The sequence below is a fragment of the Vipera ursinii genome (assembly GCF_947247035.1).
Source record: "Vipera ursinii genome assembly, chromosome: 1".
Lineage (NCBI taxonomy): Eukaryota > Metazoa > Chordata > Lepidosauria > Squamata > Viperidae > Vipera > Vipera ursinii.
In genome coordinates, this window is record NC_139512.1 from 191,130,598 (window position 1) to 191,255,379 (window position 124,782).

The 124,782-nt window shown below is 38.5% G+C and overlaps 3 protein-coding genes across 3 annotated transcripts; 1 reads left to right on the plus strand and 2 right to left on the minus strand.

Annotated features, from left to right (window-relative positions):
* The first annotated feature begins 26,154 nt into the window (after positions 1–26,154).
* ADGRF5 (adhesion G protein-coupled receptor F5) lies at positions 26,155–72,101 on the plus strand. The gene is made up of 21 exons (XM_083350827.1): positions 26,155–26,221; positions 39,531–39,651; positions 40,356–40,425; positions 42,417–42,572; positions 46,221–46,400; positions 47,566–47,684; positions 52,108–52,166; positions 55,339–55,475; positions 56,314–56,517; positions 58,993–59,211; positions 60,437–60,601; positions 61,812–62,030; positions 62,244–62,468; positions 63,716–63,877; positions 64,439–64,638; positions 66,271–66,450; positions 67,361–68,716; positions 69,749–69,790; positions 69,916–69,975; positions 70,336–70,420; positions 71,289–72,101. The coding sequence occupies exons 2-21, from the start codon at positions 39,550–39,552 to the stop codon at positions 71,366–71,368; spliced, it is 4,020 nt and encodes a 1,339-aa protein (XP_083206953.1). The 5' UTR covers positions 26,155–26,221; positions 39,531–39,549; the 3' UTR covers positions 71,369–72,101.
* Positions 72,102–72,954: 853 nt separating this feature from the next.
* On the minus strand, positions 72,955–89,141 carry MEP1A (meprin A subunit alpha; the record flags this gene model as incomplete). Its single annotated transcript, XM_083369955.1, has 13 exons — positions 72,955–73,073; positions 82,988–83,155; positions 84,191–84,658; positions 84,911–85,126; positions 85,750–85,884; positions 86,036–86,257; positions 86,381–86,556; positions 87,102–87,219; positions 87,797–87,872; positions 87,953–87,993; positions 88,794–88,850; positions 88,970–88,994; positions 89,082–89,141. 13 exons carry the CDS (start codon positions 89,139–89,141, stop codon positions 72,955–72,957), a joined length of 1,881 nt encoding a protein of 626 aa, XP_083226081.1.
* A 15,704-nt stretch (positions 89,142–104,845) lies between these two features.
* LOC310644764 (meprin A subunit alpha-like) lies at positions 104,846–115,529 on the minus strand (the record flags this gene model as incomplete). The annotated part of the gene is made up of 13 exons (XM_083370070.1): positions 104,846–105,027; positions 105,337–105,504; positions 107,181–107,648; positions 107,884–108,099; positions 108,733–108,867; positions 109,641–109,862; positions 110,793–110,968; positions 113,411–113,528; positions 114,147–114,222; positions 114,300–114,340; positions 115,159–115,215; positions 115,357–115,381; positions 115,470–115,529. The coding sequence occupies 13 exons, from the start codon at positions 115,527–115,529 to the stop codon at positions 104,846–104,848; spliced, it is 1,944 nt and encodes a 647-aa protein (XP_083226196.1).
* Between the last annotated feature and the right edge of the window lie 9,253 nt (positions 115,530–124,782).

Sequence of the window (124,782 nt, forward strand, 5' to 3'; positions counted from 1 at the left end):
AGGGCATCTCGGTCCAGATAGGGGCGCAACTGGCGCACCAGGTGAACCTGGGCAAATGCCCCCTTGGCCACGATTCCAATATGATCTTCAAAACTGAGTCGTGAGTCCAGGAGGACGCCTAAATTGCGTGCCCTATCAACGGGAGGTAACACCTCTCCTCCCATAACCAAAGATGGAACCTCTTGGACAAGTCGAGATGCCGGTACGTAAAGCCACTCAGTCTTGGCCAGGTTGAGCTGGAGCCTGTTCTTCCCCATCCAAATCCGTACCACTTCCAGGCAATGGGACATCACATCGAGGGCATCGCTGGGTTGGTTCGGGGTGGAGATAAAAAGCTGGGTATCATCAGCATATTGATGATACCTCACCCCAAAACCATGGATGATCTCACCCAGCGGCTTCATATAGATGTTGAACAGGAGGGGTGAGAGTACCGACCCCTGAGGCACCCCACAACTAAGGGGCCTAGGGGTTGACCTCTGCCCTCCTGCCAACACCGTCTGTGAACGGCCCAAGAAGTAGGAGGAGAACCACTGTAAAACGGTGCCTCCCACTCCCAACCCCTCAAGACGTCGCAGCAAGATACCATGGTCGATGGTATCAAAAGCCGCTGAGAGGTCTAAAAGGACCAGGACAGAGGAATAACTCCTGTCTCGAACCCGCCAGAGATCATCCACTAGTGCAACCAATGCTGTCTCCGTGCTGTACCTGGGCCTGAAACCCGATTGGTATGGATCCAGATACTCAGTTTCCTCCAGGACCAAAGGGAGCTGCCATGCCACCATGCTCTCAACAACCTTCGCAAGGAAGCGAAGGTTGGAGACAGGACGAAAGTTATTTAAAATAGCTGGATCCAAGGCAGGTTTCTTGAGGAGGGGCCTTACCACCGCCTCTTTCAAGGAAGCACCCCTCACTCAAGGAAGCATTGATAACTGCCAGGAGCCAGCCTCATGTAACCTCCCGAGACACATAAACCAGCCAGGAGGGACACGGGTCCAACAAACACGTGGCAGCACTTAATTTCCCCATGATCCTGTCCACTTCATCCAGAGTCACAGGATCAAACTCTTCCCAAATATTATCGGCCAAACCCATCGTTTCCCCTTCGTCAGATACTGCCCAGTCCAAGCCAGCCCGAATCTGAGCGATTTTATCCATCAGATACTCACTAAACTCCTCGGCCCGTCCCTGCAACAGGTCCTCTCCCGTCCCCTGATTTAAAAGGGAACGGGTCACCCTAAACAGGGCGGCCGGGCAGTTATCTGCGGATGCAATGAGGGTGGCGAAGTGAGCATGCTTCGCCACCTCCATTGCCACAAGATAAGATCTAGAAAAGGATCTTAACTGTGTTCGGTCAGACTCGGACCGACTGGACCTCCAAATGCTCTCTAGGCCCCTTCTCCAGCATTTCATCTCCCGCAGGTCCGCGGAGAACCAAGGAGCGAGCCGGGATCTGCGCCGGGTCAGAGGCCGCAAAGGCACAATGCGGTCGAGAGCCTCCAAAGCAGCCCGTTGCCAGGCGTCAACTAAGGCCTCGACCGGGCTGTGGGAAAGGGAGGAAGGAATCAATCCAAGCACCGTCTGGAACCTATCTGGGTCCATCAGGCGCCTGGGGCGGAACCACCTGGTTGGTATTATTATTATTATTATTATTATTATTATTATTATTATTATTATTATTATTATTATTATTATTATTATTATTATTATTATTATTATCATTGCTGCAGATCTCCAGAAGTGTCTTCATTTTAATGATGAAGCAAGCAAGTCGTCTGCACTGTTGGGATGTCATAAAGTAGTCATCTCTCTTTTTTTTCTTTCAGTGATGCATCCAAAGAAACTGGAGCAAGAGAATATGACGGACACCAAGATAACCATTCCACAGTTTAACTTACTATTTTGGCTGCTTTTCATTCTGCATAATAATAGTCACTTTCAAATAAGCCATGATATCATCAGATAACTGTTCTACAATGTTTAGTTGTTTAGTCTTTTTGTAAACATATCTAATATGAGTTTAACCGAGCAGTTTTGTAATGTCTTGTTTGAATTTGAGGCGTGGGAAATTCCTTAAGCAAGGCAGAGCTTCCTCCGATTGTTAAGCACAAAGGAACACGCTGAAATTCCTCTTTCTTTAACCCATTCACCCAGTCTGTAAGGGATAGTTTCTCAGATCACTGCTTGTGGCACATACATACTGTCATTATTGAACTCTCACATTGGCAAATATTTATAAACATAATTACAGCATAACTCTTTTCCATTGGATAAGCATAATTTGGCCACATCTTATTTTTTATTTATTTATTTATTTATTTATTTATTTATTTATTTATTTATTTATTAAAATTATTGGGACTTATATGCCGCCCTATCTCCCGAAGGACTCAGGGCGGCTAACAACAATAAAATACAACGATATAAAAGTTTAAAAGAATTAAATTAACAGCCCCAATAAAATAAATTAAAATTGAAGTTAAAAATTAAAAAACATTTTAAAATCGCTGTCGTCAGTCCAGGTCAGCCTGATGGAAAAGAAGTGTCTTAAGACCTTGGCGAAAGAACCAGAGATCCGGGGCCATCTGGAGCTCAAGGGGAAGTTGGTTCCATAGTGCTGGCACTCCCACAGAGAAGGCCCTCCCCCTGGGGGTTGCCAGCCGACATTGTCTAGCCGACGGCACCCTGAGGAGGCCCTCTCTGTGTGAGCGTACTGGGTGATGGGAGATCGTTCCCGGCAGCAGATGGTCCTGCAAATATCCCGGGCCTAAGCCATCTTACATTTAAACCTCCCTGACTTAGTAAGACTAATTTTGAATTGATAAAACTATGATATTAGGAGATTGCTTACATTTAGGTAATCAAGATGTACACTTCTGTTTTTCTATCTGAATTTGTGCATCTCTTTCTACAATGGCTATTGTAAATAAACCACAAGATTCTAAATTTTATGTGTTACATGTTGCATGCCATCTGCAGTAGTAGTACTCCATTATTATTTGAGGAAATGCATGGCCTTTTCTTTAATTTGTTAGTATTTCACTAGTTCACAGGTCTGCAGCCCGCGGCTCCGGAGCAGCATGCGGCTCTTTCAGCCGTCTCTTTCAGCCAGTCCTCTGCCATGTGCAGTCCAAAAAAAAAAAAAAAGTGGGACTAAAAAAGTTCAACCAATCAATTCAAATATGCAGGGTAGGTGCATATCTTGCCTTGGCTCCACTCTTCAGTCAAACCCTGTTCTGCGCATGTGCACATGTATGCACATGCGCACACATTTTTTGCGGCTCCCAGTTTTTCCTTTTGTGAGGGAACCGGTTCCGAGTGGCTCTTTCACTGTTTCAGGTTGCTGACCCCTGCACTAGTTAAATCAAATCAATCTTTATTACAGTCGAAGACCAGAATAAACAGGATGTAATACAAGAAATTTAAAAGCATAAACATACAAGATACAAAAATAAAATTACATTAAAAGCTAAAAGATATTAATTTTAAAAAATAAATAAAAGGAGAGGTAAAAACAATACAATACATCTAAAACAAAACACCCTGTAATAACAGTCTAAAAGGTAAAGGTAAAGGTTCCCCCGCACATGCATGCTAGTCGTTTCCGACTCTAGGGGCCGGTGCTCATCTCCGTTTCATAGCCGAAGAGCCAGCGTTTGTCCGAGGACGTCTCCGTGGTCATGTGGCCGGCATGACTAGACGCCAAAGGCGCACGGAACGCTGTTACCTTCCCACCGTAGTGGTCCCTATTTTTCTACTTGCATTTTTACGTGCTTTCGAACTGCTAGGTGGGCAGAAGCTGGGACGAGTAACAGGCGCTCACTCTGTTATGCGGCACTCGGGATTCGACCCGCCAAACTGCCGACCTTCTGATCGACAAGCTCAGTGTCCTAACCCACTGAGCCACCGCGTCCCTTAACAGTCTAGGTACTTCTTAAAGCTAATTTGCAGCACAGGTCATCATCTGACATATTTTAAGTGTTGCTGCACAGAACCAGGCAACTATGTATGTGGCAGCAGGATATCTGAGAAGTGTAGAATTGTTTTGTGTGCTCTGGGTATTTATGCAATAATAGTGAAACGAGGTTCATATGAGTGACTTGGTAGTATAGGCACTAGAGAAGCATATGTTCCATTGCTTCTACATGTCCAGAGATGCAGAGACAATGTCTCTCAGCCTGATAGTATTGCTATATCAGTTTTCAAGGACCACTGAGAAGGCATGACATCATGCCAAAGTAAAACTCCTTCCATGATTAGGCACTTTAAGATTTGTTAAGTAGGCCATAAGAGAGGCAAATAATTGTGTTTCATTAGAATCATGGGGATTAGAAGGAGTAATTTAGGCAGTGCTTTTTTTCTAAAAAAGAAGGTGCGGGAACTCAGAGGTGCTGTCACTGGGAGCGATGCCGGTGTCTTGCTGCGGTGTCACCGCCCGTCCTTTGCACCCCTGCCCCTGTGGCTAGGAGCCACATGCCATGGGGATTCCCCTCCCCACAGTTGCCACGCCGCAGCCCGTGCTGAGCCCCCACCCGGAGCTGCCCCGAACCCCGACCCAGAGCTGTGTTCCTTGTGGCAGTGGCCTCTGGCACCAAACAGCCTGTTTCCAACCACATCCAGAAAAATTTGTAACAAACATTGGAATTCTCAAGGCCATGTTTGGTATTTCCCAGCAATCCGTTACTGGAAGGAAAAAGCAATCCCTGCTGCATTACTGATCCCAGAGAAGCATTTGCATGTATGCAGGTATCCTTAGGGTGCCATAGTTATGGATGAGAAATATTGGTTGCAGAGTTGGCATTTCTGGATGTAATACAGATATTTTGGACTTATTTTTGTTTTTTTCCATGTTTGATATTTTTAAAAAGGCATATGCTACTGACTACACTTATGCACATATATAACATCTTTTGCTAGGATACATGACCACTGCTTGTCCAGAATGTGAAAAGTGAAAGATTGTGACTAAACAAAATTTTAATGTACAGATAACACCACCAGAAATTATTTTAGCCTTTTTAAGAAATGTTGTTATTGATGTTGGGACTTCCGGTGGCGACGCGACGTCGAAAGACAGCCGTTTTCGGGCTGCCCGCTCCGCAGCTGTGTTTTTCCATCGTAAACAGCGCCAATCAGCTGTTTAGATGGATTTGAAGCCCCCTCCTCGGGAGGAGGGGGTGAGGCCCCAGGTAGGGGTTGAGCTCTCTGGGGCCGCCTGAGCTGAGAGCTAGGGCGGCTGAAAGATGAGCCCCCCCGAAGCCTGGGTTGCTCCGAGCTGCGCAGCACCTCTGCTCTGGGATTCTTGGAGCAGAGCCAGGCGTTAGCAACCACCCCTGCCAAAAGGAAATACTTTTGATTATCAAGATGCAGGTAGAGCGGTACAGGAGGTCAAGGTGAAGTGGACTCTTTATCTTTACTCTCTAGCTCAATGGATTTTATAGCTTTAAAGTGAAAGTGTGTAATAAGTGAAAGTGGGGGAAGATGGCGGCTAAAACTTCTAAAGCTCTTCGGAATGCGGGGTCTTCCCTGGTGCAAGAGACCTCACTGCAAGCTTTGCTTCCTCCTGCATCTCCCCCGGTATTGACGCTTAAGGATTTACAAGATGCTCTTGGAAAGCACGTACAACTGATGTCTGATATGATGGATGAAAAGTTGAAAAAGCTGGAGGAGAAATTGGAGAAGAAAATGGAGGAGAAAATGGAGAAATTGGAGAAGAAGATGGAAGAGAAGCTGAGAGCAATGAGGGTGGACATTTTGTCTATGGTTGAATCCGTAGCTGAATGTGTGCTACAGCTGGATATAAAAGTGGAGGATCTCAGTCAAAAGAACTCTATATTAGAAGCAAAGGTATTAGAAAATGAAAATATAAGGGATAAAATGGACGAAGAATTGAGCCTTGTTCAGTATAATCAGATGCAGAATGCTATTAGAATTAGGGGTTTAAAGGAGAATGGTAAAGAAGATCTAAAGCAGCTGATTTCTGAGGCTCTGGAAGGGGTACTGGGCCAGTCAGCATCTGAAATTGAGGGAAATATGGACAAAGTTTTTCGTGTAAATTCATGGATTGCAAGACAGAGGAAGTTACCCAGAGATGTGGTGGTCTATTTTACAAAGAGAGTAATTAGAGATGAAGTCATTCAAGCTGCTTATGATACTAATTTGGTAGTGGCTGAGCAAGAAGTTTTGGTTTTAAAAGAGATTCCTCCGAAGATCTTAAGGAGAAGGAAAGATTTCGCATTTCTAGTACAGGAACTTAAGAAACGTGATATTAAGTTCAGATGGGAGATTCCAGTTGGGTTGGTGACAACGCACGAAGGTAAAAGACATCGTTTGGTTACTGTGGCTCAGGCATGTGATTTTTATAGTAATGTGTTAAAAGCAACCCCCTTATCATTTTTGGAAGCTGCAAAAGGATACGGTGTGGGAAAGTTTCAAGATGTTGCAGATAGACAGACAGTGGACAATGGTGTTGGAGGGGATCAAGCTACAGTCTCATCGGTTGCTGCAGGAGGCCAGAAGATGACGCGTGCCGCCCTAAGAAGAGCGAGACGAGAGCAAGAGCAAGACCAGCGGAAAGTTATGGAATCTTCAAAGTGTGCTTACAATGAAGATGTAAGAGGAGAGCGGTCTAAAGAAGTTTTGGGGGTCATGACAGAGGTGCTCCAAAAGTTTTGGGGCGTTAAGATTGCTGACTAAATTTTTAGATTAGAATGTCAATGGAGTAAAATTATTATAGAGGAGAAAGAAAGTTTTTTTTTCTTTTTTTTAATATTTTATACAATTTAAGATTGATGTTATTTGCTTGCTAGAAAAGTATATTAGGGTTATGGACTTAAAGTATGTGTTGAACTAAGAGTGGGTATGTAAACTCCTAATTAACAACAAGTTGTCTTAGAGATTGCCTAAAAATTTTTTATATATATATACTCTTTTTATTTGAACTTTTATTTGAACTTAAGGATGATTTGGAACTGTGAGACATTTGGCGTGATATATGCAAGAACTATTTTTGACTATAGTTTAGTTTGGTTGGAGATTATTAAGATTAATAGAGATAAGCGCTTTTGGTGCGTAACTGAGAATTTGATTGGAAATTAGAGAAAGGTGGGAGAATGCAAGCAGGTGAAAGGTTTTTTTTTCTTTTCTCAATTTATTTTGAGTAAAGATCTTTTTCTGTTTTCCTCTTTTTCTTTTCTACTTTATTTGTAATATTAATATTGTTTGTACTCATTTTATATGAGCTAGAGAGAGACAGAATTTATAGTTTATTGTTGATAATATAGGGGTGTTTATGTTTGTTTTTTGATTTTATGCCCTGTATTTAGCTCTGGGAAGTCGGGGGGGGGGAGTGGGGGAGAGGGATAGGGGTGGGGGAGGGGGGATTAAAGTCAAAATGTATTGTAAAACTTTTTAAATAAAAAAAAAGAAATGTTGTTATTGATGTTAAGCTCACCATGGAAAACATCGTATATTGTTATGTATATACTAGGTTAATTATTTAAAGACTGAAGTGCAACATAACTAGATTCTAAATAATCTATTTTTCAAAACACACAACAGTCCAAACAGTAAAAGTAAAGTCCAAATTAAGAATATTTCATTCTTAAGAATTGTTTAATTTAAAATGGTTTAGTTGTAATAGATGGTTATAGATTCAACATGGTTTTCAAGACTGTACAAAAGATACTATTTTTTTAGCATCAGCTAAATTAGACATATTACATTGACAAAAAATGTTTCTCATTTCTTTTCTGTTACCTTTATTGATTTCATTGCAGAGATGTTAACATAGGAAATAGATTATTTTGTTATCTAATTTTACCTTCCAAAAGACAGAAGCAGATGAAAAATGTGAGGTTCTTTCCTGTTGGCTTTTTTGAATTAGCTGTTTTAGATTCTAAAAGTTTAGTTCCTAAAGAAGTAACCCTGTAAATAATTTTAATGTCCTCCTCTAGTGCAGGGTAGGCAACCTTGGCTCTTTTATGACTCAAGGACTTCAACTCCCAGAATTCCTGAGCCAGCATGGCTCAGCTTGGAAACCTCTCTCTTTCCCCTCAGCGTGGCTGGCTCAGGATTTCTGGGAGTTGAAGTCCACAAGTCATAAAAAAGAGCCAAGATTGCCTACTCCTAAAACCAATAGAGGGAGCTTTTTTTTTCTTTTTTCTTTTGCAAAAAAAAGGTGCCAGAACGCCATTCTGAGCGTTCTATGAGGAAAAAAGCCCTGAATTTAGGAATCAATTCCAACTGCCTCCTCAGTGTGAGAATCCAAATTAAAACTTCCCAGAGGCATGGGGTCCTAACCTCTGTTTGGGCACATCAAGTACACCCGCCATCTCCTGGATACTTGGTTTCACTGTTGAAATAATCATCATAATAATAATCATAATAGTAAAGTTGGAAGGGACCTTGGAGGTCATCTAGTCCAACCCCCTGCTCAGGCAGGAAACCCTATACCAGACATGTCAAACACAAGGCCCGGGGGCCAGATCCGGCCCACAAAGTGGTTTCATGTGGCCCGCGAAGCCATCCTGAAAACAGTGAGGGAACGGCCCCCACTGCCTTGGCTCTTGCCCAGAGACCCTCCTTCTGCCAGAGACCCTCAGATCTGTCCCACTCCTGCCCAAGGCCCCATAGGCACCCTTGATGCGAACGATGTAGAGCTGGCCACGCCCACCCAGTAGGCCATACGCACTTTAGCCACGCCCACCCAGTAGGCCACACCCACCCGGCCCCTTGAGGGCAACTGCAATGCTGATGTGGCCCTCAATGAAATTGAGTTTGACACCCCTGCCCTATACCATTTCAGTCTCTTCTTAAAAACTTCCAGTGTTGGAGCATTCACAGCTTCTGGAGGCAGGTTGTTCCACTGGTTAATTGTTCTAACTGTCAGGAAGTTTCTCCTTAGTTCTAGGTTGCTTATCTCCTTGATTAGTTTCCATCCGTTGCTTCTTGTCCTGCCTTCAGGCACTTTAGGGAATAGCTTGACTCCCTCTTCTTTGTGGCAGCCCCTGAGATATTGGAACACTGCTATCATGTCCCCCCTCGTCCTTCTCTTCATTAAACTAGACATACCCAATTCCAGCAGCCGTTTCTTATATGTTTTAGCCTTCAGACCTCTAATCATCTTTGTTGCTCTTCTTTATACTCTTTCCAGAGTCTCAACATCTTTTTCACATTGTGGTGACCAAAACTGGATGCAGTATTCCAAGTGTGGCCTTACCAAGGCATTGTAAAGTGGTATTAATACTTCACGTGATCTTGATTCTATCCCTGTTAATGCAGCCTACCACTGTGTTGGCTTTTTTGGCAGCTGCAGTACACTGCTGGCTCATATTTAAGTGATTCTCCACTAGGACTCTGAGATCCCTCACAGTTACTACTATTGAACAAGGTACCCCCTATACTATATGTGTACATTTGGTCTTTCTTGCCTAAATGTAGAACCTTACTTTTTTCACCATTGAATTTCATTTTGTTAGATAGCGCCCAGTGTTCAAATATTCTTACTGTTAGGATTACATTCCATCAGAACCTTTTTTCTGTAAATCTGTATCCTGCACTGAGATCAAAGAGAACAGGAATTAACCTTATTCTGTGTGCCATTTTTCAGTCACCTGAAGATGCCATCATGTCCTCCCTGTTGTCATTTTTCTCAAGGTTCAACATCATGTATGGGAGGGTGATTGCTCAGAGATTAAAGATGCTGAGGTGTCAGCTGGAAAGCTGACAATCTGGGTTTGAGACCCAAGTGCTGCACGAAGGGGTGGACTTCCATTATTTGCCCCAGCTCCTACCCATACAGCAGTTCAAAAGCATGCAAATGTGAGTAGATAAATAGATACCACTTCAGTGCGAAGGTAACAGTGTTCTGTGCACCGTGGCGTATTAGTTGTGCTGACCATGTGACCTCAGAAACATCTTCAGACAATTCTGGCTCATTCAGCTAAGAAACAGATTAACACTGCACCCCTAAAGTCAGACAAAACTGGACAGGGGACACTTACTTTTTCAACATTCTGAACTCCATCAAACTCTTTTTATAGGACAATTTTTAGTTCTTTGATCATCTTGTGCTCCAATTTCTCTGAATCCTTTCTAAATTGTGGTGTCTACTTTGCTGTTGCATGACTGTCTCTTTACTCATTTTTCAATTAACTGCTATCCAAGTTGTAATGAATTGTGGCCTTTCACAGTGCCAATCCTGTTGGAACTAGGTTATTAAACTGGCTTATGTTTTCCAGAAAGCCCTAAATTAAACTATAAATAGTTGATCAAAATAATTTAATGAATAATATTTGAAGCTAGTGGCATATATGACAATCATTCAACAATTGGCAATTGTAATTAACAATTTGCAGGCTGACCCAGAGAACTTGAACAGTCAATAATCAATGGGCCATGTCGCACATTCAGCTAAATGACAGAAGGATTAGAAGCAGCATGTTGGAAGAAAAGTCTTCATCATGGTTCAGTCCAAGCTGAGAATAAACATGGCGACTGCTTTAGGAAGAAGGTTGTAGTTTATTGAAGATTAGAGCCAGACAGGAAGACGGTCTGGCAGAAAAGAGAGAGAAAAAAGGGCTGAGCACATGTAGGGAGTGGGGTTTTATACCCTCTTGAGCCTTTTGTTTGGACGTTATTTCCTGTTCCTGTATTTCCTGTGTCATGTATTTTGACCTGTGTCCCTTTGGCATCTGTGAGTTAATCCTATTATGTCCTGTCTTAGACTTTGTGTGGGGTATGTAGATTTTAGGAGTCTTTGTCTTCCTAAGCTTCTACATTTACATCTGCATTTCTATAGAGCTGGTTTCTGCTTGGGGAAGGGAGACCTGGGGCTATTAAGAAAACTGAGCATGCTTTCCTGCCTCTTTAAGATCCTTTGAGGAAATATATTTTTCTTCCCTTTCAATATTTCCTTCTCTGGGGGGCTGACTTTCCACAAGCAAATGCAAGAAGAGGTGAAGGACGCACAGACTGACATCAAGGTTTTATGCCAGAGCAAAGAAAATAAGAGCTCTTTGGAATGGCATGATAAAACACAGGTGTGAAAAGAGAAGAAAGAACAGAAAAATGGAGAATGAAAAATGAGATGACTGTATTTTGGTATGAGGAGAAAGTATGAGCAGGAAGAAAAAAAAGAAGTGTTTGCTGCTATCTTGGAGACTGCTTCAGCTTCTTTTGGATCAGGAAAAGGGTAGGGGAAAAAGAGAGAGAAAAGGGAAGAGCCCAGTTAAGTAGGATCAGGTGAGGACCACTTTTCTTTCTTTCTTTGGAAAATTTAACAGGTTAAAACCAAAGTAAGGTAGGTTTTCACTTCAGAATTCAGGGAAGTCAAACTCAAATGAGGAGTTTCTTTACTATAATGATCATTCAGGCAGAAATTCTCAACCACTATCTGACCCATGGATTCACCGATATTTACTGAGTATATTTTAATGAATTCAATAACCAAAGTTATCAGGATTACAAAGCCATTTAAAAGGCAATGGTCAAATCCTCACAGTCATTAATAAGTAACATAGACATTTATAATTCAAATGAAAATATATTTAAAGTGCACTACTCCTTTCCAATGTAACTTCTTTAAAATGTTTTTGTATTTTACTTTGGTTTTAAATGCATGAGAGAAGAGGAATGCTTAGCTGGGGAAAAAAATCTCATTGAGAGGAAGTTCTTTTTGTTTGTAACAATAAATATGACTGTTTTTTTTAGAGCAAACCTAGACGTGAGACCAAGTTCCATTATAACTCCATTTATTTCTCTATTTTGAATGGGCTACTATCAGAAGCAGAAGCTTGATCCTTTCATTTCATCTGTTGCCATTTGTTAGCTAAAATGTCTCCACTGCCAGCAGCTGTTAAAACAACTTGTGAATGTTTTAATCCATGTTGGGCTTTGTTTTCATTGGTGTGCAAATGAATTTCCTTGGGATTTTCTCAGGCAGGGCAAAGTTTCCTTTGATTGTTAAAAAAAAGAAAAAAGCAATCTTGAAATATTTGTAAAGATTTTGCTTCAGCTTGCTTCAATTGTCATAACAATAGTATTCACTGAAAAGTACAGTTTTATTTTTTTTCCTTCTGCTTTTCCTCTTTTAAGGAACAAAGAACTTACCTATATTAGTTGTTTTGAAGAAAAAAACCACAGAAATCTCTGTTTCAGGATCCTGCAACATTTTTTTCTTCCCTAGTGATCTGCATCATCCACCATCATTACAAGAGTAATTCAGGAGACTATTTTCAGTTGGAAATTAAGTCAGCATTAAGGACCCAGATTCCTATTATCTCTTCAAATAAAGAATATGCCCAACTTACACACAATTCTTTAGAAAACTAAAGATTGATTAGAGATCTAAAGAGATCTAAAGATTGATTTATTACATCTGGGCCTTTAGCTCCTTATACATGATCCTGTGGGTTTTTGACACTTCCTAGAGTATTAACATATGTTACTCTTGGTGTCATTTTGATTGATTAACCACTCCTGAGAAAGGTAACAATGGTGTTGATTTGTTTCCATTTATACACAACCTGCCTGACAATAGACTGGTGGAGTTCACACTCTTTGGAAATCAGTTTTTAACCTTTTCCAGCCTGGTGAACATCAATAATGTGGTTTTTTTTTAGATCCTCAAAATCTACTTTCTTTGAGTTATGACACACTTCCACATGTTTGTCTGGTGAAGATCAGTCTTTGGTAGCAAATAACCAGAATGCTGTTCTTTAAATAAGATGGAGTTCCCACACCCAAGCCTGATTATCATCCCATTGACTGAAACATCTGACTAATTTCCGCTTCAAATGAACTGATCCTAGTGGTTCACATACAAATATGTAGCTTTGCATTATTTTCCTCAAAAAACCAGTGAGTAAGTATGATGTTTTTGACTAATTTGTTTAATTGGGTTCATTTTTTCTAATTTTAAGACTTGTGTGGAGAACAGACAATTTTGGGTCAGAAATTTTAAACATTCAAAATGGTTCACAAACTTGTAAGCAATGCTGTGCTTGGAAGGGAACTTCTAATGCCTACACTACTTCAACTGTACTTCTGAAAAGCAAACATTTCAATAGTTAAGGGTTGACTGTTGATGTGTGGCAGATATAATTTTAAATTCTATAATCATAATACTTACATAATAGCTTAACCTTGTCCTAACCTGGGATTTAGAATTTTTAAAAGAATCTGTTACGTGTCAGTCACTACGTACCATTTTGTACTTGGAAATGTGGTTGCTAGGTGTAGCAGTGCTAATATTCCATTCAGGAAACTGTTTCAGCCTCCTCTACTAACTTCTGCAAATGTGTAATAGTAACACCTGCCTGCCTGACCTCTCTGACAAAGCTGGTCAGGCTTGGCTGCCTTGATGTCTTTTCAGCAACTTTGCTGACAATAACAGGAAAAGGGCTTTTAGAAAAGTTTAATGAGCTGCATTAAACAGGAAATATCCCATTACTAGACTTTCTAGGACTTCACTGCTTTTCCAAGCACCTAGCCATCATTCTCCAAAGCCTCATTCATTCTGGATATCAGTTATTCTGCAAGTGTCTTCCAATGGGGCACCTGCTTTCTCAGGGGAGTGACCTAGCACTTTGCTGGGACACAGACATTGTCCAGAGTGTCCCAGCAGAGTGTCCTCTGCTGTATTCACAGAGTGTATGGAATGGACACACTGACTTAATCCTGCCAAAGAAGAAGGCTGAAGACCTTCTGAAGTCTTTCCTTTCCTCTGTCTTACATCACTATCCCAGAAGGGGGGCAAAGATACTGAGAGTACCCTTGGAAGCAGGTAGGGTTATGAAATTCTTCTAATTAGTAGCATGTTCACTGACTGTATGTATTCAAAATAACGTTGCCTCAAAGTAGTGTTGAGCATTCATGTTTGTTTGGCATAATTATCAGATATATGAATTATGCTGATGGTAACAAGTGCACCATTCATACTGGCCATTACCATTTGGGAACTTATAGGAAGAAAGTTGAAAAACCTAGCCCCAATTATGTTCATTACAGAAATTATACAGGACATTTTTCTATTCAATGTAAGTACATTCTTCAAAATATAGGAAAGATATATTTATTTCCTCTTCTTTTTCTTTTTTTACTATGTGTATGTGCTGCAGGAATCTAAAACGGCTGCAAAAACATTCTGCATGCAAAGCTTGGAGAGAAGCTGTTGTGTAGCCGGTTCTTTGCAGGAACTGAGCAAGACAGAAGGTTCAAAACAGCAACATGCTTTATTGAAGGTCAGAACAAACAGAAGCAACAAGGGAGCTGCTGCACAGCTATTTATATGGTTGGCCGATAGGCGGCAACCACTAGGTTTGAGGCCTAGGTTTCCCGCCCAAAGACCTACTTAGCTGGCTGGAGACAACCAGTCTGGGCTAGCAATCTTACAACATACACGTGAACTAGCACTTAGCAATTGAATGCAAGCAATTAGCAAGCAGTGCAACAAGAGCAAACACTTACAACATATACAAAAGGCCAATACATTACAGAAGCTTCAGAAGGACCCTGTCCATTTCAGTGGAATGGAAAGGATGATACTCAGTCTTGTCTGCTATTTCTATAAACTGTGAAATATCCCCCAAACACTTTTTGTTAAAGTAATATGGCATAAATGATACATCTGTGTATAAGTTTCTAATTAATTTCCTATTGTACTAAGAGTGTCTGCAGCAAGTAATTATTATATCCCATTATTTCCTATCAACAAGTAGAACCACAACAGAATCAATTAAAAATGGAGAGAGTGGAGGAGTTGCATTGTATGTAAAGAATTACTACACCTATACAGAAATACACAATAGTAGGGATGAGAGTCTTCTTGAAAGTATTTGGTTGAATATCAGAAGAAAAAGAAATAACATTGCCATAGGTATGTTACTGCAGGCCACCCAACCAAGAAGAGGAAATAGATGAACTCTTTGCTAAACAATTAGTGGAGGAATGAAGAAAACACACCACAATAGTAATGAGGAACTTTAACTACCCTGACATCAATTGGAAGGCAAACTCTGCAGCAAGTGGGAGATTGAACAGGTTTCTGACATGCCTTGCCTACAACTTTGTCACCCAAAAAGTGAAGGTGGGAAGTAGAGGGACAGCTATACTGGTTTTAATTCTCACTAACAGAGATGAAATGATAGGGGGGGTTACTTTAGAGGAGAGTGACCATGTGATATTGGAATTCAACATAATATAGGCACAAGTAATAAAATAAAGTCAAACTAGTCTCTTAGACTTTAAGAGAGCTGATTTCACCAAAATTAGAGAGAGCTTGGAAAAGATTTGATAGATGGAAATCCTAGATGGAAAAACAATTCAGGATGCATGGGAAACTGAAGAATAAAATACTAAGGGCCTAAATAAAATACACAGAGAAATGAAAACAAAGGATACCAGACAAGATGTCAACCATCCCGTTGGCATGTGCAGGAAAAGAAAATCCTGGGACATCTTACCAAGAGTATCACTATACTGGTAGATCCATAGAGGCACAGAAGAAGCAAAGCTAGCTCTCAGGTTTTCATGCAAAAAACAGCATAGTTAATTTTTCCTTTTCCCCATTTGGGCCAACCATTGTCCATTGTCTAACACATTCTTTCTGTTTTGGGAAAACCTTTGTGAGGTTCCCATCACATGGCCTTGAAGTATCAGGATCTTCTCAGGCTGCAAACAGCTCACATAAATTCCTCACTTCCCTCCCAGCTCCCAGTACATTCCAAGCATTCTGCTTCCCCCTCCATTCATTTCTGTTGTCAGCCTTGACACAAGCAATATTTGACAAACTAAGAATTATCCAACAAACTGGGGGACAAGGAAAACAAGTATAAAAAAATGGAAACAGAGGCATTACCTAAAACAGTATATCAGCAAATAGCCCTACTCTGCAGAAATGGAATTAGGAAAGCTACGACTCAGAAAGAACTAAGACTTGCAACAACAACAACAAAATCAATATGTAAGAAACATGAAAAAAGTCAAGGAAATGATAGGTCCACTAATGGAAGAAGGTGGCAAGAAGGTGATGAGCAGGAGGGAGAAAATAGAGTTGTTCATTCCTTCTTTGTACCTGTCTTTAAGGAAAAGGAAAAAAATAGCCCAACCTATGAAAACCTATGAAAGGTTTTTGTGGGAAACAGAACAGGAATTCAAATCAAAATAGGTAAGAAACTGGTAAAAAAACACCAAACTTACTCACTTTAGATGAATTCAAATCCCAGGGTACTGAAGGACTTGGCAGATGTGATCTTGGAACCACGGAACAAAACTTTTCAAAGATCCTGGAGTACTGGGGAAATGCCAGAGGACTAGAAAACAGCTGATGTGATCCTATTATTTAAATAGGGAAAAAATAGATCTAGGAAACTATAGACCAATCAGCTTGACATCAATATCTGCAAAAATCCTGGAAAAGACAATCAAGCACCAGATATGTAAGAACATAGAAATGAACAAAGTGGTCACTAGAAAGTAGCAGGGATTTGTTAAAAACAGATTGTGCCAGGCAAACCTTATTGCCCTTTTTTATTCTTCTTTACTTCCATTTTTACTACTTCGTGTGTCAAGGAGCCTTTCTTTGACAAAGTGACTAAATTGGTGGATCAGGGAAATGGTGTGGATAATAGTTACTTGGACTTCAATAAGGCATTTGACAAAGTAAACCACAGCCTATTTTGAACAATGTGGGATAAATAGTATTACCACCGGATGGATTCTCAGTATCTGACCAATTGCACTTGGTATGTAATCCTTAATGGAACTACATCTACACAGAGGGGAGTGGGGTACCTCAACGTTCTGATTTGGGCTTAGTGCTCTTCAACATCTGCATAAAGATGGTAAGGGGATAAAAGGGGAAGTCATCTAATTTGCAGATAACACCAAACTGGGGACAATGGAAGACAGACTCAAGATTCAGAAGGATCTTGACAGACTTGAGCATTGGGCCCTATCCAGCAAGACATAGTTCAGTGGTCGGAAAAGCACTTGGGCAGGAAAAACCAAATGCATAGGTACAGAATAGATGATATTTGGCTCAACAGTAGTCACTGTGAGAGGGATCTTGGTGTCCTAGGGGATGTTACCTTAAGTATGAGCCAGTAGTGTGCTGCAGCTTCCAAAAACAACAACAATAACAACAACAACAACAATGCATTTCTAGGCTGCACCAACGGAGGGATAATATCAAAAGAAAAAGTGATAGTACTGCTCTGTACTCCACTAGTGAGGCCACACTTGGAATACTGCATCCAGTTCTGGTTGCCATGATGCAAAAAGATCCTGAGTTCTGCAAAGAAGAGCAAGAAGATGATGAAGGCTCTAAGAGGCTAAACTGTATGATGAATGGCTAAAGGAACTAGCCTAATGAAGAGAAGGACTAGAAGGGAAATGATAGTTATCATCTAGTACTTCAGGGGCTGTCAGAGAGAAGAGAAGGTCGACTTATTTTCCAATGCACCTGAGGGCAGGACAAGAAGCAGTGGGCAAAAGCTCATTAAAGAAAGACCCAACCTGGAACTAAAGGAAACTCCCTGACAGTAAGAATAACTAACCAATGGAACAGCTTGCCTCCCTGAATTTTAGCTGCTCCATCATTGGAGGTTCAAGAAAAAAATTGAACAGCCATTTCTCCAGGATGCAGTAAAATCCCCTGCCTTGGGCAGGGGTTTGAACTACTAGAAGACCTCCAAGGTTCCTTCCAGCCTCGTGATTCTATGATTCAAAACCTTCAGAGCCAAAAGTTGTTTTGTGAAACACAAGGAAGTAAAAAATATAAGTGACAAACTGATACCTTCAATCTTGATAGTCAAACATGGTGAAAATGGATGAAAGAGATTAAAGTTGAAAACCATGCCAAGCACACCCAAGATCAAATGGTATGATGACTGCATAAATATTTTTACATTTAATCATATTATCTATGCTGGATTTATAATTTAGCCTTGTGATTCATTGTTTTTTTTATTGCTTGAAAGAAACTAATTATAATAATACAGCCAATGTTGGAACCTGTAAATCTCAGTTTGAGCCTCTAACACACTTTGTTTCTTTTGTTGATTGCTGAAGGTCCCATTAAAATTATCAGTGATTTGTTATTTAGGCACCAAAACCTTTTGTCCTTTCTCTCAATTCTGGTCTCTCACAATGTTCTGTACAAATGGGTTTATTATCTTGGTTTTCAAAATCATACACTGACATGAGTTTACCACAACATTTAAGCTAGTAAATGCATGAATTCTGTGCAAAATGAACTAAATCCTTAGCCTACAGGTTGGCTGGATCTGTGGGGGTTATTATTTTAACTAGGCCTTACAGAGTTTTATTGTTATATAGGTTTTAAGCTTGTATGCAACCCAGAGTCACTGCTGTGAGATTGGTGGTTCTATAAAATGTTTAAATAAATAAACAAAATGTAAGTTGCATATATGAGTTACATAACAACTAGTTGGTGCTGTTTTGCTTACAGTGACCCCTTGGTGACTCTTTTCCCTACCCCAGCAGGATATACGTCAACGGTTCTTTTCAGCTCCTAAATCTTTGTCATGACAAGCTGGCACTTCAGGTCTTAATAATTCTTACTCTTACTGTTTTTCACCACATGGCTTTATCTCAAAGGGTCTCATTCTCACAAACTCTCCTCTTAAATATTGTTTGGGTTAGGCTTTTGTTTTATAAAGGTCACTTTAGGCTCTATGGCTGGAAACACCAATTACTTGTGAGACATGCTGTGGCTGTTACAAAGTCATTTTGTAAAGAAATAATAACGAAACAATGAAAGAGCACAGATTTTCTAAGGAGATATTCAGGAGAGGGGGAGAAACTCTTTGGGCCCATGAGCTCATTAGGAAACCTGAAAAACTCCTATAGACATCACCACAAAATGGCTACTGTGGAACCATCTTATTCATAGTTCACTGAGTATGGAATTGAGCCTTCAAAAAGAAAATCAAATATTTAATCTCTAAATGATTTGGGATCCTAGAACCAAAGTATGCACTTGCCATTATTAAAGTACCCACTTCTGAATGTGATGGTACTCTGAAACAAATCTTTTCCCTAAGCATCCCACATCTACAATTCAAGACAGTGGCTCCCCACAAAGAAACCTACATTTACACCCCACTCAATCCTCATTTCATCAATCATATTTAGCACTAATACAACTGTGCTGCCTTGCTTTGAAAACTATGGCTCCTTTGGAGAGCCTTTCTCCAACTCTCTCAGGTTTACCAACCAGTTGCTTGTCCCTTTCTTCTAATTTTAAGGCAATTTCTCTGGAAAGAAAGCCTGCTGCTCTCCTACCCTTTTCTTGCCATCATTGTAAAATTCTCTGGATCAATAGATTGGGATCCAAGAAACATGCTGGGGAAAAAAGAGGTGATTAATGGTTGGAAGCCAGGGTCCATCTCTCAAGTAAGAAAGGACAAGAGGCTTCTGACCTGATGAGGGAAGTGCTGAGGGAGGTGCTAGGGTGGCCATGTAGGCTTGTCATGGCAGGTGAGGCAAAGAAAACAGAGAGACTGCCCAACTTTGTGATAATCTGGAGTTTTCAGGACAGGATACAACTTTGCTAGAGATGGGGCAGCAAATGTGTGCATCATCAGCCAGGGTGTTTGTTAAAGGCCGGCTCCTGAATGCAACAAACTCTTACTTAGGATATACAGTATCTTGGTAGTACCCAAGCTATCCCAAATTTTTAGAGAGCTCAGGCAGAAAGTGCCACAAATATCTCTTCCCTCCTTTTGCTAAAAACATCAATAAGAATGCCTTTGAGATCCTTGAAATGCTGCCTTTTTGTGGCACCACAGCCCAGGCAGCCATCTTATTCTGCCCAGTCAGCAAGTCAGCTGTGCAACCCTAGTAAGGCATCTGTCCTCAGGCTGTGGATTTGCAAAGATGTGATATTAAAAGGTAGCAATCAAGCAAAATACTGCAAAGTAACCTAACAGGAGAAAGATGACTTTTTAGTCTTCTGCTTCCCAATATGACCATTGCTAATGTTCAGGTTGAAGATTATGACAAGACTGAGCATTTAAACATATTACTGGAAATGGCATGCAACCAGAATTGCATGATTCTTCTTTTACCATTATGAAATAACAGTATATTACTAGAATTGCTTTTCTTCAAGCAAGTGGAAGTACATTAATAATTGTCTTGTTATAATAATTATTGGTGCTTAATTTCCCCTTACAGTGAGAGATGATTCCTTAAACTTAAGTCCCATTGGTTCCAATACCACTTCAGAAAGTATGTTCAGGATTGCTGCTTTCAGCAACAAAAATTATTCCAACAGACTCCTGGGATTATGAAAATAGTGACCTTTTCATACTTTCCTGAATTAGTTTCCTCCTGGCTACCAGCATCCTGTAACTTAATTACTTTTACTTCCTCACAGTTTCCTTCTGAGTCCTTTACATAATTTATTTCTGCACATCCAGAAAACTGGAAATAAAAATTATTAAAAACATAATAAATCAAGTCCCTGTTGCCAATTCTTCTGCTTAGACCTGTAATGGGAAAAAGTGCCTCCTACTTTTTAGATTGATACTTGAAGGTCACCTTCTTCTTCTTAGTCATTCAAAGTATTTCTGCTATCATGACCTCATATACGCATGACTGTCTAAAATTGTTCCATCCTTTTACTACTGACAATAAGAATAATATTCATAATTATGGTCAGTGCTTTTTTTGTAATGACATGTGTCATTACATTTTCTCATTCTATGAGAAAAAAATCCCTGATTATGGTCATCAATTATCATGGGCCAGCATAAGAAATTCTTCTGTGAACAGCTACCTCCTATTTAGAATGCCAATACTGAGCTTTATAACTCATTAGAGAAAATGAATTTACTCTATTGATCAGCTGGTAATGACTGACGGTATTCTTCTGGTTCTTTAGTTTGCCTTCTGACCAAGAGCTTGCGCCTATTCCAACCCATGAACCAATTTTCAGCCCCACCTTGTTCTTACATCACAGTACAGGAAACACATTTCTTGCCCTGTGTATGAATTCCACTAATTTGGTAATGCCAATTATTTTTACAGTAGGTTTTCAGATTGCCCAGGTTTCATTGCAGCATTCATGGGATACCAAATCCCCTCCATCCCCCCAAATCACATGCCTAAAGTGACCGGGGTAACAGTCGAGCATGCATCCTTCTTGTTGGGTCCTGCCTGGTTCTAAGTTCTTGAACTCAGATTCAGTCCCTGGAGAATTCCCCTTCCCCACCTTCTTGCTCCCTGCCTCTCTTTCCATCTCAGGGAGGGGGTCTCTTTCCTCCATTGCTTTTTTTAAAAAATTGTTTTTCCCTCTTCAGTTTTCCTTTACCATTCTTCTTCTTAAGTGCACTTCAGGACTTGCAGCAGAGGCAGATCCAATGAAAGGATGGAGAGAGGAATTTCCAGATGAATGGCACCAAATGCTGCCAAAGAATGCTGCCATTTTTCTCCTTAATCAGGTTTTCCCCAGTTTAAAAAAAAAGGGGGGGGGAGAGATAAAAAACAAAACAGGAAAATTGGAATAGATACAATTGGAAGATGACATTGTGTAAGGTCCCTCTCTTGAATCACCCAGAAAAAAAACCTCATCTGGAAACACACGAGAAAGATAGGAAGTTTCCAAATAAAAGATTATAATAGTTTCACAGTTAGATGTCTCAGATTAAATTCCATGTGCTAAGTCAGTGGTTCCCAACCTTTTCTATACCCTGCACCCCTAGAACACTTCTGATATATTCTTGCACCCCTTACAAAAGTTCAAAACAACAGCAACAAAGTATGCATATATGCTATAATTTTGAAAAGCCAAGTTTACACATCCCCTGGAATATTGTCTCCTCCTCCCCCCCCCGCCCCCGGTTGGGAACCCTTGTTCTAAGTCATATCTCTTAATAGATTATTTAAGCATATTGCATCCAGGGCTATTATCAGAAACACCAATGAACAAAGATATTAGGAAGTATTTCACATTTGTACGTTTCTGTTAATGCAAATAAGCGATTTATGGCAATAATCAGGAAATGATAAAAAGATAAGAGAGATAGTTCTATACTATTTTGAAATTTTGAAATAAGAAAGAAATGGAAAATATGTTACAACAGAACAATAATGAGTGTTACTTTGGGGAAATGGTTATACGTATGGCAATGAAGAAAAATACCAAATATCATCTCATTAATATTTTATAAAAGGTTTATAATACAAGTTCTGATCAATGTCAGTTATAGCAGGAGCTGGAAGTGAAACACATTCTTGTTTATTTAGGCAATGTCCAGTTATTCGAATTGAGGAAAGAAAAGTGTTAGATAAGATCAAGGAAATAGCAGGTATAAGAAGGATTTCCCTTAGACAATGAAGGTTGTCACACATGTTTATTTTGGCTTTGGCTGGAATTGCTCTAAGTATGTCTTGCAAATCAACAACGATAGCATCCTTGACAGACTGGAACAGCAACCCTGTTACAAAAATCTAACATATGAATTTCTAAGATTATGAACACCTTTATTACAATGTTAGGAATTCTACACAGTTACAGTATATTAAAATCTATTTTCTTTTTCAGTCACCACAAAACCGATCTGAAAAGCCTGGGAAGATACTTTAGGACAAACTGAATTCACAGTTTGGAAAATTGTGTTATTGAATACTCCATGTAAAAAATGATTATTTTGGGTAGCAGATATAAAGGAATCCCTGGGGCACTTAGGCAATGCCCTTGTGCCTCTGATGAATTTGAAGGCCTACAACATGTTTTCCTTTCTATGCAGAGCTATGCTGTCAGCGAATTTGCTCTCTAATGACAAGACTACTTGGTTACCATAATACCTAAATATTTCCTGACAGTATCCTAAAACCAACTTTTTAATTACTGAGCTTTTTGCCATAGACCTACTGCTATGTTGCATCCAGATTTATCCATAAAGGAATCCCCTTTTAAGCAGTTATAATGCTGTCATATTTTTGGATTCTGCTTGAGTTATGCTTTAACTAGAGAAAATGGTTCATGGAAGAATAGCTACTCCTAAACCACAGTTCTTACCCACATGCTCACTGTCACCTACCTTCCCATCCCTATTGGTTGCTATTGACCTAAACAATTTAATCACAGATTTTAGTTACTGTGCTTAATGGCCATCACACTAATCCATCCTTTAAATGTGATAGACCTTATTTCCTTTGCTTGAACTTGCCTAATACATTCTTGACAGTCCCAAGGCACATAGAAGGCTGGCAGGAAAAGACCTAACTCTTTCCTGAGATTTTTTTTCTTCCCCTCACAGAAACACACATATTTGTGAGCCTTCTTTTGTGACCTCAAGAAACTATCACACAGAAAGTGTCAAAATCTTGTTTCCGGTTTGCTTGAAGTGCAAATTAAGTTCCACTGCATAAGGTTTGTTTCTGATCCAGATCGCACGTGTGTCTGCAGATACGCACGCATGTCCCTGGCCATTTCTTCCCTCCTCTTTTGTATACCCACTGAATGAGAAAAAGAGAATGGAAACTGAATGTGAAATCCTAGCATTGCTCCTTTTTTAGCATTATTATTCTTATATATTTATCTTTATATTATCTTTATATTACACCATTATCTTTTACAGCTCCAGACTGCATATATAATGCTCCTGCCTCCTTCTTTTACCACAACGTAAGTCCTGCAGGATGGGTTGGGCTGAAAGACTGTGACTTGCCCACAACCATCCAGCTGGCTTTCATTCCTAAGAGAGGATTAAAACTTGTACAATAGTCTCCCAGTTTTTAGTTCAGCACCTTAACCACTATGCTAAACTTATTTATAATTTAGTTACTGTATTTATTAAACTGGGCTCATTGGCTGGGATTCACAATTCTGCAGAACTGAGGAATCACAGTCTACAAAATTGTGCTGCTGTTGTTCCATGAATCTTCTCCATAGCTGTCTAGGCAGATGGAATTAGACATTTTTTATCAGCATTATCAGCCCAATCTTATATCTCTAGAGCCATCATATAGATATGCAGGGATGAAGGTACCTGTACAGGTAGAGGTAAAAGTGAATTGCTTTTTGAATCTTTTGGTCCTCGTACACCAAAATGCCTTTTCTCTGGTTATAGTTAACATAAAGCATGCCAGTTTTGAAAAAAATACTTATAAAAATGAAGTTGGAACATTTTACCTTACTTCTAATTCCTAATTAAAATGAAGTACATTTGAGGTGTGTTTTTTCCTCCCTCCATCATGGTCCTTCTTTCTCAATTAAAATGCTTCCTTTTGTAAAAAAAAAAAGTATCTCATTTTAAACATTAATAAAAGGTGAATAATTTGTTTTTCTGTGAAATGAAATGTGGCTTATCATTGCAACAAGAATGCAATCACCTGTGTGTTAATTGAGATTTATTTCCATGGAATACAAGATTGTTGTTGGGGAAGCAAGAAGGAGGAAGGAGTATTATGTACGTTTGCCGCCTTGAGTTGTTTATAAAAAAAATAAAGACAGGATAAAAATAATTACATTAATAATTAATAATTAATAAGCTATTCCCTCTCAGAGGCAGATGAGCAGCACTCTTCCAGAGTCTGCCAAGACTGACAGACTCAGTCTATTGTTATTTTTTTTACAGAAAAACAATGATCACTAACATTACAAATCCATAATAAAGTTACTTGTCATTCTTCCTTCTACTTCCTTCAACCTAGCATTTGTCTTGTTGGAATGACCCTGACTGGAAACTTTATCAACCAAAGCCATTTATATAAATTAAGTATTTGTCACATGATGTGACTTATGTTTTACTTTTAGTTACATTAACCATAAGAAGGCAGGCAGCATATCACCAGTTTCATTCTTGGGGTAACAATATATTTAGGGTAACCATACTTCCTTGGAAAAAATAAAGGACAAAGCTGAAAAGGGAGCAAATCTGAAAAAGGTGCATATGAATAAAAAAACCCCTCAATTGTTTATGTTTATAATTTTGTCTTACAAAGCAAAATTCAAGAACAAAATAAAAAAAATCTTTACAAAAATGCATATTCTAATAAAAATATTTAAAATCAAGCACTGCATATTAATATATTTTAAAAGGACAATTCAACCACCATACTTTTCATATGAATGTGAAAGATTGTGCATTAAATGGTACCATTTCTATGGTAAAAGTTAAATGACTAAAAGAAAAAATGAAAAATTTAAAGAATAAATAAATCTAAAGGACAGCTTTCTGAAAAAAGGAGTGTTGTTTATAATAAAGGAGTAGTCACTGTGGAGCAGTGTTTCTCAACCTTGGCAACATGAAAATGTATGGACTTCAATTCCCAGAACTCTCTAGCCAGTAGTTGCCTGGAAAATTCTGGAAGTTGAAGTCTACACATAGTACAACATCTGTATTTCTATGGGCTGAGAGTTTAATAGGTGAACTGCATGTAACATTCTGACAGATTCTATATATTTCTTCCTGCAGCCAATGAACACCAGGATCTGGATAGCTCATAAAACTAATGTGCTGTATATAATACAGAACTCATCTAAAGTGCGAAGTTCTGTGTGTTCAATTCCTGATAGAGGGTTTCAACCCTATTGAATAACATTTGGCCTCCTCCTTTAAGAAGTCCCAATAAATCTGCTTCTAAAAGGGATGTTGCTGGAAGAAATGTGTTTAATTTTAACAGTACTGTTGTCAGGGATATTGACAATCCAGAAACTATCAGTGTATTGACTTCTTCCAGTTAACATCTATAATCCCCTTTTATTGTGAAGCAAGCCTGTCAATGGAGTTGAAATGCCTAAAAAAAGATCAAAAGCAGAGCAATTAATTTTATATCTTCTGCTACTTTATGGCTTCTATGCTACTTTTAAAGTAAGAACAATATGAAACATGATAATTGTCTTTACTCCATTTATACATTCTAGAGGCAATGCCAGCGGTTAAGATCCCTAATCACTTCAGATAAACTGAAAGATTTTGATCTGCTGCTGGGAAAGGCAGATTCTTGCTGGTGCGAAAGGCATCAGGAAACTCACTGTTCTTGCTTTAGGGACAGTGGCATTCAGTTTCTTCCATTGTTTAGATTTGTTGTCTAAGCAGCAACGCCCCATTCAGTTTCACGAACGGGCTATATTTGATGTAACTTCCTTTCAATCTGCAGCAAAACAAGAAGTATTGGAGAGAACAGAAGGAATATACAACCACCCCAACTTTGTTTAGAAGAACTGTCCAGGACAAGCTGGCAGGTAAGAAGTGGAGAATTTGTATATGTACTTAATTTAATTTGTAAAGAAATGAAATTTAAAATAGAGAGTGTGTTCTTCTTGTTCCTTTGCTCAGGTTAATAAAGACAAGAATGTGACGAGCAGAAAATACAAATGGATTAGGGATTTGTAGGAGGTATACACATTAAAGAGCCTTCGCTCAGGAAATCAAGTTGGTAGGTAGCTAAGTGGCTGACATTTGAGGACAAATCAATAGATCATATCTCTTCAAAGACATCCAAAAATCAAAGTTATATTAGAAATCAGCCACCTGATACAGATACTTTTAAAAAAAGAGCTGGATTAGGAACAAAGCAATATTTTTGAGCCTTTCTTTGAATCTGAAATTTGATTGCAACTGTTGATTTTTTTAAAAAAAGGACTTTGTTATTCTGTGTGTATGCATGTGTTTTAAAAGTCCAAAATATTTGTGAGTTTTACTGTATTTGATACTGCCTTTGAAATCATTGCTTTGATTGCTTTGATCTCTAAAAATATTCTTATCTGTAGTTCTTGTAGAATGTTGCAACCTAATTTACTAATAGGTAAAAGTGGAATTTCCGCCAATTAATAGTGCCGTTTTATAGAATGTTACTCAGCTATAAGCTTCTTTGGTTTTAATGGGCCTTACAATGATTAACTATGCAGCTGGAGTAATGCATACAACTGTAGAATAAATAACTAAAATTTACTTATTCTGCATTACATTTATACTTACAACAAAGACCATTGTGACTAACAAAAAGTTCCTCCTAAGCAGCAAAATATATCTGAGGATGTAGATATTTTTATAGAAATCCAGATGCTTTGCACAGAGTACATTGATTGACAGACAGACAGATAAACAGACAGCATATTTCTTGTCTCTGTGAGTCAAGAAGAGACTTTGTTGATGCTGAATGACCATCAATTCTAACCATATTTTGATGGCCACATGTTTCCCTCCCTCCACCCATAAAATAATTCAGTTACACAGGCCTGAATTCTAGATTATCTGTGTTTTTATTGCAGAAAAAAATTGAGAACAATGACTGGGAAGGGAAACCCAGATATTACTTTCATAATTCACTGACTATCCATTCAGCTGCATAATTGTTTAACAACTGGGTAAACATATATGACTGTTTAGATTAGAAGATTAACATTAACTGGGAAGTCTGCCAGGTGAAACCAGAGGAATTGTGACTTATCGCAAAAAATTCTATTTCCTTTTGAGAAGCATACCTTTCATTTTATATCTGTAAAGCCTAAAATGAATAGCTTTACAGTTCTCAGTCTGCTTCCTGAGAGTTTGAGGGCAATAGCTTCTTGCTATTCTGGATACTAAACTGAGGTACCTCTCAGTACAAGATGTGATGTGAAAATTCATGTAATTAGGAATAAATATCAGACTCTGAGGTGGTAACTTTTGACAATATCAGAGACGGAACAGTGTTAAGTGTATCCCTAAATTAGTTTTGTCCTTCCAAAATGGCACATCAGATGCCTATGTGAAGGCCTCAAAACCAATGGCACTCTCCTATTCCTGAACTAATGGAAACTGGAAACTTAATATATTTAGTATTGGTATTCATAGCTGAAACATGCATGAATTTGCATTTGAAAGCTACTTAGTAAAGTCCCAGATTCCGTAAACACCTATGAATGAACAAGTATGTGACCTTACTTTTTTCCTGCCTTCACCTCACTCATCTGAGGAGCAAGGAACCTTGGCAGCCTATTGGGCATCATGCTGCATCATGTTGCAACTAGTTTGTCAGCTGCATACCTTTCCTGAACAGGGTGGCCTGGCCATGGTAGTTGTGCTCTGTCAATGTGTTGCATTTATTTCTGCAGGGACTTTATCTTGATCTGTTCCTGAAAATGATATAGAGACTGAAATTGATAATTGAAGGATCCTTTAGATGGTTTTGGACTTTCATACTTAAGTAACACTTTTTCTGCCCCAATATTAAGATCTATGATGTGGGCAGGAAACTCACTTGAAGGCCTCATGACTGGGCAAAATGCATTACCTGGAAAGGGGGACAAAGCTTTGTCTTTTGTAATACGATGGTTTGAGAAAGCCCGTCCTCCCAGCACTAGACTGGCCCCACACAATTGTTCAGCAGTCCCAGCTGAATACTTGGTTTTCTATTTGAGCATTTGTTGAATGTCTCTTGGGAAAATCTTTGCATTTCTATTGTACTGTTTTACTCCTGAATGGTTTTCCACCCAATTCTTATTCTGTTTGTAAGTACACAAATCTCACCTCATTCCCCCAAACCTCCCATGCTTTCATCACTACGGTTCTCCTTTTTTGTAATGATAATGATAATGATAATGATAATAATAATAATAATAATAATAATAATAATAATAATAATAATAATAATAATGATGATGCAAAGGACTTTGGAGATCATCTAGTCCAACCCCCTGCTCAGGCAGGAAACCCTATACCATTTCAGACAAATGGCCGTCCAAGCTGCTGCAAGAAGGTTGCACAGACTGACTACAAGCAGCAGCATGACAAAGTAGCAACAATGGTGCATTTGAAGATCTACAAGAAATATCATTTGCCTGTAAGCAACAACAATAGACAAAGTTATAGAAAACGATAAAGTTAAACTGCTCTGAGACTTCAAAATTCAAGCACACAAGCACCTGCACCAGACTTAACAATTGTCGATAAGAAAGACAAAAAAGTCTGGATAGTAGACGTGGCAGTGCCTGGAGACAGCAGAATAGTTGAGAAAGAACTGGAGAAGAGAACAAAATACAGAGACCTACAAATAGAAATAGAAAGACTGTAGCAAAGGCAAGCAAGTGTAGCACCAATAGTAATAGGTGCAATCCCAAAACAACTGGAGTACCACTTGAACACCATTGGTATTGAGAAATTCGCCATTAGTCAATTGCAAAAGGCAGCCTTACTAGGAACTGCTTCCATCCTGCAACGATATATGTAATACCATCAAACATCCACATCTGCCTATCCCAGGTCCTTGGTAAGGACTCAATAGGTAGACAAAAATGCCGAATCCACTTTGAACATCTGGCTGATTGTGCGATAATCAATAATAATAATAAAGTTGGAATGGACTTTGGAGGTCATCTAGTCCAATCCCTTGCTCAGGCAGGAAACCCTACACCATTTCAGACAAATGGCTGTCCAATCTCTTCCTAAAAACTTCCAGTGTTGGAGCATTCACAGCTTCTGGAGGCAGGTTGTTCCACTGATTAATTGTTCTAACAGTCAGGAAGTTACTCCTTAGTTCTACGTTGCTTCTTTCTTTGGTTAGTTTCCATCCGTTGCTTCTTGTCCTGCCTTCAGGTGCTTTGGAGAATAGCTTGACTCCCTCTTCTTTGTGGCAACCCCTGAGATATTGAACACTGCTATCATGTCCCTCCTCGTCTTTTTCTTCATTAAACTAGACATACCCAATTCCAGCAACTGTTCCTTATATATTTTAGCCTCCGGTCCCCTAATCATCTTCGTTGCTCTTCTCTGCACTCTTTCTAGAGTCTCAGCATCTTTTTTACATCGTGGTGACCAAAACTGGATGCAGTATTCCAATTGTGGGCTTATGAAGGCATTGTAAAGTGGTATTCATACTTTATGTGATCTTGATTCTATCCCTCTGTTAATGCAGCCTACCACTGTGATGGCTTTTTTGGCAGCTGCAGCACACTGCTGGCTCATATTTAAGTGATTGTTCACTAGGACTCTGAGATCCCTCTCACAGTTACTACTATTGAGCAAGGTACCACCTATACCAGACATGTCAAACACAAGGCCCGGGAGCCGGAGCCGGCCCGCAAAGTGGTTTCATGTGGCCCGCGAAGCCATCCTGGAAACAGTGAGGGAACGGCCCCCACTGCCTTGGCACTGGCCCAGAGACCCTCCTTCTGCCAGAGACCCTCAGATCTGTCCCACTCCTGCCCAGGCCCCCATAGGCACCCTTGATGCGAACGATGTAGAGCTGGCCACACCCACCCAGTAGGCCATACGCACTCTAGCCACACCCACCCAGTAAGCCACGCCCACCCTGGCCATACCCACCCGGCCCCCTGAGGGCAACCATAATGCTGATGCGGCCCTCAGTGAAATTGAGTTTGACACCCCTGACCTATACTATACCTGTGCATTTGGTCTTTCCTGCCTAAATGTAGAACCTTACTTTTTTCAGTTTCATAATGTTGTTTCCAACAGGACAGGACATAGACAAAGATCAGTTTGCATCTAACTTATCTAAGATCCCAGCATGTGAGATGATGCAAGAGAGTGAGGGTCTATGGCAGGTGTCTCCAATTTTTCTGGGTTGGCAGCCCTGGGTGGGGGGTGGGGTCAAGCACCTTTACACACATGTGCCAGTGCACAGGGCCACAAGTGCACGAGCTGCGATTGCACGTGTGACACTGCAATGTTAGCATGAGTGGGGGGAGTGTGAGCTCACACCAATACTAGTGCCCGCATGACTCTTCTGGCATCATTAGCACTGGCATAAACCCACGATGCTAGTGCAAGTGGGGAGTGCACTCATGGCAGTGCTAATGCCTACACAGTGCTCATGGCATTGCTGGCACGAGTGGGCGAGTGCAAGTGAGCACACACATGTGCATTAGCCAGTCACTCATGCGGCCTAGTGGCCCATGGCTCGGTAGTGGGCTGCAGTCCACAGGTTGGGGACCCCTGGTCTATGTGGTGATGCTCTGTTTTCTATAAAAGTCAAACATTTGCATTATCATCTCCTCTGTGCATGGGTCCCATCTGTTCCTGCATAGACAAAGGAAGTCTAATCAAGATGAAGTAGAAAGCCACTAGTTCCTGACTTGCTCTATGGGGATTTCCCACCCTGCTTTTTTCCTTACTGTGATTGAAAAAAAGGTAAGATAATTGAACAGGTTGAATATTACTCCCTGACAGAACACATTTTATATCAAAGTATTTCCTAGCCCCAAATAAGTCCAAATAGGTCTTCTGTATCTTGTGTCTTGTCATTTCATTGCTTGATCTTCATCTTTCTTTATCTGACTACCTCTGCATTTGTAGCAGATACCATTGAACAGAAAACTATATCTGTCATCCACTTTCTCACAATTACATCTTCTCATATCACTATGTTTACTTATGTTAAGTCATCACTATTTTGTAAATGAACTAAACACCAGTATTTTTTATTTATACAAATATTTTACTAATTTTCTAGTTTTACAATCATAAGTACTTAATAAACAATGTGTTGTCTGGGTCCATTAGTAATTCAGTGGTACATATTAACTTCTTCAATCTAAGCCCAATATTACACCATCCAATGCTTCCTCTCTTCTTCCAATAGTACACATTTTCCACACTAGGCAAATACAATTCTTATTGTTGTTAATACATATACAATTGAATATCAACATCTTTGTTACATTTTCCTGATAACATCAATAATGTCAGTGTAAAATATCTTTTCTATCCAAAATATATCCTAATTGCATTTGCACTTAATATCCATTTGTTATCCTGTTTTTCCCGCTTTTAAAAAAAAAAAATTCCCATCAGTGTTCAAAATGTCTCTATCACTTATAATTTCTCATAATAAGTTATATTTGGGTAACCGAAAGCTTCCCTTATTCAAACCTTCTTAGCATTTTATATTTCTCTTCTCATACCAAAATATAGTATTCTAGTTACAAATCCTATCTTTCTAGTTATAATAATACCTCTATTTCTAACAATTATCTATTCTCAGCCATGTTCAAACATCTGATTAATGGGTCAAAACCTGTATTTTCTTCAGTCTTACTCTAGCTTCTTCCTTTGCAAACTAACTTGCCAAATTAGTGCATTTGAATCGTCAAGTAATTCTTCCTCTATTTTTGTGTACATTGTTTGGAATAAGAAAGACAATTTGATAAAAGTATTTTTGGAAGGATGCTCAGCCCATTGATATTCATTAAAAAGCCTCCCTCCTTCTCCAGTTTCCCACAATTCTCCTAACAGCTCTATCTTCCATTCAGTCAGCTCTTCTTTCTTATCCTCAAGTGTATTCTGAGATCTTGACAGGTAAGATATTTTTTCCATTTCCAATATTATTGCTACATCTTCTAATTCTTTGTTTGTCTCAATCTGTCAGTTCCTTTCTTTATGTCCTCCATCTCTGGATCTGCTTCCTCTAATTTTCCTTCTATTTCCTGGGTTGCTAGTTCCTTCTTTGTAGTCATTTTCTGAGTTTGTAGATTTAGATTTAAAAATTGTTCTTTTATACCTGTTCAGTATTTCTGTAGCATCCTTGAGATTATTGTTGTAAGCCACCCAGAGTTATGATCTAAGATGGGCAGCCATACAAATCTATAAACAAGCAAGCAAGCAAGCAAACAAAATCCCCCTGGAGTATGCTACTATCATTTTTCCCCTTGAAGATGGAAATGAAAAGAGGAGCAGACATCAACTGCATTTTATTTTAAAGCTCTGGATGGCTTTTTCTAGGAGTCTATCTTAACAAGCATGAGAATAAGATGGAATGCTTAGGCATCCAGCATGGCCACAAGGCAACTTTCTGTTTCAAATCCTTAAGCACCACATCCTTCCAGGAAGAAGGCAAACCATGGAAAACATCCTTCTAAGGCTTATCCAAACAAAACTGCTTATTAGTCCTCCATGACTTGTAAGCCATAGTATAGTTGTCAAGCCATGGGGTGACTTATCTGATCTCTGAGCCACTGTCTGAAGAGAAGAAATTTGTACCAATTTAAAAGATTAAAGAAACAATTAAAGAACAGATTAAAAGAGAAAATTATAATTCATAGGATAACTGACACTGTCAGCTCTATATTTAAAAAAAATACGTAGAAGAGAAAGTATCAGAACCATTATTGAGGATGAAAGAAATTAAAACAACAAAAGCAATATCAAATATATGACAGGAGATATACAAAAAGGGAATGACCTGAAGAAATCTCAAACATATAAACCAATTTCTTTTTTTAATATTGATTACAACATGTGCACTATTGTATTAGCTGAATATATGAGGAAGTACATTACCAAAATTATACACAGGGATCAGATAGTTTACAGAAAGGAAAACAGCACCTTTTTCATAAATGCACTAGAATTTATCAACATTGAGAGAAAGAACTCTACAGTATGATTTCTGTAGAGAAAGCTTTTGACAATTTGGAATGGTCCTTTTTTTTAATTGGAGGGCTTAAACAAAATATATACCAGAAAAGAGTTCAAAACTTGGAGGGACAGTGCATACCAACAATAAACCTCAAAGATTATAGTGAACATAACCCTCTCTGAAAACTTTTCAATTAGCAGAGTCACAAAGCAAAATCCCCTTTAGGATTTGTAATTTTTCTGGAAGTCTTGGTGACCAAGATCTGAAAAGATAAATATGCAATTTGGATCAAAATTCAAGGAGAGGAATAAAGGATGAAATGTTGTACAGATGATGTGGTATCAACAATTGTAAAACCGCAAAGCTCTATACAATAAAACTACTCAAAGATTTTGTTTGCTTTTCCAGATGCAAAATCAATGGGGGAAAAAGCCCACAACAAAATAATAAAGCATCTAACTTCCAAAGGAAAAAAATGTGAAAAAAGAGACCAGTTGTGGGAGAACAAAAAAAATGGTGAAATATGTAGAACTTTACATAACAGGATGCAGTAAAGATGTATTTCAAAACAATAACAACAAATTGTGGAAGGAAATAAAGCAAGATCTTGAAAGGTAGAAAAGCTTAGAACTTTACTGGCTAGGGCTTTATAATAAAAATGAATGTATTACCTAATATAAACTTTTCAATTCAAATATCACCAGTTCAAGTTCCAGATAAAAAATGGTAAGATTAGCAAAGACCAATTAATATATTTGCATTGAGTAGAGGGGAAAAGAACCAGGAGTAAATTTCAAAATTTTGCAAGACTTAAAAGAGAGATGCTATAGCTTTTCCCAATCTCAGATTATATAATACAGCAAGCTGTTTGTCATCAATAATAGAATGGATAAATTTTCCTAAAAGCAGAATGTCAATTACAGAAGGAGCAAGTTTTGCCAATGTATGTTATGTATAAGAAAGTCTCGTAAAATGTGGAATTCCTTAAAAGTTAGGATACACACACATTTCACCCTTAGCATCACTACCAAATCCTTTTTATTTCAAAGATAATTACAATAAGAAAGATCTGGTAACATATTAATATGACACATCTTCTAATTTATCTTATATTACTCTACAAACTTTCTATCCGATATTTGTGTTTATAATTTCTACATATCTTTCTTTTTTGTCTTTTTTAATGAATACTATTTTTTAAAAAAGAAATGAGAATAGTTAAATAATGAAATTCAGTCTTAGGCAGAAATGTACAGGTAGCCCTTGACTTACAACCATTCATTTACAGTAGTAATATTCCAAGTTATAACAGCACTGAAAAAAGTGCCATGATTGTAAGATTTTCACACTTACAACCACTGCAGTATTCCCATGGTCATGTGATCAAAATTCAGACACTTGGCAACTGACATGTATTTATGATGTTGCAGTGTCCTGAGATCATGTGTTCACTTTTGACAAGCAAAGTCATTGGGGAAGCCAGATTCGCTTAATAATCATGTTACTAACTTCAGAACTGCAATGATTTACTTAATGAGCGTGGCACGAAAAGTTGTGAAATGGGGAAAACTCACTTAACATCTGTTGCTTAAATCGAGGACTACCTGTAATTTGAGTAAGTCTCTCTCTCCCTCCTTCAGTAATATGATAGTAGAAGTAGTATTAGCATTCATAATTCTGGCATACTAGTCTGGTCCACCTTGAAGACCTGATATCAATCATACAAATTTGAAGCTGCTTTCCCCTTCAGCCTCCAAGCATCAAGGCAGGACCTCCACAGCTTCACTTAGTAGGCCAGGGGTGGAGATATAAAACTAGGTATCATCAGCATACTCGCACATTATCTCACCCCGCAGCTTTATCTGGATGTTAAAATGGAGAGGGGGAAAAATAACAAAATGTATGGCACTCTACAAAGTAAAGGCCCAGTGTAGACCTCTCCCAGCCAATCAACAGTGCCTGGAAGTGTCCCAGCTGAAGAGAGAGAAGCAACACAATAAAGTGTCTACCCACATCCTATCCCTGAAGCTGTTCTGTTTCAGGTCTCAAACTCACATAATTGCTAGGTGAAGAAAGCAATTTACTAAAGTCTGAGCAGATAACAACAGACAAAGAAGAAACTGTAATCAACAAAGTCTACTGGAAAGAAAGCTTGTCTGAGTGATTTTGCTTTCAAAAGAAGCACATTGAAAAGTAGTCAAATCCAGTCCAAAGTTCAGAGAGCCAAGTCAGATGTGTCTGCCAGGCCAAGGTCAGAGATTCACAAGAATAACAAACCAGAGCAGGAAAGACAGTTGTTTCCAATGGAGAAATGTTTTAGTGTTGTGTCTGAAATCAGGCTGCAGCCAGCTGTCTTTAATTAAGAGAATTACTCCCTTGCTTGTCAAGGAGCCTCATTGAGCTTCTTTGCTCTGCTGTCTGCTCTATTTGCCAATTTTGAAAGTTTGGAGGCCATATATCATCAACTGACTCCTCCAGCACTTCTGATGGTGCCCAAGTAAGATCAGCTTCAGGTGATTCCTGGCTTTATGGTCTCCTGAGGATAACATTCCACTGGTTCAGCTGGAATAGTTTCTTCAGAATTTGAGTCCTGGGCCATGACAAGAACTGATCCAGAAGAATACCATGGTTGGTGGCATTGAAAGCCACTGGGGTATCAGTGATGTACACACTACTTTCAATTCTGCTCTACCATCCAAAAATTTGACAAGGCTGTTCTTTCACATACTTAGGCCTGGATCCAGACAGAAGAGTCCAGAAAATTTCTTCATCCAGAATCCTCTGAAGTTGCTGTGCAACCAACTTCTCAACAACCTTTTCTAAACAGGAAGGGAAGGAGGACAAAATTGTCCAAAACTGTCTAGCATTGGTATCTTAATGTCTGAACCACTTCCTGTTTAAAAGGAGGAGGAATAAGCCCCCTCACTCATGGAACAATTCACCCTTGCCCACCCTCAACCACGTGTCACATCCCAAGTGGCCTCATCAAGGCAGGTTGGGCATGGATCTAATATATAACTCCCAGGCATGAGGACCCCCATCTGCTTCCTCAGCTCCAAAAGGACCCAATTTCTCCTGGATAACTAAGCAAAACTGTTCCCCAGCTAGCTCCACAGAACCTACTCCAAGACGGGAATCTAACTGGGAGGAGATCTGAGTAATTTTATCCAATAGATACCCAGCATATTCCTAGCCATGAAAGCCACTAACTGACCTTTGCTACCATGTTCTCTTCAAATAATTATTTAATGGAGAAAAAAAGAGGATCAAAATATTGTTCATTGAGCCCCCCTGATAAAAGCAGGCAACAGTAAACAATAATATATAGTAAATACAAGGCATTTCAAAAGGACAGAGAACAGTTCCCCACCTTGTAGAAAACAGGGACTGGTGCTGATTCTTAGGAATTTATATAGAGACTTGAGCCAGTAGTTTATTAATTAACCTTCCCAGCTGGGTTGTTTGGAGGATAAAAGTATATGCTGGACAATTGTGTGTACTGTATTATTTAGTTGCCCTAAACTTGAAAGGTTTGGGTAAAACAAGTCAATAAAAAGTGATTATGTTCATGTTTTTACCTAAGCCAGGTTTCGCTTTATTCGGTTTTGCCTTATTGTGTTGCATGCAAGATATGAATAGTTGAAATATAGATGTTCTTGCATTTTAATAATCATAGACAATGTTGCAATATTTTTTCTTTTTTTTCTTTAATTTTGTTTTTTTCCTTTTCCTTTTCCTTTTTTCTTTTTATTAAAAAGTTTTGTAAAAATTACAATATAATCCCCCAAACCAACCCACCCAAACCCCCCCTCCCTCCCCCACTTCCCAAAGCTGAACACAGGGTTACAAATATAGTAATCATAATCTAACTAACATTAACCAACTACATAAATAACCAAGTTCATAATGCGCTTTAACTCCCCTTTAACGTAAATACAAACAAAATAAAAGTGAACATAATAATAATAAAACATAAACAAATTAATATCCAAGTTAAACAACACTAATACTAAAAATAATAATAATACCATATAATTAAAACTAATAAAAATTCTGCTATAATAAACTATTAATAATAATAACAATCTAAAATTTACCCATAAGCTAAATGGAACTTTTTGGTCCCATATTTATTCTGAATATAATCTATCCATCTTCTCCAGACCAAAATGTATCTTTCTTGTGAATGATCCTTCAGATAAGCAGAAATCTTAGCCATTTCTGCTAAATTTGACACTTTAAACGTCCATTCTTCTATATTAGGCAAACTATCCTTCTTCCAATATTGCCCTACCAATAACCTTGCAGCTGTTATCAAATTCAACATCAAGTTAATTTCTTTAGTATCACAATCTGTAATAACACCCAATAAAAATAATTGTGGGGTAAAATTTATCTTTCTCTTAAAAATCTTTTGAATGTTCCACCAAATTTTAATCCAAAAAGCTTTTATATTTCTACAAGTCCACCAGATATGAAAATAAGTGGCATCCAAACTGCCACATCTCCAACATTTGGGCTGTAAATTAGGATACATACAAGACAACTTTTTAGGATCCAAATGCCATCTATAAAACATTTTATAAAAAATTAAAAATATGGAACGCTTCACAAATTTGCATGTCATCCTTGCGCAGGGACCGTGCTAATCTTCTCTGTATCGTTCCAATTTTAGTATATGTGCTGCCGAAGCGAGCACGACAATGTTGCACTATTGAATAAATCTGAAATATGCATGTAGATGGTGCTATGAAAGGCAACTGAGAATTCTTTTTCTGTGACTAAAACATTTGTCAGGTACAAGCTTTCAAGAGCTACAGCTCAGCTCATCACATTCATGGAGTGGCTTAAGTGATATAGGATTTAAATATATTGGGATGGAGCAGAGAGGGAAGAGAGAATAGTTATGCAGATGAAGGTTTCATGGAGGACAGACCTCATGTGTACCTTATCAATTAACAAATATAATGTGCTACAAATCTTATGTGTGTAATTTGTTGGGGCCCATAATGGTGCTGTACAATAGTTGTAGAGGCAGAATAGACATTTGGGTTTTTGGCAGGATCTAGTTCCCATGTTGCCATAGTTGTCCTGTTGTTTCTTGTTGCATGTGACAATCTGCTTCAAACTGGGATATGGACTGTATGCAAATATGAACCTGTCAGCCAGTGCCTGAGAAAATGCAAGAGAGCTTAAAATATATTAATAATGCATTTAAATGACTTGACCTATAGATGATAAGCAATGATGTTCTATTGTTCTGTGTTGGCAGTCTGTCTTCTAATAAGTCATTCCTGAGACTCAGTCTGTCTTTACTGATACTCAGGAAGAGTAGTCCTGGTCTGCTTTTAAAACTGGATTTAATTAAATACTATATTTCATGTCTAAAAACTCTTGTGTGTTTCTGGATACCTAGTTTATCTTGATTACTGACCAGCAAAGCAAACCTGATCTGTGTACCTGGCAGTTAGCATGAGTTTATTAAAAGATACTGTATTTGGGCACAAGATTATTAAACTAGCAAAAGGAACTAAATGTTTAAGCAGAAAAAGCTTTTTTAAAAAGGCACTCAGATACCAGTGGGAACATTAGCTGGCATCATGGTATATTTGAGGGATTGGTTTCTGATCTGGTCCGTTTCCAGGCTACTTTCAGTGAGGAATTCAAAAAAGTGCCAGATTGGATACAGGAGGCAGAAGAGGATTTAATATTTAGCTACGTTGAAAGGAACACCAGAGGACAAAAGGTGCTGCTGGTGTTCTGTGGGATCAGAGGGAATTTACTTGCAGACCAATACTTGCTGCGCATTGTGAACTGAACATCTTGTACAAGTAATTCTCAACTTACAACCACAATGATGCCCAAAATTTCTATTGCTAAGCAACAGTTGTTAAGTGACTTTTCCTCCTTTTTACAACTTTTCTTGCAACAGTCGTTATGTGAATGACTGCAGTTGTTAAGTTAGTAATCTGGCTTCCTCATTGACATTGCTTGTCAGGAGATCATAAAAGGTGATCACGTGATCTCGGGACATTTCAGCCATCATAAATACATGCCGGTTGCCAAGCATCCAAATTTTGACAATGCGACTTACTTTTAAAAAGTAAGTTTAATTTCTCTGGATTGACTTTGAGTAAAGAACAAAGTGTTTCTTTTTTATGAACATAAATAAAACTTGTTTTCCTTTGATGCAGCAACAAAACACAGGAAATAATGTTCTTTTGGAGGATAGCCATGTTCAGCGCTCTCATGAGGGTGCACACCTCTTCTCAGATTTCATGGGACTTCAGCTTGGACACCTTCATCTATTCAGTTGTGAGTACCTACAACATTCATACTTGCTCTCGCTGAGGATCAGATCTTACACATGGCATAGTAACTTGGAATTCTGAGAATTTGTAGTTCTGAATATCTAGAGACTACAATAAAAGACGGTGGTGTGTGTCACCAAGTCTCTGAGGAGCAGTCCTGGATATAGCAGTTCAGCAGCATCTTGGCTTTATATCTTTCTAAACTGTGTGAGGATCACATAGTCAATAGCTTCTCTGGCATGATAGGGAATGCTAGAAGCTCTAATTGCCGGAGGTAGCAAACTCTCAAAACAGTTTGCTGCCTTCAACAACTATAGTTTTGCAGGATCCAATCTGAGTCGGTCACTGACTCATGCAGTAGCCCATCTTCAGGGAACTTCTCTCTAGCCGAGGGAGGGAGGGAGGGAGGGAGGGAGGGAGGGAGAGACAGAGACAGAGAGAGAGGAGTTCCCCAAGGGATGGGGGCTCCAGAACGAGTCCAAAAGCTCAGAAGACAAAACCTCTGTTCCCAGTGACCGACCCAGACCAACATTATCCTGGGACACTTATATTCACCTTCATTCGTGGACTATAGTTTTATGTAAGTGTTGTCTCCAGATAGCTGAGTCATTAGATGGTTGAAATTCCTGATGGTTATGGTTCTTCTTGAAAACCCTACCCCCAATATATAGTTCTTCTCTTATAAATAGGAAAATGCCTGTCTTTCAGATTCACAGCAAGTGGGGCAAACTAGAGGACAACACCACACAACTAGAGTTACACAGGCAAAAACGTCAGGGTAGGTGCATATTTTTTCATGTCTTTTGCTTCATCTTCAGATACATATCAATTTGTACGTCATTTTCTTTGGTAGATGATCTGATTTCTGCCTTGCTTGCCAACCACAACTGGGCCTGACAACTCTGCTGTTAACCAGTGTGATCATAAAGTAAAATGTCACTTGACCATGCCTGACTTAGGACATCAGTTCCAGCTGCAGTTGTGAAGCAAATAAAGTGCAATTGTTAAGCATAATATTATATACTGATAGAGGGAAATATTTGTAGCTCAGGTTTGAAATGAGGGGTCCTTGTTGCTCTCTAAGCTTGTTTGCTTTCTTGTGGACATTTCATGATCCAAACTAGGTAACATCATCAGTACAGAGCAACTACCAAGCTCAGAGAGGACCAAGGACCCCTCACAGTGTTTTTTGACCACAAATTATAACTTCCTACTGGCTGCCCCGTTGACTTTGTTGGTAACCAGCTGTGAAGGTCACAAAAGGCAATCAAGTGACTGATGGACACTGAAATGGTTATAAATGTATGCTAGTTGCCACATGCCTGAATCATGTGACTGTGGGATGCTGTGATGGCTACTATTTTGAGGACCAATCATAAGTCTCTTTTTTCATTGCTGTTTTAATTTTGAATGGTGTCTCAACAAGTGGTCAGTAAGCAAAGACCATCTGTTTTACGTTCTTCACCTCTGGTAAAGAAAGAGACCGAATGTGATTGTCTTCACAACAACTTATGAAAGTGCCATTTCCCTTTCTCACCCTTTAATTTTTTTAATAGGTAGAGATGGGATGTCAAGTTTGATAGACACATCAACATTTGCAATGTTAAAGCACATTACTATGAAAGCTTGCCCATTCACAAAAAGCTGTCAATAGAGGGTGGTCAGTCTCAAGCAAACTGGGCAGAGCATCCCAAAGTCATCAAGGAAGATGTCATTGGGATCATTACTGCTTGGTCTTCACACTGGGGGATGCAGTGATAGGACACAGGGGAGCTCAAATTCACCAGTGTTTGTGGTGGTAAACACGTAACATGTTAAATGGAGGCGCAGGTACTCCTCAAATTACAGCTGCATTTAAGACCAGGACTGCCATCACTAAGTGATGCAATCATAAAGTGCATGACCAGATCCCTTAGCAATAGCAGTCCAGGTAGTTATTGTTGCAACTCAAGATGTGTAAGTCATTAAGTGGAGAATAGAGGGAGTCCCAGGTAAGGAATGTGGGGGTAGGTAGGGATGTCCTGGTAAATGGTGCAGTGTGAGGTCAGGAAGGCTGGGAAAGGAGGGAGCTGATGTGTGTGTGCATATTTGTAATTGTAGGGAAGCTGTTGAAAGAGGACCTGGAGTGCTTGTGATTGCAGGGAGGCCATGGAAAAGGTGCTGGGTGAATGCATGTGTGCAATTGCGGAGGGACCAGGGAAAGAGGGTGCAAGGTGCATGCATGTGTGTGTGTGTGAGTGCTAGCACAATCATGGAAAGACTGAGAAAAGAGGGCACAAGCAGAGTTTGGAGCCAATCTAATATTTTGGGTGGTGGGGGGAGGATGATGTTCTCAAGCATAGGAACCATGATAGAAAAGGCTCTCTTCTTGGGTCTTGGACAAGACCCATGTCAGTCTTGATTGGATGGGTAGACTTAACCATTGAGGGGAGGCCCCTCAAATAACCCACCCCCATGCCATGAATGGCTTTATAGGTCATTACCAGCACCTTGAATTGAACCTGGAAGCATATTGGCAACCGATGCAGCTCCTGGAGCAGACGTAGAACATGCACTGATTGAAAAATGCACATAGCTGCTCACAGAGCTGCTTTCTTTAGTAGATGAAATTCGCAATGTAGTTGACAAGATATGCCCATTGTGAGAGATTTTTCTGACTCCTGGGCCTGAGACTTTCTGTACAGTCATTGAGAAGAAGATAGCAGGGACGTGGTTGAATCACCCTTATTACAAAATTAATTATGACAGAACATTTTTTCCCCTTGTTAGACACGTCACCAGAATACACGATTGCTGTTGAGATAAATTTTGAAGACACCTCACTCCAGGAGGACCTCAGAAAGTTTTTCCAAAACCTTAGTCTCCCAGTTTCAATAAACATCCCTGATTCAAATATACACATTTCACAAATTAATATTACTACCGGTAAGTAATCTTTCACCATTTACCATCAACATTTGCTTTCTCTATGTTTAATTTAATTTGGCAGGGTTTTGGGGGGGTATGTTAAAAAAATAAGTAACTGGCTCAAAGATAAATACTTTAGAAGTATTTTAATTCCAAATTTGTCTGAATATAAGGTAAAGGTTTCCCCGCACATGCGTGCTAGTCGTTTCCAACTCTAGGGGCCGGTGCTCATCTCCGTTTCAAAGCCAAACAGCCAGCACTTGTCCGAGGACATCTCCGTGGTCATGTGGCCGGCATGACTAGACGCCAAAGGCGAACGGAACGCTGTTACCTTCCCACCGTAGTGGTCCCTATTTTTCTACTTGGATTTTTATGTGCTTTCAAACTGCTAGGTTGGCAGAAGCTGGGACGAGTAACAGGCGCTCACTCTGTTACGCAGCACTCGGGATTCAACCTGCCAAACTGCCGACCTTCTGATCGACAAGCTCAGCGTCCTAACCTATCTATCTATCTATCTATCATCTATCTATCTATATATATATATATGCAAAAGAAATATATCTTTGTGGTGTGGGTTAAGACACATCAGGGTTAATCAGGGTTTCTAAATCTGTGGTACAAAAGTAAATCAGCAGTTCTTAATTGTTTAATCTCAGTACTCCTTTACATTCTTAAAAAATATTGAGGATAACAAAAAGCTTTGGATTGTTGGATTTATTTATTCATTTAAAAATAACAATAATGAACCTATTACATGTTAACTAATGTTAACCCTAAAACTGAGTTATTCTGAAAACACACAGATTTATATCCTAAACTTCCTACCTTAAAAAATCCTAAAAGATATGAGAAAACAAAAACGCATATGCTATTACCCATCAGAGTGATGACTTCATCACTTGTCATGTAGCCCCTAAAAACTTAAATAACATTATTGACCCCCTCCCTTTAAAAGATCCCAGAGACCCAGAGTCCACAGATGATACTTTGAGAATCATTGCTTTAAAGAATCATTAAATGTTAGATGACTTTACCTTTGCTGTCATCTCACAATTTTGGCAGTCCATGTCCAGGAGCCAAGGGAAAGACCATATGATTAGGAGTAGAGACTTATCCATTCTTACAAAACAAAACAAAACAAAACAAAACAAAACAAAACAAAACACATTCTATAAACATTTGCTAATGCCTGACAGTTCTTCTAATATGAAAAAATAAAGTCTGCTGAGAACACAACAATCTCTATGGTATAGAGTGGCTCTTTGAGGTTCAACCTAATGGAATTAACTGTTCTCATGTTCCAGGAAGTTGTAAGCACATTTTGTTCATTTAGTTCATTTCTCCTTTAATGTCCTGATCAGAGGTTGTAGGGTGAATTTCTTTTGGACGTCATAAAAAGACTCAGAACAAAAATGTATTTGGGAGAATTAAGATAGGCAGGAAACACTAAAATATTTATTAAAGATTAGCAATGCTTCCTGCAACTGATAAAATTCTGAAAAACAATCTGATTTATCAAAACAGTACAATAATTTATTTAATGTACATTTGTCCTCCCTGTTTCTCAACATATTGTTTCAATCCAGTGGAGAAATGTGGGCATTGGAGATATCATATTTGTGTTGTAAAATCTGAAGTTTTGCAGTTTGCAAACAATTATGCTATTGGTTTACAAATGGTGTAGATTGTTCAGAAAAGATTTACATAACCTTTCCTTGTTCTAAGAATGACATTTACAATGGAATCTCTACTTGGGAGGGGGGACTGTAGGGAGAGTTAAACTCAGCTTAGTCCTAATGGACAGTCAGTTAAATATAAGACACTAGAGTACTGCAGCTGCCAAAAAAGCCAACAGAGTCCTAGACTGCATTAACAGAGGGATAGAATCCAGAACACATGAAGGGTTAGTACCGCTTTACAATGCCTTGGTAAGATCACACTTGGAATACTGCATCCAGTTTTGGTCATCATGATATAAAAAGATGTTGAGACTCTAGAAAGAATACAGAGAAGAGCTACAAACATGATTAGAGGACTGGAGGCTAAAACATATAAAGAACAGTTGCTGGAATTGTGTATGTTTATTTTAATGAAAAGAAGGACTAGGGGTGAAATGATAGCAGTGTTCCAATATCTAAGGAACAGCCACGAAGAAGAGGAGATCAATCTGTTCTCCAAACCACTTGAAGGCAGGACAAGAAGCAATGGATGGAAACTAACCAAGGAGAGAAGCAACCCAAAACTAAGGAGAAATTTCCTGACAGTTAGAACAATTAATCAGTAGAATGACCTGCCTCCGGAGGCTATGAATGTTTTTAAGAGACTGGACAGCCATTTGTCTGAAATGGTATAGGATTTCGTGCCTGAGTAGGGGTTTGGACTAGAAGACCTCCAAGGTCCCTTCCAACTCTGTTATTTTGTTATTCAGTTAGGTTGTTGGCCTCTGTGTAAGGGTCTGCCTCAACTAGATCTCCCAAGAAAGCAGAACACTTGAAACAAACTTTGTCTCAAAAGGAACTTTTATTAGGGACTAGTGATAGCAGGGAAAAGAAAGTGAGGTCTGAGGAAAAAACCTGTGTAAGCAATATATCAAAAGCAATATTCATTACTCCTCCCCCCAGGGTCCCAGGGTCCATTTGAATCTCAGCCAATCCACAAGTGGTATATTGGTAACAGGCTCCTATGGCACAGGCTTCTTCAAAGTGTCTCTCGCTTTCATTTCCCTCTGGCTCCAAGCCAGAGATAAGATAGATGTTATTCGGCTGCATTCCTTCCCCTGGGGGCAAAGTGGCAAGACCATGCAAAACATCCCCCAAAGCATCCCCCCTCCCAACAGATTGGCAGGCCCCAAAAATGGTTATAAAAGCATGTGTATGATAGAAAGAGAAATAATCCATTTCTTTGGGGATTTGACACCCTGTTAGATTCTTTACTTGCATATATTTATTTACTTGTATACCATCTTTATTATTTTTACAAATAACACATAGCAACAAACATATCCAATACAACTTCCTCTTCCTATTTAGACTGCTTTGGTAAGAATCACTTTATATCTGAAAAATGAGACAACTGGAAGCCTTTAATCTATCTGTATGAAGGTTTATGTTTCTCTTGACATTTGATGTTCTACAAAGTAGTCTGTAGGTTTTGAATGTCACATCCTGAAACCTTTAATATCCAATGTAATGTTTAAATTATTAATCTATTCGTACATGAACAGATTAACCACATTTAATGTGTGCTAGAGAAATTGGGACTAAGAGACCCAACACATTACCTTTGCTACTGCAGATTGGATTATTTTCTGACTTTTCTAGTATTTTTTATTATTGCATGAATCAATCTGTGATGTACGTATTATTCAGTTAAAGCTAATCAATATTCTAAGTGTGTTTAGGGTTTAGCCTAAAACACTGTTGAAAAGCCAATGCTAAAAAAAAATAGCTTAAACCCAACATGGCTATCTGGGGAATTCTGGGAGTTGAAATCCATACATATTCATGTGGCCAAAGTTGAGAAATGGTGGGTTAGGATCTTGGATATTCAACCCTCCATGTTTGTATGTGATTTGACATGCATACCGAGTAAACATAATCAATGAAATAACATCAACAAGATACAATGATTTAAGTCTCTTTTTTGTTTTATCTTTTCTTACATTAGTGTGCAACTCAATTGGCACTAATCATTCTCATTGTTTCTGTGAACCTGATTATGGATGGTCTGCCAAGATCTGTAAAGCATATCCTGTCTGCCATAATACTACAACTGCAATGGGAAAGAGCTGCAACTGTATTGCGCAGCTTCCTCCTCAAAGGACCTTTTGTCAACTTCAGTCAGAAGGTAAGAGAAGGTGGAGAAATGATGATGAATGGTGGCTTATGGGCAACAGCAATTCATTCATGAGAAAACAACTTTTCATAGGTAATCTGCCAAAATGGAAGCTTAAATTATTTTCAATTCAGAAAATTCTGATTGAGTTTTACATGCTCTAGTACAGCAGCTCACAGCCTTTTCAGCCTACATTTTACATCATTGCTATTTGCCAATTCTTCACTTTCTGGAATCTGTCAAACATCATCTAAATAATGTTTGACTTCTAAAACCTATTCAATTAAACAAAATACTAGAATTTCAGATCAGAAATCTGATTCAGATCTTTAACTTCCTCCTATGATTTGCAAAATTTGAAAAGCTTCCTGCAATTTGCAACTGCATTGATTATATTTTTATTCCACTTAGCCCAAATCTCCAATGTGCGGTGACCTTGCACTTGCTTGCTGAGTTCTCTGCTGCATCTAATTGTATTGGTTTAGAATATTTTGATTTTGAAAATTGAGCGGGAAGCAAGCATGTAGCAAATCAAAGCATTGCTCTCAAGCATTACCTGTGTTTCTCATGGCTATGCTCCCAACATAGAAACAGGAGATATTCTTAGAAAATAAGAGGATTGGTGGCTACAACCTTCTGGTAAATAGGTCCTTTATGAATAGCCATGTCCACCACTGCAACCATTGTGGGGAGAGTGCCTGTGACAGTCTATCAACATTCTAAATATGTCCACTGATCCCCAAGCATGGCGACCTTAGCTTGGTCTCTCTTGCACACTAAAAGTTATCCTTTCACAAAAGAGCTCATTCTCTGACATTTCACATTACTTCTGCTCTGTTCTCATCTTCCATATTTACTAGTTATTTTCCATTTAATTTCTCATTTTAAACTTTTGTTATGTTACTGCTCCTACTCTGGTCCCAGGATTTTAATCTCTCAATTGTACGTGTTGTTCCATTTGCCAGATTTCAGATTATTATTCCCATCTCCTCTTCTCCATGTCCTCATGCAAGCTCCAGTAAAAGAATACGTAACTAAATTAGTACTGTATAAAATTTAAATGAATGGACTATTAAGAAGCATTTAGCCAAGGCTGAATTTTATGATTAAATGATGCTTTATTTTCAAATTTTTATTTCCACTAATAAGATTACTTCTCTCTCTTTTTTTACCACAGATATTCCTTCAGTGCTCATAACAAAAATGTCTGTCCAACTTGATATACCCTTTAAGAATGCTTTATGGGATTCATCCTCTGCATTGTTCAAAAAATACAAACACGATCTTGAAAAAGCAGTAAGTCTAGCTGGTTCTTCAACTAAAACTTGGCCAAGATATTTTAAAACTCTTATTATTTAGCTGAAGAGGATTTATTTTCAAGGTGTCTAGATATTTGAAGTGATTAAAACAAAGTCCCATTTTATTAATCTAGGTGTCATAAAACCACTAAGCTCAGGATAGTGCCAACAATGTGGGGTTTTGTAATCTCTTTAGTACCTCAGCTGTAAACTATTAACTGAAGCCACCCAAATAAGCTCTCCATAAGCCTTTCATATGACAGTTTTCACTCCATGTCCTCTTACAATCTGTTACAAAACAATTTGAAACTGACCTTGGATTATCTAAACTTCTGATGGCTCAGAAAAGGCAATAAGCCAATGTGTTCTCTTTCCAGATGACCAATAGGAGGATTAAAAATGTTTATTGAAATAGTCCCTGACCTGCCGCAGCTCCTGGGCAACCATATTGGCTTTCTCCCACAACACTCTTGGTTGTTGGGTATTTATTATTGCAAGTGTATACAACTATACTGAAAAGGGTCTCTAGTTGTCTATGGAGAGTTTCAATCGTCCAGATCATGGTTGTCCCAAGGGTGCTTTACAAGAGGCAACTAGACTTTCTTAGTTTTTTTCTGTGAAAATCAAGGAGCATCTCTTTTTTTGTAATATATTTTATTGATTTTTTAAACATAAATCACTTAATAATTGGTAAACAGTGTGTTGTCTGGGTTTACATTTGTAAAACAATCGCTAACAATTGATTTCAAAATCCATAATCCAAATAACGGTATATAAATCTAAATAAATAAATAAATAAATAATGGTTTTAGTTGATTTCCTCTTTCCCCCAAAATATCCTCTTTTGCAAACATTGAGTTAATACAATTCTTATTGTTTTGATAGATAACAATTAAATATATAGTTTTCCCCAATAGTGCTAAAAATAATAATCACATCAATATAATGTTTCTTTTCTATCCAATAATTCTGGTTGACTTATCATAGATCCTGTTACAGTCCTTATTTAATTCCCCCCCGCACACACAAAATTCTAAGTATTCTTATTGGTTAAGATAATTCTCAAAAATTATATTTTAAAATTTAAGTCTATTTTTCCATATGAACTATCTCAACACTTTTACATTTCTTAAAGTATAGATAAAACAGTAAAAAGAAAGAAAGGAGAGCAAGAGTAAAGAAACATAAAAATAACATACTACTTAAAATATATATCCCTCCTAAGCTAGTATACTGTATATATGTTTCCAAGATTTCTTATTCTTTTTAACCATAATTAAAAGTTTAATTTTAATCTTTAAATATTCCATTTAATACATCTAGTCATCTAGTCCTTTAACTCTTATTCAAAACATTTTATCCATTATAATTTTCTTAAATTCAATCACATTTAAATATCAAAAATATTTCCTTTATCTAAGCCATTTCAACTTTTTTATATTATTCATATCAAGAAATAAAATAAAAAAGGGGGAAAAGCATACTATATTATTTAAAGAATTCATCCCTTTTAGAATGACATATATCTTTAACCATATTCAAACAAATGTTACTTTTTAAAGTATTGTCTCTGGTAGATCCCATCATCTATTTTCTTGATTTCCACTTTGATCTTTTTCCTTTGCCCAGTATCTTTCTTAATCCATGTATTTTGCTGAGTCAAAAGGTTTTTCAATATGTTCATTAATGTTATTGTAGATATAAAAAGTAAATCAGATGAAGTGTCCAACTTTACTATTATTATTATGATTATTTTGCTGAATCAAAAGGGTTTCTGTATGTTCATAAATGTTGTAGATATAAAAAGTAAATCAGGAGAAGCGTCTTTGTACAGAACTTCTGCCTTTCCATGTTAGTTGAAAATCTTTTTCTTTTTCTCCGCTTCTCTTATCATTTCCTTTCTCTCCAATGTTTCTGACATCTCTACAGTCCATTTTGTCCAATCTGTTTTCTTGTCCTCAGATTTATTTTGTAGTCTTAAGGGACAAGTTGTTTTTTCCAATTCTTGTGAATTTTTTTCCACTAGGATTAAATCATGTTTGCTTGTTTTGTTAAGTTCCATCTTTAAGTCTCTGTTCTCAATTTTATATCCATTTATCTGTTTTATCTGCTCCTTCTCTATTGTTGTTTTCTGGGAATTTTTGTTGTAGAGTTAACTTGGAAATAAATTGGTATATATTTTCAGTTATTTTGGATTTCTTTGTGGTTTAAAATAATTGTTGTTTGAATTAGTTGCAGTATATTATATATCTCCTCCTGTGGAGTAATTATGTTTCTTAATATGTTCTTTCTACATGTCTCTGATCCATGATGGCCAAGAATTTGAGATTTTCTCTTTCTCTTTTCTCTGCAACTAGCTTTAGAGTCCCAATTAAATAGATATTTGTAATCCAAATAGTTCAAAAAAGTTTTTTTCCTGAAATTTATAATTCTCTTTGTATACAGCCCAGGTTATTGTCTCTTTTTTTCTCATAGCTGTTCTTTGTTGTTAAAGCTTTGAAGGTCATAAACACAGATTAGCTTTTCCCAGGTTTTGCCAAGTCTTATATTAAAGTCATAGCTGTCATAGTCTTCATGCACCACTAGGTGACAGCATTTATTTCTTTTTCAATTTCCAAAATGAACAATTATCTTTAGAATGAGAGTCTTAACCATTCAACAATTTTAGATTTATCCATATTTAAGTTTTAAATTTCAGATTTTATATTTATTTCACTTCCATATATTTTGATCCTCCATAAAAAGATTAATTCACTGTTTCTGTTAGTATAAGGGTGGGGCAGAAATCCCCCTCCTTCCCTTTCAGAGGTATTTTGCTTCTTGGACATCTTTTTCAGGAAATTAAATATAAAAGAGAAAAGAGAAGATCAAATTCCTCACTTAGTTTCAAGCATGCTGTTCACAGTTGTGCTGGTTAATGCTTTTGGACTCTGGTTGCAAGTAGCTTGGGCTGATCGATGAAGTACAGCCAGCCTTTCTCCTGTTGGGTTAGAAGAATTTTCCCAAGTTGAACGAAATGACCACCATTGTTCCAAAATCACTGGGGCACCCTTCTTTCTTTGCCGCCTCTCCAGGGCAACTTAGCCCCATTTAAGGTCCCCTGGCAGGGCAAAATTAGCCAGGTGTGTGTGGAGAATCTGCAAGCCCACAACCAGTCGTTACTGCATAAAACTGGAAGTTCTAAAATCAAGGAGCATCTTGAATGAGAAGTGAAATGTTTTCAAGGAAAAAAATTAAGTAAGCCCACATGCCTTTTGTGTGTAGTTGGGAATGGAGGTGATACTTTAAGTGGTCTATGAAGGATGTTGTATTTTTATGGGACTGATAGTATCAAAGTTACGAAAACAGCAACATCTTTTTTAATTGACACACCTATATAACAGAAAGAAAGAAATGATTGCTTGTATATGTGGATCCCAATTTCCTAATATGGAAGATAATACATACATATATTCAACTAGGGATTATTTTATTTATTTTTTATTTTAATTCCATTTATATCCTGCCCTTCTCCGAAGACTCAGGGCGGCTTGGTGAAAGAGTACAAGAAGCATTTCATACACAATATACAGCCTCTAATCTAATAAAAGAAAATATTTGTAGCTTAAAGTTGAAATGAGGGGTCCTTGGTGCTCTCTGAACTTGCTTGTTTTCTTGCAGATGTTTCATTACCCAAACTAGGTAACAGCATCAGTGCTAGTAGGGAGTGGGGTTTGCTCTCAGTTTATGTTCTAGTGGCTTGCCCCATCAGTGTTGGTGGGTCTTGGGGGTTCTTTGGTTGCATTATTTACTGTTAGCTTGTTTGGCAAGGAACTGCCAAAGACTGGGAACTATTAAGCCTGGGAAACTATTTATTTCATCTTGTTATGACAGGACTGAATGGACTTTCTCTGATTAAACTCTGGTTTTGAATTAAGATTCAGGTTAAATCAACCTTCTCTTATCTAATACCTTTCAGATGTTTTAGAACACTATTCCCCAACCTTTTCAGCTCAGTAGACCAGTGAAAGTGGTGGGGATGGGGGGGGAGAGGGGATTGTTTTGCATGCATGCTCTTGCCGCTTTCACAACTGAAGTTTCGCATATGCCCACCACTTCCATGGCCTGGTTCCAATTGGGCTATGCCCCAGCACTGAGCAGTGGACCAGGGGTTGGGGACCCCGGTTGTAGATAACAGTGTTCTTAATTGATAACCATGCTGATTGGTTATTATGGGCATTGTAATCCAATGTATCTCTTCATCCATTTTAGTAGGTTATTTCTATATTAGATTTGGCAAAGAATCCTTAGCCCATTAAGTCAGGACTGTGAAAATCATGACATTTATTTGATATTTCATGAAAGTATGTAGGATGTCTGTATTAGTAAGTGAAATAATGTGGCCTTAATAATACTCTGCAAAATATATTGCTTTTTTTCAGTTTACTGAGGGCTATTCAACTTTACCAGGTTTCATAAATGCAACAGTTACAGGATTCAGGTATGAAAACCTTTTTCTTTCACTTGAAAAGATTATAGGTAAAAATGATTTGTTTTGACTTCACATAATGATCCAACCGGTAAATGCTAAGCATAAAATGAAATCAGTTTTAAGTAGTGCAAACTTATAAGGCAGAGAAAAGCTTTTCAGCAGTAAAACCAGCAGAAAAACAAAATCTATAGATAATACAACTTATATAAGTGCAACCTACAGATAATGAAAGACATGTTTGTCATAATTAAAGATATTGTATTAGGAACAGGAAACCTCTTGGCATGGAAACCAGGTGGGTGACTTTGGGCTAATCACTGTGTCACCCCTAAATTAGGAACAAGATACTAACAAACCACTTTTTAAAAAATGTTGCCAAGAAAACTATACAGACCTGTCCATGTAAACATCTGGAGAGTCAAGACTCACTCAAAGAATCATAATAATTAACTGCACAGATAATTGAAAAAGCAAAATAAATTATATTGGCCATAATAAAAATCCTCAAATCCATTCTAGAACTGTATCTTTGTAGACCATGTTGCAATACCTATTCTAAATTCAAGACCTAGTTCCCACCATGATTACCCACCAAGAATTACTTTTTGGCTCCTATGAAATTTGTTTTCCTCAATCCTAATGCCAAATCTCCAACTAGCAAGGGATCCCTAAGGGCATTTTCATTATATTCTGAAGTGTCCAATAAGAAAAAAATACCTTTCTTCCAGTTTGAACTTTTCATCATTCTGATTGCATCACTAAAAATAGCATATAGAAACATAATATAGGTATACTGTAGTAGCTGAGTTTTATGGGGATAAATCTCTTCCATGCCCTGCAGAGAAACCTGCTTAGAGTTATAGACATCTGTCTCACAAGATTTACCAAACATTCTGCTCAAAGATACAGTACATGTCAAAAGCACAATGTATATCCAAGCAACCTTACACTGCAATAAGCCTTAGCTAGTAAGCCCCTCCAAATGTGTCAGGGATCAAGTCTGCCTGGGCCATCTGAGTCAGATAGTTTCTTCACTTGTCAACTGATGAAACTTCCTACCTCTTTCTATCCAAACTGGTCATGTTGTCAATCATTCTCTTAATTTTTCTGCATACTCAGAACTGCAGCGAGTGGAATCCGGGTTAGATAAAGTGCTGGCAGAGAGAGAGAAAAAGAAGCTGTCTTTCTCTCTCTTTATTTCTTACACAGACCAAATCTTTCTACCAACAGAGAGCACTTCCTGCTTTCCTTCTTCTGGCTTACCATACCCAGAGTTGGTGACTTCTAAGAGGGGGAGAAATAGGAACTGCAGGTTGAGGAAATGGATTAAAAAACTTCCTGGTCCTGGGTAAATCAGGCAGCAGGAAAGAGGAAAAAGGAGGGAAAGAAGTTTGTGTTGGAAATAGAAAAGAGTTGCCTTTCCCTCCATTTTCTTCTTTCCTGCTGCCTGATCTACCAAGGATCAGGAAGTTTTTTTAATCCATTTCCTCAATCTGTAGTTCCTATTTCCTCCCTCTTGCAGTTTAGCAATTTAACTTTGCCCGGCTTGCACTAGTTGCCCTGTCAGCGAATTGGTTGGTCTTTATTAGGCTAACAATTCCCAAAATATGGAAGTGTTCATTATTTGCTCTCTTCCATTCAATTATATCTGATTCTGGGAGACTGCCTAGACAAGTCCCTGCAGGTTTTTTGGCAAGGTTTTTTTAGAAGTGATTTGCCATTGCCAACTTCGTAGGCCTGAGAGAAAGTGATTGGCCCAAGGTCACCCGGCTGGCTTTATGGGTAAGACAGAACTCGAACTCTCAATCTCCTGGTTTCTATCCTGATGCCTTAGCCACTGCACCAGACTGGCTCTCAATTTTCCATTGAGTGTTATAAAAAGCAGACTGTAGGGTGAAGAAGATAATATGGACCAATAGTATGAAAATTTTGAAAGCTGTGCAGTACTTCAAGAGAAAGAAGCAAGGATCTTCCCCAAGTCTATGGTGTTTAAGGCCCCTTAAAAAGAAGCAAAGAAGCCACAATTACTTCTTTATTTTGGAAGGTATGAAATCCACTGTATTGGACCTGCCTGCATCCTTAATACACATTTTAAAGTGAAAAGACAATTAGAGACAGCACAGCTGGGAATAGTTTTACATGATGCATTGAAGTTTAAACAAGAAATAATAAAGCCAAAGCTGGTACTGTAGTTTTACATAATAAGGACACCAGCAAAGACCTGCAATTACTTATTTAATGTAAATAAATTATTTCCTTTAATGGAAAATCATGCTGTTGCACATACAAAATAAGGCATATCCATGTAGAAAGAATTAATGTTTGAAAGCCATTTCTTTTCCTTTTTAGTGATGCAGCAAATGTTATGTTAAATTGTGCAAATAACTTCATTGGGGTGGTAGAAATAAATAAAATTGCTCTAATCAGGACTGCAAACATTTCTCTTCACAATAGAAATGTAGAGATAAACATGCAAACACAATCGAAGCACTTAAAACAAAGCAGTGAATATTTTATTTTTTCTTTACAGTCCATTATACCAGTCTAGCAGTTAAGATACTTTGGATTACCCTCAGTAGTGGTTTTTTGGTGGGGGGAGGTTGACAGCATTTACTGGAAGAAACAAGCAAACAAACAATTGTCAAGAAGATTGGTGAGCCATCTGAAGTAGATTCTGGAGACCCAGGAAGATGGAAAATCTACTGCAGAAGCAGGAGTTCACCCTTGAATATCCCTTTGTCCTGTTAGCCATACACTGTCACTTTGGACTATAGTGCTTTTTGAGTGGATAAGGCAGAATCATCAAAGAGAATGGATGAGGCAACCCACATCTAGTTTTCTTTTCCTCCAGCTATCATGAAAATATAGCTTTAAAAGTCATTTTAAAAGGTAAAAGTAAAGGTTTTTCCTATCTAGTCATGTCTGACTAGGGAGACAGTGCTCATCTCTGTTTCCTAGCTCAGGGAACCAGAATTGTCCAAAGATGCTTCCGTGGTCATGTGGTCAGCATGACTATACACTGAAGTGCACTGAACACTGTTACTTCCCACCGAAGTGGTACCTATTTATCTACTCGCATTTGCATGCTTTAAAACTGCTACATTGGCAGGAAAACCATATTGTGTATCATTTATTACATAATGACCTTGAACTTACTGGACTTGATGTTCTTTTTACATAGGCCTGGAAGCATCATGGTTGGCTATGAAATAACCTCAGCAAGGCAGATCCCGCTTGAAAATGCACATCCCCAGATAGCTGCGCTCTTACATGATCCCTACCGGTTAGCATCTTCCACATTTGCAACAGAAATCATTGGTAACGTTTTTTATATTTCTCTTCTTAAAATGTGTGTTTCTGTTTGGGTGAATACAGTTGGTGTCCTAGGTGGCAAGAAAATGTTTTTAAAGCTTATCATAATTTTACAACCACAGGCCAGGCTATAGTAGTGAAGAATCAAACTTGAAGATTCAGCCATTACCACGGATTTGTGAAAAGGTGGCCATTGATTGGCACTGCTTTGCTTGAAAATGATGTTTCTATTCATTAAGCTAAATGATTGTTAATCACCTTGGAAAATGCCACATGCAAAATTCTCTCATCCCCTGAACCAGAACTCCATCGAACTGAAGACATCAATGTTTAAGGCAATTAGGATATTAGTTCCAATGTCTTAAGTTTGCTAGGTAGTTTCAGAAGATTTCCAAAGCATGTTCAGAAGAGTACAAAATAATACTATGAAGTAGCTGGCCATTATACTTGAGCAATACTTTGTATTATATGTGTTAGTTCACATATTTCTGTGAATTTTTGAAAATATATTTTTTGCATGCTGAAACTGTGTGTGTGAGAGAGAGAGAAAGAGAGAGAAAGATGTGCATACATGTATATGTATATGTGGCTAGTTGGATATTTAGAATGAAAGATTATATATTGAATTATAGGACCATGTACAGCTTCATTTTCAGTCCCAAAAGATACTTTGAAGTCTAGGAGAGTACAAATATAGCATCTGTGTGTTATACCTTAAAGCAGCTGTGTCTTTTCTTAGACTGAGCAGCAACAGTTAAATTGTACATATCACTAAATTATATATGGTGATAATAAAAATTTCACTTTCCACTAGTTTTGAAGAATTCTCTTTATGCCATGCTAGGTAATGTAAACATCTCTATTTCTCCTGAACACATTTTCGAGGGAGATACAGTAAAAATAACCTGCATGACAGAATACATTTCAAGAACCGTGACCTGGAGGTATAATGTCATCAAGCCTGACAGGCTTACCTTGACCGAAGAGGATAAAGAAGGACGCAAGATAGCAACTCTGACAATAACAGACATCAAGCTGAATGAAGCAGGTAATTCTAAATTCTAAATAGAAGAGTGCTGGAGCTGTTGTTTGTGTTGCAGTCAGAACCATTTCTTACAAACACCCCCACCAACACTAGTAGGGTAAGCCATTGAATATAAACAGGGAAGAAGCCCCATGGTCCCTAGCACTGGTAATATTTCCTAGTTAGGAAATAAAATGTCTGCAAGCAAACAATCAAGTTCAGAAGCACCAAGAACTTCACAATTCACCCCTGAGCTACAGATATTCTCATCTTATTAACAATCTATCCGGGAAACAAGGGAGCACTTGCCACATCATCAATGCTGTACAAATGCAGCAACAAATGGAAGATACAGCTAAATCCCAAAATTTGTGGTCCTTGCAGTCCATTGTTGGAACCAACAATGTCCCTTTTTAAGCTGGGTTTATTTGACAATAATATTTCTCATAGATCTAAAATGTGGACAAATATAACCAAACAAACTCATTCTAGTACACTGTCTGGGAAAACACACTGTCACAATCTCTAGGCAAAGTTACTCAAGTGTGGCACAAAATGTTACTGTCACTTGAACACTACTGAATATACTAAAAGATTGGATCAATGCTGGCAATACCATGGAAACTGTTCTGATGTATTCCCAATAATAAGCTTTTTTTTCCTGCTTCAGCAGGTTTCCCTCCATCAGTGGTGATATTAGCAGCAGGTCTTCTTCTGTGCTCAGAGCTTGAGTCAGAATATTAGCCCAAGCTGTGTGCTGAACTGAAATTCACAAATAGCAATGCAGTGCAGTATGTGTACTGGTCACTGTTCCAGGCATCCTTATTCTCCTCTAGTCATTTCCATTTCCAGAAGGATCTCCATTTTTTTTGTTTTTTTGCTACCAACCATCAGTCAGATTCCATGCCTCCAACCTTGGATCCTTTTTTCCCTTTCCCAAATATATTTTGCAATTCTGCAAACTTTGAAAGCTGCTGAGACTTTTGTCATATGGCATTGATTGTGTTGTGCTTGCAAAGGTCAGAAAACAGCAGTTTGGAGATAGAGCAAGGAAAAATGGATGGAGGTGGCCTTGGTGATGGTCTAGGGCATAGCTGAAGATTATTTTGTGAGTTTCTGTCCTCAAAAAACAGTGAATGGGCCATCCTTGTGCCAGGGCAAGCAGAATGTATGAATGAGCTCATAGCTACCTAACAGCATCAGCATGTCCTCTCAAGAATATGAAAGGCCTTAGTCAGTCATTCCAGGAAATGTCTCCAGATTGTGGTGGGAGGCTGTGGAGGTTTTGTTGGGAGACAGAATTAACTTTAACATAAGTCCTTTTATTTATGGGACCAGCAAAAAACAAAACAGAAACAAAGGTATTATAGTCCATCATGAATAACTCCCTTCTCAGAGCAGGAGATTTAGAACTTAGACCATTCCAAATAAATAGTTGGGGAATCCCAACCAGGGGTTCCAGCAAGGTAAAGCCTACCACCTCTCTAGCTAATTGGTTCCGCCTACACTTATTGTTAAAAGGTAGCCTCCTAATTTTCTCTCAAAAACTTTATTGTAACTTAAGCCCGTTAGATCTAGCCCAGCTCTTCAGAATTATTGGTTTGATTTATGGAGCAGTTCTTCAGGTAACCTATAAAGTGCTGACACATTCTCTCTCAGCCTTCTCCTCTCCCGTGTAAATATACTCAGTCATAAGCATCATGGCAGTGTGAGGTTACATCAAAATGACAGCAGGCACATAATATCATGTGAATTTTTTTTTTAATCCCATTTATATCCCGCCCTTCTCAGGGCGGCTTACAATTTAAAGCACAAATCAATGTGCTTAGCAATTTGCTCTTACATACTGTATTTGTTTCTCAGTGGTGGATACAAACATGTGAGTCATAAGCTTTGTGTGCTCTGACACTTATCTGCCCTCTGCAGTTGCCCATGGATCCTGTTTCTGACCAGCTTTCCTCACAAGACTTCTTTGATTGATCATTTGGTGGCCTTCTTTGAACCAATGCTAATTTTCCTATCTCATTCTTAAGGTGTGGTGCCTGAAATGATGATAGCAAGCTATGTTTTGTCACTGTTACATATTTTTTATTGAATAACCTTTTACCCAAATTATCAAATGTTATCTCGCCATATCATTGCTGTACCCTCAAATTTGAACAAGATGGTTGGGAAACACTCAAGAGCAGATTTAGGATGTAAAACAAATTCCTGTTGCACAACTACAGATCTGCTGGTATGATGTTAGCTGAACTGGCTATTCTATTAAAGCAAAATAATACTGCATTACACTTTTTTGACTCATACTTCTGGCTCATGCTCAGTCTGGGACTGATTATTTCTCTGAGATATTACTTCATGTATTAGAACCGCAGCATACATTTATTTTATTATACAACTGTGATAAGCTAGTTATATTTCAAAAGTGGGTTTAGTGCCTAACAAGTGTGTTATTTTAGGAAACCATGTTTGCCCATAATATATTTGTCTTTTTTGCAGATAATTTTAGTTGCAGTTTTAAAGTCAACACAGGGAAATTGTCCTCAATATACAGAGGTGACGTTAATGTAGTGGTCTCTCAAATTAAACTTGTGCCATCAGAAAATGTTTCTATTGTCTGTGATGGTACAGATAGAAGAGAACTGAACTGCTGCACAGATAGAGACATACAACTTTTCTCTCCTTATTGGAGACCCAATGGAGCAATAAATATTTCAGGTATGTGGCAAGATCATCTCTACTAAGTGCTGGTTATAGCTGATTCTTTTTCTCTTTCCAGTGGTCTTTGTATAGAAAGTGTAGCTGTGTCCCATTATTTGTGCTTTTTTGTGGATCACAGTAAGCTGCACCCAAACATGGGCCTAGAATCTGACTTTTATACATTTCTCCATCAGAGCAAAATCAAGACCTGAACCTGAAATTGGGTAATTTTCTCTTGCTCCATCATTGCCTAACTTGCACCAGCCTGTGTGTTGAGCAAACTCACTGTTTGTTCCCTTCTTAGACCAAAAAGGTAATAATCTTTGGTCACGGAGAACTCCAATCTCTTTATCACAGTTGGAAATGTGGGGCAGAAAGCTAAGTGTTTTCCTATTTCTGCTTTCTCTTCTCCTTCACAAAACCCAGAATTCCAGATTTGCCTGCAAAGGGGAAATTGACAGTAGTTGATCTATCAATGGGAAATTTAGCATTCCTTTCCAGAAAAATCAGAAAGACCCAAATGGCAGTGGAGATACAGTGCATAGAGTTTCATACCCCTTTTGGTGCAAATTCCAATATGTAACTGGTTAACCATAAAGTAGCTATGGATATGAAGAGGGAGGAAAAAGAGTATACGTGCCTTGTACTTAGCCCAAATATCTCCCTGCAAAAGGGAAACCTAATGTTGTAGAAGAAAATGACTGGAGGCTTGCAGGGACTTATGTTCAGTTGATGCACCTGGTCTGTGGAATTGGCTGTACCCAGGGTTCCAATTTGTCCCTACATTGTTGTCCTTCTGCAGGCTATTAAAATTGAACCCTTGAGGTTTGAATAATCAATAATAAAGTAGCACTGTCTAAAGCAGCAATGTTTTCAGAGGTCTAAATTTGTTACTATTATTTTGGGTAACTTAATTTGTGCACACTCAGCCTTTTATTGTGCGTGCAATGTTCAGTAAAAGGAACATAATTCTCAGCTGAACCCATCTCACAGGTTTTTGTTGAGGAAAAAAATGAAGAATGAGCACCATGTATACTGCTTTGAGCCTCTGTAAGAAAGGTGGGATGTAAATTTAACCACCACAACAACATACAAATTCTTCCTCCATTCTTCTTCTTCATAATTCCACTGCATGCAGTGTATAACTGCTGTAGGAGAGAGAAACTCAGATACTACGTAGTTTTATTTCAAGTAGTGGCCTTTCTTCAATCTTTTTTTTCAGATTGATTGCTTTTCTTTGCAGGAAGCACTACTTCTATGAACAACTGTACCACCTACTTGCTACAGGCTAGTGAATCTCAGTGCCCAGTAGACAAGTCTGGCACCAGCACTGATTACACATGTGAGCTAAATACCACCTATGGTGCTCGTGCCAATAAAATAATCAAAGTGACATATTTTCGTGTGGGTAAGCATCTCTTTTGGATACAGCACCTATTTTCTGACTGTTGTGGATGGATTCAGTAATCATCTGAGAAAGTCTGTAGTACTAGATTTAGAATACAGTATTGAAGTTAGCATTTTTGCATGAATGCTTCTAGCTAGGCTGCAGTTTCGGGGATGGACTATCAATGAATGTGGACAAAATTAAACTGTACAAAGTTTGTGGCAAGAGACCAGGATCCCAGGAAAGCAAGAAGGTGATTCTTTTGTGACACATTAGTGCCAGACTTTGACCCATGGAAAGTTTGTTCAGTGCCTCCACTGGATTCAAAAAGTTCTTCAAACTTTAGCTGCTCATTTTAGTCTTTGCTCTTAAATTTTTTTATATAGGCTTGACTCATACAATTCTCCATATAGCCTTTCATCTCATTTCACATTGCTTTTCTGGCCACCGATTGTTTGAAAATATGTATCCTTTTTGTCCTTCTGGTATTATAGAGGAGGGTTTTTTCTGCTTTTTTTAACAGAGAGAGAGAGAGAGAGAGAGAGAGAGAGAGAGAGAGGGAGGGAGGGAGGGAGGGAGGGAGGGAGGGAGAGAGAGAGAGAGAGAGAGAGAGAGAGATGAAGGGGGAGGGTGATTTCCAACTTTTCTGCTATTGAAATTTTGTTAGAACATGCGTGACAACTAATGGGCAATATTCATAGGTATGGTGAAACATTCTGGACTGCAGACATCAAAAACCTCCCACAGCCATTAACAAGATGGTGTAAACAAATATTTTTGTGCCAGCTGTTTTAAATATACAAGGAAAAATACTTTATTAAACCATGCTAAGGAACACAGCAAATGATGGAAGCAAAACATTTTAAGACTGAGATCCAGAATGGTCAATAAAAGATTAGATGTGCTGTCTGGAAGAACTAATGTCTAATATATGAGAACTAATCTTCATATTAGGAAGGCATATCACACAATTATCCAATAAGACTCTTTGGTAATGCTGGTCTCATAATGAAATTTGTCTGAAATGGTATAGGGTTTCCTGCCTTAGCAGGGGGTTGGACTAGATGACCTCCAAGGTCCCTTCCAACTTCTTCTTCTTCTTCTTCTTCTTCTTCTTCTTCTTCTTATTATTATTATTATTATTATTATTATTATTATTATTATTATTATTATTATTATTATTATTATTATTATATACTAAATAATTTCTCTTTACTTTGTGTTTCACCAGCAAAAATAACCCTTTCAAGTTCAAAGGATATTGTTTCTGAGGGAGATGCTTTCTTTTTAACATGTCAGAGTGATGTGAGCAATTATGACACAGTAATTTGGAAAATTCAAAATGGCAGGACTATTAAGGAAATAGCTAGTATGTGGTACACCACCACGAAGACCCTCACAGGTGCCAAGTCTGTGCTGACTGTACCTAGGGCAAACCAGGACTGGACTGGTGAGTAAAGACATGAATCATTTCACTCAGCCATCCCATTCATGAGAAAAATAATTTTATCAATGAAATAAGAAGTTCACTAAAGTGCCTTTTCAATCATTTCTATTGCTTGATTTTAGAGGACTTTAATGGTAGTGGTTGCTGCTTTAAATGTGTCTGTTGTTAATTTCTTTATTACTGCATTTGTTAAACCTGCTGTTTTTATTTTTCTAGGCATCTATACGTGCAAGTTTTCCCAACGTTTTTTGAGCAGCTTTGGAAATATAACAATTAAAGTTATTCCTTTGCTCCGACCTCAAGAGATCATAAGAGATCCCATAGAGACTGTCATTTCTTGTCCAGCAACAAGAATTCTAGAATGCTGTACAAGCCGAATGGAAAATTACACCGTTTATTTTTTTTCTCATGAACACAATGCGCCTTTACCCATTAGGGCAGGTAAGCAATTATAGGCTGGGTGGAAAAAAAGCTATTGATGAATAGCTAGATATCCATTCTCTTGAATACTTAATGGCGGTATGGCAAAGTCAAATGCAACCATGAAAAGCACAGTTTCTCAAACTTTGTGGCTTTCACATGGGTGAATCTCAATTTATTTATTTATTTATTTGTTTTATATACCGCCCTTCTCCCGGAGGACTCAGGGCGGTGTACAGAGCAATAAAGTAAGAATACAATAAAGCAACAGAGTGAGAAAATTGTAAAACCCAAATCCATCAGGCCAGGCCGGCTTGTTGGAATAGATAAGTTTTTAGATCACGCCGGAAGGAGCGAAGGTCGGGGGCCATCCGGATTTCGGCTGGTAAGCAGTTCCAAAGGATTGGCGCACCCACTGAGAATGCTCTCCCCCTGGGGGTCACCAGCCGACATTCTCTGACTGGTGGCACCCTGAGGAGGCCCTCTCTGTGGGAGCGCACAGGACGGAGGGATGTTGACGCTGGCAGTAGGTGCTCCCATAGGTAATCCGGACCCACACCATGTAGGGCTTTGTATGTCATCACTAGCACCTGGCCAAAAAATTCTGGGAGTTGAGGTCCACACATCTTAAAAGTTGGCAAGGGTGAGAAACACTCTCCCAAAGCTTTGTAATATGGGGTTGAATAATCTGAGATTCAGCACCAGTTCCCCTAGTGATCCCCAAATTCTTAATTCCCTAATATTGATTAGTACTGAAGGAAAAACATGTATCAGGGGTCTGTGTGGAGGGTTCCTTGGTGCTCTCTGAGTTTGTTTGGTTTTTTGCAGATATTTCATTATCCAAACTAAGTAACATCATCTGTGCTAGTAAGCATGCCCATTCCTTACTCACACTGATGAAGTTACCTAGTTTGTGTAATGAAATGTCTGCAAGAAAGCAATCAAGCTCAGAGAGCACCAAGGAACCCTCATTTCAACCCTGAGTTACAAATATTCTCCATTATTAGGGGTCTAACTTATAGATTAGAAGGTGACTGGACGAAACAGGATCTAAGCTCTCAGAGTATTGACTGAAGCTGTCAAGCCTTTTACAAACAGTTAAAAAGTTGTTTTCTCAGAGATTTAACACAAAATGTCTTCACCTAACTAGATATGAATATATGTATCTTAATAAACCTGATTAATGTCTAGGTTAAGGGCGGGAGACTAGCTTAGTACTCTGTATGTTGAAACCTTAACCCCAACTTAAATAATTTGTTCCTTTACAGAAAGAAGAAGAAGAAATAATCTCAATTGCTACTATTCCATACCAAGTTTCACAGGCATACACTGTAATTCCAAAGGACGTGCTGTGCAGGTGCATTGTATGTTTATGAATCAAATCAATCATAATGTGACAAGTCCAGCTATGGTCCTATATTTTGTACCAGGTAAGAGAGAATGCCCTTGCATAAATCAGTCACTAATGCAAGCAAGTCAATCTTACTTTAACGTAGGATTATCTGCTTTGATCCTAGTAGGAATCAGTTTGTTTGAAAGATAACAGGAGAATGATAACAGATAATTTGTTCGTGCTGGGTCTTGTACTGAAGACTCTGCTTTTCACATTGTAGAAAAATAGGGAGATTTTTTTTCTGTTCCAAAAGTATCTTGTTCTGTACTTCTTCACTGGAAAACAGAAATATTAATTTGAAGACATACTTTTTTTCCCTCCCAAATTGGAGGTCCTACACAATTGTGTCCTTAAAAAAGCCATCCTCTTTTAAATTCTCCATGATCTGCAACTCCTCGCACACTTTCATTGGAATAAACCACAGGATTTCTCAGTTAAAAACAGTTTCATTGTAGTGTAGTGAGGAACAGATTTTGTTCATACGTGCAATGGATGATTTCTTATTCCTGATGAACCAGAGTTAGCTTTATATATTTGTAAGTAGGCATCTGTCTCAGAAAGCAAGATGTAGCTTTTAAAAACCTTTTTTTCCCCACAGCAAAGAATGTAGTATGCAATTCCTCAGACATTGGTGTGGGAGCAAATGAAGCGCAGATCATAAAGCCTTGCTTAAATTTCCATGGGACAAATAACTCTGTGAGAGGAAACATCACTTATAGATGTGATCGTACGAAATGGACTGTTCATAGAAATGACTGCCTGGCCAGCCCCATCAATGACATTTTGAATTCTGCTGAGGTAATTATGCTTCAGTCTGCCTAGTGAGCCCAGGCCAAGTCAGGAGATCTGAGGTCTACTGAAAAAAGATGCTCTGAGAATTGAGGTCAATGGATGAGTGAGCTTCCCTTTAGTTCTCCAACCTGGTTGTTAGAACCATGTGTCTTTTGCCTTACAGGGAGGACTGTTTCTGTCTTCTACTGATGTTGTCCAGGAAGTTCAAAGTCCCAGGAGACTTTGATCAATAGCCATGAACATAGACCCATTTTCCATCTCATTCCACAGTCTGTGAATAGCCGGACAACACAAGTTGTCCTCACTTTCTGATGGGGTGACCATTGAGAAGGCATACCGTATCAGGTGACAACATTTAAAGGAGGGGGTCTGAAGCATGTCCTTCCTATCTAACTTAGTAAGATAGGTGTATACCTTCAGGGTGGGGTACTCCCACAAATAATCTCGCCCTATATCATGTAGGGCTTTAAAGATAATAACCAGCAATTTGAGTGCACCCAGAAGTAGCCAGTGAAGCTCACACAGCCATGGTGAACTCAAGTCAACTATTAGACTCCTGCATTCTAAATCTGTTGCAGTTTCTGGCTGGTCTTCTAGGGCAGCCCCATGTAGAATGCATTACAGTAAATTAAATGGCAGGTGACTAAGGCAGGAATGACCATGAGCAAAATCTCCCAGGAATGGGTGAAATTGATGGACAATATGAATTTGTGCAAAGGATTCCCTGGCTCTGGCTGCCACCTTTTATTCTAGCAGGAGCCACAAGTCCAGGAAGGCCCCAAAATTTCACCCCAGACCTGACCGGAGGAGTATTACTCCATCCAGAGTCAGAGATACCAATTGTCCTGACTCCAAGGGACCAAAGCTACTTAACCACTTCACCTTTCTGGGATTGAATTGCAGCCAGTTTTCCCCCCTCAGGCCCTTACATAATCTCCAGGCACTGAACCAGCACCTGAACAGCATCCTTTGCCCGGCATCAACATACTGACGATGCCACATCCCAAGCTGCCAGATAATCTTCCCTGGTGGCTTCATATAGATAAATAGGGGGGGGGAGAGAAACTCAAGCTCTGAGGCACCTCACATAGTAGGAATCTGGGACTTGACCTCTCCTTCCCCACCAGCACTGTCTGGTACCAGCTACAGGGAAAAAGAGAACCATTGTCAAACGGTGCCTCTTACTCTTAATCCCCAGAGCCAGTCCAACAAGAAACTATGGTTGATAGTATCAAAATCTGCTGAGAGAAAGCTAGGACAGAGGAACCAGCCCTATCCTGAGCCATGAACACATATTATTTTCTCTGTCTTAATTACACCCTGGCCACTCTGGGCAGGAAAGGACAAAATATTATGACTTGTGGCTCTTAATGTTATAACCAACTTGCTTTAACTCTCCCACCTCCAGGCAGTCTTTAGCCCAAGAAGGAAAAAAACAAGTAAATTACTATGATTTCTTCAAAGTGGAATGTCTCTTTGTCCCATTCAGTGGCAATTGGATAACTTAGGTGAAGAAACTTAAGTGGCTATGCCTTCACAAGCAGTGCCCAACATTCATTCAGCCAGAGCTGTTCAGTTTAGCTGATGATCTAGCCATGCCATCTAATTTGTCTTTAACATGTTTAATTCTAATTCTAGTCTTTGGCCTCCAGTCCAGAGTCCCAGAAAAAGTTGCCAACATTCCTTAAAAAACTGAAAGAAACCACCAAGCAGACACAGGAGGAAATAAACAATTCTGCTGCAAACCTAAATGCTGTTCTTGAAACCCTGACTTTGATATCAACCATACCAGTAGAGGCGAATGAAGAGAATATGGCAGTAAGTGTCAAATGGCTTGGGGGTATTTTTCTTGCTATATTCATGAAGAGAGTTAGTATCAGTATTGAAAACAGCATAAGGATCACTATAATACTTTTTTTCTTGCCTGAAAAGCCTTAGGCTATCTACGGAAAGAGTCAGTCCTCATGACTTTTTCAACCAACTTTTCCTACCCAGTTCTACTGAGCTTCTTTTCAATATTTTCTCCAACAATCTCCAACTGCTCAGTTGGTTTCTGCCAACTCTACTGAAACCCAAACTGATTTAATAGCATTTCTTTCTCTTTTTTCTGGCCATGCCCTCTTGGGCAGTGCTATTTGTGGTGGTTATGTATGAACACATACATATGTGCATAGCCATACACAAAGGGGTCTTGCACAAACACATTTGCTTGGGTGGGTCAAAGCTCCCTGATTGGGACTGACAAATTGAGGGCACTGTATGGGATTTTTATGTTTATAATTATTTTCTATTTAATGTTCCTTTTTGAATTACTGTAGGTCATTTGAAATTACAATAACTATGATATGCTGATAATTTGGGGAAGATCATGTTAAATTCATGGTAAATTTAGTGATAACCTAAAAATCAGAGCAAAGTTCCAGTTTTGATGGAGAAACAATTAAATATCCTATGGATCTTATGTAGACCCTTACTCATAGATGCCTAGCTGATGCTAATAGAGGTTAATGGCTAATACTTCATATAATTCCCCACTGTTATAATATACTATCATATTGGAACCTAATAACACATTTCAAGTGTGAGAAGAATTTTATACTTCAGCACTAGGCTCTTTGTGTTGGAAGTTGGTAAGTGGATTGGGATAAACTGACAGGAAGAGGATTCTCTAATGCAACCTGTAATTAAAAAGAGTTATTATTCTCCATCCACCCCTTTTTTTTTGCAGAACTTTGGATCTACTGTAGAAACTATTATCACCAGTCCAACAGAAACTTGGAAGCATGTACAGAATGGGAGCTCTCAACTGCTTGCTTCAGTAGAGCAATTTTTAGGATCACTCCAGCCAATTAACCAGTCTGTTCCTTCAATCATACATGACAGTCTTCAAATCAAAGGAACAGTTCTTGGCAAAAGCAGTACCTCCATTTATAACAACAGCTTTGCTTTTCTCCAGCCTGCAGGCCTCGTGGGAAGTGTGCTTATTGAGGATGCAAGATTTGATACTGAGAAATCAATCACAATAGTCAGTGTGGCTTATTCAACAATTCAACATATCATTCCACAGTATAGAAAGGAAATGGTAAATAGTTTGGTAATGGCGACAGTAATTAATCCCCAAACAAATGAGGATTTCCAGATCAAAATGGCTTTTACGAAGCGTGAAAAGGCCATGAGCAATCCACAATGTGTCTTTTGGAATTTCAGTTTGGCAGAAGAAGGAGACTGGGATAATACAGGCTGTGAAGCTAAGGATGATGGGGACAGTGTCATTTGCACTTGCAATCACACAACTTCCTTTGCCATGCTCATGTCTCCCTATCAGGAAGCCTCACTGGATGAAATGACTTATATCACTTACATTGGCCTGAGCCTTTCTATACTGAGCCTGATGATTTGCCTTGGAATAGAACTGCTTGTGTGGAAATCAGTCACTAAAACAAGAATTGCATACATGCGCCATGTCTGTATTCTGAACATTGCAGTTTCTCTCTTGAGTGCAGATATCTGCTTCATTGTTGTTGCTGCAACACATGACCAAAATTATGCAGTGGATGGAAATCTTTGCATAGCAGCAACTTATTTCGTTCACTATTTCTACCTCTGTGTCTTCTTTTGGATGCTCACTTTGGGACTGATGCTCTTCTATCACTTGGTCTTTCTTCTACACAGTGCTAGCAAGACCATTATGAAAACCATTGGTTTCTGCTTGGGATACATCTGTCCTCTAATAATATCAGCCATCACAGTAGCCAGCACCCTTCCATCTTCTTCTTACACAAGGAAAAAAAGCTGCTTTCTCAACTGGGAGGAAAGCAAAGCCCTCTTGGCCTTAGTGATTCCTGCCATGATCATTGTTGCTATTAATACTATTGTTACTGTTGTAGTTATAGCAAAAATATCAAGACGTTCAATTGGGGAAAAGTCCATCAGTGAAGAAAAGAGTGCTTTGTATCGAATTGCTAAGAGCGTTGGTGTACTGACACCACTGCTAGGTCTTACTTGGGGATTTGGACTGGCCACAGTTGTTCCAGGAAGCCCCAAAATATTCCAGATATTATTTACTATTTTCAACGCCTTTCAGGTAATTGGATTGATAATATCAGCTGTTTGGAATAGTTAGATGTCAAAAACATCACTGACATTTTCTTTGAGTATCTCACTGCCTTATAATACATACTTAATCTAAACTGAGGGGTGATTCAAGCAGCTCTTTCCATAACATGCAATCTAATGATGTCATTGGTATCAGCATCCTATAGAACAGACATGTCAAACTCGCGACGTCATGTGATGTCGCGAAACATATCGGGATGGTTTTGCCATTGCTGGCAATGAGGTGGGTGCGGCTTCCAGATGACGCATCCAGCCCACAGGCCAGCAGTTTGACATCCCTGCTATAGAAGAATCATGAGTTTGGGAAAATGACAAAGCTAATAGTACTTTTATGCCATACGGGGTTGCTGTATCAGTGAGATAGGTGGCATAAAAAATAATAAATTTAAATAAATAAATAAATAAATAAATAAATAAATAAATAAATAAATAAATAAATAAATAAATAAATAATAGACCTACAAACAAAGTTCAGTTCCATGCTTCTAGAATTTTGGTTTGCAAAATAATCATAATTATCTCTGTGGGTTTTAATTGCTGTATACTTTGCTAGTCTAAGACAAAACTAAACAAATCAGTGAGGGAACAAAATGGGATCTGGAGTGCATAAAATAAATAAACGAAGTAACATTTCTGATCTCTGAGTCTTGAGAACTGTGGGGAATTTCTCTTTTCCTGATTCCTAGCTACCTGCCCTGAGATAGTTTATTGTTTCTGAATATTCCAGACCAGGAAGCGATCAGAACACCAATTTCTTTTTTGAAAATTTGCAACCAAACTTTGTTTTTAGTATGGATCAATCTTTTGGTTATCAGCTCTTTTAAATTTTGTCTTACACTGTTTGCAATTTCTGTACACTGAAATGGGCTATTTTTCTTCATATTGTTCATATTTCATACTTTTTCCTCTGTGATACTAGTGGGGAATCAAGCCTATGGAATACTTTATGTACAGGGGTAAGAACTGAAATATGTAATTTCAATCTTTGAATATTTTTCAGGGATTATTCATTCTGTTGGGTGGAACTCTCTGGGATAGGAAGGTAGGAACACAGTTTTATGATATTTACTGTTTTATGTTTATTGTTTCATTGTGTAATATAATTGTATTTATACAATACATGCTGCTACAGACATGATTAAAGTTCATTTTCTTTGAAACCCATAGGTACGGGAAGCTATGCTGAATAAATATTCTTGGTCCAAGTGGAGTTCACAACACTCAAAGGTAATATTCTTTCTAAATAAAAGGTTGGATTCAAAGACATCCTTCTACATGGAGAAAATGATTGTGTCAATAAGAGGCCATTCTATACAGCTTTAGCTAAAGCAGTGCATGAAGAATTTAAATTCAAAGATACCCTTTCACTTCTGCAAGTGAATCATGAATACAATTTGACACTTTATTTCTGCAATTGTGAGATGAAGAAAACAAATTAATCCATGCTAATTTGAAAATGAAAGCAATTATTTTGAAAGAAATTTATTTCTAATTGTGTATATTGTTGGCAAAGTGAAAATGTACAAGCACATTTTTTGGTAAAATCTCACTATATGTTATTTATTAATATATATTTCCCTTTTGCAGTCAATATCGCAAGGCATGTCGGCTCCTATGCTTTCCATCAATTCGCCTTTTTCAAGAACTTTAAATAATTTGTTTGGTAAAGCAGGTATGTGATGAAAAAATATGACATCAATCCATTTCCCATTGTTGCTATTCTATGTTTTTTTCCATCATCTCTGTCCCCAAATATATATTATATAGGGCAGCCAAATTCCTAATTCTTATACTGCTAAAGAATTCTTATACTGTTTGTAGAATTGCCTTTAAAAACATAAAACCTCATTAAATCATTAAAGATCCAAGTAGTCCAACTTCTAGGCTTGGTAACTCTGAAATGTGCATACAATTTGCCTTCTGAGTTATTTATATAAATACATTCAACATAAGTGTTCATGTTAAATGAACAATCCATCCTAAATACAGGATCTCTGAGACTTCAGTATCTTATGACTGCAGTCATCATGTCTGGAAAATAGCTAAAGATAACAAAATGATTCTCTGGTTTGACTCCTTGATATGGGGAGTCCCTGGTGCTCTCTGAACTAGGTTGTTTTCTTGGGGATGTTTTGTTACCCAACTAGGTAGCTTCTTCAAAGCTAACTCTTCGATTGGTCCCCATATGAGGCCCATCAGTCCAATTCAAGTGGGTGTCTTCCTTGGGCATTTCCTAGATATGGTTCTTACTATCACACTCAAAAGGCAGGCAGTAACACTGGAAAGCAAATTGAAAATAGTTGTTGATTGCAACTGCTAAGAATCAAAGAGGCTATGTAGAATTTAGAGTTTACTATAAACCTTAGATATTTAACCTACATATCTTATGCAGGCTTATTCTTGTTTTCTTTGGTTTCTTCTTAAGCTCAAAAAGCAGTTAATGTTTAAAGGCAACTAGGCCTAAGAACTCTTTTGTGCTTTATACAGTACATACAAGTCACCACGCAAGACTTTTACCATATTACTTCTTTATTCTACAGGAAAATACCAAGTCTCTTCTACGGAATCATCAACTGTATCTTCTGAAAGCACTTCAAAGGCATATACTGTACTGACATGAGTTCTTAAATACCTGCATATTTGAAAGAGCTCAAGTATTTTTCAAGTAATAACCACAGATAGTGAATAATGGAATGTTGACTTTACAGATTGTGGAAAGGAAGTGGCATTTTAATTAGCATTTTTTTTCTGGCATACCACATGATGGACAGACAAATAATTGAAATCTTTTAAGCTAGACATTCTGTGACACAGGCTCTAATGCTATTTTACAGCACTATTTATTTTACAGTAACTTTCAATGTAGTCATGTTTGTTCCAATCCAGTGTTAAAAATGGACCAGTAGTGGGAAAGACATATCACAGACAAGAGCAAACATGCTTCCCAAAATTTATGTGTGCTCATATAAATTGTAGGTGCTGGATGGGAGCATTTCTTTATTATTTTTCCTGAAGTGAAAAAAATTGCTAGTGCAATCCTGGAGATATCAGTTCAGAAGTAAATATCATAATTTTCAGTGGTTCTTTTCATTTCCTGGTACATCCTTTTCTAGGGCAAAACCCAGTATGAACTGACTTGGGAAGAACTCCATAGATTGGCTTCTGAGTTAGAGCAATGAAATTGCACTGTTAACCTTGTAAATAAACTGGAACAGTTGTGCTATCAGCCTCTACAGGAACAGAAGCACTTTATTTTTATATTATAGAAAAATTTCCAATTCTGCTACTTGTTTTACTAGGGAAAAAACAAAGGGGAACTTTCTATGTAAATATTTATGAGGATATGACTTAAATAAAACCTTCTTGCTCAGAATTTTTTTAAAGTGTCTTGTTATTCTTCCATGATCATCTTTATGGGCTTCTGCAAGAACTATTCTAGGGAGAGGAAGAGGGGGGAAAAGCTACAACGTGGGATATAATTATAATGTAAGAAGGGGGAGTTGCCAATTTCTCTTCTGGGTATGCTTTGTTAGTGTTAATCTGGAAAGGTGGACAAAAAATGTCCCAGAAGAAGGCAATGTCAGATCATTTCTGTCAACTACTCAGAGATATATTTATTATTATTTTTATTTTAATTCCATTTATATCCCGCCCTTCTCCAAAGACTCAGGGCGGCTTACAAGCTTAGCAGTAGCCTTCATTCTATGTATATGCCTGCTTATTAGGGCTTTCACACACACACCCCAAGCGGCATTATTACAAAGTCAGCTTAATTGCTCCCAACAATCTGGGTCCTCATTTTACCTACCTCGGAAGGATGGAAGGCTGAGTCAACCTTGAGCCTGGTGGGATGCGAACCTGCACTAATTGCAGGCAGCTGGTGTTACTTAAGGAGGCATTAGCCCAGTGCTCCACCAAGGCTCTTTATATGTCTATAAAGTCCACGGGAGTTGAGTTCAGTATGAAGGATACTTTATCTGTATATTTAAAAAAAGGAAACGATTTATGTAACACATTTTTTCTCTAAGCCTTCATTACTTCTAAATAATTTAGATATTGTGAGATGAGATTAAAAGAAAAGCATTTACTGTATCTGACATTCTAACCTTTTGGAAGAAAAGACCACAGCTAGTAGCTTCTTATAGGGCAAATAATCCACTGATTATTATATAACTCAGCCTCTTGATTTTCATGCAAGCCTATGTGCTAGCTATAGTAATGCATCTTCCAGCTCTTTGTTGGTGAGACTGCTTCATTTCCAAAGAACAGCAGCAAAGCAATGAAGTAGAAAGGATACTCATGGAAATAGCACAGCAGCTTCCTCTCTAGAACACAACTAAACAGAGGAAGTAACTGTTAAGTACTGGGATTGGTGAGGCATTGAGGAGGCGAGCATAGTTAACAACAGAACATTTATTAGGTTAACACAGACGCAGCTCTAACAGCCGCTTAACTTCTATTTATACAGATCACCAATAGGCGGCGGCCAGTGGAATTAAAGCAGTTATTCCCGCCCAAAACACAAACTTACAGTTCTGCAGACAGGCAGTCTGGTGTTTAAATGGACACAACAGTTACCTATTTATAACTGTTCCCAAGTAATTTACATCAATACATAACAGTAACACTGCAGGGAAATTAAATAGAATTTATTACCCACACCCTTGCATAGGATTGCAGGCTACAAATGGGGGCGGGTGGGGTGGAGATGACAGTATAGGAATGATAGACTAGATACCACTCATCCATCAAAAGGAATATAAAACAGACCCATCAGGCCCATACTGTATATCAATAAGATAATATATGGAGTGATATATGATAACAGTCCCAAAATGTTTCTTTGAGAAGCATTTCCTCCTGCTACTATAGAAACAATTACGATGGTTATTGCAAGATTTCCAGCAACTCCACAGCCAATAGAAGATTTCAATGGATGGGTGCTCCCTGCCATTTCACACTGTCTAGAGCAGGGGTCAGATGTGTCATGCTGAAACCGTGCCCACCCCATTGCCAGCAATGGAAAAAAAGTCGTGATACGTCATGACATGTCATGTGATGTTCCGAGTTTCATACCCCTGGTCTAGAGGAAGATTTTGCTTGGGGTGCATCTGGACAAAAATATTTTTTAAAAGGAAAAGAGACAGATTTTACAAGGAAACCTGAATATCTAGTCAATGGGTTGCTTTTTATTGCTCAATATCTTCCTCTTCCTTTCCCTTACAATTTTTAAAAAGGGAGTTAGATAAGGATTATTTTTATGGGCATAGCATACACTGTTCCTTCAGAAACACAAAATTAAAACTTGCACTTTTAAACAAACTGGTAAAAACTAATAGAGTTAATACTTCACATGTCATGAGCACACATTATGATCTATAATCTACTTTATGGCACATAATCAACTTTATAGCAGCATATTAAACAATCCTTTTTGTTTGCAATTCTTTCTAACCAAACAAAAATTCATATCTTGTCATTTTGAGCCTATCAATATAGTATATACAATATACTATATGCAATAAATTTCCCTGGCAATTTAAAAGTACAGATGAGGTAGGGGAAGCAGAAATGAATAACTGAAGGTGCTTGATTTCATAACATTCAGAATATTATTTAAATTGTCAGACTGACCCTGTAATCTAGCACAGCTGCAAGGAAGGAGAAATGCAGCTACTTATATGGCTGCTGTGTGATTATGATTACCTGGCTATGTTTCTCATAGCTGATTTTTAGCAAAAGCTTCAAACAAATTTAGGGATAGTAAATACAATGGTCAAGGAAAGATGCTATTATATGATCCTGTCTTTAAGATGATGTATTAATCTATTTCTTTCATGGGACCACACCCCAGTAAAAGTATCCTATCTAATAGTAAACATGTAGAGTAAAAGTGCTAAAAAATATCCTAAACGTGCCATGTCTCAAAGTGGCTCATGAAATTGTTCTCGCCAGAGGAGTCTCATAGAAATTCACCAACGAGAAGTGAAAAAAATGGCACGACGTAAGAGAAAATATCTTGACTGCCTGCTATTCATTTCCCTCTGATGTTTCCAAAAATGTCATCATCCTGGCAGGGCTTTGGGTTCAACTCATTTTGCTGGTTGGATTACCAGCCTTCGGGGCAGGGGGAGGGGTGATGGAGATCCACTCTCCCTCTTCTGTTCTAGAGGATTATTTTCATGTTTCCACAAATGGTATAAAAGCAAGTATCAAATACTGAGGTGTTTTTTTAAAACGGAAGCTGTTACATGCCTTGCATTTGTGGTTGCATTTGGAGATATGCTGTATTTTTTTAAGAGAATTATTTTAAATTTTTGACAATAGCTTATATCTGACACAAGGATTTCCTCGTTTTTATTAATAACCAAACATTCCATTACAGTTAGTCCTCGACTTATGACCATTTGTTTAGTGATAGTTTAAAGCAGACATGTCAAACTCGCGATGTCACGTGACATTGTGAGACGTATCAGAACTTTTTCCCCATTGTCTGCAATGGGCGCGATTTTCTCATGATGTGTCCGGCCCACAGGCTGGCAGTTTGACACCCCTGGTTTAAAGTTATAACGATACTGAAAAAAAGTGACTTTTGATTGGTCCTCGCACTTACTGCTGTTGCAGCATCCTCATGGTCATATGATCAAAATTCAGATGCTAGGCAAGTGGCATGTATTTATGACAGTTGCAGTTGCAGTGTCTTGGGGTCACGTGATGATTATTTGCAACCTTCCCAGTCAGCTTTCAATAAACAAAATCAAGGGGTGAAGCTGGATTCACTTAACAACACTTGATTCACTTATGACTGCAGCGAAAAGGTGGCTCATGTAAAGATCACCTTACTTAGTCAACGATGTTCTGGTTCCAATTGTAGTCAGAATTGAGGACTACCTGTCAGGCCAAAGCTGGTAATGGTTTAAATTGTCCTTGTCTCCATAACTCTGACCTTTGGCCCCTAAACATAAAACAAAGCAACTTACATTTGAGCCATTTTTCTGTACCTGTAGAGAAAAATCTATTATAATTGTTGGACAAACTCAATATTTATTTTACAATCAATACTATTTGTAATCATATATTTTGCTAGTGCTTCTGACAAAAACACTGAAATTTGTTGGGCCATCATTTTCCATGTGCCTTTGTATCTATCTCTTCTGTTTCTGTTTGCAGATCAGTCCTTCTTCTACTCCACCTGGTTTGTCACTCTGGTGGTGCCCATATAGCTCTGAGGCTGAGAAACCATAATGTATGCTATTACTAAAATGGATGAATGGGTACTGTACTTTCTCTCCTTCCAAGATGTAAGCTTAACAAGGTTTTGTGCCTGCAGTCCTTTATATAGCAATTCATGAATACTTTAGAGAAAATGTCCCTGAATCAAAACTAATAAGCACAATTAATCTGTAAATATTTATCGGCTTGTTATGAACTGCCTTTTTATCTCTCAATAAAAATCAAATGAAATTGATAACAGATGTTGAAAGTCCTCTATTACCTCAGGGATCACAGATCATATTGCATATTACTGAAATATGGCAGATTTAACTGCATCAGCTTTTAAAGCAGGGGTGTTAAACTCGCAAAGTCACGTTCTTTGCCATTGCCGGCAATGGGTAGGCGCAGTTTCGCTATGATGCATCCGGCCCACAGGCCAGCAGCTTGACACCCGTGTTTTAAAGTAATAATTCCTGGGAATCAATAGTTCTAGTCCATCCCTTCTTTTACTGTACTGAAGACTAGGTGGGGGAACTGGAATTGACACATAATTGCTGGAACTTTACCAGATTAAGTCAAGAGACTAAATGGGTGATTTGGCATGCTCTATTCACTTTACTCTGTAGGGTTCCTGTTCAGTTTGGTCTCAGAGCATGTACTTTATGCTGAATTCTCAGGACATACTACAGACGCTATAATATTCAACCCGTTCTGCTGCTATTTAGTCACCCTCCTTTTGCTGCAGATGTGGCTCTCATATTAAATGATGAGGATTCCCAGAATAATTCTTCTAGAAAACCTTATGCATCACACTGATAGTTATTTTCTGATTTGCAGGTGTTTAATATACTTCTGGACTCTTGATAATCTCTTCTAAAGCTGTTGCATTTTAATCCACAGAATATCTGGCTTCTAAATTGGTGGCAATGCAAACTGCAAACTAAATGAATACAGCATGGAAGGCTGGGCAGTTAATTAGCTATTCCCAAGAATTATGATGTTACTATTTTTTTTTCATTTGGCTTGTTAAATGCTGAAAAATAACATGAACTATGGAAAATAGTCTAACTTGCCTAATGATGCTAAACCCATTAGCTTCATTGCATCTGACAAACAATGGCCACTGCTTGGCAAGAAGAGGGGAATGATGACAGTGAATATTCATTCATTCTTTCTACTTTATTAGTTTTGTTTATTTATCAACAAATAAGAGCAAAATGCAGCCCTGGTCTGGGGTCATTTCAGTTTGTGTATATTAATCTTGAATCAGCATGGCTGCCTGGGGAATTCTGCGTATTGTAGTCCACACACACTAAAGTTGCACTGTTTTAGAAGCTTTGTTATCTAAAATGGTTCCACTCTTATGGCTGTGCTGGCTCAGGATAGTAGTGGTGGGAGAGCTTTATTGATCCTTGACCGTTAAGTGGTGACTCACAAGTTACCTTTTTGCCCTTCTCTTTACAAAATCTTTGTGTGCAGCCATCACAAGCTTTGGGTTAAGATCCCATCTCTCCATTTCATCGCATGCAGTGTTGGTGGACAGTATTATCCTGAGAGAGGATTGTACATCCATTGATACTTGAGGATGGTGAGGAAGAAAAGTGTAAAAAAACAATCCATGGACTATAGATTTATAGAAATACAGCTTTAATCAGATACTGTAAGATTGTTTTCCAGCATCTCTCCCAAGTGGTGAAATTTTGTAAAGAGAAGGGCAAAAAGATAATTTGTGAGTCACCACTTAACGGTCAAGTATCAATAAAGCTCTCCCACTACTACTATCTAGAGCCGGCACAGCCATAAGAGTGGAACCACCTGGAGAAGTCGCATAGAGTAAGATTCACACACACACACACACACACACACACACACACACACACACACACCACCCAGATGCCCTTGCCTCCCTCAAGCGTTTTTTCACTAACCTGCCTTTCAGCTGCATTGCGTTTCTCCGTTTCTCAGCCTTTAGTCCCTTGTGGGACTAAAACAAAAAATTGAATCAGACCTTCCAACTTGGCGAGATCTTGCAAGAAGTTGGAAGACAGACCTTACAACTTCATAACAAAGTCAAGGCTGGGGAAGAAACACACTTAAAGCCTGGAGTCTTTCCTCCACCACCTATATGATCATTTCCATCAACTGCCTTATTAAAAAGTTTCTAGCTGTTGGTGCTGTTCCTTCCCACCACTGCTGCTCAAAATAGTTTTAGGTTTCATAATGATTGATGTTACTTGCAAGCTGCCATGGTATTTTTAGTATCCTGAAAGCTGGGATATAAGGAACAGTGATCAATGATAAATAGTTCTCTCTCTCATCTTAGTTTTCCTCTTTGTCTCCCACCAGTTCCCATGAATACCTCCTGATCAGAAGGCACTGAACATACATACTTATGGTAATTTTATTGAAAAAATTTCAATATTTGCTCAGTTGTGAAGTGACTAAAGTAATTAGCTCAATTTCAGCAGAATTCTCAGCATTTCTAAAATGGCAATGTCAACAAGTGATTTAAAAAGGGGATTCCAACTATTTGAATAAATCAGGGATATTGGTGGATTTGCAGCTGAGATAATTGGATATTATTTATTGTAGCTAAGTTTCATCCTCCTTCTCACCAATTCTGGACTGTATAATAGGGGTTTTTATTCCTCAAGCCATTATGAATTCAAGGGAAGCACTCAATGTAATATTTTTCTGAAAGTCTGAATTACACTTGAAAGAACAGTTTGTCCCAGTCTAGTAGAAGGAGAGGGAAGCTAGAGAAAGAGAGGGAAAGGAAATATTGTAAGAGGGCAAAGAGGAGAGAAGGAGGATTGCTGAGAGAAGAAACATGTGGGACTCTACATGTTTAGGTGTTGCCCTGTCTAAGACTTGCCCCAGCACGATACATCACTGGCATATGGCCTTCACATTTACTCTCCAAATATTTCTGAAAACAAAGTTCATTCTTGTGCTACATATTGTAGCAGATTAGTTAATCCTGTTACACCAGGGGTCCCCAACCCCCGGTCTGTGGACCAGCACTGGGCCACAGCAGGCCAGAAACCAGACTGTGCAAACAAGCAAAGCCCCATCTGCAGGATGCAGGCAGTACATGAAACCACATCCCCTCTAGTCCGTGGAAAAACCTCACTCCACAGAACAGGTCCCTGGTGCCCAAAAGGTTGGGGACCTCTGAGTTACACAGTACTGCAGACTGTTGGCAAGATGCAGCACCCTCCTGAAGAAGATATAAGCGTTTTTTTTCAGATACTTGTAGAATAATATACCACAGCTGCTCTCTCAGCAGGAGAAAGAAAAAGCCTGGTCCTTTCAAAACTAGAAACTTAAAAGAAGTTGTACTATAAGCAGGAGACACCGCCATATTCCTTATACCCTCTGAATAATAATATCTGAAATTTCCATGAAGCTGAGACAGTTAACTAAAAGTTTCATTTTTATATTTTATATTATGTGTATACAGCGTATTCTTTATTTTTCTGTATAAGCTGGTGAACTAGGTATATATTCAGCTCTATCCAAACCTAAGGCTAGACATGTAGATATTTTTATTTTTGTGATCTGAAAAAATTTGAATTCTGCTGCAATCTCTATAGACTTTTTTTAAAAAAACAAATTGTGCAGCAGATCATTGCCATCTTGTGGTCTTACCAAAACACTGCATTTTATTTTGGGCTTGTCTTTCAACTAATTTGCAAAGAGTTGCATGAGGTACTTTAGAATAGAATAGAATAGAATAGAATAGAATAGAATAGAATAGAATAGAATAGAATAGAATAGAATAGAATAGAATAGAATAGAATAGAATACAACTGGAAGGGAGTTTCGAGGTCTTCTAGTCCAGCCCCTGCTCAACCAGTTGAACCTATACCATCTCAGAGAAGTGACTGCCTAGCCTCTTCTTAAAAATCTCCATTGATGGAGAGCCCACAATTTCTGGAGGGCAAGCTATTCCACTAGTTATGACCAGCCCTGTAATTTATCTCCTTCAACAAAGAAGATTTTTGATTAGTTAAAATTAAGGGTTTTTATTTTTTTTATTTTTTTTAATAGCTAGAAGGGAAAGAAGGGTTGAATTCTCTACTCATATGCCTATAAAGTGAGATAGAACTTTATAGAGCTTTTTTCAGCTTCCATATACTGATTTCCTAATTGCCAGAAAGGCAGCATCTGTTTTGACCATCCTACTTCTCTCATACACCAAGGCGTCTCATGGAAGACACCTTGTGGCACAATAACTGCAACTCCGTAACAGGGGGTATAGCCAGATCTAAAGACCCAGAGGGCTTCGGGGAGGGAAAGTTTGGGACCTCTGTCCTTACATCAAATGGACTCAGCTATATTACACTAACAGTGGTATATTGTGATTGATCTGGGATTCTTTAGTAACAAGATCATGACAAATAATTAAATACTCTGAAAATAAAATACTTTGAAAAGTTGAGTTTCCACTGTTGAACAAATGGTTGGGTTGTGAAAAATGATAAAATTAAGAAACAACTTAATATTCTTCAGTCTGACAAAGAGACTGAATAATCAGGAAGTATAATGTGAAGAAGTATGCAGAATTGTTCTATGTTGCTTTAGAGCCGTAGTGGTCCACTTTTAAATCTAGCTAATCACTCTGTCAAAGTATGTAAAACTCACTCTAGTACAAAAATTTCATTCATATAATATATCTAATATTTAAATAAATTTAAAACTGACTATCTAGGTTAATCTTGTCATAGGTGCAGGTGTGTCTGGGGTTAACCCTTTCTTTTGGTTTGTTCAAGGCTAGCAGTTATAATTACAGAGAGAGAGAGAGAGAGAGAGAGAGGGAGGGAGGGAGGGAGGGAGGGAGGGAGGGAAGGAGGGAGGGAGGGAGGGAGGGAGAGAGAGAGAATATTCTGGGAGTTGAACTCCACGAGTCATAAAAGAGCCAAGGTTGCCTATCCCTGGTCTAACCAAACAGGCTAAAGCTGACAGCTGCTCTTTGCTAAACTCCCCCCCCCCCTGAAAAAAAGCAACATTGCAAAAAGAGACCCAGTGAAGGAGCCAAACTTTTTCCTTCTGGGCTCAGCAGACGCACCAGGATCAGTGCTGCTTTCCAGCTGATGGGTGCTTCTTCGGGGCTCAGCAGAAGCACCAGGATCAGCGCTGAGCTCCATCTGGAAAGCGACGCTGATCCTGGCGCTTCCTCTGTACCCTGACAGCCCTGCAGCTCCAGTCATCTCTCGCTCAGGTTTGTGCAGTTCTGCTGCCAGTTCAGCTCATTCCCCGCCCCCGCTACCACTTTTCTAGGATGTACACCAGGTGGTACCCATACCACTGGTTGAAAAGCCCTGCTCTAGAGTGTATGATTAGAACTGGCTAGATATTGGAAGAAGCAAAAAAAAAACTTTGATGAAATAGACTGCCCTGGTAGTAATTAGATTCTTAACCAAATGGAGAGATTTCTGTCAGGGACAGCGTTAGAACACCTTGCATTGGTTTGGTTTAGATAATCCTCAACATGTCTGGAGGTCTTCTGAGTACCCCCCAAAGTATTTTTGAACTGTAACATTTAATGAATTATAAAAAATGTATTAGATACTTATTAACTAGGTTTAATAACAGATGGAAACTGACCAAAGAGAGAAGCAACCTAGAACTAAGGAAAAACTTCCTGACAGTTAGAACAATTAATCAGTGGAACAACCTGCCTCCAGGAGTTGTGAATGCTCCAACACTGGACGTTTTTAAGAAGAGATTGGATAGCCATTTGTCTGAAATGGTATAGGGTTTCCTGCCTGAGCAGGGGGTTGAACTAGATGACCTCCAAGGTCCCTTCCAACCTTCTTATTATTATTAAATTTAAATTTAAAGTGAAGTATATGTTTTAACATGCTACTAAAATGCTAAGTGTGATCCCGAGTTCAAGAACAGTGGAATACCCTGGTCTACAATATAACTATGGAAACATAGAATCTGCCACCTGAGATAGCATCTGGCAGGCAAAAAATCCTCATATTTGATATTAAGTGGAGGACATTATTTCAGTAATTCTCTTGATGTACCTTTTTTTTCTCTTTAGAATTCTCCCTCTGTCATTCCTGAATGTTTGTTCACTGAATTTGTTTTTATTTAGGGATCTGCAAAAATAGCTGATCCCAAATAAAACCTATTTCTATTCAAACTATATCTTCAGGTATAGTTAATGAAGAACTGAACTCCTAATGTGGCACTGTAATTAATAATTTTCACTATTACATATTTCAACTGTTGTTTATATGGCTTAAAAAGACATTCTATTCTTGGCAAATAGAACGTGTGGACTATGCCACAGTTATAAACAAAGTTTGACAGAATTGTAGACTGAGATACATCCTTGTCTCCTTTTGACAAAAGACATTCAGACCAATGCATGAAACAGTGCATTTTATTATCATTATATTTTCCGCTTCTGCTTTCAAGGGAACAGGGCCAGTAACGGTGAATCCACAGGCCAACTGTCAGAAATTGTTCCTGGTAGCAGATGAAGCAGAGGAGACGTACATTTGTTGTCAAGAATTTCAAGGATTTATAAAACACTACCTGGATCATGAATAGCTGCAGATATGACCAGAAGGAAAAAAAGAGAAACAAAGCTTTTAATTATAATTGTCAGCAAGAAGCAGAAAGATAAATTACACAATCTTTGAACTTGAGAAATAAAACTGATAAAGTTTTCCTGCCTAATAAGTGGAGCTTCTATGTAAAAATAGAAATTCAGTCATGCAACTGATCCAGATGCAGACATACATTCAGAGAGCTACATCATTTCCTTAATCTATATTTTATATTACAATGAAGCCCAAATAGTTCTCAGATTTTTTTTCTGCATGCATCCAAATAAAATAACTAAGTTTAAATATGCATGGTCATCACCTGGACAGCATACCTAATATAGGTAAACCAACAACAATTCAAATTCAGTTGAAGCAACTCTGCTTTCAATATTTTAAATCTTCCTGTATACAGTATATTTTTCAAAGACTTCAGTGAAATAACATTAAGAACTTACCTTCAAAATTTGCAAAAATGATGAGATTGTCATTTTTGACAAAATTTTTCCGATACAATTCACTATATGGCAAGATGTAATGCCATCCCCACCCTGGACCTACATGAGTGTTATAGGAAGGATCAAAAGTTCCAGTAATGTCGGCCTTATCCCAATAAAATTTGCCATCTACGAAGCAAAATAAACAACCATAAATAAACTGAAGTGGATCAATATATACAACTGCTAACATTTTTAGTAGGGTATATAAGATTCAAATAATCAGACACAACATTCCCATCCAACATTTTTTTATATAGAAAAAGTACCTATTTGGAACATGATAATTTTGCCTCAGTGAGGGTAGGAGGGAAGTGTCATCCTATCTACATTATTTTTTTTAAAATCTGTGTAATAAGCTTTCTTATTCTCCAAAAGAATTCCTAAAAATATTCTAATTGCCATAACTTTCATTATAATTATTTTCACATGTTACAGCATATGGCTATTTCTGAAAAATGGAGATTTGGCTCAGACACAGCATCTTGTTTATGACTGTTTCTGCATTATATTTTGCCAGTGAATACAGATGCAGCTAGATGTTAGTTTACCTTCAGAGACATACTGTAATTTAAAATGCTACTGATAAACTTTGAGTCAAATGACAGTATACAAAATTATTGCCATGGTCTCAAAGCACCTGCTTTTCCAAAAGGGGGAGATGGGGGAATTAATAAAGTAGCCTGTAATACTATTAGCAAATACATTTCCAGGTGCCTAACACTTTGTTTTATTTTCAGGTGCCAACTAAAAATACTTTTATGCCTGTTTTTTTTAACACTTTATTGTCACTTAAATTTGTCATAGGTTCTAGGGATTGTCTCAAATTTACCAATCCAAGAATTTGAAGCATTTCTTTAGATTGGATTTCACTCAGTAAATTAGAAATGGAGGAAGAGGTATAGAATACAATAGTTGAGTTCTATTCTGCACAAAATTAGAGCTGCTTCCCCCTGCTAACCTAACATTCCAAAACTGAAAGTTCTGTCCTATTGATGGTACAGTATTTTCAATAATTCTGATTTTTAATCTATACAATTTGATTTTAATCTATCCAGTCATAGGGATTATTTCAGCACAGATTTTTAGCAGCCTTAAAATTATGCTTCTAAATAAGAGAGAAAGCAGTCAATTCTGCACAAACCGAACACTCCTTAGACTTACTGTAACGCTGGTTGGGATCTGTAACAAAACTTCGGCTTGCTGACATCCTTTGGGTGATGTCAGGATCTTGATCCACTATGGTGAATATCACTTGCCTGTTCCCAGCTGGCCACTCTAATGCTCCATCATTCTTGCCACTACATAAAGAAAACATGATTCCTAGGTAATCTCCATTTGAGTTGGCTGGACCACGGGGATAGAGACTGAGCACAAAGCAATAGCCCTCGGAGTTATAAAAGATAGGGCTTGGCAGATAATCTCCTTTTGAGGAACTTTTTAAAATGGAAGTGAAGTTTCTTATCTGCCAAACGCTGGTAGGACATTGCGTTTCAGTCAGAGTGACATCATCAATGTGAATTCCTCCCTTGGAATTTTGTGGGTCTCCTTTAAGGCCATGAAAAACATAGCGGAATTTGGTCTGGCTGTTAAAAGGAATGTTTGCAAAGCTCCACTGCTTCTCTCCATCACCTGAAAGGGGAGAGGGGAAAATCTAATATTTGATTCATTTACATATTCAACCCATTTTATGCTGCTTTCCCTGCAATGATCTCAAAGTGATATTTAGCAGAAGTAAAGTGAACCCATGAATAATGTTTGAGGCTCTTTACTTGACCTCAGAGAAGCAACAGTTTTGTCAAGGTGCGTTCCAAATTTTGCTTTAGTAGTAAGATAAAAGTTGAATCTTTGAAGTAAATCTTCAAAGGTTACTTGAGAACTTACCCTGGATGCTTTTCAGTTTTATTGACTTCCTAATATTTTTGGTACCATCATCAGTTTTAAGCCATATAATCAGCTCATCTTTTGGACTGCCATCAAATTTGTAAAAAAATTGTAGGCACTTCTCATTTCTTCTTGGATAAAGAATACGGGACTCCAAAATGGCTGCTTCACCTGAAAGGCCTTTTGCGGTATCAAAACTCATAACATACTCTTTCTCTGTAAAGTAAATGAAGATGATTTAATGTCCTGTGGACAACTGTGCAGGATTTCACTGGGTTTAAACTGAGGCACTTGTGAAATTTTGTTACTATAATCTTATAATAAAAGTAATATTAGCGTTCATAACTTTGGCTTTCTAGCCCTGACTATCTCAAAGGGCTGGCATCAATTTTGCAGATCTGAATATACTTCCTTCTCCTTCCCTCTTTCTGAAAACTGAGAAGGGTCAGTTCTGAGACACTTTCTCATATTGCATTTGTGCCACAGATCAGATTTCTTTTGTTTGACCATTTCCTTGGTTGTGACTCTTCCTCCTGATCCTCAAGGTTACTCCTTCTGCCCACAACAATTTTTTTTGATGTCCATATATTTGCAAGAGAAACATAATAAGAAATATATATATATATATATATATATATATATATATATATATATATATCTTTCATCATAAGTAGATTTCCATTACTGATTACTTTGTCATATATTAACAGTTTGGATACAATTAACATTTTTAATTCTCTTTTTTCATATACTAAATCCTCCCTATTGGCTTTCATTATCAAATGATTTCCAGTTGTACAGCCATTCTCATCCATTTAAATTACACGCTAGTATATTACCTAAGCAGTGGTTGTTGTTATCCCGACTTGTAGTCAAGGTATGTTCCCAGTCCTTGTCGTCTCTTCCATTTTGCACCATACCACAGATATTGATGGACTCAAATGAACATTGGTCAAGGAGGGTAAGACTGGAAGCTGCAGGAAATACCCCCACATTTCAGGTTAAAGTAATCTAAAGGTGATAGACTTAGTTGTTAACTATTCTTTGTTGTTAAGGAATATTTAAGATGTAAGGTTTCTCGATTACTATAGCATAAAAAATCTGAGTATAATAGAGTAAACTTACCACAATGGTACATGCGGTTAAGCCTTTCTAGATCTATCTTGCTCATATCGTAGCTTTGCCCAATGATATTGTTGAATTCTGGAATTTTTGTTGAAATTGAAGGGACAGAACTGTTCTTATTGAATGAATAAGGTCCATAATGCATGACAGATTCATAATCATATGGAGTGTTTAAATCAGAAATGAAACTGTCATCATATTTGTCAAAGTTATATGCCTGACCTAGGAAAGAAAATACAAAAGCTTTCAGTCAAGTTTGAAAATTAATGCATTAATATTTTATTAAACAATTAATACATTATTCATTACTTATTTTGTAGTATCTTTTCTTTCCCTTCCACTCACCATCAAGGATTTCATTCCACCAAATCTTAACATAGTCGTCTCGATCAGTGCGTGACTGTTCATGATAAAATCCAAGGGCATGCAGGACCTCATGCTCCACAGTTTCTTTATATTCACACCGTGATCCAATAGAAACAACCTGGCCATTCTGAAGATCTCCCACATAAGACCAGCATCTGTTTTATCATGATATGTTCATTCATTTAAAATAGCTGATTTAATACAACTAATATATATACATAGCTATTTAAGCTAGAGGTGCCAAATGATAGCAGAGGGAGAGGTCCCCCATCTGCCACATAGGATACCATCTTACTTTTCTAAGTTATCCATTCAAAAAATATGTTGATGCTGCTTTATATCAGTCAAATACTAATCTTATATGATACCTATTCTTATAGTTCTTAATACATCATAAGGCTATCCAGATCTTAATAAACAGGACTTATATTGAACATTCATGAGTTTTGCAAAAATGCACAGAGATACTGAGGAATGTACAGAAACCGTACGGAGGGGAAACTATAAACATGTACAGAAAATCTGTCTATATGCTTTCAGAAATGAGGAGAAACAGTCTAGTTTGTGCTTATACTGGGTTTCAATAAAGAACGAGGGAAGGAATACAGTATAATTTTGTGCACTTAAACTATGGGCAATAATTATTTAAATGCAACAGCTTTCTGTCACAACATTAGCTTGTGTGTTTGAATAAATTTACCCATCCATCTTTTCAAATTGGAGGTAGGACTTCTCTCCTTCATAGGGTTTAAAGTCAATGCAAGATTTGAGTCGAAACATCTCAAATGCTTGCAATATGACGGCCTTGGTATTCAGGTCTGAAAGAAAAGAAGGCCTATTTTATATTCCTATCCAGACTGTAGACAAATGAGATCAATGTGATTTAGAAATATTGAGAGATTTACAACTTGCTTTTAAAGAAAACGTGTAAGATATTTTTACATGGCTTTGAAGATACCATAGACACCCACAAAAGCATTATATACTTTGACAACAATATAAAAAGTAATAAATTGGATTAAAATGAAGGATTCTCTCAGTAGTCATTCATATAAACTTTCTCACTACTACTTTCTCACTCAGTGCTCCTTCCTCTCTTCAGTGCTAGACTAGAAACATCCTGGAAGAAAGCAAACCACTTCCGTATTGCTGCCAAGAAGGTTACATGGAGATAACTAATGGGTCAAACTCAAGGAGACTTTGTCAGTGTCTACTAAAAAGCCTGACATCTGGAAGAGTTGGCTGGACACATTGAAACTGAAGCCCTAGAGGAAGTGAGGACTCAGTTAAGGAAGGGAACTCTGAAGGAGCATTTTTTAGGTTTACTGCTTAATCCCTTGTATCCACCAAACTAATGATTAATCTAGTGTTCCAGAACAGAAAATGTCTTCTTACCTATACTGGCGCCCATTTTGTATGGAATTGGAAGTTTCCATCTATAGGAGTCGTTCCTCAGTGCATTCCGTTCAAGCTGTTAAAAAATTAAATTATGTTTTTTAAAAAAGTTCATTTCATAACCTCTTTATAAAGAAGTAGATCAACCTTACATACCGGCATGATAATGTCACCTTCAAAGAACTTCTTTCCACTTGCTAAATGTAGAATGAACAACAGTTAATGACAAAGCATTATTTAAAGAATCATTAGACTATTTGTGTTCTCTAAATATTAGATCCACAGACAAAAATCCCAGTATTTGATAGAAATTTTTCTGTTTACTACTTAACATGTCCATGTCTAGGCCTGGAAATCATTCTGGATTTTTGCTGCATTCCTATAAACATTTAGCTTGAACATTTTTTTAACTGGACACAACAGAGTGAATCGACATATATATCATTTGTCATACACCAATGTAGGTCCTTTATTGTAAACAGTCTCTCAGAGCATACTCTAATGTAATGGGTATGAAGGAAAATAATTGTGATAATGAGGGAGATATGATCAGTGGAGAAGAGAGAGAAGAAATTAAGGATGCAAGTCAAGTTTATTTGTTTCTCCAAAATTGTCCTCAGAGAACAAATCAGCTCTTTGTCTATGTGAAATCCCTTCACAAACATGAAGAATGCAGTCGTGGCTCCTTCAAACTTTTCTTCTCCAGACTAAACATTTCCAATTTCTTCATTCTCTTACGCTGCTTCTAATTTTATTTTTTGGGCACTGACAGGACTTATTTGGATTCAGTACTGTAGTACTTAAAACTTCACATCAAAACAGACCTCACCATAAAGAATAGCTGAAGCCAATATGCTATCTTGATTGGTTCTTCATTTTGATGTTCTATAGGTCTCCTTTTTTCTATTAATTTCAATGGATCCCAAGTAAGTATCTTTTTATCAATTTATATACTTAAATTTACAGTAGAATATTTTTCTCAAATGAATTTGCTTACCTGCATTGATTTCAGGGATGCCTTGTCTAGGTTTTCCTTCATCTAAAGAGTACCCTTCTAGATAAATAAATACACATATTAGTATCAAATATGTACTTCTTTACAGATAGTTACTTCAGATTGCATGCTTCCCACCTTAGAAAAAGATATTTATTTCATTTTGAGTTTTTATTTACCTTCATGTTCTGCTCTCCTCCGTATCTGCAATGGCAATTGGACATTTTTAGAAACTCAAGCAAGGAAAATAAAGTTATATCAAGTCAGGAAGCATCTAGGAAAATACCATACCGTAAAGGTGGAACAGGCAGTCAGCAATACTGCCAGGTACAGGAGCCTTGGTGAAGACATTTTGGAGTGGCTGTGAATGATAGAGGGCATGGCATAAATAATGTGTGAAAATTCTGGACTTCGGATTCAGTGTCAGAGAAATTTATTAAGAATTAGGCAATCACAGGCTAATATTTAAGCCATCTTATTTCCTAATTACTCGTCAATAAACTCATTTTTTTCTCTATATAGTTTTCCCTTTTTTCTCTAGAGAATCAGAAATAATGATATTGATATTATTGCCTATTTAGATGCTTAAAGAACTGTTCATAAATTCCATGAATAAAACATTCATATATATGGAACCATGATAAGTATTAATAAATGAGAGAATAGTCTGGCCATTCTCTCATTTATTAATAAATAATACATACTATATTATATATTATCTCTAGAGAACAGATGAAGGGCCAAAAGAATGAAATGAATGGAACAGGCAAATATCCCTATCTTTCAAAAGAGGAAGAAATAACCAAGGAACTACAGGCCGTCAATGTAAGAGCTATATTTGTGGCAATTCCAGAACATATCAAAAGGCTTCCGTCTTTAAAATAATATAACAGTTACCAGAAGTGAATGCGAATTTGTCATCAACATATCTTTCCAGATTAACTACCCCATAATTTGACCAGATAACTTACTTAATAGATTGAAAGAATACTTCAGTCATAATATACTGTATTTGACTTGACAAAGTATCCAGTGCCATAGTTGATTAAGGAACTAGATAGTATGGACTGGATAGAATTATCATTAAACTGTCCTGAGAGATAGACTTATCAATGGTTCTTCACCACATTGGAGCGGAATATTAAATTTAATCTTGGCCTTGCATTTTTTAACATTTTTATTAATGACAGATGAGGAAGTTTATGAGGAAGTCTTGCAGATGACACAAAACAGATGGGATACTATTTTCTCTAACCAAGAAGACAGAAAATTAAAAACAGTCTCGACAAGCTAGGCAATAATAATATATTTAACAGAAATTAAAGCAAATGTATACAAGTAAGAAACAGAATTCAAATGATTACAAAATCTTTTTTATATTGTGGGTGATATCAATGCAAAAGTAGGCCAAGAAGAAGTTGCAAGAATAGGCAGGTTTGGGCTAAGTGTACAGAATGAAACTGGCAATCACTTAGTGTAATTTTGCCTGGAAAACATCTCAGCATAGTACATGGTTTATTCAACACAAGCAATGTTTATACACATGGACAGCACCAAATAGTGTACCTGTATCAAATCAGGTAGAATAGAATAGAATAGAATAGAATAGAATAGAATAGAATAGAATAGAATAGAATAGAATAGAATAGAATAGAATAGAATAGAATAGAATAGAATAGAATAGAACAGAACAGAACAGAACAGAATAGAATAGAATAGAATAGAATAGCTGGGAGGGACCTTGTAGATCTTCTAGTCCAGCCCCCTGCTCAAGCAGGACAACTTATTTTATGCCAACAATGCTGGAACAGTTCAGTTGCATCTGTTAAGACACTTCCTGGTACTTATAACAGCTCAGACCATCAGCTATTAATGGCTAAACTGAAGCTCAAACTGTGCGAAAGGAAAAAAGGTACATACCTATGTATGCCATAGAAGTTAAGAACAAGTTCGAACCACTGAATCTAGAAGGGAAAGATCAAAATGAACAGTAACCAGAAATTCAAAGTAACATGGGACTTGCTGGAAAGTATGTGTCATGCCAAAAACCAAAGAGAACAAACAGGGGGCTATATGATATCACTATCAAAATAGCTGATCAGCAAAGGGCAGCCAAAGCTAAAGGTAATAAGGATGAAGTTAAAAGGCTGAATGCAATTTTCCAATGTGAAGCCAGAAGGCAGTAGGAGAAGCAGTGTCAACATTTGGAAGAAGCTAACAGGAAAAGGCATACTAAGGCCATGTTTGCCTTAGTAAACATGTAAAATGATGCAATCCAGCTTTTCAGTATGGCAAGGAATTGTTAAAGACTGCAGTGGGAATGTACTAAGTGACCAGTGGGAGAACAAGTGGAAAGAATATACAGAAGGACTCTATAGCAATTTGCTTTTCCATCAAGATGACAGTGCTGACAGCCCAATTAATAAAGAACCAAACATCTTGAAAGAAAAACTCTGATCAGGAGGCAACAGTGAGAACATTCTATGGCGACACAGATTGGTTCAGGATCAGTAAGGGAGCAGACCGGGATGTATTTTTTCACCATTTTTGTTTAATCTATATGCTGAAGTGATCATGCAGAAATTAGATCTGGGAATGAAGATCGGAGGAAGAACCATAAATAATTTTCCCTGTGCAGATGATATAAAACTGTTGGCTGAAAAATAAGAAAGACCCTGAAAAAAATGATATGAAAAATCAAGGATGATAGTGAAAAAGTAGGATTGAGTCTTAACATCAGGAAAATAAAAATAATGGCAACAGCTGCATATGGACATGAGGTGTTTAAAATCAGCAAGGAGGAAATTGAAGTAGTGTGAAATTTTATCAATGGATCAAGAATTGCTCAAGGTGGCAGTTCTATTCTGAAATCAAATGCAGTATAACCTTAGGACGCATACAATGGTTAACATGAATAAGATCTGAAAAAGCAGAGATATTGATATAATAAAAAAGGTTAGTTAGAGCAATAATCTTCCCTATATATATTGGTGTGAGACAGTAAGAATGGCTGTTTGAAGAAGAATTGATGCCTTTGAACTGTGGTGCTTGGATAAATTGTTGTGTATACCATGGATAGCCAAAACAACCAAAAGAGAGGCACTGAATCATATAAAACCAGAGACATCAGTAGAAGCCAAAAATCACAAGACTACATCTGATTTTCTTTGGCCATATCATGTGTGCAAATTCATTGGAAAGGCAATTATGCTAGGAATGGTTAGTGGATCAAGAAGAAAGGGCAAGCAAGGAATTTGCTGGCTTGATAATCATTAAAGCTGATACAAAGATTGAACACCCAACAACTGGAAGAAGCTATGCTTGACAGGGCAGCATGGAGAATACTTGCCTAAAAAGTTGCCAAGAGTCAGACCAACTGAACAGTTAAAACTAATTATAGAACAGTCATGGATATAGAATGGAAGTTACCTGGCTTGGCAAGTAGTAAGATATTAGGACAGTAATTAATTAAAACTGATATGGCTGCTGTTGCTTTTCTACCGTATTATGTAACATGCAGAGGGAGGTAGAAAAAACAGGTTTAAGCATAAGTCCTTGAAATAATCTTTTCTTAATGAGTGCAGAAACAGCGATAGCATAGATAGGGCAATTTAATGGCTTCTAATTAGAACACAGTTGGAGGGAGTGCCATAGGTGCCTGACTCAGGTCATTGCAGAGCACTTATTTTCTTCCTCTTGTATCCTGCTAATCTTGCAAAGCAGAGCTTTTTTTTCTCATAGAAGGCACGGAACGGTGTTCCGGCCCCTTTTTTGGAAGGGAAGAACCAGCTCCTTCTAAGCTGCCAGCACAAGTAAAGCTCTGGCTCGGTGAAAGGAAGCTGCCCGGGGAAATCGGTGCATCAAAGGTCAACCCAGAAACACTTCCATGACCCTGAAAGCAGATCCTCTTCTGTGCCTTGGTTCATGGGGCTTCCCACCGCCACCACCACTTGTCCTCATCCCTGTCTTGGCCACCAGGGACTAGGACTGACTCCTGGAGTGAATCTCTTTGAGGGACCAGGAACGCTTCCAAAGCAGCAGCGCCACCGCCACCTTGGTCACTCTAGCTCTGGAGGAAACCTCTGTGTCAACAGAGGAGGCGGAAGACGAGGTGGCAGAAGACATGCCAGCTCTGAACAAGCGCCCTCTCAAAAGCCGCAGCAATGGCATCCGTCAGCTGATGCTGCTCATGTGATCTGCACCTCCGAAGCTCCCTAAAGCGGTTCCACCCCCTGCTCCATAAAGGGCTTTTGACTGGAGCCAGAGCTGTGTGTGAGTTCTGGCACCTTTTTTTTTTTTTTACAAAAAAAGCATTGTTGCAAAGTATCTAGTCACAACTTCACAGAAGCATAACAATAGACTTTTGCAATACAGGGAGGCCTCAACTTACAACCATTCATTTAGCAACTGTTCAGAGTTACAACACCACTGAAAAAAGTGACTTAAAACTGGTTCTTGCACTATCCAGTGTCACAGTATCCCCATGGTCACCTGATCAAAATTCAGGCACTTGGCAACCAGCTTGCATTTACAGGGACTGCAGCATCCCAGGATAAACGTGATTGTCATTTGTGGCCCTCCCAGCCAGCTTCAAACAAGCAAAACTAATGGGGGAAGCTGGATTTGCTTAACCACCGCATGATTCACTTAACAATCACCTTGCTTAGCAACAGAAATTCTGGTCCCACTTGTGATCATAAGTTTAAGACTACCTATATAAAGTGACTTTTCCTGCTGTACTTCCCTCCATAATACATTTTTAAATATATAAAATGCATGATACATTGTAATACATATCTCTGCATGCCAGCTGGAAATTTTGAGAGGTTAAGACTGTTTTAAATGAAGAATAAACCTCATTTTTTATATTATAATTAGTCCTTGACCACACCTGAGCCCAACATTTCTGTTCCTAAGCAGGACAGTTATTAAGTGTTTTTCCCCATTTTACAACCATTTTTACCATACTGAATCACTGCAGTTGTTATAAGGATGTAAGTTTTCCCACTTAGCCTCACAATTGCCCCAGCATTACTCAGGAATTTAAGAGAGCCAAAAGAAACTCCTGAGCCGAGGTTTCAGCAAGCAAACAACTTTTATTTTGATCAAAATAGAGTTGGGTGGCCACATCTCTCTTCGTGGCTGGTAGAGAGATGAAGGCAACAACTAGGAAAGATGCCTTCCACCTTTTATACCTTTCCAGAACAAAGAGATCTGGTCTTGGTATTAGGAACCAAAAGATAGAGAAAAATAATTCCTAGATGATGACTCATACACAACAACTCAGGTTCCACCATAACTCCTTTTCCCCCTCCCCTTACCATGCTCTCTTCATGTAAGCAATCACCTGTACCTAAAGCATGAAACATTTGCTTTCATATAACTAATTTCCCAATATAAAGCACCTACAAAGCTTCTTGCACATAAACCAAGATGATTACAAAGTATCACTTTGTTGTTAGCTGCGAAGTTGTGTCCAACCCATCGCGACCCTATGGACAACGTTCCTCTAGGCCTTCCTGTCCTCTACCATCTTCTGGAGTCCATTTAAGCTCACACCTAATTGCTTCAGTGACTCCATCCAGCCACCTCATTCTCTGTCGTCCCCTTCTTCTACTGCCCTCAATCTTTCCCAGCATTAGGCTCTTCTCCAGTGAGTCCTTCCTTCTCATTAGGTGGCCAAAGTATTTGAGTTTCAACTTCAGGATCTGGCCTTCTAAAGAGCAGTCAGGGTTGATCTCCTCTAGGACTGACCGGTTTGATCGCCTTGCAGTCCAAGGGACTCGCAGGAGTCTTCTCCAGCACCATAGTTCAAAGGCCTCAATTCTTTGGTGCTCAGCCTTTCTTCTGGTCCAGCTGTCACAGCCATACATTGCAACTGGGAAGACCATAGCCTTGACTATACGCACTTTTGATTCATCTAGCCCTGCCTTTCTCATGATGTGCTCTGCATATAAGTTAAATAGGCAGGGCGACAGTATATAGTATACAGCCTTGCCGGACTCCTTTTCCAATTTTGAACCAATCACTGGTTCTGTGTCCAGTTCTCACTGTTGCTTCTTGACCCACATATAGGTTTCTCAAGAGGCAAATAAGATGGTCTGGTACACCCATCTCTTTAAGAACTTGCCACAGTTTTTTTGTTTTGTTTTGTTTTGTTTTTTAATCCCATTTATGTCCCGCCCTTCTCCAAAGACTCAGGGCGGCTTACAATCTAAGCACAAACCAATGTGCTTAGCAATAGCCTTCATTCTATGTATATGCCTGCTTATTAGGGCTTTCACCCCCACCCACCCCAAGCAGCATTATTACAAAGTCAGCTCATTGCCCCCAACAATCTGGGTCCTCATTTTACCTACCTCGGAAGGATGGAAGGCTGAGTCAACCTTGAGCCTGGTGGGACTCGAACCTGCACTAATTGCAGGCAGCTGGTGTTACTTAAGAAGGCATTAGCCCACTGCTCCACCAAGGCTCTTGTGATGCACACAATCAAATGCTTTAGCATAGTCAATGAAGCAGAAGTAGAAGTTTTTCTGGAACTCCCTAGCTTTCTCCATGATCCAGCATATGTTGGCAATTTGATCTCTAGTTCCTCTGCCTCTTCGAAATCCTGCCTGTACTTCTGGTAGTTCTCGATCCACCCTATGGACAGTACCAAAAGGCAAAGTATCACTACTAATATCAATATTGCTAACATCAACTTTAAGCATAATAAAATCCCTTCAAAGACATGCCAGTTACCAAGTGCCTGAATTTTGATCCCATGACCGTGGGGATGCTTCAATGGTTGTAAGCATGAAAAACGGCCATAAGTCACTTCTAAATTTGAACTGTCATTAAATGGATGATTATAAGTCAAGGACTACCTGTATTTAAATCTGTTCCCCATGCAGAGAATATGACCTGCAAGTTGGAGTCTTCTGTGTGTAAAAATGCTATATCATTTGCCGGAGAAACTATTTTGGAGCACTTCTTCATTAGTAATATGATCAAAATAGTGAATCTAGGATTTGGCGAAGGCATCTTTATTGGAAGACTTCAAGTCTCTTCTTAATACTTGTTGATGCTTTCCAAGTCTTGCTGACATAAATGGCATCACTCTAGAGATGAGCAAATGGGGTTTAGGTTTCAGTGATATAGACAATGAGGACCAGATTTTATTATTAATCCTCTGGAAAACAGCTGTTGCTTTTCCAACGCAGCACTTGATATCCACCTCTGCATATCCATTTCAAGCGATTGCACTGCCTAAATAGGTAAACCTTTCTACTCCCTCAAGTTGTTGTGATCCAAGTATGATTCCCTGTATCTGTGCGGTGGAGCCCACATACATAATGCCTCAATGCTTATCCTATGGTCAATTTGTTTGCTTTTTCATCTAAGGCAATCGTCACTTGTATTTTCATCTTGTCTTTCTCAAGTAGGGCAGTATCATCTGTCACTCATTACATAGGATAGCAATATTTGACTACATTCATTTTCACAGTCTGTTGCAAAGATTAAGTTAAAAACTAGCTCAAAATCTTACTGATAATATTTATTTAACTTTACACGGCATCACTAGAATACATTCTGGAATATACAGTTTCTATGTCTTATTCACCCAGCACTGAGTGATCTTTCCCATGAAGACTATCAGAAGTGTTATTTTACATGGATTTTATCTTTTGTGATTCTATCTTTGGCAAATAAATTCCCTTAAAAATATGGAGATGATGATGATAGATTTTTGATAGAGTTAAATTATAATTCTTTTCCCTTCTTTCCAGTCACTCCTAACTGCTATGTTTTCATATTAATGTGGAAAATTATGAGCAAAGGTGTTGTTGTTTGTACACAGGAGGGACTTTGCTACTATATATCATCTAATAACTGCTGACAACATTTCCTAAGCAGTAGCAGATAGCAATGTCCTAGAAACAATAGCTATATGATCCAGTTTACCTCTTTTACCACCCAGAGATCAACTGAATTGCTGACCTACAATTTTGTAATCGAGTTAGAAGGAACATAAAAATGCTAACTCTCGTTCAAACCAAAGCTAGCATTTTAATCAATTGATACAGGGATAATAGTTCCTGTTTTAATAATTTTTCAGTAAATCCACTACTATGGTCAATATTCATGCAATTTTTTAAAAAAATGTGCAGGAAGAGAATGTGCTTTGTTATCTCTTTGCCATTCCACTGGGTTCTTTTTTTATTTATTTATTTATTATGGGACTTATATGCCGCCCTATCTCCCAGAGGACTCAGGGCGGCTAACAACAATAAAAAACCAGCAGTACAAAAGTTAAGAGAAAATTAAATAACAGCCCCAAATATTAATTACACTGTTAAAATTAAAACTTTTAAAAACCCATCATCAATCCAGGTCAGCCTGATGGAAAAAGAATGTCTTGAGGTCGCGGCGAAAGAACCGGAGGTCCGGGGCCATCCGAAGCTCAAGGGGGAGTTGATTCCAAAGGGCTGGCGCTCCCACAGAGAAGGCCCTCCCCCTGGGGGTCGCCAGCCGACATTGTCTGGCTGACGGCACCCTGAGGAGGCCCTCTCTGTGTGAGCGCACTGGGCGATGGGAAGTCGTCCCCGGCAGCAGACGGTCCTGCAGATATCCCGGGCCTAAGCCATGTAGGGCTTTAAAGGTAAGTACCAGCACCTTAAATCTTTTTATAAAAACAAGTGTATTTAAAAGAAGTTAACTTTAACAGGAGTTCCACTTATTTTGAATAACCATATTAAAAATTCTGAATTCTTTTAGAATGCTGTCAGTTTTTCTATTGCAGAGTTCCTTTACCAATTGAGCAGCGTTCTTCAAACTTGGCAACTTCAAGATGTGTGGACTTCAGCTTCAAGAATCCTTGTTGGGAATAGTTGTGAGGTTAAAAAAAAATGCAATAGACTGTCCTAACTTGCTTATCTTACTATGCAAAACTACAAAAAAATTATTTAGAATAACAAAGTTAGAAGGGAACTTGGAGATCTTCTAGTCTAACCCATTGCTTAAGCAGGACACCCCACACCACTCTGGACAAATAAGTGTCCAATCTCTTCTTTAAAAACCTCCAGTGTTGGAGCACCCACAACTTTTAAAGCAAACTGTTCCATTGATTAATTATTCTCACCAACAGGAAATTTCTCCCTAATTCTAGGTTGGATCAAGGAGAAATTTCCTATACAGTTTTCCAGATAGCACAGAAGTCTTGTTATGTAGCAACTCATTCTATAACAGGACACGGAAGACCCCTCAGTCACCTTCTGTATTGTGCAGTTTACCTTTGATCTGATCCATCACATTCTGAAGAGGAAACTAAACGCAAGCTGGATGCTCGTGGTTAGCATGTCATAGCTTTGGGTGAAAGCAAAATACACAGAGTTACTATCCACAGACTCATGCTGGATTTCTTTTATGACTCTATGTGTAAGCAATCTAGCCGATATATAACCCCTCTACCTCATCTGAAATGAGATGCCAATCAGACTAAATTTTAGAAGAATCGTGTTAAAATATAGGATCAGGATAAATAATGAAGATTTGGTTCAGTTTTCAAAAACAAGAAGGGAGAAATGTACAGCCATCCAATATTCAAAGTAAAGCTGATGTTCACTCGAGGCAATTTACCTTAAGAACAAAAATCATAGTCTGTTTCATTTAGTAATGAAAAGAAAAAACAGGTAAACCAATAGTCAGTGAATGCCAGAAGATTGTTATGAAGTGGCAATTCTTACTTGATTGTTAACCCGCAAGTGGGTAAATGTTTCTAGGTTTTGGATGAGCTGTTGGAATAGAAGTGGAAAGACCTGTGCTCTAATCCAACCTCAACTGAAATCCACTGGGTAAATTTGGCTCAGCCCTTCCTTAATTTAGTGCATTTCACAAGGTTGAGGGGGAAATGGGAGAAATGAGTATGATGGATCCCAATCTGAATTGGGCAATATAAATTGAATACATACATACACATATACAAGTAGGGATATGCAGTTGAGGAAATATGAGGTAGTATGTAATGCAATCATTTATTTCCATAGTGAAAAAAGCAAGGCTGTGTGAAACCTGTTACCATCATAAATAATACCCCAAAAGAATGGCACATAAAGGGGCAAAGTTCCAAGAATGGCTAGGCTTTTATGGCTAGCCATAAGATGCTTGTTATTGGTCTAGTGGTTAAGGCACCAGGTTGGAAACTAAAAGACTGTGACTTCTAATGCCACCTTAGCCATGAAAGCCAGCTGGGTAACTTTGGGCCAATCACTCTCTCTCAGCCCAACTCACTTCAAAGAGTTGTTGATAAGAGGAGAAAGGTGTGTTGGATGTGTTCATCTCTTTGAGTTATTTATAAAAATAATAAAAGTGGGAAATAAATTAAGTCACTGAATGTTTTCACAGTTATACTGAAGTGACACAGGAAATTCAAATCCATTTTTTAATTCTTGATAGCACTAGGATCTCTAGCTCTTTCTTCTATGTGGTGTCTTCCACATATTAGTGATAAATATTTTCTCCTGAGCAATCTCCTGAGTACAATCCTACTCTTCGTCCTCCCAACGTTAAACTCAATCTCTTAAAGCAATATACAAGTTTAACATATGAAATGGCTACTTCTTCATCTCTTGTCAAGCAATAACATTCGATGTTAGCAGCATTGACAACTAGTATATATTCAGTGTTACATAATACATACTGTATCATGTTCCTTTCTCTTTAACTCGCTTTTCTAGCCATTGGTAAAAATTGTCCCATGTTCTAAAGTACACTGAGTCTTCTTTCTCTTTTATCTTTAATGTCAATCTGTCCATTTCTGCACAGTCTAATATTTTCTTAATTAGTTCTTCTTCCGTTGGTAATTTTTCATTTTTCCAATATTGGGCAAATACAATTCTTGCTGCAGTTAATACATGTAAAATTAAGTATATACAATCTTTCTCATAGTTTCCTCCTATTATGCCTAACAGACAGTTGTGGCTTGAAATATATATATACAACCATATGTGTATTTTTGACCAAAATCTTTTAGCTTTAGGGCATGTCCACCAGATATGATAATAAGTACCTGTTTTTTTGCTTACATTTCCAACACTTATTTGTATTTTTAAACATTTTTGCTAATCTCACTGGTGTAAGATGCCATCTGTAAAACATTTTGTATAAGTTTTCTTTATAAGCCACCGCTTTCATTAATTTAGCATTTCTTTCCCATAATCTTTGCCAGTTTTCTAATTCTACAGTATGTTATGTCCAAAATTCTTTGCTCATGTTATCATTGTTTCTTTAACTTGTTCTTCTTCCATCTTTAAATTAAGCAGAAATCTATAGAGTTTTTTAATCAGCTTTTCATCTGTTTTTAACAATATAAGATCAAGTTCTGTCTGTTCCTTATAGAACCCCGTTGTCTTCATGTCTTTTTCAAATCTTGATTGGATTTGTAGGTATGGCCACCATGCTAGGTCAATACCTTGGTGTTGTAAGTCTTGTCTAGATTTCAATCTTCCTTCATTGTCCAGTAAGTCTTTATATGTTATAAGTTTATCATAATTAATTAAGTTTGGGTAAGCAAACTTGTTGAAAGCCATTCAGGTATCTTAATATAAATTTTTTCTTTTATTTTTTCCCATTCTAAGAGAAGTGCATTTCTTATAGCATGGTTCTGGAAATATCTATGTGCTTTATTCTTCCCATACCACAGAAAGGCATGCCAGCCAATCTGCAGGTCAGGCCCCTCTAGGTATAGTAGTCTTTTGTCTCTAAGTGTTATCCATTCTTTAATCCATGTTAAAATAGCTGCTTTAAACTCTCAAACTTCTAAATGGGAAGTGACCATCTTCACCACTAGGCCACTCTGAATACCCTGATATACAGTATTACTGTGAAAATGTAGAATCTGCCATTGACAGGCAAAAATTCTCATCCCATATTTGATACTAAAGGGTATTACTTTATTAATTCCCCAGAGGTGTAACTCCCTTTTTCTTGAAAACTCTCCCTCTATCATCAAATGCATATTCACCGTATATATTTTTATTTAGAAATCTACAAAAACAGCTAGATTCCCAAATAAAACCTACTTCTATTCAAATATAAATCTGTACTGTCTTCTGATATGAGATAAATAATTTTCACTATTGGATATTTCAACTGTTTGCTATTTGCAGGTTTATATGGTGTGATTAAGACATTGGGGGCTTCCGGATGGCAAGGCAATGCCGGAGGCAGCCATTTCTTGGCTGTCAGCCTCGCGGCTCCGTAGAGCCGCCGAAAACAGCGCCGATCAGCTGTTCGGCGGCTTGGAAGCCCCCACCTCGGGAGAAGAGGAGGGGGTGAGCGTCCAGGTAGAGGTAGAGCTCTCCAGGGCCGCCAGAACTTAGTGTTTTGGTGGCGGAAGGATTGAGCCCCCCAAAGCCTGGGCATGCTCTGGACTGCGAAGCGTCTCTGCTCTGGGTTTTTTGGAGCAGAACAGGGCGTTCGCAACCATCCCTGCTAGCAAGGAAGAGCTTATGAGAATGAGGACGCAGGCAGAGCGATGCAGGAGATTTTGGTGAAGATGATGTTTTGATCTTTAACTCAATGGACTTTGCTGAATCTGCATGTGAAAGTGCGTAGTTAACAATAGAGGGTGAAAATGGCGGCTATATCTTCTAAAGTTCCTGCCCTGAGGCAGCAGTCTTCGGTGAAAACTTCATTGTCCTCTGCATCTGAATCTGTATCAGCTTTTACAGTAAAAGATTTGCAGAGTTTGCTGCAAGAGACTATGGAAAAGCAAATGCAACAATTTGTTGAGATAATGGAGAAAAAGTTGGAGGAGAAGTTTACAGAGAAATTAGCAGAAATGAGAGCAGACATCACATCTGTAATGTTAAATATGGCTAAAAGCATTGAGATTTTGGATGAAAGAGTGGAAGATCTTGTTCAAAATGATATTAGAATGGAAGCCAAAATGACAGAAACTGAAAACGTGATAGAGAAAATGGATCATGATTTGATTTTGATGCAGTATTCTCAGATGGAGTTTGCTTTGAGAATCAGAGGCCTAAAAGAAAATCCTAAGGAAAATTTGACGAAAATGGTTTCTGAGGTTTTGGAACGGGTGTTAGAGCAACCAGCAGATGAAATAATGGAAGATATAGATAAAATCTTCCGTGTTAATTCGTGGATTGCAAGACAAAGGAAATTACCCAGAGATGTGGTGGTTTATTTCACAAAGAGAAAGATTAGAAATGAAGTTATCCAGGCCTCCTATAATATTGATTTTGTAATGGATGAGTTTTTATTTTAAAAGAGATTCCTGCAAGAATTTTAAGAAAAAGGAAGGAATTTGCTTTTTTGACACAAGAATTGAGACGACATGATATTAAGTATCGATGGCAAATACCAGAGGGTATGGTGGTGACTTATGAAGGTACGAGGCATTGTCTTACCACGGTGATTCAGGCACGTGACTTTTACAGTAATGTATTAAAAGCAGTCCCCATACCCTCTTTGGAGTCTACAAAGAAAAAAGGTGACAGAGAGCCTCAACGTTCCAGAGAGAATCCACAAGATGTTGAAGGGTTAACGCAGACAGATGTGAAAGCTACAGGAGTGGGTCAAATTTCATCACCACGGGAGAAGGCCAGAAATTGGAAGAGGTGTGCTGCTTCTGGAAGAATGAAGCAAACCTGAGGATTTAGTTGCATAATTGCAAGAGATAATAATGTAATAAGGATGCTAGAAGGATTAAGTATTTGGGGATTCATTTTTCACCCTTATAAAATAATTATATAATATTTTGTGTTGCTTTAGTTTTAAGATTATTATGAAAATTTAATTGGGAAGATTTGTAGTAGTGTTTATTGATATTCTGTAGGTTATGCTTTGTTATTTGGATGGAAAGTTTTAAGCCTGGAAGGTAATGTATGGTATTTTAAGTTGTATAATACATTAGGAGAAGGAAAGGTTGTATAAACTTGGTTTTAGTATGTTAAAGTTTAGTTGGATAGAAGAATAGTTTTATAAAACTGATATAAATTGTTTTATGTGTGATTGAAATTAATTTGTAATACTTTTATGGGCAATATTGGAGTAGGTAATAGAATATAAGAATATAAGAATGATGTGATTATATAAAAAAATTTTAAGTTTGGAAGTAATCTATGGTATTTTAATTTGTATAATATATCAGGATAATATGAATTTAAAGCTTAGTTGGGAAGAAGAACAGCTTTAGACAATTGATATAAATTGTTTTATTTGTGATTGTTTTTATTGGGTAGATTGAAAAGTATTATCTTGTTTTTGAATAATTATTGATATGATATATATATATGTTTGGAGTTTATCTATATGAGTTAAAGTTCGATAGTCTATATAGTTCAGGATTGTTTGCGTAAGCTAGATTATGATTGTTTGTATTTTTATACCCTGTATTCTGCTCTGGGAAGTGGGGGGGAGGGGAAAGGGAGGGTGGGGTTGGGGAAGGTGGGAGGGAAGGGGGCTGGGAGGGGGCTGGGGGGGTTTCTTTTTCTTTTTCTTTTTCTTTTTGTTGCTTGTTAAAGATAAAATGTATTCTAAAACTTTTTAATAAATTTTTTTTTAAAAAAAGACATTGGGATTGTCAGCCGGAAGATTGGCAGTTTAAGATCCAAATACCATTTGACGGAATGAGCGTCTGATACTTGCCCCACTCCTGCCCACATAGGAGGTTGAAAGCATGCAAATGTAAATAGAGAAATAGGTACCACTTTGATGCATAGGTATCAGTGTTCCATGTGCCTCAGCATATAGTCAGTGGTGGGATTCAGCCAGTTCGCACCAGTTCAGCAGAACCGGTAACTAATATTTTGTTGCCCAGGTCCAGAACAGACTTCTGGAAGTGGCATCCAGACAGAGAATCCCACCACTACATATAGTCGTGCTGGCCTCATGAACACAGAAATATCTTCAGACAACACTGGCTAATAAATGGAGATGAGCACTGCCCCCTAAAGTCAGACATGACTGGATAGGTGAAACCTTTACATTTTTATCGCTTAAAAAGACATTCTATTCTTGGCAAATAGAACGAGTGGACTATGCCACAGTTATAAACAAAGTTTGACAGAATTGTAGACTGAGATACATCCTTGTCTCCTTTTGACAAAAGACATTCAGACCAGCGCATGAAACAGTGCATTTTATTATCATTATATTTTCCACTTCTGTTTTCAAGGGAACAGAGCCAGTAACGGTGAATCCACAGGCCAACTGTCAGAAATTGTTCCTGGCAGCAGATGAAAGCAGAGGAGACGTACATTTGTCAAGAATTTCAAGGATTTATAAAACACTACCTGGTTCATGAATAACTGCAGATATGACCAGAAGCAAAAAAGAGAAACAAAGCTTTTAATTATGATTGTCAGCAAGAAGCAGAAAGATAAATTACACAATCTTTGAACTTGAGAAATAAAACTGATAAAGTTTTCCTGCCCAATAAGTGGAGCTCCTATGTAAAAATAGAAATTCAGTCAAACAACTGATCTAGATGCAGACATACATTCAGAGAGCTACATCATTTCCTTAATCTATATTTTATATTACGATGAAGCCCAAATAGTTCTCAGATTTTTTTTCTACATGCATCCAAATAAAATAACTAAGTTTAAATATGCATGGTCATCACCTGGACAGCATACCTAATATAGTTCATATCGTCCACGCTGCCTGTTGCTGTTGATTTAATAGTCAGACTGGCAAGCTATGCTGACTAAGTTTCTTGTCCCCTCACCCTAGCATTTCCTTTGATCCTTGATCTTGCATTGAGGATGCCACACATAGTGCTGAGCACTGTTTGAGCTTGTCTTTACCAAAAACAATGTCTTTGTCCCTCACATTAATTGCATCAAAAACGTATGTAATTCATCCTCTCTCCATTCTGCCTTTTGCTCCAAGTTGCTCCTTCTCATCTGATACCTATCAGAGTTATACAACAGTCTGATCACATCAAACCCAAAAGCGCTCAGTGCTCTTATCTACTTTTTCTGCTTAAAACACCTGCCAGACCACCTCCATATTCTCTGTCCATTTTTTTCTGTCATTTTTTTTCCTTATCACTCTGATCCCATGGTCCATTCTTCGATTTCTCTCTGGGCTTCCTGTCTCCTTCTGAGTCCAATACAGACATTCCATGGTGTTGGACTTATTCTCTCGACTGTTCTGTCCTGATACGTGCCTGGCCTTGGTGTTGCTGCTAAAGCTCTGCTACCACAAGTAGTCCAAATATCACCTTTTTCTTTACCAGGAAAATGTGGTACTTATTGGACTTAGCTATATTCCCTACCCGGGCTAAGTTCTTTAAAATGAATCAATTATCTTGAAATCTTCCCACCTTAAAACTACACACAATGAAAAGATGTGCAGCCTTTTCAAAGAACATCTCAATAAAAACTACTTTTAAAACTAAGATAGGAGAAGTAGGCAAACCAACAACAGTTCAAACTCAGTTGAAGCAACTCTGCTTTCAGTATTTTAAATCTTCCTGTATACAGCTATATTTTTCAAAGAGTTCAGTGAAATAAAATGAACAAAATTTTGAATTTACCTTCAAAATTTGCCAAAATGATGAGATTGCCATTTTTAAGAAAATTCCTCCGATACAATTCATTATATGGCAAGATGTAACGCCAACCCAACTTTGGACCTACGTGGGTGTTATATAAAGGATCAAAAGTTCCAGTAATGTCAGCCTTATCCCAGAAAAGTTTGCCATCTGTCAAGCAAAATAAACAAACAAGCATAAATAAACTGAAATGGACCAATATTTTAAATATCCAACCTCCAATATTTTAGTATAAGATTCAAATAACCAGGCACAACATTCCATCCAACATTTTTTTATAGACATGCTTATATTCTATTTGGAATTTAAGATAATTTTGCTTCAGTGGTGGTGGGAGGACAGTGTTGTCCTCCCTACATTATTTTATAAAGTCTGGGTTAATAAGCTTTCTCTTTCTCCAGGGTAATTTTTGAAAAAAGTGATCTTGGTCTAGTTACCATAACTTTCGTTATAAGTTCTGCTGGTGATTAACTATAAAGCCCTACATGGCTTGGGAACAGGGTACCTGAGGACTCACCTTTTTACAAGGGTTTCTACCTGACCAATTAGATCAAATAGAATGGGCATGCTGCAGATCCTGTCAGCCAAAGATTGTCAGCTGATAGGGGCTAGAAAAAGAGCTTTTCTGCAGCAGCCCCTGCTCTGTGGAACATCCTCCCCTCAGAGATTAGAATGGCCCCAATCCTGTTAACTTCTTTAAAGCTTTAATAGACCTGGCTATGGTCCCTATGCAGACATCTCATTTCAGTATATACACTACATATATACACTAATTTGAGCCTGGGACACTACATGCCACAATGGCCCCGCCTCTTGGCTTTATTTTTAAGAGACCAGATGCCTTGCTTTGTATATACTCAAATTAGATGCTTTAATGTTTGTTAGTGTTTAAATATTTTTATTGTTTTTATTGTTTTAAAATGTTTTTAAGATTTTAATTGTAATATGTGTTTTTGAACTGCAAACCACCCAAACTCGTTTGCTGAGATGGATGGCTACAGAAATCAAATAAAAAATAAATAAACAAATAAACAAAAAAGAAAGAAAGAAAGAAAGAAAGAAAGAAAGAAAGAAAGAAAGAAAGAAAGAAAGCTTTATGTGTTATACAATGTGCCTCAGACACAGCATCTTGTTTATGACTGTTTCTGCATTATATTTTGCCAGTGAATACAGATGCAGCTAGATGCTACTTTACTTTCAGAGTCATACTGTAATTTAAAATGCTACTTATAAACTTTGAGTCAAATGACGGTATACAAAATTATTGCCATGGTCTCAAAGCACCTGCTTTTCCAAAAGGGGGAGATGGGGAAATTAATAAAGTAGCCTGTAATACTATTAGTAGATACATTTCCAGGTGCCTAACATTTTGTTTTATTTTCAGGTGCCAACTAAAAATACTTTTATGCCTGTTTTTTTAATGCTTTATTGTCACTTGAATTTGTCATAGGTTCTAGGGATTGTCTCAAATTTACCACCTCAGAATTTACCATCTCAGAATTTGTAGCATTTCTTTAGATTGGATTTCACTCAGTAAATTAGAAATGGAGGAAGAGGTGTAGAACACAATAGTTGAGTTCTATTCTGCACAAAATTAGAGCTGCTTCCCTCTGCTAACCTAACATTCCAAAATTGAAAGTTCTGTCCTATTGATACTGTCCTACAGTATCTTCAATAATTCTGATTTTTAATTTATACAATTTGATTTTAATCTATTCCGTCGTAGGGATTATTTCAGCACAGATTTTTAGCAGCCTTAGAATTATGCTTCCAAATTAGAGAGAAAGCAGTCAATTCTGTACAACCCGAACACCCCTTAGACTTACTGTAACGCTGGTTGGGATTTGTAACAAAACTTCGACTTTCTGACATCCTTTGGGTGATGTCAGGATCTTGATCCACTATGGTTAATATCACTTGCCTGTTCCCAGCTGGCCACTCTAATGCTCCATCATTCTTGCCACTACATAAAGAAAACATGATTCCTAGGTAATCTCCATTTGAGTTGGCTGGACCACGGGGATAGAGACTGAGCACAAAGCAATAGCCCTCAGAGTTATAAAAGATAGGGCTTGGCAGATAATCTCCTTTTGAGGAACATTTTAAAATGGAAGTGAAGTTTCTTATCTGCCAAACGCTGGTAGGACATTGCGTTTCAGTCAGAGTGACATCATCAATGTGAATTCCTCCCTGGGAATTGTTTGAGTCTCCTATAAGGCCATGAAAAAGATAGCGGAATTTGGTCCGGCTGCTGAAAGGAATGTTTGCTAAGTTCCACTGCTTCTCTCCATCACCTGAAAGAGGAGAGGGGAAAATCTAATATTTGATTCATTTACATATTCAACCCATTTTATGCTGCTTTCCCTGCAATGATCTCAAAGTGATATTTAGCAGAAGTAAAGTTTGAGGCCCTTTATTTGACCTCAGAGAAGCAACAGTTTTGTCAAGGTGCATTCCAAATTTTGCTTAGTAGTAAAGATAAAAGCTGAATCTTTGAAGTAAATCTTCAAAGGTTACTTGAGAACTTACCCTGGATGCTTTTCAGTTTTATTGACTTCCTAACATTTCCAGTACCGTCATCAATTTTAAGCCATATAATCAGCTCATCTTTTGGACTGCCATCAAATTTGTAAAAAAATTGTAGGCACTTCTCATTTCTTCTTGGATAAAGAATACGGGACTCCAAAATGGCTGCTTCACCTGAAAGGCCTTTTGCGGTATCAAAACTCATAACGTACTCTTTCTCTGTAAAGTAAATGAAGATGATTTAATGTCCTGTGGACCATGATTCATTTTGGGACAACTGTACAGGATTTCACTGGGTTTAAACTGAAGCACTTGTGAAATTCTGTTACTATAATCTTATAATAAAAATAATATTAGTGTTCATAACTTTGGCTTTCTAGCTCTGTCTACCTCAAAGGGCTGGCATCAATTTTGCAGATCTGAATATGCTTCCCTTTCCTTCCCTCTTTCTGAAAACTTAGAAGGGTCGATTCTGAAAACTTAGAAAGGTCGATTCTGAGACACTTTCTCAAATAGCATTTGTGCCACAGATCAGATTTCTTTTGTTTGACCATTGCCTTGGTTGTGGCTCTTTGTCCTGATCCTCAAGGTTACTCCTTCTGCCCACAACATACAATTTTTTTTGAGGTTCATATATTTGCAAGAGAAACATAATAAGAAAAAAAATATCTTTCATCATAAGTAGATTTCCACTACTGATTATTTTGTCACATATTAACATTTGGATACAATTAACATTTTTAATTCTCTTTTTTTTTCATATGCTATATCCTCCCTATTGGCTTTCATTATCAAATGATTTCCAGTTGTACAGCCACTCTCATCCATTTAAATTACACACTAGAATGTTACCTAAGCAGTGGTTGTTGTTATCCCGACTTGTAGTCAAGGTATGTTCCCAGTCCTTGTCGTCTCTTCCATTTTGCACCATACCACAGATATTGATGGACTCAAATGAACATTGGTCAAGGAGGGTAAGACTGGAAGCTGCAGGAAATACCCCCACATTTCAGGTTAAAGTAATCTAAATGCAAATAAGAGAGGCCTCTGTTCTGCCTAACAAATTTCTTCCTAAATTAGTGTTGAGCTCCTTCAGAGAACTAAAACATTATGAAAACTACCTTGTTAGGATAGATTATTTTAGAACCATTCTCAGCTCCATATGAGCAAGTATTAGTATAGCATTATGTGCTATAAGTGTTCTGAACCAATAGTTTTATAGGATGTAGTGAAGTACAGTAGCTGGGAGGCCATAAATGATCAGAGGGTGCTGGAGGCACTAAGTGGGGACTAATAGTCATTTGATCCTGCTTCAGGGTGACAGGCAAGCTTAGGCCACAGGTTGGGTATTCACCAATTATGTAAGATTGGTGGTTGTTCAATGAAACAGTGTGGATATTAGTTCCTTGGGTAATTTAACTTCCTCTGGTCCTTTTCAAAGATGATTGATTGGTTAGGATAATTTATGCTTAGAAGCATCTGAAAGATTCCTTGGGAAAAGACATGTTGTATGATATTGTATGATCTTGGGAAAAGACATGCAAGGCTTAAAAATTGAAATGGGTGCAATGGGTCTGCATTCTGATGAACCCTGAAACACCTTTGTGCTTTCAATTCTGTGGTTTCCATAGAACTATTCCTAATCTAATATAAAGTGGTAGACTTAGTTGTTAACTGTTCTTTGTTGTTAAGAAATATTTAAGATGTAAGGTTTTACCATTACTATAGCATAAAATTTGAGTAAAATAGAGTAAACTTACCACAATGGTACATGCGGTTAAGCCTTTCTACATCTATCTGGCTCATATCGTGGCTTTGCCCAATGATGTTGTTGAATTCTGGAATTTTTGTTGTAATTGTAGGGACAGATCTGTTCTTACTGAATGAGTAAGGTCCATAATGCATGACAGATTCATAATCATATGGAGTGTTTAAATCAGAAATGAAACTGTCATTATATTTGTCAAAGTTATATGCCTGACCTAGGAAAGAAAATACCAAAGCTTTTAGACAAGTTTGACAATTAATAGTTTAATATTTTTATTAAACAATTAAGGAGGCAATCATTTATAACAGATCTAACTTGAACAACTTCATTCCTAATACATTATTTATCAGTTGGTTTCATCACATCCCTTATATTTTATTTAATATTTATAAGAATCCATTGGAAATTGCTTTGGAATTTTAGGTGAATTAATTTGTTGTTGTTGCATTTTAAGTTCCAAAGAGCAGACAGAACTCAGTAATGGGTTGGCTTTTTGTTTGATAACTCAAAGCTAGAGCAGTTAGATATGTTGAGTTTACCAATGAGACATTTGATACAAAGAATAGTAGACCATTATGCTGTGCATGGTTTTATATACTCTCTTAGAAAACGAGATTTAAAGTTTGGGAATAGTCCTCAACCTAAAGTAAATTTATTCTTGAATAATTAAGCAGTAAATAAAATCACATACAGATTTGTAGATTGGTCTATACTTAATGCACAACATGGTTGCATTGTATTGAATCTACCTTTTGTGCCTCTTTAGCTTTGTGGCCCTGAGGCTTTCTGTTGTCTCTATTAATTGGAACAGATATTGATAGATCTGTCTTTCAAATTTAGGAATTGTCTTTTAGATAAGAAAAACACAGAATTGTTCATTCTCTCTTGAAACAAGTAAGAGGCCCAAAATACACAAGTCAGCCTGTTTTTTTCCCCTCGCCTGAAACATGTGGCATTACTGCCTTATGATAGGATTAATATCCTTTTTTAATAATTATAAGGTAAGTAACACTTTTTAAAATCAAATTGAACGAGATGATTTCTAACTGAAATCATCTGAAGTAGTAAGAATCCAAAATGGGCATGAAAGATTTGAAAGGTGCCAAAGCTTCCTAGTATCTTCTTTTCTGTCCCTTCCACTTACCATTAATGATTTCATTCCACAAAATCTTAACATAGTCGTCTCGATCAGTGCGTGACTGTTCATGAAAAAATCCAAGGGCATGCAGGACCTCATGCTCCACAATTTCTTTATATTCACAGCCTGATCCAATAGAAATGACCTGGCCAGTCTGAAGATCTCCCACATAAGACCAGCATCTGTTATACCATGATATGTTCATTCATCAAAACAGCTGTTTTAATACGAAAACTAATATAAAACACAAAGCCATTTAGCCTACAAGAGCCAACCAATAGCAGAGTGAGAGGTTCCCCCATCCACCACATAGGATAACATCTTACTTTTCTAAGTTATCCATTCAAAAAATATATTGATGCTGCTTTATATCAACCAAATGCAAACCCTTGAAGATACCTACTCTTATAGTTCTTAACAGGCAGAAGATCATAGGGCTATTCAAGCCTTAATAAACAGGACTTATATCGAACATTCATGAGTTTTGCAGAAATGTCTCTATATTCAAAGGCTTCTTTGCTTAGACATTAGCCTCACTTAGATGGCAAGGAAGGATGATGTCATATGAACAGAATTAGTCAACAGGAGTCTCTAACATGGTTCCCTTCTCATTTAGGTATTAAGATATACAGGTTTACTAACATATACATTCATGTTTATTAATAATCCATGTGCTCCAATAGGAGGATGTGAAAGGACTATTTATTGCATGTCCCTAAATCAAGATCTTGCAGAAGAGCTCAGTGTTGTTTATAAAAAAACTGTAGCTTATTTGCAGATGGAGTTATCATATTTATTTGGAGGCGAGGGGAATTATTTATGCTAAGCAACCCAGACTGCATTGTCACTGAAAAGCAAGGAATGTCCCAAAGCAGAGGTTGCCAACCTTTGGGGTACCAGGGACTGGTTCTGTTTTCTGCAGACCGGAGAATACATGGTTTGTGTGCTGCCTGCATCCCGCAGATGGGGCTTTGCTTGTTTGTGCAGACCGGTTGCTGGCATGCCGTGGCCGGTACTGGTTCACGGACCGGGGGTTGGGGACCCCTGTCCCAAAGCACTGCATTTTTACTGAATAATCATTAAAAAATGTATAGAGGAGAGATCACAGATGTATACAGAAAACCTATCTATATCTTTACAGAAAGGATAGAGAGGCAGGATGGATGGGAGAAATCGCCGCATTACAATGTTCACTGAGGTAGTATGGCAATCTGTGATGACCCAGGGCACAGCACAGAGGCAATGCAGTCAGCTGGCAATTCAAACCGCCCTTTAATTGCTCCAAATTTTCCTCAAATGCTCCCACATTTCTGGCAAGCCTCAGAACAAAGGAAGACACACACACCTTCAGCCACCTCTGGCTGCAAATAGTTTCACATACAGTCTGATTAGAAGAGTAATTTACTCAAGGCCACATAGATAACAAGGAATGAAACATATATCCAAAATCTAACGAGTCTGTGGAAATACAAGCTTGCCTGAGCAGTTTCAGAAGAGAAGCCAAAATACAATCCGAGGTCTTTGAACATCCAAGCAATGTTGTCAGTCCATCCAATGGTCAGATTTTCAGGGTTTCCAAGCAGAAATCACAACACAGAACAAGAGATCAGCCACAACACACAAAACTCCAAGGAATCAGCATTTGTTCCCGACAAGTGCCTCTCCCCACAGTGTCTCCTTAAGTCTCAGTCTCCAAGTGTGCCTTGTGGAGAGGCTCAGGATGCTCTCCTCTCAATTAGTTGAGCCTGCCTGTGTTGTTCCCTCCTTCTCTCCACTCCCCGTGCTCTAGGATCAGGAGGCGGTGGCCCTTGCTCATCGCCTGAACTCTGTCTCTCCTGTTCATTCTGTCCCAACCCTGAAAGGCCCTGGCCTGCCTCGGCCTGCTCTTCTCCACATTCCTCTGAAGCCACAGACACCTCTCCCTCGACCTCCATAGGGTCCCGTTCCAGCTCATTTTCCTCAGCAGATTCAGGCTCCGGCGGAGGCATGACAAATCCATTATTTCAGACTATAGGCAATATCCGTTGTCTAATAAAGTGAGGGAACTTTATAGAATGCTAGCATGCCAGGAATTCTAGAAATCTCCTTCACGATAATTAGGATTTACCTACACGTTTTCCTAATAAAGCAGGGTTCAGCCCCAAACGAGATTCTGTGCAGTAAGCTATCTGTGATCTCAACTGGAACTGCAATGTGCAACCTGGGGAAGATGAAGAGGAAATCTACCATTCCTTCTGGCAACAAGCCGGGAATACGTTTCCTTGAATGCACTGACATCTCAATAGGCTGCGCTGCAGACTAAGTGGCACCTCAAGGGAAACAGATGATGCAAATAACAGGTGGAGACTATCCAGATGACAAGACGGGCATGCAAGGGCTTCCTCTTCTTGCTGATAATAAACCATTTCAGTGAAATCAAGGAAACACAACCTGATCCAGCCTTAAAATATGGGAGTCAAAGAATGTCAAGAGGAAAAGGCCTAGTTTGTGTCTTACGCTAGGTTTCAATAAAGAACGAGAGAAGGAATATAGTATCATTTTGTGTACTTTAACTATGGGCAATAATTATTTAAATGCAACATCTTTCTGTCACAACATTAGCTTGTGTGTTTGAATAAATTTACCCATCCAGCTTTTCAAATTGGAGGTAGGACTTCTCTCCTTCATAGGGTTTAAAGTCAATGCAAGATTTGAGTCGAAACATCTCAAATGCTTGAAATATGACGCCCTTGGTATTCAGGTCTGAAAAAAAGGAATGCATATTTTATATTCCTATCCAGACAAATGAGATAAAAATATTATTTAGAAATATTAGATAACTGTGTTTCATTACTAGAAACCTCTTTCTCACTCAGTGCTCCTTCCTCTCTTCAGGGCTAGACTAGAAACATCCTGGAAGAAAGCAAACCACTTCCGTATTGCTGCCAAGAAGGTTACATGGAGATAACTAATGGGTCAAACTCAAGGAGATTTTGTCTTTATCTACTAAAAAGCCTGACATCTGGAAGAACTGGCTGGAAACATTGAAACTGAAACCCAAGAGGAAGTGAGGACTCAGTTAAGGAAGAGAACTCTGAAGGAACATTTTTAGGGAGTTGCAGGGGGAAGAGGGCAGATGATCCATTAAATTTGCCCTCTATTGGAATTTACTGCTTAATCCAGGGGTGTCAAACTGCTGGCCCATGGGCCAGATGCATCATGAAGAAACCATACCCACCCCATTGCTGGCAATGAGGAAAAAGCTCTGATATGTCACGCGGCATCACGTGACGTCGCGAGTTTGACAAGTCTGGCTTAATCCCTTGTATCCATCAAATTAATGATTAATCTAGTGTTCCAGAACAGAAAATGTCTTCTTACCTATACTGGCGCCCATTTTGTATGGAATTGGAAGTTTCCATCTATAGGAGTCATTTCTCAGTGCATTTTTGTCAAGCTGTTAAGAAAATTAAATATATTTTTTTAAAGTTTATTTTCTAATCTCTTTATAAAAAGTAGATCAACCTTACATACCAGGATGATAATGTCGCCTTCTAAGAACTTCTTTCCTGTTGCTAAATGTGGAATGAACAACAGTTAAGGACAAAGCATTATTTAAGAAATTATTACAGGTTTTTGTTCTCTAAATCTTAGACACATAGATAAAAACCCAGCATCCGATATAATTTTTTCCTGTTTACTATTGACCATATCCATGTCTAGGAATCACTCTGGAATTTTGCTGCAATTCCTACAGATATTTAGCTTGAACTTTTTTTTTACTGGACACAACAGAGTGAATCGACATATATTGGATGTCATTAGTCATACAGTGATGTAAGGTCCTTTATCATAAAGAGTCTCTCAGAGCATACTCTAATGTAATGGGTATGAAGGAAAATAATTGTGATAATGAGGAAGATATGATCAGTGGAGAAGAGAGAGAAGAAATTAAGGATGCAAGTCAAGTTTATTTGTTTCTCCAAAATTGTCCTTAGAGAACAAATCAGCTCTTCGTCTACGTGAAATCCCTTCACAAACATGAAGAATGCAGTCATAGCTCCTTCAAACTTTTCTTCTCCAGACTAAACATTTCCAATTTCCTCATTCTCTTACGCTGCTTCTAATTTTTTGTGGGTTTTTGGCAGTGACAGAACTCATTTGGATTCAGCATTGTAGTACTCAAAACGTCACATCAGACAAGCTAGTCCTTCCAGATCTCACCACCAAGAATGGATGAAACTAACATGCTATCTTGAATTGTTCTGTTTTGATGTTCTACAGGCCTACTCTTTTCTATTAATATCAGTGGATTCAAAGAATGTGTTTGGGAATTTTTTTTATTTATATAATACATATATGCACAATATTTCTCTACAAAAGATTTACTTACCTGCATTGATTTCAGGGATGCCTTTTCTAGGTTTTCCTTCATCTAAGAAGTGCCCTTCTAAATGAATAAATACGTGTATTAGTATCAAATATATACTTCTTTACAGATCATTATTTCAGACTGTATGCTTCCCACCTTAGAAAAAGATATTCTTTTATTTTATTTCATTTACTTCATTTTGAGTTTGTTTTGATTTACCTTCATGTTCTGCTATCCTCCTGATCTGCAACGGCAATTGGACATTTTTAGAAAAGCAAGGAAAATAAAACAGTATTATGCCAAGTCAGGAAGCATCTAGGGAAGTACCATACCGTAAAAGTGGAAGAGACAGTCAGCATTACTGCCAGGCACAGGAGCTGAGGTGAAGACATTTTGGAGTGGCTGTGAATGATCGAGGGCATGGCATAAATAGCCTGTAGATTTCCGGTCTTTTTATGCAGTGTCAGAGAAAATTAAGAATTAAGCAACTGTAGGTTAACATTTAATTCATCTTATTATTTCCTGATTATACTCTTGAGAAGGAAATCAACTTAAACAATTATTTTATTTATATATTCCCTGTCAACTTCTTGAGTCAACAAAATGTAATTTGTCCATAGCAGAGAGAAACAATGGATAAGACAGAACAATGTAACAAAGAGCCCTAAACCTGTCAGTCAGATAATTACTGTAAAAGCCATCCTGAAACTCAGGAAGGGCATTCCTCTGAAAGAATAGTGAACCAGACAAATCCTTTAAGATTTAGGGCTTTAGGAACACAGAGGAAGGATGCCTACACATACATACATATCTTAAAGGTAACCTGAAAGATTTTGATAAGGCCATCTCCCTCCCAGAGTTGTACCTTTGTAGGAAATAAATAACTTCAAAACACATTTATACAAAGATTCACTTTCTCTATAAATACCTCTACTTGGCAATGCTGAAACTGACAGAAGAGATGTTTGTAGCTCAGGGTTGAACTGTGGGAACCTTGGTGTTCTCTGAACTTGGTGCTTTTTCTTGCAGACCATTCACTACCAAGTTAGGGGACATAATCAGTTATAGGAGGGAGTGGGCTTTGCCGTCTTTTTATATATACTACTGACTTGCTCTGTTAGTGGGGGAAATGTTCTTGGTGGTTCCTTAATTAGGTTCTTCTTTACTGTTAAATTGTTTGTCTGAGTTGGTAGTTCCATGATTAGGACATTGTTCACGTAACAGAATAACAGAGCTGGAAGGGACCACAGAAGTCTTCTCCTGCTCAAGCAGGAGACCGTGTACCATTTCAGACAAATGGCTGTCCAGTCTCCTTTTAAAAATATCCAGTGATGGAGCATCCACAACTTCTGAAGGCAAGCCGTTCCACTAATTAATTGTTCTCACTGCCAGGAAATTTCTCTTTAGTTCTAGGTTGCTTCTCTCCTTGGTTAGTTCCCAACCATTGCTTATTGTCTTGCCTTCTGATGCTTTGAAAAATAGGTTGACCCCCTCTTCTTTGTGGCAGCCCCTCAAATGTTGGAACACTGCTATCATGTCCCCCCTAGTCCTTCTTTTTAGTAGAATAAAAAGGTAAAGGTAAAGGTTCCCCTGCACATGCGTGCTAGTCGTTTCCGACTCTAGGGGCCGGTGCTCATCTCCGTTTCAAAGCCAAAGAGCCAGCACTTGTCCAAGGAAGTCTGTGGTCATGTGGCCTGCATGACTAGACGCCAAAGGCGCACGGACCTCTGTTACCTTCCCACCGTAGTGGTCCCTATTTTTGTACTTACGTGGCTGGTCTATGCGTCTCGGGAGGTTACACGAGGCTGGCTCCTAGCAGTTATCAATGCCTCAGTGAGTGAACGGTACTTCCCTGCCGCCTTGAAAGAGGCGGTAGTAAGGCCCCTCCTTAAGAAACCTGCATTGGATCCAGCTATTTTAAACAACTTTCGTCCTGTCTCCAACCTTCGCTTTCTTGCGAAAGTCGTTGAGAGGGTGGTGGCACGACAACTCCCTTTGGTCCTGGAGGAAACTGAGTATCTGGATCCGTACCAATCGGGTTTCAGGCCCGGATATAGCATGGAGACGGCATTGGTCGCGCTGGTGAATGATCTCTGGTGGGCCAGAGATAGGGGTTACTCCTCTGTCCTGGTCCTATTAGATCTCTCAGCGGCTTTTGATACCATCGATCATGGTATCTTGCTGCGTCGTCTTGAGGGGTTGGGAGTGGGAGGCACCGTTCTATGATGGTTCTCCTCCTACCTCTTGGGCCGTTCGCAGACGGTGTTGGCAGGGGGGCAGAAGTCAACCCCAAGGCCCCTTAGTTGTGGGGTGCCTCAGGGATCGGTGCTCTCGCCCCTCCTGTTCAACATCTATATGAAGCCGCTGGGTGAGATCATTCGTCGTTTTGGGGTGAGGTATCACCAATATGCGGATCATACCCAATTGTTCATCTCCACCCCAAACCAACCCAGTGATGCCCTCGATGTGATGTCCCGTAGCCTGGAAGCGGTACAGATTTGGATGGGAAAGAACAGGCTCCAGCTCAACCTGGCCAAGACTGAGTGGCTTTACATACCGACATCTCGTTTAGTCCAAGAGGTTCCATCTTTGATTATAGGAGGAGAGATGCTACCTCCCGTTGATAGAGCACGCAAACTGGGCGTCCTCCTGGATTCACAACTCAGTTTTGAAGATCATATTGGAGTCGTGGCTAAGGGGGCATTTGCCCAGATTTGCCTGGTACACCAGTTGCGCCCCTTTCTGGACCGAGATGCCCTACGTACAGTCACCCACGCACTCGTTACCTCCCGTATAGACTACTGCAATGCTCTCTACATGGGGCTGCCCTTGAAGACCACCCGGAGGCTTCAACTGGTGCAGAGTGCAGCTGCACGGGTAATGATGGGAGCACCCCGATACTCCCATATTACACCCCTCCTGCGTGAGCTGCATTGGCTACCGGTTGCCCTCCGGGTGAGATTTAAGGTGCTGGTACTTACCTTTAAAGCCCTACATGGCTTAGGCCCGGGATACTTGCAGGACCATCTGCTGCCGGGAACGAATTCCCATCACCCAGTACGCTCACACAGAGAAGGCCTCCTCAGGGTACCGTCGGCCAGACAATGTCGGCTTGCGACCCCCAGGGGAAGAGCCTTCTCTGTGGGAGCGCCAGCCCTATGGAACCAGCTCCCCCCTGAGCTTCGGATGGCCCAAGATCTCCAGTCCTTTCGCCGCGGCCTCAAAACACTCCTTTTCCACCTGGCTGACCTGGACTGACAGGGATTTTAATTATGTTTACAATTTTAACTCTATTCTTTAATTTATTTTAATTTATTTCAATTTTTAATTTTAATTTACTGTACAGAGACCTTTAAGTTTTGTTGTTGTTAGCCGCCCTGAGTCCCTCGGGAGATAGGGCGGGATATAAGTCCCATGAATAAATAAATAAATAAATAAATAAATAAATTTTCACGTACTTTCGAACTGCTAGGTTGGCAGAAGCTGGGACGAGTAACAGGCGCTCACTCTGTTACACGGCACTCGGGATTCGACTCGCCAAACTGCCGACCTTCTGATCGACAAGCTCAGCGTCCTAACCCACTGAACCACTGTGTTATAGGATGACTGTTTATTTATAATAACATTTCTAGGGCAAAATATGAAGGAGACACCGCGTCCCCTTTTAGTAGAATAGACATACCCAATTCCTGCAACCATTTTTTATGTTTTAGCCTCCAGTCCCCTAGTCATTTTTGTTGCTCTTCTCTGCACTCTTTCCAGAGTCTCAACATCTTTTTTACATCGTGGTGACCAAAACTGGATGCAGTATTCCAAGTGTGGCCTTACCAAGGCATTGTAAAGTGGTGTTAGTACTTCACGTGATCTTGATTCTATCAGTTTGTTAATGCAACCTAGGATTGCATTGGCTCTTTTGGTGGCTGCAGCACACCTGCTGAGTCACAATTAAGTAACTGTCCACTAGGACTCCAAGATCTCTCTTGTAGTTACTTGTATTGAGCCACGTTTCACCTAATCTGTACCTATACATATGGTTTTTCTTGCCTAGGTGTAAAATCTTACTTTTCTCTACAATTTTATTAGATAGGGCTCAGTGTTCAAGTCTGCGGAGATCCTTCTGGATCTTGAGCCTATCTTCTGGGGCGTTGGCTATTCCTGCCAGTTTGGTATCATCTGTAAATTTGATGCATTCCCCTTCTATTGCCTCATCTAAATCGTTTATTGGTGGTCTAGAAAAAGTTTTCATTTTGGTAATGAAATATATAAGAAGCTGTTTATAAATTCCATGAATAAAACATCCATGTATATGGAACCATGGAAGTATTAATAAATGAGAAAATGGTCTGACCAAGCCTTTGTATATTATTTCTGGAAACTCCTAGAGAGATGAAAGGCCAAATGAACGGAAAAGGCAAATATCCCTATCTTTCAAAAAAGAGGAGGAAATAAGAACTAAGGAACTGTAAGCCACTCAATCTAACAACTATATTTGTGACAATTCCAGAACAGATCATAAAGGCATCCATCTGTAAGCATCTTGAAAATAATGTAATAATTATCAGAAGTGAACATATCTTTCCAGATTAACTGTACCCATATTTTGACCAGATAACTTAGTAGACTGAAGGAATGCTGTAATCATAATATACCGTATTTGATTTGACAAAGTATCTGGTGACTCAGATGGTGAGCAGCCGCCCTTCTCATCCTCAGTCCCGGTGAGCCTCTGCAGACAGGTCCCGGGCCACCCCAGCTGCAGGAGAGCAGCTGAAGCTGCGTTTCGTGAGTTACCTTCAGGGAAGGTCGCTGCTCCGCAGTTACGACTGCCACTTCGGACTTACAATGCACCTGGGTGGGGTTTTGTGGGGAGGGGAGGTTGTGAGTTTGAGTTCTGCCTTGGGCTGGGGGGGATTGGGGAGGTTTGGGCCAGCCTCCCCCTCCCCCTCCTTGTCTGGCCAGCCCACCTCACAGGGTTGTTGTTGGGGGGAAAGGGGAGGAAGGAGAGTTTAGGGTGTTGGGCACTTTGAGTTGCTAGCAAGTACTAAGGGTGGAAAAAATGGGAAATGAGACTGGAAAGCCATTGGTCTGACATGGGAGAGGGTCTCCTGTTTGGGTGAGGGGTTGGACTAGATGACCTCCAGGGTACCTTCCAGCTCTGTTATTCTACACTTCTACATTCTTGATTAGCAAGCAAGCTAAATATGAGCTGGATGGAATGAACATTAAACTATCCTGAAAGCTAGGCTTCTCAATGGTTCCTCACCAAATTGGACGGGAATATTGAATTTAATCTTCATTTCACTCTCCCAAATGTGCTTTTCAAAAGTAACTGGACTTTCTTGGGTTTTTTTCCTTGAAAATGTTTCACTTCTCATCCAAGAAGCTGCTTCAGTTCAGTACTCTAAAGACATTTTTTTTTAATGAGAAGAGAAACGCTTTCAAGGGGGGAAAAAACAAGAAAGTCCAGTTGTCTTTTGAAAAGCATCTTTGGGACAACCATGACCTGGGCTTTTCAACCAGTGGTAAGGGTACCACCTGTGGTACATTGGCACCTGGCAGGTGGTATGCAACCATCCTAGAAAAGTGGTAGCAGGGGAGGGGAATGAGCTGAACCAGTGGCAGCACCGCACAAGCCTGAGTGAGAGATGGCTGGAGCTGTAGGGCTGTCAGGGCTCAGTGGAAGCACCAGGATCAGTGCTTCTTCGGGGCTGTCAGGGCTCAGCGGAGGCACCAGGATCAGCGCCAGGCTCCAGCTGGAGTTCAGCACTGATTCCGGTGCTTCTGCTGAGCCCAGAAGAAGCACCGCTCAGCTGGAATGTTGCAGCATCTCCAGGGTCTTGTGATTTACACTCAGATGCTTGGCAACTGATTCATATTTATGACGGTCAGTGTCCCAGGGTCATGTGATGTGACCAAAACCTGCTGCAACCACCCAGCAGAGGTGGGGGAATAAAAACCAAACACCCCCCAACCCCACCCCCACTGCCAATCCTCAACAGAAATGCTCACAACAATGAAAACCTCGGACAGGAGGAAGAGCACCACCGGGTGGGCAGGCAGGTGTCTTGCTCAGATGTGGCTTGGGGGGCACTTTTTTCAGTTCCATTGTAACTTCAAACAATCACTAAGTGAACTGTTGTAGTCGAGGACTACCTGTACTTCATCATTTTTTCCCTTTTTTTTTGTCATCAATGGGTGAAAAGGTTGCAAAGTCCTGACCTGGATGATTGAGAATCTCCATAGACTTGCATTTTTCGACATTTTTACTAATGATAGATGAGCAAGTTTATCAGTTTTGCTGATGACACAAAACAGATGGGATACTATTTCCTGCATCCCAGAGGACAGAAATAAGATTCAAAACAATCTTGACAGGTTAGACAATCATAATAAATTGAACAGTGATTAAAGCAAATGTACTGTATGCAAGCAGAAAATAGAATTCAAATTATTGTAGAATGCTATGGATATAGAATGGAACTTATCTGGCTTGGCAAGTATGTGTAAAAAAATTATTGGGACAGTAATTAATTAAAATTGAATATGAGTCAGCCATGTGATATGGTTCTTTTATCAACAGAGCAGCATTCCTCAAACTTGCTAACCTTAGGATGTGTGAACTTCAGTTCCCAGAATTCCCAGTCAGGATTCTGGGAACTGAAGCCCACACATCTTAAAGTTGACAACTTTTTTTAAAAAAAACACACTGCAAGAGTCCTAGCTTGATTATGTTACTATGCCAAACCACAACAGCTTTCCTGGTAGCACAGGATAAATCTTCTTGTATAGAATATGGAATAACAAAGATGGAGATCTTGGAGACCTAGTACAATCCCCTGCTCAAGTGGGAGACCCTATACAATTCTGGAAAAATCTCTTCTATCCAATCTCTTCTTCATAACCTCCAGTGATAGAGTGCCCACAAATTCTAGAGACAAGCCGTTCCACTGGTTACTTGTTCTCACTGCCAAGTAACTTCTCCTTAATTCTAGGTTGGATGTCTTTTTGTTAAGCTTCCAACCGTTACTTCTTGTCTTGCCCTGAGGTGCTTTGGAGAATAAGTTGATCACTTATTCTATGACAGCCTCTCAAATATTAGAAGGCCGCTATCATGTCACCTCTAGGGTTTCTCTTCATTAGATTAGAAATACTGAATTCCCATAACTGTTCATCGTAAGGTTTAACTTCCAGTCCCGTAAACATCTTTGTTGCTGTTCTCTTCACTCTTTCTAGTCTCGACATCTTTTTTTGTATAATGGGGATCAAAACTGGATGCAGCATTCCAAGTTATGTAGCAACTCATTCTATAACAGGACACAGAGGACCCCTCAGTCACCTTCTGTATTGTGCAGTTTATCTTTGATCTGATCCATCACATTCTGAAGAGGAAACTAAACGCAAGCTGGATGCTTGTGGTTAGCACGTCATAGCTTTGGGTGAGAGCAAAATACACAGAGTTACTATCCACAGACTCATGCTGGATTTCTTTTATGACTCTATGTGTAAGCAATCTAGCCAATATATAACACCTCTACCTCATCTGAAATGAGACGCCAATCAGACTAAATTTTAGAAGAATCGTGTTAAAATATAGGATCAGGATAAATAATGAAGATTTGGTTGAGTTTTCAAAAACAAGAAGGGAGAAATGTACAGCCATCCAATATTCACAATAAAGCTGATGTTCACTTGAGGCAATTTACCTTAAGAACAAAAATCATAGTGTTTCATTTAGTAATGAAAAGAAAAAGCAGTTAAACCAATAGTCAGTGAATGCCAGAAGACTGTTATGAAGTGGCAATTCTTACTTGATAACCCACATATGGGTAACTACAGTATTTCCAGGTTTCGGATGAACTGTTGGAATGGAATTGGAAAGACCCATGTTCTAATGATGTTGGGAAAGCTGCCGCAGCCCGTTTGCAAAGCTGCCACCTTCCTCCGAAGGCGGTAGCTCTGCAAACGGGCCGTCGCCGTCACGCAACCGCTTCCATCATACATTAAAAAAATGGCAACCGCATGCGTCCGCGCATGTGCAAGAAAAAAACGTTTTGCGCATGCGCAAAACATTTTTTGCACGTGCATGGACACACGCACGCGGCTCCCACTTTTTTGTGTGTGTGATGGAACCGGTTCCCAGTGGCTCTTTTCCTTTTTCAGGTTGTCGACCCCTGTTCTAATCCAACCTCAGCTGAAATCCACTGGGTAACTTTGGCTCAGCCCTTCCTTAATTTACTGCATTTATTTATTTATTTATTTATTTTATTACATTGGTTGAGGGGAAAATGGGAGAAATGAGTGTGATGGATGCCAATCTGAATTGGGCAATATAAATTGAATACATACATACACATATACAAGGGAGGATATGCAGTTGAGGAAATATAAAGTAATGTGTAATGCAATCATTTATTTCCATAGTGAAAAAAGCAAGGCTGTGTGAAACCTGTTACCATCATAAATAATGGTCCCCCCCAAAAAAGGCAGGCAAAGGGGCAAAGTTCCCAAAACAAGCAGTCCTTTATGGTTAACCATAAGATGCTTGGATTTCTTAGCTGGTGAGGTTGTCATTGGTCTAGTGGTTAAGGCACCAGGCTAGGCTGTTACCTGGTCTTATGCCCAGCGAGGTGTGGAAATATTCAACAGGCCCATCCAGGACATTCAAGCAGGACAGGACAATTTTTGATAAGTCATTTCTCATATAAACTGGTTCTCTCTCCCTCCAGCCACATCTTTCATGCGTTTATGTCAAACATAGAAAGCTGTCAATCCAGCCTCTAATGTGTACCTTAGAACTTCTCTGCCTTCTTCCCATGAATACTGCGCCAAGAATAACTGACAGCACTCAAGACCAGAATCTTCAGTTACATATTCTGCCTGCTCCTGTCCTTCATACACCAATTCCCCTTCCTTTTTTTATATGCATGGAAATGTCTACAGAAGCCACTAAGCCTTGATGTGTCAGAAAAGCCCTGCTGATGTACAAACTTGTTCAATTTCTATCTATCCTGCAGCAGTCAGTGAGAACCTTTATGATTAAAGCATCCATCAAACTTTTTTTTCCCCATTTTTTCCTCTATGGAGACATACCCATCTCTCATGATCACAGAAGTCATTAATTTTGTAGTGTTGATGCTCCTTTTGTCAAACATATTTCTGAAGAGAACTGCAAAACAGCCTTGAACCACCTTTATTTATAGGTCTTTTTCAGTACAAGCTAATAATTTGATCTGGGAACTTCTGGAACTAAAATTGTACTTTGCTAGTAAAGAAGTGATTAATTCTGTCCTTCACTTTGTATGTTATATAGAGGTGAACCTTGAAAGGTGATAAAGAAAGATAGTGCATAAAAGGACTCCAGTTTTGATTTTTATATCTATTTGAGAATTGCATTTATAGGAAAGTAGTTACAGATTTTTTAAGTTTAAGGCCAGATGTTATTTTTCCTCTTTGGGAAAGTCTGCATAGTTTGTGTACCTGTTTTTCTAACAGTGCTGAACTTAAAAACAATGTTCATTATGATATTTTATTAAAAGGATAAAAAGGTAGTTAGCAAAACATAGATAAAACAATAAAATAAACATACTAAAGAATTGTGTTGGAGAGTTATTTTTATCATCAATCTAGCAATAAAAACAAGGGGTC

Coding starts and splice junctions, on each gene's coding strand:
- ADGRF5 (XM_083350827.1), top strand. CDS start 39,550: ATGTTCTTTTGGAGGATAGCCATGTTCAGCGCTCTCATGAGGGTGCAC. Junction 47,685..52,107: donor AACACGATCTTGAAAAAGCA/GTAAGTCTAGCT, acceptor GCTTTTTTTCAG/TTTACTGAGGGCTATTCAAC. Junction 62,031..62,243: donor GGCAAACCAGGACTGGACTG/GTGAGTAAAGAC, acceptor TTATTTTTCTAG/GCATCTATACGTGCAAGTTT.